General features: G+C 36.8%; 2 protein-coding genes across 2 annotated transcripts; both read right to left on the bottom strand.

The window, feature by feature from the left end:
* Window positions 1-18,381: 18,381 nt before the first annotated feature.
* On the bottom strand, window positions 18,382-107,684 carry LOC140164205 (bifunctional arginine demethylase and lysyl-hydroxylase JMJD6-like). Its single transcript, XM_072187448.1, has 4 exons — window positions 106,891-107,684; window positions 25,283-25,418; window positions 21,579-21,708; window positions 18,382-20,327 (listed from the first exon to the last, which is right to left on the bottom strand). The coding sequence occupies exons 1-4, from the start codon at window positions 107,616-107,618 to the stop codon at window positions 20,242-20,244; spliced, it is 1,080 nt and encodes a 359-aa protein (XP_072043549.1). The 5' UTR covers window positions 107,619-107,684; the 3' UTR covers window positions 18,382-20,241.
* Window positions 107,685-117,434: 9,750 nt separating this feature from the next.
* Window positions 117,435-120,134, bottom strand: LOC140164226 (uncharacterized). The gene has a single exon (XM_072187478.1). The coding sequence runs from the start codon at window positions 120,132-120,134 to the stop codon at window positions 117,435-117,437; it is 2,700 nt and encodes an 899-aa protein (XP_072043579.1).
* Between the last annotated feature and the right edge of the window lie 5,966 nt (window positions 120,135-126,100).

The raw sequence follows: 126,100 nt of genomic DNA, 5'->3' as shown, positions 1-126,100 counted from the left end.
TTTGACTTCAAACAATATCCAGAAGCGGGGTTATGGCTTGTTAAACTTTGCTACTTCAGTAAAAAGGTACATTATTTTGATGCTACAATATATCTCTTTTTCTACATTGCTGGTATTAAATATCAAATGGTCATAATTGGCGGTCACTTCAAATCATCCCCAAGTCAACGAGGTTCAGGAATGTCCTCTCATTGTTAATTGTTGGTTAACTCACCACTTGAATAGGATTTAGCCAAAGCAAACAAAGACTAAAGCTATTTACTATAAGTATAAGCTTATTATCCTCTTCAACAATAGGATTAAAGATTGGTATTTGACTGGACTGAAATGAGACACTTGTAGGACAATTATTAGGTACATTATGAATACAAGCTTTATGCACATTTTGGAAATACAATTTGCCGACTTTACGAGCGGTTTGAGATGGATGGTCACATATATGAAAAGCGTTTTCCTGGACTAGGATGATCAACGGCAGCAAAGGGACGTCCGTCCTGAAACTGAAGATTGTAACTATTGCGACAAAAGGATGTCCCCTAGTTTTCCCCTTTTATGGTGTGATCCGGGGCTGCATTTTCGAGCCATTTTCACCGGGACTGTTATGCACGGAAGGATGCACACCTTGATTTTGGATATTTTGTTCAATAAGTATTATTATTCTTGTATGTTTTATTATGGAAGCCTCGTAGTCCGAGAAAGAACTGCCCATGCCGTAAGGAATGAATGGTGTTTAAATTTATCCGAAAGTTTATCCGAAAAGTGGAAGAAAACAAAGTCACAATGAGACCTTCACATCATTCTTACAGTTTAATTTGGATTTAATATAGCTACATTATGCACACACGAGTGAGACTAGAGTAGGTTATGAATTTCTTTATTAAAAACATATTTAAACAAAAAAACAAATCATGTAAAGTAACATTTTAAACAACATTATTACCTGCAATATGTATATTTTATGAGCTGTAATACGGCATAGGCAGTTTTAAGAAGAATGACGATGACGGGTAGGCCCCAAAAGGTGAGGGCTGGTAATGCATTTTTCAAGAAAAATTGAGATATCGTCAACTGTTCTCCTGGAGCACAACCAACTGTACTCTTGGAGTATTTTTATACTATCACGATTGGTACGAGAAAGGTTTAAAAAATAATTTCAACATATATCATATTTAAACCGTTACGAAGCAATTGAACGTAGATTTTGTTGCCGTGTACAAGTTAAAACTTAACTGGTATGCTGGGTAAATGGAGAGTTATGGATCGGGTGAGTTACTGAGAGTTATGGTCAAGGCAAAAGGCGAGTTGTTGTCAAGGCCGAAAGGCGAGTTGTGGACAAGGGCTAAAGGCGAGATGTGGTCATGTGGACGAAGGCAAATGCATTCCCTTTTTTTATTAACAATTCAGCCCAGATATGCCATTCCAAAAAATACAACACATCCCCAGTGATGACAGCTCTGTCCAGAGAAAGGGTGTCATGTTTTTTTGGATGGATTCTGAACTTGCAATCATTGCGAGATGAGTTGATATTGAAGTATAAATTTCCAAAAGGGGCTATAAAGTAGACTTGTTTCAATCAAAATTTTTATACCGGTATCAAAAGGAATATATCAAAAAATACCACAAGGTTTGCACGCATTTGTCACAGTATTCATTCTAAAAGCTTGTGTTGGTACATTCGCACATTTGGGCCCCAAGCCCCCCCCCCCCACTTTCCAAAAACCCGGCAACTGAATCTGAAATAGCAATATGCTTAAAGCAAAATTGAACATTGACACTTCTGTTTAATGTGCCCACGTGTCCCAGAGGTGAACATAGAATATAGAAGACTAGCAGTTGAAATGAAGAAAGTTAAGTCTGAGACTATTGGGATGCACATGACAAGGTAAAAATACAGTCCGGAAAACGCTGGTCCAAATTTTAAATCAAGGACTCGGACTCGACCATTAAACTCAGACTCAGATATCAAAAGGAGGCAAGGACTCTAACTAAGGACTTAGACTTAGGCTTGGATGGGGAGGACTCGACTACAACACTGTTTAACCAGGGATATGAGGTTTAACAGTGCATTTGTTATCCGCAGTCTTACCCCCAAACTCCCCTTTCACCCTTGACAACAACTAACTTTTCGCCCTTATCCTCAACTCGCCTTTCGCCCTTGACCACAACTCGCCTTTCGTTCTTATTCACAACTCACTTTTCGCCCTTATCCACAACTCGCCTTTCGCCCTTGACCACAACTCGCCTTTCGCCATTATCCTCAACTCGCCTTTCGCCCTTGACCACAACTCGCTTTTCGTCCTTATCCACAACTCACCTTTCGCTCTTGACCACAACTCGCCTTTCGCCCTTATCCTCAACTCGCCTTTCGCCCTTATCCTCAACTCGCCTTTCGCCCTTGACCACAACTCGTCTTTCGTCCTTGACCACAACTTGCCTTTCACCCTTGACCACAACTCTCAGTAACTCACCCACCCCGTAACTCGCCTTTCATCCATCCCCACTGGTATGAACTTAAACTTTATTCGGTTCACTTGCATACAATAATGGTTGTTTTGATATTTTGAGGAATATCAAGCGTGACTGTCTAAATAATATTCTCGGCCGCATTTCTTGCCTTTTTTGGATACAAGATACTACGACACTGGCTCAATGGCCCTGTTGCGCCAGCCACAAGATATTCTTCTAATATTAATTATTTGGTACACCTTCGATATAATAGTCAAACATGCTGGTGCTAAGAGACAACATTTACTACATACCGATTATTACGAGTTAGTATGCTAATCAAGCATTACAAGCAAACTAAAACCCGGACTAAAAAAGAGCTGAACTATCGCTATTTATCATCTCTATCGTGAGCTATCGTGAGCCTTATATTACCTAAATTGGTAGTTAATAAGATTAACTTTGTTATTAAAATTACAGATGCAAATGTAAGTAAGTTAAAGTAAGTAAATAAAACAATGATGTGCATCATCTATGTCACTACTCGAAGACACCGATATGAACAGGAGACAAGACATGAAAGAGATCGAAAAAGAGGAGAGTAAGCCAATTGATTAACAAGTCAACATGGTCAATCAATGTCGCTATCCTGGTATACCATTGCACCTCTATAGTTGGAAATAATTTCAACCAAATTCATTATTAATGGATAGGCCTATGCGTTGTTTGACTTTAATTGAACTGTTGAACGGTGCTGACGTGCAATATTACGATAATAAAATGACAAAAGTCTCGGTTCGCTCGTACACAATTGTATGAAAGACGAAAACACCTTTTGATTGCAAATGGCACGGATTGATACCATTTTTCTGCTTGTTTTGTGTTATGAAAAGAACAATATAATGGAATGTTGTTGACGTCAGCGCAGTATTTGTCATAATATGACAATAAATCAAAATCTGACAACAGGCTGATTTGAGTCATCGCAACACTGATTTGACGAAGTAAACATCTTATTGTCACTTCCAGTGGCATGGTTCATTAACCCTCATGTAACAATCCAAGTTCAAAATTTGACCTCCAATAATGGAGTATGAGTTCATATGCCCAAATTTGCAAAAGTCATGTATGAATGTAGAGGTATGTTGGGGTTAATGAACTGTGCCCCGATAGATGAGCATAATTGAGATCTCTGTGCTGTATATACAAGTCCCGTCGTAAGGGACCGTTCAATATTTACCCAGGGGATGGAAAATTTGAGGGGGATTCTGAAAACTTTTGGTGTATTCAGCGGTATTTGTTTTATATGAACCATGAGGGGGAATGTTAAGTTTTAAATGGAAAAAATTGGCAAATACGGAGAGAATCCAAAAAGTGTGAGCGGAAAAGTGGCACGACCGTGAATTATTTATTGTTCATTTCTCCCCTCCCGAGTAAAAATGGTTCAGTTCCTAAGTATCAAGTTCACATTACAAGGGCCAAGGCAATCATAACGAACACATGCACACTCAATTTTAGTTAAGGCTATAATAATAGTTTAGGATTAGGTTTATAGGTTTTGGCTAGAGTGAGGGTTTGGGTAAACGGTTTGGGTTTAAGTTCCGGTTTGGATAAGGCTTAGGGTTTTGTTTATAGGGTTTGGGTAAACGGTTAGGGTGTAAGTCTCGTGTGTGGGTAAGGCTTAAATTTTTATCCGTAAGCATATTCAACAGTTGCCCTTTAAATTGAAGCTTCATTATGTTTGGAAAGTACAATCCACCTAGTACCTCATCATTGCTCATTGGTCAAAAATTAGTCGCCTCTAGATAGAGTAGGCATATACGGCGTCCATACGTCAATACCTCATAGACTATCGAATGTATCTTAAAAGATTCAGACGAGTTAAAAACTTGATATTGGTTGGTTATTTATGTCTTGTTGTACTTGAGAGGTATAGGTGTTTTTCAATCAATCCAACGTAGGTAATTGGTATATGAATGTTTTCAATCAGTTTGTTGCCAAAGTAATACGTGCCGATTTATTCATGCCCCTGAGATTGAACTTTGTGTCACAGAGTCTTTGACAATGGATTGACTTAATGAATAGAAATGATGACGGTGTCTTTACATACATATATACATACTTTCAGACTCGAATGCATTTTAATAATACACTATCGCAAGTTTATTCTCCTGTTAAAGTAAGTTCAAGGTAGGCAGGTAGGTGGTTCGATTAAGCAGAACCCTGGGATTGAACTTTCACACAGTCTCATACAATTGGTAGACGTTATTAATTTTAAAATGAATAGAAATGACGACGTTAACTTATTCTCTCGTTGAAGGTGTCACTAAGTTCAAGACTGGTGGTTCGATTATGCACAACCCTGGGATTGAACTTTTACATAGTCTCATACAATCGGTTGACGTTTTTAAATTAATATGAATAGAAATGACGACGGTAACTTTTTCAACTCTAATGCGTCTAAAATTCCTTAACACAAGTTAATTATTCTTCCAGTTAGAGTGTTCGAGTTATAATATCTTTTGAACCTGTGTGTAAAGCCATTACTTACATAGGCCTAATGTCATCAACAAACTAGCGTATTGATACATTTCAACAGTATTTCAATATACATCATTTATCGCGTGTACAAAGTTTGGAAAAACTAATAATCACATGTTTGGCGCACAGCCATTTTACCTGTGCCTGGCGGCCATGAAGGTATCGTGGCATAGAAAAACTTTTATTTTGACACCAAATTTGACATACAAACCTACAGACATAATAAATAAGCATTTGGGCACAATACACCAAAACAATACAATAATTTTACAACACATTTCCGCTACCTTCTCCCAACCGATATCTATACCGATTTCTCTTCATTCAATATGCAATATTAAACAGTTCTCATATAATAACACTATCAAGATGACATAAAACGCTAAGATAATTGCACTTATGCTTTGATTTGTGCAGAAATCCTTCAATTATCTACTCTGTCACAAGATTCGTAACTCTCAATAATTCGCAGTGGACGAGGAAAGACTGGGGGTGTCAACATTGAACATGAGTGTCCTTCTTCTTTGTAACTGCAAGTCAAATGAACATAATCGGTTGTTTTCCATTTACAAATGTTCCAAAGTCTAGTGAAATGCTAACTCTGATCTGAGGTTGGTGCTTCATCATCAGTATGACCGGGCCAGGGATGAAAAGCACTATTTGCATAATTATTATGTACCCATTATCAAAGACCCTAGATACAAGAGAGGATATAAAATCTACCGTTGTGCACTGCACTGTACACATGAACAATGATCTGATAATCATGATAATAGTTATTTTATTGTCCAACCGTCAATATAAATCAATATAGATTAGATCTATCTACAATGATCTGCTGACACTTGACCACCCATCGGTCATTCTGCTGAAGAAGGTTGTAGTCAAACAACCAAACATTTCAGCCGAGCAACTTTATGTGTTGTGAACAAAAATTCAATCCTTCATTTTGATTACCAACACAGATGCACTTTCCCCTCGGTCAATCCTTATAAAAGATATATGACGGGATAAAATGGTATCGAGACTTTTGGAACACCGTGTACATAGAATTACTGAAGGGAGAGTCAATTGTCTCCGCGGGTAGAGTCAATTGACTCTGTAGTGGAAGTTAGGTTTGACTCCTTTTAAGAGTCAGTGCCAAATAACTACCGCGTCGTGCACGACTCCGCAGGTAGAGTAAATTGATTCCACAGGTAGAATCAACTGACTCTCTTGTGACAGTCAGTGCTAGTGCTTTTGAGAGTCAGTGCTAGTTTACTCCACTTTGAGAGACACTTGTCTCCATTCTGGCTATCAGTGCAGATGAAAAACCGTATCCTGATTCTTGAATTATTATTAGTTGGGCATCATGAATTTTTATCTGTGGTGGCGACGATTGGATTTCAATTCTGACATTCCGTTTCCCCTTACCTTTGCCACATTGAGACACATTTAATATACTATCAATTTCTTCTTGCTCTTCTACACTCTTTGTGCTGGAAATTATGTGTTGCAGACTGCTAGCTTGTGTAGTGTGCAAAATTCCAGGAGCTTCCCACCTCTAATGTTGACATTGCCGGGACCTTTCGTGCCTTTGAATGGCAGGTACCCATAAATTGTGGCCCGTTCCTTTTTTTGGGTTGAAATACCCTTTACACAATCAGGCTTTCCTCCTTCGGGACCTTATGAATGTTTAATTGTAGGACATTAGAATTCACCACTGGCGGTTCACTGTGATCACATGTACGCGCATAGACCTGTATTGCATTAATCTTCAGTACCATCCTTCATTTTGAATTTGGCTGTAAGAATTCTAGGTGAAACAACCCCCACCACCACTCGTAGTTCGATTTACACAAACTGGCTCAGTAGGGCGAGGATTAAGTCCAACTATTAATATTTGTTCTCTATTCGTCATATTAGAGGGATAGATATTAGATTGAAAAGTTATACACATGTATTTTTATCCCCTGGGTCACTGCTGTAAGAATTCTAGGTGAAACAACCCCCACCACCACTCGTAGTTCGAGTTACAGAAATGGCTGTAAGAATTCTAGGTGAAGCAACCCCACCACCACTCGTAGTTCGAGTCACACAAGATGGATGTAAGAATTCTAGGTGAAACAACCCCCACCACCACTCGTAGTTCGAGTTACACAAAATGGCTGTAAGAATTCTAGGTGAAGCAACCCCCACCACCACTCGTAGTTCGAGTTACAGAAATGGCTGTAAGAATTCTAGGTGAAACAACCCCCACCACCACTCGTAGTTCGAGTTACAGAAATGGCTGTAAGAATTCTAGGTGAAACAACCCCCACCACCACTCGTAGTTCGAGTTACACAAATGGCTGTAAGGATTCTAGGTGAAGCAACCCCCACCACCACTCGTAGTTCGAGTTACAGAAATGGCTGTAAGAATTCTAGGTGAAGCAACCCCCACCACCACTCGTAGTTCGAGTCACACAAGATGGATGTAAGAATTCTAGGTGAAACAACCCCAACCATCACTCGTAGTTCGAGTTACACAAATGGCTGTAAGGATTCTAGGTGAAGCAACCCCAACCATCACTCGTAGTTCGAGTTACACAAATGGCTGTAAGGATTCTAGGTGAAGCAACCCCAACCATCATTCGTAGTTCGAGTTACACAAGATGGATGTAAGAAATCTAGGTGAAACAACCCCAACCATCACTCGTAGTTCGTGTTACAGAAATGGCTGTAAGAATTCTAGGTGAAGCAATCACCACCACCACTCGTAGTTCGAGTCGCACAAGATGGCTGTAAGAATTCTAGGTGAAACAACCCCCACCACCACTCGTAGTTCGAGTTACACAAAATGGCTCAGTAAGAATTCTAGGTGAAACAACCCCCACCACCACTCGTAGTTCGAGTTACACACACTGGCTCAGGATGATTGAGTCCAAATATTAATTTTTGTTCTCTATTCGTCATTATTCGAGGGATTGATATTACTGCTATGTAGGCTCATACGTTCCGGTAGTTAAAATAACCAAGAAAATTTTAAAACTTTCAACGGAAACTGAAGGCAAATAAATGAATATTTACCTGCTAATATTTTCGGTAACTAACTGTTACCATCCTCAGGCAGTAATGACTGGCTGACTGTCTTCTTCACACTTGGATGATTTTGGTGTTTCTAGAAGACAGTCGTAAATTCTCGGAAGATCCCGGCCCCCGTCTCTGTTGAGCTTGACTTGTTTTTCCTGTCTGATGGCTATGGACTCCTTTATCTTGCGATTTAGGAACTTGCTTTCCTTCTTAACAATCTTGATGTTTGGGGAGTCCAATTTGTGACCTGTGTTCTTAAGGTGTTCTGCGACAGCAGAACTCTTGACTGCACTTTTGCTTTGTGACGTGTGTTCTTTCAGACGATCACCCAAAGCCCGTGCAGTCTCACCGATGTACACACTCTCACAGTCCGAACACGGAATACGGTACACCACACCTGATTGATCTACAATCTTGGACTTGTCCTTCGGAGCAACAAGAGTACTGAGCGGTTTAAAAGCCGTCTGAACGTTGTACTTGCCAAAAATGCGCTTGAGTTTCTCTGAAACTCCTTTCACATACGGGAGAAGCGTGAGGGGCGGCTTTCTTTTGAAGCCGGAGCCAGATGCAGTGCTGTTGGTTTTTGGTTTCTTTTTCTGAGTAGCTTTAGAAAAAGTCCAGTTCTCGTATCCACATCTGGAAAGTGCACCCTTTATATGCGAAAGTTCCTGATCGCGATCCTCATGTATTTTTATTTAGCCTGTCATGTACCTTTATTTGTTACTTGGAAAAACATTAAAGCAAATTGTTGGTAAAACATTAGCTAACGATAATTCTTGCAACTAGTACCTCATGTAATATTGAATATTATATTATATTCAGAATTCCAAAGGAATGGTTGTAGTTCCCTATATAGAGGGCCTATCTGAGCGAGACTCCCGTGTGTTTCAAAATCAATGATTTTCTGTTGCCATGTTGCCACACCGTACCATCCGCAGTATGCTTGTTCACCCAAAGGACCAACGTCTCCCTCAACAAAAGGCGGAGGCCATTTACGATATCCTCTGGGGTCACTGCTTCAGTTCCTATATTGGTGAAACTGACCGTTCCTTCGTCATTCGACAGAGCACAATTGGGAGGACTCTAAAATCATTGATCGTGAAGCTGATAAGATTACCAGGTGGCTCAATAAAGCAATTCGGGCATGAAAAAGTACATGACAGTTGACACTCTAAACAATGACGAGGGGGTCTATGCACTCAACAATATCTTTGCCCAACTCATCACGCCCTCAACGGCGTTTCCTGTTGCCCATAAAAGGAAACAGTCTGTTGTGATGAGTTGCCAATCTGATAAACCACTATCATCATCGAGGTCGATGAAGACACAGTTGTCGACGTTGATGGATGTGTCTTTCTCCACCCGTCAAGGTACTTTTCCTTTGGCTTCCGCTCCACTGTTTTTCCAGCATCATGGATCTTATTTCTCCAACTGACTCGGTCACTACCTTTCGTCTCCCATGTTTCAACATCCATGTCAGCTGTCTTCAGATGACGCTTCAAAACATCTTTATACCGACGTTTCTGCCCACCACGTTTTTTCTTTCCTTCTGTGAGCTCGCCATACATCACAGCTTTTGTTAATCTGTCATCAGGCATCCTCACAATATGGCTGACCAAGCGCAGTTGGCTCTTCACTAGGATGGCTTCTACGCTCTCCATTTTGGCTCTTTGAAGCACCTCTCCATTAGAAATTCGGTCCTGCCATGATATACTCATGATATACTCATGCTTACATTTGGTCATACTCTTTTTTATAGAGATCGAAAGGCACTGGTGGCACTCTGAATGCGTCTTGTGATCTCCAAATCGATGGAATTGTCCATGGATATCACATTCCACAGGTAGGTGAAATTGGTGATAGATTTGACAGGTTCCCATGTATGTAGAGATCAGGATCTTGGTGCTGAGTGTCAGGTTGGTAAATGACCCCTGTTTGACTGATGTTGATTGTAAGGCCAAATGCTACTGATGCAGTCACAAAACTGTCCAACATGTTCTGCAGTTCTTTAATGGTTTGAGCCCCCAGAGCGGTATCATCAGCATATAGGAGCTCTTGTACACATACTTCTTTACATCGGGTTTTGGCACGGCAACGAGTCAGATTGAACAATTTGCCATCTGTACTAGAACAGAGGAAAACTCCATGCTGACCATCTGATAAGTTGTTAGATGAAGTTTCCAAAACAGCTGCCAAGTAGAGACCAAATAAGGTTGGTGCCAATACACATCCCTGCTTAACACCATGACAAACTGGAAAGGACTCGGTTGTATCACCATCAACTAGAACAGTTGCCTAGTTTCCATCATGAAATTCACGGATGATCTTGACAAAGATGTCTGGGCAACCATAATGCTCCAGTAGTTCCCAAAGAAGTTCTCTATTGATGGTGTCGAATGCTTTGGTGAAGTCGATGAAGATCATGTAAAGTGGTCTCTGCTACTCTATAGATTTCTCCTGAAGCTGGCGCAGGGTAAAGATTGGATCAATTGTGGATCGACGGGCTCTGAACCCAAATTGGCTTTCAGGCAGTATGTTACTGGTACCTTATTGTAATCTGGCTAGGAGGATCTTTGCCAGAACTTTACCAGCAGTTGGAATATTCCTCCCCAGCAAACACAAAAACGTTTTAAAAACGTTTTAAATAAGTTATATTTTTGCTTTTGGTTTAGGTAAAAACGTTTTAATACCATTAAAATGTCGGGTTATATAAAGGTCATGATAACGTTTTAAAACGTTTTGTATGAAAACACACTACAACAATATTTTTAAATGTTTTCAAAAATTGTTTTTATAAACTATTTAGGCAAACATTTTTGCCAAATATTGTGTCAATACTTAAATAACATTATGTTAAAAGATTTGAACCCGGCAAACACAGAAATGTTCTTAAAATGTATTTTTCAAAACCTTTTAATAACATTTAAATGTCGGGTTATACGAAGGTCATGAAAACGTTTTTAAAACGTTATTGAAAATATTTTGGGCAAACATTTTTCTCAAAATATTTTTTCAACCCCAAAATAACATTCTGTTTAGAATGTTTTGTATCAAGTTTTCAAGAATGTTTTTGGAATGTTATTATAACGTTTTTATACCCTTTATATAACCCGACATTTCTATAAAACATTTTTGTTTGCTGAGCAGTAGATTATCAAACAATGGTTTTTAAGGTTATGAAAACGTTTTATACTCTTAATATACCCTTTATATAACCCGACATTTAAACGTTTTCTGGCAACCTTTTATAACCTTTTGCGAATGATGTTGAAAACGTTCTGTGTTTGCTGGGTCGATAGTTTAACACTGTGTGCTGTCACCCTTCTTATCCTTAGCATCCTCAGCATCCTTAAATTCATGGGGTAGTTCAGCTGCACCCCAGCACTTTTGGAGAAAAAAACTCACAGGGCTTGGATGATGCAAGGCCCATCGAACACCTCTGAGGGAATTCCATCCATTCCATGAGCCTTAACATTCTTCATGGACTTGACAGCATGCATCTTCGATTTCTTGCAAGTTTGGCGGCTTTTCCATTCCAGCTGTGCTCGAAAGTTTTACAAGTTTGTCAAGAACATTTGGAACAGTGCTAGAGGGTCTGTTAAGGAGATCATGAACATATTCAGTTAGAAGAATTAAACCTGAGCCGTTAAGAAGAGGAGAGGCAATTGAATGCCTACTGTGAAGAAAGCTTGAGCATTACTACTCTCTGCCAGCTCTTGGACCACCATTCATCCCTCATCTGACGTATAGATGTGGGGAGACGTAATGTAGTGTGGAAAAGTCACTATTTAGGGATTCAATCATGTTTCACCGTTGTCATCACCGTTTAACAACGATGCGGCCGCGTCGTCTGCGTGGTTTACTTCGCGAGGGTAGCTTTAGCTGCCCGAGCGAAGTAAACCACGCAGACGCGCCGGACGCGAGTTGTTAAACGGTGAACAACGAAAAGAAATCCCTTTCAATAACTAAAAGAAGCTAAATATCGTATAATTCACGATTATTTTACGAGGAATGTCAGTTAATCATTGCCACTCAGCCTTACAAAAACTTCCATGATTTCTCTTTTGATATCAGCAATAAAACTACAGAATAAAACGGCAATGTTTAGCCGCTACCTGAAAAATACTGAATTCAACTTGTAAGCTGGCATATACGCACAAAGGTTCCAGGCATGACGAATTTTACGCGCTCTCGCGTAACGCGTAGTCTCGCTCGCGTTCGCGTATACGCTACAGTAAAAGTGTGGGTTCATCACGGTTTAACAACGGTTGGCTCCTGTACAAAGGTATAGGAAGAGTTGTTGAAAATGTGAGTAAAAAATATTCATTTTTCATAGGAATTGTTCAAAATAAACAAAATCCACAGTTGAAATTAACATTCCTAATGAAGTTGTTCAAAGATTATATCATTTCATTTCAAATTCACAGGCCTACCCTACCCTTGTGGGATGACACAGTTCTTTTAAGACAAACATTTAGCGTGAAGAGATGTGGAAGGCAGCTGCTGTCTTTTTAACCCTGCCCTCCTATCACGCAGTAAACAGTTTTATGTGTTGCCAATTTTTGGCCTGTTTTTTTTTTATCTTCAACACAAACACATAAAAAATATACAGTCGAATGGTTGGCTACAATCACAGATCTTTGACCAATATCCTTTATTTCCAGGATATGTGGTTCTACGAATAGTCAATGCACTGCGAATTTATGAAATTTTGCAGATTAGAATATCATAGAGGAAAAAGTCGTGTTGAGTAGCACTGTAGAGCCAGATTCGATTAACGTGGTCAGTAGTCTGCTATACAGTATTCTGATGAATTAAAAGCAGCCAGAACAACAGAGGGCGCTAGCCTGTTTTCCGATAGCTCATAAACACAATCTTGCCTGAAGGGTTTATACTTAAGGTTTTATTCTGAAATCGACATTGCTGAGAAAAACAATATTAGAATTGCATTTATGAAAGTAGATTTTGGGAGAAAGTGAATTTTACCAAATTAAAAAACGCGATCACTGGCAGACGTTAGGTTGTGAACCTGTACACCCCGTTGTCACACTTTTTTCACTTAAAGCACTATAAAAGGCGCTGGCTAAGTCGCTTGCAGGCGTTTAACAGGTGTCTCTTCTGCCTCTTGGATAGCGTCCTCTGATGAAATAGAGCGGTTCTCAAAACATAGCTTAACTATGGCGTTTGGCCTTGAAAACTAGTATTTGAAACAATCCCTCATTTCAAATATATAGTTTTAGTTTCTCTATTGTTCAGAAACCGAAAATCAAGGGATTAAAATGTGGAGATGAACTGGTATGCAATCATAACACTATTGTGCTGGGAGGACACAAGAGGGTATATATAATCAAAAGTATAATGGCCTATAACCATACGTATATAATAGCCTATTGTGCTAACATTTTCATTATCGATATCTATCAACGCGGGTGACTTTTGCCGTAGGTGGCATACTTCCATGACACCATAAAATTACATCCGAGTTCCGAGATTCGCTTGATAAGTTATGCATAGACATCGTAGAGACATAAAGTATGGATATATACGAGACCTAGGCCTACGTGTAGAAATCATGTGCATATATTGAGGGGTGGGGGGGTGTTTTGTTTATTTGTCTGAAATATAAACGATGCATGATGATGTAGATGCTTTGATTATGAATTAGATTATTCCCCGGAAAGCACAACCCATACCTCTTACCTATGTTCCCTCCGCCACCTATATATAACCTCCTCCCTCCCCCACTCGATATCGACTCTTCCCTATTATTCCACTCCACTCTTGAGCCCCCCTCTCCCCCTCCTTCCCTTCCCACTTCCAATGCTCTCTCCCCTCTGTTTCTCTTTCTCCCTTACCCTTACCCCCTCCCCCTCACACACACACACACACACACATACCCTCTTTCCCTGGTGATCTCTTCTATCTCTCTCTCTCTCTCTCTATTCTCCAATAAATAAATTGAATAAAAGTTAGTTTAAACCAGCTTTCTATGATATTGATCTTCCGTCATGCGACATGCACACAAATAGAATTGTGCATAATAGTGTTTATATCAATGAAGTCATAATCTGTCAAGTGGCTATTGTAATGTCTGTGGAAATATTTCGATGGTCTATATATTTTCACAGTGAAATCAGCTTAGGCTAATTCGTAGTCTCAAGTCAATGCTTTCAAACTAAATCAATGCTTTCAAATGTAGACTGCTTTGTTCGACTTCTCTGCTCGTGAATATTGCACTGCGAAATCTAAACATTTCTTTTGTATACTTAGAGGAGGTAACTTCAAATCAAGTAATTTTACGATCCACACCACTTATAAGAAACTGAAACCAAAACCGAAACTGACTGACACAAATGTTCGGTTTTAAACAAAAGGTAGAAACAATGAGTTCGATATCTTATGATTCAAGTGGTTAGGCAGGACAATAGGAAACCACGTGACCAAAACCAAAACCAAAACTAAAACTATATATTTGAAATGAGGCAATGAAACTTGTATTTTTATACGTAACAAAGCGGGATGAGGTATGGGGCTAGCTGGGTGGCTACGGGGCGTTACAACAAGAACCACTAACTGCAAAATTAGGATATCCAACTTGTTTACACCCCAGGGCTACAAAGAACCACTAACCACGAAATATAGCTTAAACTACAAATTAGCCCCCGATTCTCTTAGTTACCAGATAACGCTATTTGGGTATGACTTCGAGTGCCATATACTTTGTGTTGTGATTAGTTCGATCATGGTTCAATACTCAAGCGTGTGATCCAGTTGACATAGTAACATTACGTAACTTCGCTGGCGAATTGATACCTGGTCAGTATGTTCTGCACGCCGCAATAGTGTTTTAACAAACGAGGACTCAGTAATACTAGAAGGAAACAACATATTCTTTATGGCCAATGTATGGTGCATGCATTTACAGGAAAATCAGAGCATAGTTAATATAGTCAAGAAGAAATCTGAATCGAATCTAAAGTCAATTTACTTCCTTATAGACATTTGGCCAACAGAGGGCAATGTTTGATAGGTGTAGTACATGGTAGGTCTCAAACTTTCTGGGTATAACTTTGAATGAAAAAGTCAACATTCGAGCAGTGTAGCACTCTAGCGCCAGCTTCGATTAGCGTTGTCAGTAGTCTGCTGTACAGTATTCTGATGAGTTAAAAGCAATCAGAACAACAGAGGGGGCTAGACTGTTTTCCTGTAGCTCATAACCACAGGATTCTATTTTGCCTGAAGTGATTATTTTGATGCTTATACGTTTAAAGGTTTCACTTCTGAAATCGACATTGCTGAGAAAAATATATTAGAACTGCATTTATTAAAGGAGCTGGTATATCTACAACGTATGGAAATAATTTATAACAGCAAAAATCGCATAATATCATAGTTTGGGAAAAAGGCATAGGCTGGTCTTTCCCAAACTGAGCGTGCTTACTCTGCAAACGAGTAGCAAAGGGCTAAGGGAGTTGATTGTAGAGTACATGGGCTTTAGCTTTTGTCTTCTCAACATCTTCTCGATCTAGACCACTAGATATACTGGGCGATTGCAATTTTCAAGGGGATTACTATATAGATCAGGTGACATCTAGTTGACGTCTGGCTTCTCGATTGCGCAGATGGAAAGCACACACCTGTGTCTTTGATGTGTTTGCACGGAGGTCGTTCACTTCGTAGTAGGGTGTCATGTCGTTGAGAGAATTTGTCTAGTTCTTTTGTTCTCTACCCGAGGGCTAAGAGCAAAATATTTATATTGATCGTTAGGAGTGGTATTTCTTTCTTTAACTATGAGGGTATTATTATATGTTAAGCTAGCCTGGTTATAGGTATTGACCACATATTTTCCATGGACCTGTATGGCGTGTATTTTTGTCTCTTATAGACCAACCTATGAGCTCCTAAGGCAATTACTCCTCAAGCACTGCTCAACCACACGACCAGAAGAATCGGGAAGCACCGTAAAAAACTGCAAGAAACCATGGAAACTGGCGGCAAGAAAGTTCCGCCCTACTTACGTCGAAGTTCACTTTTCAAAGGGCGAACTGTTGTTACGAAAACAAAACGACTGGTAAAATAGTCTACTAAATTGCCTCGTCGTCTGTAAAAATTATAATGGCGAAATTGCGAGTGAACATACAGCTGGTGTCATCGGTTTGAATATTTTCTTAACATATTGGAATAACGCTTCAGCTATATATATGCATTTTCACAATGTAACAGTAATGGAAAGAAAAGTGCAAATGTTCGTCATTTTGCCGCACAAAAATTTTTGGCAAAAATGACGTCATGAATATAAACAACAATCTCCTAATTTGCATGTAGCCGCCATTCGACCAGCTAGCTGTTCAGATTCCTGGTTTGACGGCGGTCTAGGTATTTATATATGATGTCTATGGGAGGTTAACAGCAAACAAGTCAATTATTTATGGCATCGATTCATCCTTTACAGATTACTGTTGAATCCTGTTCATTATTATTTTGATATATTGATGGCGCTCATCATTTTGCAGCAGCAGGTATGTTTCATGCCTTATCTCTTTCGGCAACTTACTTGGATCACGACTCAGATCCATAGTGCTACGTTAAATGTCCCAACCTGGTACACACATAGACCGTGACGACATGTAACAGAACAGCTAATGTATCCCCGCTATGTGCTCTTTGTTATATATTTTTCGTTTGAATCACTTTGAATCAGTGTAGGGAGTTTTACAGAAGATAAGAGTTCTGTACATTGTTTTACGTACGTTTTTAGTTAATCACACCCTTTTCTGCAATCAATTTTAAGTTGTGACAAAGGATAATTCTGAAAAGGTTGAACATGAAACTATAAACTCTCTCTCCATTTTTCAACCCGAGGCTGGTTACATGCCTTTCTGATGTTTTTGTTTATCCTGTGCGTTTACCCGTAGTTGTTTGTTTTGCTTGCTTTTATAAGTTCAAGTTTTTGTTATTTCTTTGTTCACCTCACTGATTTCTTTTAACACCTTCCGTAACATTTATTTTTCGTTTTTCGTTTGCTTTTTCTTTTTCTGTCTTTGATTCTTTTCTCTTTCGTTCTTTTAAGTTGTATGAAACAAATGTGATTTACGTTACGACTCAAATGTACATTGTAGCAGTAAGGATAAATGGTTGTGATTATGATTAAAGGTATATTTGTGAGGTTTCAACTAAAGATATAGGGAATTTTATCAATACATGTTTAATTATTTATTCCTTTATTTACTATATATTATGTTAGCAACAAGGTTAGGCCAATTTGCAACTTTCATGAAGTAGGGCATGCTTAAGATCTTTTGATATCAATTGTTAACATACACGTACTAAACAGCAGACATCTTAATAAAAACAAACACTTAAGGTATGGGGTATGAACGTTTGGACAGTATTTATTGTGGGACATTAGAGCACATCAGACATATCGAATTGCATTTTTTGAAATTCGCAGTGTAATACACATTTTATGGCAAATGATTAAAATTGATATTTTTGATATTTAATAGTACTCGAAGTAAACTTTATAAATCTGATGATTTATACTTAAAGTGTATGTAGGTGGGATGAAAGGCCGACGATCAATTGAAAAATTTGACCTTTCGTATTGAAGATATGGATTTTTTCCCAAAACACTAAAAAATTAGGTCTTTTGGGAAAAAATCTATATCTTCAATATGAAAGGTCAAATTTTTCAATTGATCGTCGGCTTTTCCTCCCAGCTACATACGATTTAAGAATATATCATTAGATTTATAAAATTTACTTTGAGGACTGTTATATATCAAAAATGTGAAACATATCAAATTTTAATAATTTGTCATAAAATTTGCATTATATCGTGAATTTCAAAAATGAAAATTATTTGATATCAGAAAGACATTCTTCGTATTCAGAATGCAATTCGATATGTCTGATGTGCTCTCATGTCCCACAAAAATACTGTCGAAACGCTCAAAACGCTCATTCCAGATCCCTTAAGAAAGCAAACCCTCTTAAAATGTAATTGATCATAAGATAATTTGTTAAAATGTTTTAGTTGTACAAAACAATATTCTCATCACTCATCCGTAGATGGAATAGACTGGGACAAAGTGGTACTTTGCTTTATTCTTCATGAGCAGCTGAATTTCACATGCCTTTAGACCAATAGCATTGGTGACAGTGTCCTATTTACTAAATTGCCTTCTGGTTTGACATGGTTGATCTCCAAGAAGAGGTAAAAAATCTAGATGGGAGATTGGTTGATCAATTGTCCGCAGGCAGTGACAGGCAAATTGGAGGCGTATGTCCTCTGATGATCTCTTTATCTCGCGTTTTTTTCTTTCTGATGTATAGTACTCCAAGCTCTGTAGATAAGTTTACTTTCAACGCATGCCGTGAAGAACTGTTGACAGCAGTGCAATATCATCAGCAAAGTCCAGATCATGAAGGCGTATCTCTGCCTTTACTCATATCATTTACACTGTTTGACGATTGCCAAATTACTTTTGTTAAAGTAAATAGGGTTTACTTTAAAATTGTTTGTGTAAAAATGGACAGGATTTAATTATAAATCAGACTCAGTCTCTCACCGGGTGGAATTTGAGACGTCTACCCTAAATATCCTAATAGAAAAAAAAAAGAAATCATTGCCCTGTGTATCGTCCTTTGTAGCCGAAAACACCGTTTTCCTTGGGGCAAACTGCTCCCAATTCCAGAAAAATACAGCACAAATTTTCCCTCAAATTTGACTTTTATTGCCAGTTAGCACTGAAGGATTGGGATTTTAGCTACAATTCATTTGGTAAGATAATAATACTTATTTCCAAAAAAATTAGTGCTGCATTTTTCTGGAATCGGGAGTAAGTCCTGACCCAACAAATACCAAACTGTGTCTTCATTTTTGGCTCAAATAGGCTGAACTTTAAAACGTCCCAGTAAGACCGGCACAAAATCTGTTCGTCCCCCCCAATAGTTTTGATCTTCCGCCACTGGCTCCTAATGTGTAATGTATACAGCTGTTTAATTTTTTTGATTGATTACCTTGGGTTTTGAATAATCCTGAAAAAAAGTTCTCTTTGGTTTAATGCTCTATCATTCAACTTAATTTAATGCTAATTTACTAAAGGATGGTTCTATGGGTACACTAATGTAAATGAAAAAACTTTTATTAGTCACATTGAGACTCGATTGTGATGTAGATTTTGCCAATATTAATGGCTTGTAGCATAAGATGCCGTTTATTACTGGCTGGTAAAAGGAGTAATTCCTCCTCCCACAATTGTTTCATTCTGGATGGAAATTTGTGTCATAAGATGCTCCTTCGTTGCATGCAATTGCAGGAAGTCATTCATCATCTCGTACCTATTTCAGTCACATTCAGATCCAATAGAGGTGCTGATTTCTGCAAGATGAATAATTTGTGTCAAAAGATTATCTATTTATTACATACAGGTGATGGAAATCTTTAATCATTTTATACCATCCCATACCAATTTCAGTCTCATTGAGATCAAACAGACATTCTGATTTCTGCAGTGTGAATAATTTGTATCATAAGATGTTCCTTCTTTATTCGCAGGTGAAGGAAGTCCTTCATCATTTCGTAGCATCTCATGCCTATTTCATTCACATTCAGATCCAATAGAGATTCTGATTGCTGCAGGATGAATAATTTGTGTCATAAGATGTTCCTGCTTTATTTGCAAGTCAAGCAATTCTTTAATCATTTCATATCATCTCATGGTCTATTTCATTCACATTCAGATCCAATAGAGGTGCTGATTGCTGCATGATGAATAATTTGCGCCACATGATCTTCCCTCATTGCATGCAGATAAACGAAATCATTCATCTCTCAGTACCATCTCATACATATTTTAGTTATATTCAGACCCAATAGTGATTCTTAGTTCTACATAATGAGGAAATTGTGTCATAAGATCTTCCTTCATCATCTCATACCATCCCATATCTATTTCAGTCACATCGAGATCCATTAGAGATGCTGGTTTCTGCAGGTAAGTCATAAGATGCGCCTTCTTTTTTGCAGTTAAATGAAGTCCTTCATCATTTAATATCGTCTCATACCTATTTTAGTCACATTAAGATCCAATAGAGGTGCTGATATATGCAAGATGAATTATTTGTGTCATAAGATACGCCTTAAGATGCTGGAAATGGAAATCATTCATCATGTCATACCACCACCATCTCGTACATATTTCAGTCATATTCAGACCCAATAGTGATGCTGATTTCTCCTGGATGAATCGTGGTCTTGTGGTACCATTGGTTTGTGTCCACTATAACTGCAATAATTAAACATAAGAAATAAGAATAAGAACATACAATTACATTTGTCACTGAATTCAGATCACATGGCTTGTTGCACTTTTGAGCAGTTTAGGGAATTTACAAGTCTTCTAGCAGAAGATAAGACTTTTGTACATTGTTTTACAGATGTTTTAGCCATTGTTTGATTTGGCTAAATCCTGTTTAAGTGGTGGGTTAACCAACAATTAACAATGCGAGGACATTCCTGAACCTCGTCGACTTTGAAGTTGATTTGAAGTGACCGCCAATTATCACCATTTGATATTTAATACCAGCAATGTGGAAAAAGAGAAATAATGTAGCACCAAAATAATTACCCTTTTACTGAAGGTGCAAAGCAAGCCATACCTCTGCTTCTGGATATCGTTTGAAGTCAAATGATATATCATTGTAAAGCTTATGATATATATTTTCTAAACATGGAAGAAAACAAATTTGACCAGGAGCCGACTTTACGAGCGTTTCGTCGTGGACGGTCACATATTTGGATTCAACTGTCTAAAAAACATCGTCTGTTTTCAGGAAAATAAATAGTCTATAATTTCCACCAGTACTACCACCACTAGTTTGCACCAATAAAGTACCCCATGATCAACAAAGAATTTCTCAGAGCATGATACGTTATCGTAAAAAGATATTTAAATGCAGTATATCATTTGTGGTTCTTTTGCCTGTTCCTCTATAGACATTTCGATTCATCATCATAGTCACAGTACAAGCAAGTAAAAAACTGCCAGCCATATTTTGAATGTTCGCAATCGTTCTCGGAAATATTGTACCCAATTGAAAATCTCACAAAATAATCTGTATTATTTTGATGCAAGAGATAACGTGTAAGAATAACAGCATTGTATAAGTAGGTCATCTTTTTATGAAGCTTTGCTGCGAGCAATGTTGTAGGATGTGAAAGATCTTAGACAAACTGAACTGATTATCTACATCTTAAATATAAGGGACAGGGGTGCCAACAAAGCGCAAATAATTCCTTATTTAGTCTTAGACGAGTTCAGCCTAGAGCTCCCCATCAGTGTTCGCGATCCGCCGTGCAAAGTGTCCCAATGTTGTATGATTTGAAAGATCTTAGACACGCTGAACTGATATCTTAAAGGATATTGTGCCGACAAAGCGCAAATAAGTCCTTCTTTAGTCTTAGAATATTTCAGACGGGATTTTCCCATTAGTGTTCGCGGAACAGAGTGCCATTATTATGTGGTCAATACACTTACTAATATCTCCTTTGTTGACAGTGACTTCCACTGCTTGACAAACGTCTTCACATTCAGGTGGTGGTATCAGCTGCCATGTTTTCTTGCCTGAGATCTGTGCTTGCCATGATGGCTTGTCAACATTATCAATCTGTCAGAGAAAAACATTAACAAAAAATAAATGATGACTACAAACTACAAAATTATGATTTGACTTCAAGATCTTCTGGATCAAATGTGTGCCTCTCTTGCACATATATCTTTCAATATTCTCCTCAGTATGGTGAGAGACGGTATATAGTTTTGTTCTTCTCGACATTTAGTTGTTGATACATTATGCAGTGGCAATTTGCTGCATAATTTCAGTCTAGTGCTAATAAGTGCATTGCACGAGGCACTAGCCAATGAGAAAAAAACTGTAATTTCTAATGCTAATTTCTAGTGTGCATTTCTAAATAAGCTTTTCAATGGAAGCAATCAAATGACTTTTGCTTGCTTCCATGCCCTTTATGTTTGTTTGTCCTGTTTTCACCTTTTAGTTATTTTTTGTTTGTATTGTATGTAGGGCTTCCCTTTAATGTATAATGTAGTGCTTTTTGAGCACAATTGGGTACTGCCTGTACTTTTGCCAAATGTAATAAATAAAAGTTGAGATGAACATGGCAATGCTCTAAAAAGTAAGTATATGTGTTGTAACCACGTTAATAATACAACAATTGCGCTAATATCACTTAAGTCCCATGAATAATTTTTATTGCAGAAATATCACTTTTTGACATTTTTTGTGCTAATTTGCATACAAAGTAATGACAAAATTAGGCGCGACGATTCACCAATGATTCATGTATAGCGAGGACCAACATCACCTATCATCCCATCAAATTTTGCCTCGCCAATGAGAAAAATTTAAAATTTCATCTTTCATTGGTACTGTACCTTAGACCTTGGCATGTCCTAATCAACATGATCAAAGTAAACATCTAAAAAAAAATAACTAACCCCCCTTAAATAATGGTCATTATTCAAAAGGGGCCATTGTATTGCAAATCTGTAAAATGCGTTGGAAGCAGAATTTATTTCTGCGCATTTTGACACCTCATTTGATACGATAGCCCAGCAAAACAACAAAACACCGGTCAATTTAATATAGCGAGGTCCTGATTTGAAAGTTGCACTTACATACAAATTTTTTACAATACAAAAACACTCAGATATCATTACACAGATTTCCTTCCATTACACTGAATGCAAAATCAATAGAATATACTGCAACTTTCAAATCTTGGTCTACATTGATTTGAATGTACGCTGTGACGTCAATATTTAGTCAATTGCTACAAATGAGGTGTCAAAATGTGCAGCAATAAATTCTGCTTCCAACAACATTTTACAGATTTGTAATACAATCACCTGTTTTTTAATAATGGCCATTATTTAAGGGGGTCAGTTACTTTTTTTGAGATGTTTATATTTGCATTGAGCGTACAAACGCCTCACCTCAAAGTGCTAACTACTATCGGACTAATCTACTAAGTGTGATACTTGAGTGCTGTAATGCTTACTTTTCCGTTTACATCATAAGTCACTTTGTTGAGTTCTATTTGAATCAAGTATTTGATCAATAGCAAATCATGTTAGTTGAGTGTCACGTTCTAAAGTCATCTGATAAATGAATGAAAATTACTAGCCTGCTACGTGTTTGACGTGGTTTGGGCAAGATATTTGATGGTATCTTGAAGAAATGTAAATGATAATTATTTTCAACCTTTCAACCCATATTTTGTATTTCTGTTCATGGGGCAAGTGCACATTTCCCTTTGTGTTTGGGGAATCCAGAAAACAATATTTCCACACATACATTTTTTTTAATTCAAAACACTTTTCTTATAGACTTCTTTACAAGCGAGATGAACTCAATAACACATATTGAAATCAATTTCTATTTTTCCTACAACTGGTTTTCATCAAGTTTGAAAACGTAACCATGTTTTTAAGATAAGGATTTTAAATCTAAAATCATTTTTCAAAAATTCAGTTAAATTTGGTCCATTTTCAACATGAGGTCCACAATATTGGCCATCAGTTGTTTTTTTGCAACTACGGTGGCAATTCAGCAGCAGCTTCATATCCATTTATATTCAATATAATTATTTTCTCAACTAAATCAGTGCTAATAAATCCAGATTGATAAGTTGTAGTTAGGTCAAAATATATATTTTAAATCCTTCTGACCAGAAGAATAATTATGTTACATTAGGTTTTAACCAAATCGGAGCAATTTTGAATTTTGACCCCTGTGCATTCTTTGACCTTGGCTATCCATTGGACACCTTTTAGATTCTTTTTCTCTCAAACACCAATTTAGGCTCTCATCAAAACACATTGGATTTGTTGGGTACACATATCGTCGGCAGAGTGCTACACTATCGTAAGTGCAATAGAATGTAATAGCTGCCTTTTGTAAAACACATATTGTTTGCAGCACAATCCCCTCATTGTAAAGTGTTGATGTTCTGTATTACTTGCCTGATGGCCACTAAGCTAACCCAAGATATCAGCTTTACATGTAGTACATGTAGTTGGGTGTTTTTCTAGTGTTATTGGTTAAAAGTAAGTACATTTATTGAAATGTTGCAAATGGCAGCTATTGCATTCTACTGCACTTACGATAGTGTAGCACTCTGCCGACGATATCCACACTCCATAACCATGATAACATGAGAATAATTCTGGGGTATGATTATTGAAATTTGGCTGATGCACGCTCCTTACATATACTCATACTTGAGGTCAATTTTGGGGCTATGATTGTTGAAGAGAGGTAATTGGAATGTGGCATTAAAATGAGAGTATTTTAGTTCTTAGTGTATTAGAGCGGACATTTAGTTACTGTTCACCTATTTCATATGTCTCTGATTGTTTTAATGTTTCTATCAACAAAGAAAAGTTGAAGGTGTTTAATGATCAAATTTCTACCTGACATGCACCTGTTGCATGTTCCAAGTTAAACAGATATAAACAAGTATCAAATTCCATTGCAAGAGTGCGTTCACATGCTACAAATAGGCTCTTCAATCTGAGATACTTCGTTGTGGTTCACAAAGGTTTGAATCAAAGGGTGTTTCAATAAAAACGCAACCCAACTTTAACACTTCTATTTGCAGATTTATGTATATTCTGTGTCAGGTGTTGTTTTCTGCTGACAGTTTGGCCAGAAACGTTCTGGCTTATTCAAAGCGTTGAAAGTTGATCCATTTGCTCGGTGCGGGAACCTTGACCCGGATGTTTTGATTTTCCCAGAAGTGGTACTCCTGTCTCCAGCGTTGGTCTTGAGCAGAGGATCAAATATGTGACTCAGCAAGAATGTGCCCTCGTCTCTATTCATGATGATAAAGCCAAAAGGTTTCTGCCAAAACTGTCAGTAGAAAAACGCAAGTTTTTCATTTGGTCTTGACAAATGAACTCAGAATAGCTGATTAATTAACAGACCTGATTAACCTCTTCAATCACGCTGTGTAATTAGCCGTTGCATGCATATGGGTCAAAAGTCTGATCATTAATTGGCAAATTTGTCCCACTAAGAGGAGAAAGAGTATTCATAAAGGACTGATTATGTTTCCATCCCTGTATCCTCTTTGAAATTCTTGCTTTAGAAATATTCTTATATTTAGGCAAAATGAGTCCAAATCTAAGGCACTTGGTAAATATTAATATTCTTAACTTACATGAATATCAGCACCAGGCCCTGGACCACCCATAAACATCCAGTCTAAGGCACTTGACTCTGATGTTGGTGGTATGAAGTAAGGTCTCTCATAATGTTTTCTTAGTTCTGTTTGGACGCGCTGATCACAGTTACTCCTGTGTGGAGATAAAAAAGAAAACAAAGTGAATGCTATTAATTAATAATCGTAATAGCTACTTACATTAGATTAAAAAAACTTCAAAAGCAACAGAATGATGGAGGTACCCAAAAGGGCCTGACGGCCCGGGCTATCACCTTTACACTGAAAACAAAAAGGCTTGAAACATTGCGTACAAGTTACATTACACAAAATGAGTAAATACATTGTACAACATCGCTATCATGTTTGCTTTTAGTGTGGCGTACACTGTAGCAATTCTGTTTGATCTATAGTATCTAGCATTGAGACATATCTCCAACAATAGAAAACATACGAAATAGAAGCAATTGCCTTGTCTGATGTCAAGATCTTAGAGACATTCAACGGAGCTGCTTTTGAGATCCTTTCCAAATAATACAGACTCGCGTCTCCGTACAACACATCTCATTCAAACTCACGTAGGCATAATTTGCAACACCTGTCTGAAATGTAAGATACGTTATTCGAATCCCAGAATTCATTTTTACATGATGAGATGTGTGGTATTTACCTATTACCCTACAATACGCAGACACAATATTGCATTGATCGGAATTCTTTGCAGTATACCATTCAATCAGGGACAATATAATTCAACACAAGCGTCACAAATTGCAATTTCATTCCCTTGAGAAAAACCTCCTGTACAAAAACTTCAGTGCTTTGTTGTATTTCATCAAGAAAACAAGATGTATAAACTATAAAATGAGAGAGAAGATATCCAAATTAGATTCAAGATTCATCAGAGGATTAATTCACAAAAAATCGATCACACATATCCCAACTGAAATTAGATTAACCGTTACAACTGACAACACGACTAGAGTCAACAATCTACTTTACCTAAGTAGTTTTTTTAGTGTAATAAAAAGTGACAATTTCTTATGAAATAGTGTTCATCTTGATAATCGTAAACCCATTCCATACGATTAAAATTCTTATTTCTTATAATCCATGTATTTATTAATATATTTTTCAGTGTTCTTGGTATTTTTGACAGGGACATATTTTCCCGTTATTTTTAGGTTAGGCTTACTTTAAGATTAAAAGATTAAGAGAGATTAAATTTGGTGCCTTTCAGCAAGACTTTAGTCATGTTATGATATATTTGCAGGGAGTTACCAATATCCACGAATCTCTCATGCTATAACTGTCTCTTCCCTCTGTACTCGCTCTCTCTCTCTCTCTCTCTCTCTCTCTCTCTCTCTCTCTCTCTCTCTCTCTCTCTCTCTTTCTCTCTGTGCTTTCTCTCTAAACTTCTTTTTCTCTTTCTACTTTCTTCTGTCTTCCTCTTTCATCTCCTCTGCCTTCTCCTCTTCCTTTTATTCTCTCTCTCACTCACTCTTCTGTTCTGTCCTTTAATTCCACTGTCTTATCTCTCTCGTTCTCTCTCTCCCCCTCAGTCCTCTCTCATCCCACATTTCTGCCCCAAATTAGAGGAGTTAAAAACATCTTATGTTATTAATGCATTAAATTCAGGACAAGTGGTTTATCTAGTACATAGGGGCTGTAGGTCTCACCTATTTGTACTGTTATTATTTTCATTGTGGTCGCCCGAGACATTCATTTAGGTTCTCTTATGAGCTTTTATTCAGTTAATGTTTTGAGAGCCGAGTCTACATTGAACTAAAGTATTTATGTCTTCACTAAATGCTTTCAGAGTTGCCAGGGAACAGAGAAATACACAAACAAAATAAATAAATGTTCTTTCTTGTCCATTAGAGACTCTATGAATTCCTTTAAACTTATAATATCAAATTAAGTTCACGTTAAGTTTTATGATAATCAATAAAATAATAAAAATAATATATCACTTTGATTTTGAATCAAATAATGACAATCGTTATACGACGTACATATCGTTATGAACACGGCAGAGTTCCGAATCCGCAAAATTGCTGTTCTGAGTAAACGGCGTTTGAAAATCTTGGTACCTTTCCATTGGTCCTTCTAAAAATTTAGAACATTCGTGAGCACTCATTTGAAATGTATATTATAGAAGTGAATGTACACGAATTATTGGCAATACTTGCATGTTCTGAAATAATCGATATATTCCTGAAACGCGTTTTAACAGCTTTATGCTGTATCCAAATCCAAAATGTCTCTACCACTGCGCAGAGAGAGGTCGAATACGCATTCATCTACGTGTAAACCATAGCACGCATTCTTGATTTGGGGCTTTTGTGTAGAAATTACTGGTTGTCCTAAGGCTATGTAGACTAAACTTGCTATATAAGTTATAAATAGTCATCCCTGTAAAAAATAACAATATTGGCCTTTATTTTGCGTATGATTTTCCGTGATTTTCCCATTTTCACGGGCGCGCACTCACATTATTAAACCACAGAGATATCATGTGGGGAATGTTTGTTCTTATTTGGTATCACTGGGTAGAAGATATCAAATATAAGATTTACAATTAATTTTTGGTGGAAATAAAAGATAACCTGAAACATAATCATAAGCATACAAAAAATCAATTTGCTCAAAATTCTCGATTCGTCACTCTGCCGAATTCATAACGAAATAACCTAAATTTGGAAACTTTTTGTGTTCCAGTTTTCATTCTATTTTGTTTAACAAAGCAATCAAATACTGCCCTTTTGTCTCATTTTACCATACCTGACTATATTTTACACAGCCACTGTTTTACAATGTAATAAATCAGTCGCAGGTGACGGGATAACACTTAAAGAAGTTAATTAGATTTTTCAGATCAATCGTTTTCCTCATCTCACAGATCATTGCACATTGTCCATATGTAATTGCGAATGTACTTAGTATTTATGCATAATTTAATGCAACATCGTTGCTTCAGTTATTTCAAAAATATCTCCCAGCTGAAGACTGACGGTTTAAGTCGCAACGTCGGTTCTGTCAAATAGGTTTGTCTGGTTGACCAGATTAAGATTAAATCTTAATTTCAACATAATCAGATGAATGAGAGTCTATACAATTTCTTTAAATATCAGCATATCATAGATATCATAGATATGACATAGTTTTGTATCCGCAGTATGCTTGCACACTTTGAGAATATAAAAGCCCATTATTGGCTTTTGCAAATTGACTGATTCACATGTACTTCTCTTTATGGGTATACGATGTATTGTTGGTCAAAGCAGCCAAAACAAAAAGTAGTTCGCAGCATATTGCGAATGGTAGTGAGCTTTAGCAAAAATTGCATTGCTCAATTCGTAGCGAGCGTGTAGAAGAATTCAAATATCACAGACATACTTTTGTAGGTCCTGTGGTTTTTGAGTTATGTCGTAAAGAGGGCTGAAACAACAATACTTTTGTAAAACGTACATAACTCATTAACAACAATAAATTAAGCAAGTTTTCAAAGTATATGATTTGTAGAATGAACTTTTGCAAAACACCAAAGTGTTATTTTTCAATAATATATTGATTCAGATAATAAAATGAAAATGAAATATTTCGGCGTAAAAATGGTGTAATAATCGGATTAACTATCACAACAATTAGGCCAATCAAATTAAATAATCACCCACCATTAATTGTCACAGAAACCAATTAATCACCATTCATTTTAGAAAAGTGTATTAAAGAACACATTAAAATTCTCCAAAAGTCCAAGTAGTGGAACAGTGCCTAATTTACATTAATCCAAAATGGCCGCTTATGCAGGGGTGAAATTTAAAATTTGGTCAATTGTTGTTAAGAGAGATTTTCTGAGAAATACCGATGAAATGGGAAAAAGGCGGAAGATGGGGGTCAGCAAATTTCAACCATATTTTGGCAATTTAGTAAGTTTGGATAAGTGTTTACAGTAATCAGGTTTAAAAATCTGGTATACCCCTCCTAGGAAATATGGGACCCCCTAAAATATGCCCCTAACACACATTTCCCTAACTTGTAAAATACCGTTTTATACCATTTTTGAGCAATAGTTTGGCGCCTAAGACGACCATTAATGAAATTAAATTTTTGTACACGAAATCTTTCATCCTTCATCTTCTTGAAAAAATATAAAACAATAAATATTTATATTGGGATGTTCCATTTATTTACAGGGGAGGGGGCCAATATTTCACATTTTACAACTTTTGAAAAAAACTGAAATATCCCTCTACTTTGTGACGTCATTGAAAGAGTTCCCCAATCTTTTTCAAATTGTTCATTACAGGAGAGAAGCTCTGTACATAGGTTATTCATATGATGCAATAAAAATCATGGAGACTTCTTTACTTTTCAGAAAACACAAACATGTATTTCCCCAATATATGGCATTGGTATAATGATGTTGTATATTACACCAACATCAAAATGTATGATCTTTTCACTGTATCAGTCCCTTACCTTGAGTCAATAGTCAGTTATTGCTTTGAAGAGGTGATCACCACATTTAAGAATACAAACCAAGTATATGGGTGCTTCTCTTTTACAGCACATTGGTAAAATCCCCAGTAAATAATGCTCCATGAACTCCCAAACGCGCATTTCAGTGACTTGTAAAATGCGGTTTTATACCATTTTTGAACAATAGTTTTGCACCTAAGACGAGCATTTATGAAAGTAAATTTTTGTACACCAAATCTTTCATCCTTCGTCTTCTTAAAAAAGCATAAACAACAAATATTTATATCGGGATATTCCATTTATTTACAGGGGAGGGCCATATTTCACATTTTACAACTTTTGAAAAAATAAGTGAAATATCCCTCTACTTTGTTCCCCAATTTTTTTCATATTGTTCATTACAGGAGAGAAGCTCTGTACATAGATTATTTATATCATGCAATAAATATTATGGAGACTTCTTTACTTTCCAGAAAACACAAACATATATTTTCCCCATAAACCGGTATGGCATTGGTATAATGATGCTGTATATTACACAAACATCAAACGTATGATCTTTTCACTGTTGATCAGTCCTTTATCTCGAGTCAGTTATCTTGAGTCAGTTATTGCTTTGATGAGTTGAGCACCACATTAAGAATACAAACCAAGTACATGGGTGCTTCTTTTTTTACAGCATATTGGTAAAATCACCAGTAAATAATGCTCCATGAACATATAGGCCTATATTTTAGCGTTATCACGATTATTATGATGATCACAAGCTCCTATTCTGACTTTTAATCATTTTACATGTATCAGCACTTTGGGTATAGGAACTAGGGCCCATGACACTTGGGGGGGGAATCATAATACTAGTAGTGGGCTTTAATTGGTCATGTCTTGTCTTTCTTAGGGCAGGTGTGGGGGTGTGCGTGTATGTGTTTTATTTGACTTAGGCCTATCTCAACATGAAATGAAAAAATGGTCTGGGGTCCACAAAAAGGGTGGGCCTACCGGGCAAAAAATCCATTTTGACCAAATTTACCCTTTTTTTACTCTACACTTTGAACCATGCCCGTAAACCTCATATTATAGAAAAAAGCTAGACAACAGTTTTAAAATTACATAACAATATTGATATTAATGATGAAATAGAAAAATAACATACTGTTAAAAATGAAACATGTAGATAAATTGTTTGCTCTTTGTTTTACATTTTATATTTTGGTTTATTCTATATTTTTGATATACAGTGTAAGCTATTCGAATAATAATAAAGGGAAGGCAGTTTCCATGGCAACAACCATTTATACTCATTCAGTCATTTTTAAGCGAATTTCCCCCGTAACATTTGGTAAATTTTCTTTTAAAATTTTCCAAAAAATTGCCCTTTGGATATAAATGGCTGTTGCCATGGAAACTGGAAACTGCTACAGGCGCAGGCATAATCTGCTGCTCGATCCACTCGGAAGGTTCCATCCCCATTATCATCAAGATAAACCCCACTATGCCATCTTTTGTTGCCTCCCTTATTCCAGATGACAGCAACAATATTTTTCTGTGACCTATGACCTCTTGAAATTCATAAGTACTCTTTAGGCATAAAATGCATGTTTTTAGTATTTGGGGAATTTTGACCCATTTTCATATTACTTGCATTACAAACGTTTGTATTACACTTTATGTTATTGATATACATGGATTCTTTAATTTTAGGCTACATATATTAGGAGAATTCAAAGAGAAGACAGTTTCCATGGCAACAGCCATTTATACTAATTTTAATTCCCCAGTGAATTGAGCAAATGTCCCGGTAAATAAAACATGCTATTTTATTAATCACTCAAATGGATATGAAATTATTTAATACAAGAAAGGTAGACCTTCTCCGAATTACTGCGAACGGAGCCAGTTTTGATAATAGTTTTGGTATCAAAATAGTAGCGTCACTTTTCAACAGTTTCAATAAAAAATCTGATTCTGTAAAGATAGCCATGAAATTAAAGCTTAAGGGCTCGGATAGGGATGTTTTTAATTATTTTTTGGGACCTTAGAACATTTTGAATACGAGGAATGTCCTTCTGATATTAAATAATGTAAAATATATATATTAAATTCGCGATATAATACACATTTTATGGCAAATTATTAAAAGTTTATACATTTTTTAAAATTTAACAGTCCTCAAAGTAAAGTGTATAAATATGATGATATGTACTTAAGGTGGTACTACACCTCTTGATAAATTTGTGACTATTTTTGCATTTTTCTCAAAAACTAATAAGACACTGGTAACAAAAGTTATGTATATTATAGGGGCAAGGAATCCAGTTACTACACTGGAATTTCAGTGACTCAAGATAAGTAGTTATTGATTTATTGATCAAATATTGGTTTCCCTCATTTTTGACTGTAACTCCACAACTGTTGTCTGTGCTGAAATAAAATTTTCAGTGCAGTAGTTAGTACTCCTTGCCCCTATAATATACATATCTTACTTGTAACCAATGCGCTATAATTTGTGAGAAAAATGCAAAAATAGGCACAAAATTGGCCAAGGGTGCAGTACCACCTTAAGGCCGACAATCAATTGACAATGTTGACCTTAATCTGATATAGATTTTTTCCCCAAAACACCAAAGCAGGTTAGGTCTTTTTGGGAAAAATCCGAGCCCTTAAATGAAAAGGTATTCTTTATTTAATACAACTAGAGAGGATGTAAAAATTGAAAAATATTGCCACGCATGGTAGAAAATGCCACTTAAAAGTGTTGATTTTTATGCAATATGCTGGAGAGAGAGAGGAGGGGAGAGAGAGGAGGAGGAAGAGAGAGAGAGAGCACTCATAGGAACCTCAATACAAATCCCAAAATCAATTGAATGTGAACAGCATGATTGGTATTTCAAAAATTAAAAATCATAGATAGATAAGCATTTTTATGTTAATCATAATAACACCCCTACTTGATGAATGTATCATTCCAATATTACTATTGTCTTTGTTGTTCACTACATGTGATAGAAAATAAGTGTAGGCTATATCTACCTTGGAAGAAAGAGATAATATTCATTTGAGGATGCATATAAGCATGATGCAATTTTTAAATCAAAACAAAGGGAATTTTAGTACTAACACGGGGTATTGACACCCAACAAATAATGGAATAGTCCTTTTCTAAGCATTTCTACAGCAAAATTTAGGGCCCAATTTTATTAGGCAACAGTATTGTTGATGTTGTTTACTTCTAATATGCTCACTTTTTATCCAATTTCTTTTCAAACATGGAAAATCACCGAACATGGGTGTTATAGCTTAGAAATATCGCGGTTGCATTTTCTGAAAAAGGGCATAAAATAAGATGTGCTCATTTTAAAACAGAAAAAGTCTCCATGATTTTTATTTGCTCAATTGTTTGGCCTATATTTACTTTATCCAACATATCAATAACTTTTACAAAAATTTTTGGGAACTCTCACAATCATCTTGTAAACTTGGCTTCAAAATTGGGATTTTTAACATTTATAACATTGCTGAAAAGGCCATTACACCCTCTCTGAAAATGGAACAATCCAAACTTTTTCTAAAGAATTTGTAATTGCTCTGTCGAGACAAAATGTGCATAATTACTGTGAAGTATAAATAAATTGTCTGCAAATTGGTGTTATTACGTGGCTCTAGTCGAAAGTTAGCGCAAATTTCGAAGTTTTTGTGTCTGAGAAGACAATCTCACGGGTTCATTTTGAGGGGGGTCCAGTATCTCCCAATGGGGGGTCCTCAAAATTTTTTAATACCTCCACTGTTAATACTCATGGACACATGTTTGATTGACAAAATATGAACAAAATTTGCTGACCCCCATCATCCACCTACCATCTGAGTCTATCGGATAAACTCTCTTAAAAACCATTCCAATGTATTTCTTTCGTCGTAAGGATTCAGAAAAAGTATAGTTTGACCTATCTCCGATTCTTGAGTTATGGGGAAAAGGTCAAAAACGTGTCATAACACATATCTCTCATGAAATAGCTTTAAGGGGGTACTACACCCCTGCCCAATTTTAAATTGATAACTACTTACTTTGAGTTGCCGAATTTTCAGTACAAAAGTTGTAATCCTTGCCCCTATAATATACATATCCCAGCAAACACAACAACGTTTTAAAAACGTTTTAAATAAGTTATATTTTGGCTTTTGGTTTAGGTAAAATGTTTTAATAACATTAAAATGTCGGGTTATATAAAGGTCATGAAAACGTTTTAAACGTTTTGTACGAAAACACACTACAGCAATATTTTAAAAATGTTTTCAAACTGTTGTTGTAAACTATTTTTGCAAACATATTTGGCCAAATATTTTGTCAACACTTAAATAACATGATGTTAAAATATTTGCATCCAGCAAACACAGAAATGTTCTTAAGATGTTTTTTACAAAACGTTTTAATAACATTTAAATGTCGGGTTATATAAAGGTCATGAAAACGTTTTAAAAACGTTATTGCAAATATTTTGGGCAATCATTTTTCACAAAATATTTTTTCAACCCCAAAATAACATTCTGTTTAGAATGTTTTGTATCAAGTTTTCATAACTGTTTTTGGAATGTTATTAAACGTTTTCTGTAAAACATTTTCTGTTTGCTGAGCAGTAGATAATCAAAAAATGTTTTTTAATTTATGAAAACGTTTTATACCTTTAGTATACCCTTTATATAACCCGACATTTAACGTTTTCTGACAACCTTTTATAACCTTTTGCGAATGATGTCGAAAACGTTGTGTGTTTGCTGGGATCTTACTTGTCGCCAATGTGCTATATCTTTTGCGAAAAATGCAAAAATAGGCACAGAATTGGCCAGGGGTGTAGTAACTTAACTTGTAAACAAAGATAAATGATCAAATTATATTACTCAGGGCACATACTAGTATACACTGCATAATTAATTTGAAACACTTACAATTTTGACCAAAAGTGACATTTGGTTAAAATAAGTGCACGATATATAAAACTAAGTTCCATAGAAGCTGAAACATTCTTGTCAGAGCAAAATATTCAAATCATTGCAACAAATTGCTATTACTTATGACCTTAGACATCTCCATAGTCCACTTGCCCATTTTGCATACTCTGGCTATTACATAAAGCATAAAACTCTGATTTATATTGATTTGTGTGCAACTGATAGATTTTCACATCTGTATCTGATCTTTTCAGTCACCGCACTCCCTCTGTTTGTTAACTTCCCAAGTGGACTACTGACTTTGCCTTGCGGGTAAGATTTTTAACACGGGACTCTATGGAGAGTTAGGCCAATTTCTGGCCTAACTAAAATTGGCCATGATGTAATGCATCTTTAAATGAATCTGCCTTGTGATTGGTCGCCCATATCTCGCTATGGTTTAAATCTTCCGGGCCCGCGCCATTACCATTAACTACATAGACTGCGCTGCATTCCTTTTTTTTTTTTTTTTCTTTTTTTTTTTGATAAACAATTCATACGTTTCCATGCATGAAACCATTTAAAATCTATGACGAAACACATCACATCTCCAGTGACTGCCCTGCCCAGAGCAAAAGGACTGCGGTAGTTGGATATGACCTGTGTGACCCACCATATCTTAACACATAGACTCAACCTCTTTCATCTCGAATCTGAGATGAATGTTAATGAAGTAAAATCAATGTGGGTGGTAAATCTTAACCATGCAATAACAGACAGGCAAGCATACATGTTTATGCATTAGCCCAACCCACTGTGTTCACTCAGTATTCTCATCTTCTCTAGACTATGATAAAGATTGATAAACAAGTATGCTTGACAGTGTGTTTTTAGAGAGCAAAGTCCCGAGGGTAAAGTTCTGCTTAAAATTCAAAGTCCATAGTCGGAGTTTCGGGTTCGCTATCAATAAACTGGTAGATTCCAAAATCAGAATTGTTCAGTATTAAATTAATTAAATTAAAATTAAATTTTGGATTTATAAAGCGCCTTTCTCCAGATCTTAGAGGACTCAAAGCGCTGTAATTTCGCTGCAATGGTGAATCATCACAATCAGATCGCATCAACTAAGTTGCTGCCGAACGGCGCACACCTATCCGCATTTAGATTGTAACATCCACCAATTATCTGTGCAGCTCCCCAAATTCCATTGGGTGAAGGAAGTTTTGATAACCAAACAACTAATCACCGATTTTTGCGATACAGGAGGAAACCGGAGATCCCGGAGAAAACCTGCGAGAGCGAGCATGGAATCGGGATAAACCAAGTGCACATGAGTCCTTGGGCCGCGCCGGGGCTTGAACCCGGGACCTCAGTGGTGCAAAGCGAGGGAATTACCGCTGCACTAACTCGCCCTCCCATTAAAGTGAGCCATTATAATTATGCAAGATAATGTTGCATTCAATTACTTTTATTGTCACTAATCATCTGATATTTTTAACTCTTTATGACCATTTTACTATTGAATACTTTAATTTTAATAAACATCAGTATAATTTTGAGTTCAACGAAATGGGTTCATCATGACTAATAATAACATATTTTTAATAAAATTCGACCTTTGCTAAATATAACACTCATACTCAGAAAAGAACTTATTTGTTCTTCGCTAAAAGCATGTTGAATTAAATCCATCAGAAATCCATCAGAAACAGATTAAATTAGCAGCAAAAATCCTGCATGATTGATGACTCTTTTATGTTAGACTCCTTCCGTGCATATGTTGACTAAAATTGATTGGATGTGTTTTTGACACAAATACTCCGGAAACTAGTCGTGTAATGGCATAAATAAGCAGCACACAATAAAAGCCTATGCGTGCCTATACAGGCTGTAAGACTTGTATGAGTGATTATGATTGTAAATTGATAACCAGGGGTTCCCAAAGCAACGTGTTTTCATCTCAATTTTGGCAGTAAGGTCCAGTCTAATTATAGGGATGACCACTGTCAATAGAGTTTCCACTAGAACGATTTTTCATTTACTGTGTGCGTGCACTCACACACGTATTGTCTATGGAGAAACTGATCGATACAAGAAATCCCAGGCCTGTTAAATGGCGTACATACTTGTTTTGATCCAAATATAGGCCTATATCAGGGCGTTTCAAGAAATTCCTGATTCCACCAGAAAACATTAACCAAACTTTTTCTTGTTTGGTCAGTAAATAGAGAGGACCTTCCTTCATGACGAGATCAACTTTTTTAATGAAAAATTTAATGAGATGAGAACTACAACAGGTTGAAGTGACACAGTACGACGATACTCTCGAAGAGAGGAATGTACTCACCGGTAGAAGAAGACACCATTCCGTGCATCATGTGTTCAAACGCAATTATCTCCGAATTTGGAGTGAATCAGACAAGCAAACTGACATACTCATAAAATTTAACTATTTTTGAAGACAAAATGTGCAGGATGTTAAGAAATTTAAGAATGTTTAAGCCTACCGCGGCCCATCTCAAATCATGCACTTCCCCGTGCACTTCTCACTACCATGTCCATTTCATATGCTATCCATCATGGCTTCCATGCACACACAGTGTATTGCTCAATGTAGTAAAGATAACCTTTGAGTTGGAGCAAATTTCTCAACATTGGTAGTGATTAATGTTACCAAACTTATGCCATGATGAAATATAATAATTTTTGAAGATAAAATGTGCTGACCTTAAAAGATTGAACAATGTTTAAGACTACCGCTATTCATTTGAAATAATGCACTTATTGTTCATCTCCTCTATGGAGATATTTTCCATGGCGGCCATCTATGATCATGCTTGAGGTTTCACCAAACAAACCATGGGTTTTGAGGTCTTATATTTTTTGTTGTATGTCAACAAAATCGATTAAATTTTCAGGATGATCTTATTTTCATGTTGTTATAAGCAAATATAATGTTCCAGATAACGCTAATTAATAAATACATTAAGAAAAAGTACCTTAAAGTTGCACTTTCTGTTAGTATTCCTATTTGGACTTTAACTTTTTAACATGTTCTAGCAGCCCTATATAAAACCGTGACACTCGAAAGGCCATATCTCTGGAATGAAACGTCCGATTAAGATTATTTAAACGCCAAAATGTTTCTTTCATCAATTCCCAGCCAATAAGTTAGGTCTGAATCAATTTAAAAGTACTTCAATTTTTAGTGGACATGCCTACTAATTATAGTCCAACGTTTTTGCATGTGTTTTTTGTTGCAGCAAATACCATTATTTTCTGCTCTCTGTTGCAACTTGGTTTTCGGCTACAAATGAATGTTTAACGTTATTTGGGGCTCTGTTCGGCTTCCTAAAATCTCGAAGTGCAACAAATATTTGCTGCAGTGGTAAATTACCTCTCCAACTGTTGTAACAGCAAAAATCACGCAAAATGACATCAACAAATATACTGGCCCTAAAACGCTAACAATTCTTGTTGTTGTTTTTTCCGTTGTTACTCATAATAAAGTCTTGTGACCAATCTTTTATCTCACAATTGCCATGTCGACATGTCATTTGGGGCTAAAACCCATTAGGATGGACTGAACGTTAATCTTAATATCAAATCAGTTTTTTTGGATTGTGTTTCACCTCCAAACAAGACGCAATTATCTGAGGGCTGTGACTGTGATATTGTGTAGGTTCGGTCACTAGTGCATTTTATGACACAAACGCACTGAGTCTTTTTACACAAGTTTTTGGTGTCTCCACAAAATGAACCAAAATGGCAAGATATGTAAGTTGCTTTGGCGCACAATTTAGTTTAGATTAAATTTGATAAAACAACAAAGATTTTACACTCATTATTTTAATTTTGACTCTCATTGTAATTTGAATTTCTGTTAATTCCTGCATTTGCCGGTATCCATTTCATTCATTTACTGAGGAAGGGGACATAAGTGGGTTGGAGTTTATGTTCATCACTACACATTTTTACTCTACTTTTCAAGTACTTTCATGGTACTGTATAACAGAATATTTTAGCTGTACACATTGTTCACAGAATCATCAATTGGGGTTTTTAAATTTGCGGTACTGAAATTAACCGTGTAAAGTGAAAATAAACAACTCACAAACATATCCTATTACACAGAACTTGCTTCTAATGGATTACATGTTACCATTGCACTTACGAGTGTCCTTATTTAGGACAAAGCACTTTACCAATTTATGACAAAGATGAAGCGAGTCGTTCCTTACCCTATTGACTCAAAAAGTACAAAAGCTGAAGCATTATACCGTAAAATAACAGAATATCACATACAGGCTTACTATATAATATAATCCAAAATAAAAATTGAGTACCTCAAACTATAACTGGTTGTGTGATTTGGGCAACCATACTTAACTTAAATGCTTCTCTGAGCCCAGACGTATTTTTGGCGAATCACAAAAAAAAAATTATGAGAATTGCAGAATCAATGTCTTGGGTCTCAGATTATTCAGAGTGAGTCAAACTTTAAACTCAAAACCTAAATGTGAAATTCCAGTTCCGGTTCTTAGTCCTAAAAATGATCATGGAGATTTAGGAAACGATAAATAAGAATTGCATCTTGACCACTGCATAAAATAGGGAACATAATTAACATAATGTTACATGCCCCCAAATTATGATAATATTCATTAAAAGTTTTGTATTTTGTCATCAAACATTAATTTTCACTTGTTGTGAGATTTATCTCAATTTGTTTATACATGGCATATTCTAGAAGGTTAAATGATTAAAAGTGATCAAAAAATGCATATCTAGTAATATGGAGAAAGTTCTGGAACATAATGGAATCAAATAGAACATGATTACCACAGCAGTAAGTGCTGCTGGCACGATGCCAAGAAATCACAGTGCAGCACTGTACACAGGTAAAGGATTGTGATTGGTTTGTGTTGAGGTAATGTGCTATTTTTAGAACTGTGTACAGAGTAATGAGTCTGATTGGCTTGTGGTGATTTCATGCACTATTTTGGGAAGTGATGTAATTAGATTAATCTAGAATCATAAGAAATAGTATAAAAAGGCCTGGGGATTGAATGATTGGCAGGAAGGAGAGGGAGGAGACTGAGTTGTAAGAGATAACTCTGTGAAATTTATGTTAGCCAGTATTGGTACAAAGTTACCATAATTGAAGTCTTCAAACTTCGGTTCGCGGTTCTTGTGTTGGAGAGAATTAAATACACCAAAGGCGGTAGTAGAGCCAATAGTGCTCAATTGTGCTGTCGACTTAGAGAAGCGGCAGACTGAAATATCTCCATCATCGAACTGTGGTATATTGCTGGTCTGACAGAGTCTGTCAAGTGGAGCAGAAAGCTTGCTCAAGAGATCTCTCCGAGAGAGGAGTTTACGGTCAACATAGAAGACCATTTGGAGAACACTAGCATAGCAGCTAGGATAGTGAAAATATTGTCACCAGGACTTTGGACTTGGATAGATAGGATCGCGGACATTGCCGGATCTTGGATCAAGAACTGAGACCATCAACAGAATATCATCAGAAAGTCAGCCAATCAAGATCTCCAGGCTTGGTTAAGTAATTATAGCTAAAGATATTCTTTGTATTAATTTTGATAATTGTTGTAATATTGTATAAGGATTTAATTGATAGCCATACTGCACTAATTAATAAATAATCATAAGTTGTTCTATGTAAGAAACAGTGAGTTTGTGTGTTTGGTGTTGCGTGAACCCGTAGCAGGTGATTTTGGCCTGGGTCATTTTAGTGACCATAACACATAAGTATAACAGGGCCAAAGAATTAACATAAATGTGTATTATTGACACCAAACTACACAACATAACTAACTGTCGAATTACGGAGGAGGCATATGTGACCCACAAAACCCAAAGCATGTAAAAATTTCACTTTTTGAAATTTTGATAAAAACTCTTTAAAATGATATCATGTTTCATTTTATTAATAGGCAATTGTAAAATAATCACCTTGTGTCTTAATAACATCAGTGTCACAACCAATGGCCCAAAAAAGTCAACTTCAAATATTTTTGAAGTATTTATTTCCAAACGATGATTGTTGTTATGTTCCAGATTTGTAACAGTTTCTGGGTTTGCAGAAACAGGTTACATCATACATGTGTATAAAATGCAGGCTACGCTAACCCAATAGTAATACATTATTAGCCCTGTTTTAAATCTGGGTATAGAACTGGCCCCCTTTACATTAATGTCACCCTTTGTTTACAACGATGACAGCAGGTGTTTTTGTAACTTGACACTGTTTGGCAGTTTTCTTGTAGTATACGTTCTTGGTAACAAGACCCAGGGATTTTTCTCATTTAATGAATTCACTGTATAATGCTATTAGGGGTGCCGGGTCACATACTAAACACACTTTGTGAAAAGCGTTATTGTAAGCGGACACTTTTGACCCATTTTCCTTGAGTATGTTGAGTGCGATGCGCGCTATGAGAAGAAAGGAAGAACTTCAACATTCGACCTCTGTGAATTAGTTAAGGCAATTTGTTGAAAAAGAAAATATAAGCTTCTTTAAATGAAAGTTAAAGGCCTATACTAAAACAAATTGTACTCCTTTTTCAAAGGAAGTTCCCGAATGAGCTATGCTAAGGTTTAACTTTTTGATTTGGCTTTTGTACAAATTGTAGATTTGCTAAATATATTTATTCTTGATGCATTCAACCCTACACGATTTATGGAAATTAAAACCACACTCTTAAAATTAAAATTACGTGTTCATTGAATTAGCGGTTTTGTGCTTCAGTACATTGCTCTTCTGTGCATCACTGCACTAAGACAAAGACTTTCATAAACACAACTTGATTGTAATGAGATACACGTTAATTTTTCTATTCAATGTAAAAGTAGATATTTTTGCACCCATTCATTTTGTGAACATATCTTCCACTTGATAATAAGATAATGTGATTTACAGACAATCAAAAACAATTGGGAATGTGATGTGTGTTTTAATTCACTTCATTTTAATATAATCAGTGATATAATCATCACACTACGTTTATCCATGTGTTTATCTATTTATACCAAAATACACCAGCACTACAAAAATGTTCCAATCAAAAACTACACATCCTCAATAGATATTATGTATTACTGCAACTCATCAATCCTTCAGGTTGACCTATATCTTGGCAGATAACAACCCTTATCTATCCAGTTTCCATTTGAAAAAAAAACTTTTAAAAAACAATGTTGTGGGCCATAAATAAACAACACCTTCCACACACCTCTCCTACGCGGTCTGAATCATCAAACATTGATGGCTACTCGCAATTCCAAAATTAAACATCACTAGATTTTTTTTGCTTTTAAATGAAGCAAGTACAAAAAGTATATAATTATTTGAAATGGTATTGTGTACACCTTTTACATGCTTCACTGTGTATTTACTTTTCGTGTGCATCACGCCGTATTAGTCTAAAAGTCCAGTAAACAAAAAGTAAAAGTGCATTTTGAGGAAATTCAATCTGTATGACTTCCTCCCTGTAATAGAAATGTTACTATTATGGGATGACAATGATGGATCATGGGTAAACAGGGTTAATTGTTGTGCGCCAGTAATGGGTTTAACTATATCGAGCTTCAGCTAATATTTCAACTAGTGTGCAATTTCCAAGCTTAGTTATTATTAGTTAAACCCTGTTTGTTTATGCAATACGTAAAGATAAGGTCGTATCACAGATATTGCTGTGGTCGTATCAAATGAGAATGAAACGAGGCTATGTAAACCACAAATGTATGAAAAATGTCTCATTCCAGAGTTTTTCCCCAACATTATATGAAAAAATAAACAATTTACATCAAAAAAGTATTGATAAATATTGTCTGATATATCAGTTTATCTATGACACTACTAACTCCCGATTGGATATTTAAAAAAAAACAATTATATGTTACACCTAAATCTAGAGACATGTAGAAGTTCAATGGAAATAAATATCATTCAAACTACAAAACTGCTGCATGTGGTATATTTCAAAGAAAAAGAAATTGTACACCTAAATCTTGGAACACGTAGAAGTTCATTGTTTAAAACAAATAGCATCAAAATCACCGAAATGCAGACAGATACATTTGAAGCAAAATGCTATGCCTAATCCTATTTTATTTTCAGTTACATATAGTTCCGACGAGAGGATTGAGCTATGATTCATTTGCCATAACAATATTTTTCATCACCCAAAATTCTACAATTGGTACTTCGCTTATGGCTACAGAATTAAGTGCTAATGGGAAAAAGAAAGAGGAGGAATCGCATCCAAAAGCAGAGCAACTAAGAGCTGTCTCTTATGACACTGTAGACTCACAGACTAAATTAAAGTATTCTCTATGGGTTAGAGGTCAGACATTAAGATGCATCTTTTATTAGGAGAGAGATATTGAATATAGCGTTGATTTCACAAACTTTGGTCAGACCAGGAAATGCAATGATTTTACTAAGACTTGTTTGATTTGTTTGTTTTTTATAGGTCATGCAGGATATGTTGCAAATATTATATTGGCAGGGAATGGCATTTCCTTAACAATTGTAGTCACAATTCGTCGGCTGTATTCCATAGTGGCGTATAGTGATTTTTGGTCATATTTTTGAAAATCGGCACATATGTTTTTAATGATGTTCTCTTTCATTTTTTCTAAGTCTCATCAGTCACAATTAGCTAATTAATTAGTAATTAATTAATTAAATGTGGCGTATAGTTACAAAGTGACATTTTTGTATTCCATAGTGGCGTATCGACCATACGCCACTTTTTATACACATTTTATAATTATGAAATATCGGCAAAATGAAAAACATTGTATGTCATAGTGGCGTACACGCATCGGACCTATACGCCACTATGGAATACGAACGACGAAAAGTAACGCCATAGGGATTACACGGCGACCGAGGTGGCGTACGGTTAACGTTAGGTTAGGGTATTGGGTTTTGTTCGTTTTCCATAGTGACGTATAGTTTTACTTTCAGTTTGCCAGCAATAGTATGTATTTATTTCTTTTGAAAAATATATACAATAAAATCTATTTAGTTTACTACAGAAATTTCACATCATTTACAAAATATAATGAATGTCTGATTTACACAACTCGATTTTAAATTGGCATTTCTTCAAACCCGATTTTCTCGAAAAGTTGTTTATTCGCGGCGCCCCACTATACGCCACTATGGAATACGGACGACGAATTAAGTGAGAATTAAGTGCTAATGGGAAAAAGAAAGAAGAGGAATCGCATCCAAAAGCAGATCAACTAAGAGCTGTCTCTTATGACACTGTAGACTCACAGACTAAATTAAAGTATTCTCTAGGGGTTAGAGGTCAGACATTAAGATGCATCTTTTATTAGGAGAGAGATATTGAATATAGCGTTGATTTCACAAATTTTGGTCAGACCAGGAAATGCAATGATTTTACTAAGACTTGTTTGATTTGTTTGTTTTTTATAGGTCATGCAGGATATGTTGCAAATATTATATTGGCAGGGAATGTGATTTCCATAAAAACAAACTGCCGTTTGTGCAGATATTTTTCCTAACTTGGATGGGATTGCAGTAACCAATGCTATTTTTGCATTTTTGTACGTAAAGGTTTTATTCAACTCTAACCTGCTGGGGTGGTAAGTAGGAGGTGCTCTGTGTGTTACCTGACCTACCCCTTTCAAGGTAGACACTCAGGGTTGAGATAATAAAGCTATCAGCTGTAACCCTGCTGGGGTGGTAAGTAGGAGGTGCTCTATGTGTTATCTGGCCTACCCCTTTCAAGGAAGAAACTCAGGGTAGAGATAATACAGTCATCAGCTGTAACCCTACTGGGGTGGTAAGTAGGAGATGCTCTGTGTGTTACCTGACCTACCCCTTTCAAGGAAGACACTCAGGGTTGAGATAATAAAGTTATCAGCTGTAACCCTGCTGGGGTGGTAAGTAGGAGGTGCTCTATGTGTTACCTGGCCTACCCCTTTCAAGGAAGACACTCAGGGTTGAGATAATAAAGTTATCAGCTGTAACCCTGCTGGGGTGGTAAGTAGGAGGTGCTCTGTGTGTTATCCGGCCTACCCCTGTCAAGGAAGACACTCAGGGTAGAGATAATAAAGTCATCAGCTGTAACCCTGCTGGGGTGGTAAGTAGGAGGTGCTCTATGTGTTACCTGGCCTACCCCTTTCAAGGAAGACACTCAGGGTTGAGACAATAAAGTTATCAGCTGTAACCCTGCTGGGGTGGTAAGTAGGAGGTGCTCTATGTGTTATCTGGCCTACCCCTTTCAAGGAAGAAACTCAGGGTAGAGATAATACAGTCATCAGCTGTAACCCTACTGGGGTGGTAAGTAGGAGGTGCTCTATGTGTTACCTGGTCTACCCCTTTCAAGGAAGACACTCAGGTTTGAGATAATAAAGTCATCAACTGTAACCCTGCTGGAGTGGTAAGTAGGAGGTGCTCTGTGTGTTATCCGGCCTACCCCTTTCAAGGAAGACACTCAGGGTTGAGATAATAAAGCTATCAGCTGTAACCCTGCTGGAGTGGTAAGTAGGAGATGCTCTATGTGTTACCTTGTCTACCCCTTTCAAGGAAGACACTCAGGTTTGAGATAATTAAGTCATCAACTGTAACCCTGCTGGAGTGGTAAGTAGGAGGTGCTCTGTGTGTTATCTGGCCTACCCCTTTCAAGGAAGACACTCAGGGTTGAGACAATAAAGTTATCAGCTGTAACCCTACTGGGGTGGTAAGTAGGAGGTGCTCTATGTGTTACCTGGTCTACCCCTTTCAAGGAAGACACTCAGGTTTGAGATAATAAAGTCATCAACTGTAACCCTGCTGGAGTGGTAAGTAGGAGGTGCTCTGTGTGTTATCCGGCCTACCCCTTTCAAGGAAGACACTCAGGGTTGAGATAATAAAGCTATCAGCTGTAACCCTGCTGGAGTGGTAAGTAGGAGATGCTCTATGTGTTACCTTGTCTACCCCTTTCAAGGAAGACACTCAGGTTTGAGATAATAAAGTCATCAACTGTAACCCTGCTGGAGTGGTAAGTAGGAGGTGCTCTGTGTATTATCCGGCCTACCCCTTTCAAGGAAGACACTCAGGGTTGAGATAATAAAGCTATCAGCTGTAACCCTGCTGGAGTGGTAAGTAGGAGATGCTCTATGTGTTATACCTTGTCTACCCCTTTCAAGGAAGACACTCAGGTTTGAGATAATAAAGTCATCAACTGTAACCCTGCTGGAGTGGTAAGTAGGAGGTGCTCTGTGTGTTATCCGGCCTACCCCTTTCAAGGAAGACACTCAGGGTTGAGATAATAAAGCTATCAGCCGTAACCCTGCTAGGTGATAAGTAGGAGGTGCTCTATGTGTTATCTGGCCTACCCCTTTCAAGGAAGACACTCGGGTTGAGATAATAACGTCACCAGCTGAAGAGCCTGTCCCAAGACATTCGATATATTGACAAAGGGGATGATGCTCGGCCCGTTGGTATGTTCAGGGGTCTTTTGAATCTTTTGCATGCGAGACAAACTGTTTTAGCATTATTTATTTACATACTTGAATATTGCATTTTGTAACTTTCAACCTCTATATGACACAAACCTACATGTTTTAAAGGGTTTTTTAAAATGTTTATACACCATGCTCCATGGCTGTTTTTCATCTAGCTATGCATCACTTGCTTTGTTTGATATTACCCGTCACAAAAATAGAAGATAGTATAAATAATTAATTACAATAGAAAATGTTGACACAGTTTCTTGTTACTAAAACCTATTGATGCAGAACTCCCTGAAAAGTAAGAAAATAAAATATTGTTTGTAAAAATGCTATGAATTTTTTTTCTAAAGACTACACAAAAAGTAACGCAGCTGTTATAAATATGCCTATAGCTTCAAAACTAATAATTGTTTTCACAATATATATTTTAACATAATATAGAAAGAACTAGAGTCAACAGACGCTGAATACAAGCCGCAATTTGACCCCTATAACTCGACCCCTGGGTTACGGATGGGGTCAACTGCTCTTGCACTGTGCTTAGGATGTCATAAGAAATATTCCTGGTGAATTTCAGCTTAATCGGAACTTATACATGGATTTTGATTTTTTGAAAATTTTTGATTGACCTTTTGACCCCTTTAATGACCTTTGACCTCAATGTAAAAAAACCTTATGTACACCGACAAAATGCATTGTTCCAATTTTAATTAAAAATTCTAACATGTTCAGTCCTTGAGATAAAAATTCTTGAAGTTATTCAGCTAAAACAGGAAGTGACCCCTTAATGACCTTTGACCCCCAAAATAAAAATACCATGCATACATCAGGGAACACTAATTCATGTATGTTGGTTATATTATTCTGGTCTGTTTACATTTTGAGATAAAATTTTTGAACATTTTTGGTTTTTGACCGGAAGTAACCCCTTAATGACCTTTGACCCCAAACCTGTAGGCATCCTAAAGACCCTGGCTAGTAGCAATACATGTGTGCTAATGGCGACTCTCTGCTATATATTTTGTAAAGACAGTGATTTTTTGAATATTTTTAGCTTTCAGACCGGAAATGACCCCCTTAATGACCTTTGACCTCAATTCTTTTTAGGAAGTTTTAAGCACTGCCACATGTTGATTCATATGCATGAGTCACATGATCATTGCATGAAATTTGTGGAAGGAGTAGCATTTTTTTGAAATCACATTTTTGACCGTTATAGCTAGGTCAAAGGTCACAGCAAGGTCAAAGTCAAATGGAAGGTTTGGCCTAGTCCAGTGGTCATTTGGCTCAAGTATGGTTGAAATCTGTCGAAGCATAAGAGAGTTAGGGCGAAACGTGGCAAGTCACGCAAAATGTCACGAGGTTGCCAGAAGAAAGAAAGAAGAAAGAATTGAGAAGAGACAGAACAAGCCGACATCCGTCGTCGGCTTGTAAGGATAATTTATTTACTAGCATTTTGATACCCCATTCGTTCAATTCTTTTTATATTCTGGTATTTTGCTTTAAAAGCACTACTGTGTTGTTAATATTGAACGAAATTTGACAAATGGGATATCAAAATGCGCTTAAATAAATCATCCTTCTTTTTATGTTAAAATATTGTGAAAACAATTATTAGTTCTGAAGCTATAGGCGTATTTATAACTAAACAGCTGCGTTACATTTTGTGAAGTCCAGTGAAATTACAGTTCTGTGCTCTTCTATGTTCTGAGCAACACTAAAATGGCCATATCTCAGGAACCATTAGTCTAATTATAATGGGGTTTCAGTAAAATAAAGCTCTGAAAATGGCTCATTAACGAAATTGAAAACTGCATTTTAATTTTGATCGACATCACTCTCATTTGCTTTAGTTTTATATCATACATTGTCCTTGTACTATTGTTCCCCCATCGGGATGGTATACCTGCCTCATATCCTTTTGTACTCCTCTATGGCTTGCATACTGCATTACACCGGCTAGGTCTTGTGATGCTATCGGATCTTTCTTCTTTCTTCTTCTGCTTCTTTCTTCTGGCAACAAATTTCAAAATGCTTCTTCTCTTACATGTTACATCCTACAATGACGTCACTTGCACATATGCATCGGCTATATCCAGTGTCTATAGGATATTCACAAATTTGGGGTCAAAGGTCATTAAGGGTCATTTCCGGTATAAAACCAAATATCTTCAAAATGCTTCTTCTCCTACATGTTACATCATATAATGACGTCACTTTCACATATGCATCGGCTATATCCAGTGCCTATAAATTATTCACAGAATTTGGGTCAAAGGTCATTAAGGGGTCATTTCCGGTCTGAAAGTTAAAAATATTCGAAAGATCACTGTCTTTACAAATTACATAGCAGAGTGTTGTCATTAGCACACATGCATTGCTACCAACCAGGGTCTTTGGGGTGTCTACAGTTTTGGGGTCAAAGGTCATTAAGGGGTCGCTTCCGGTCAAAAACCAAAAATCATCAAATATGTTCATTTTTTTATATCTCAAAACGTAACCAGACCAGAGTGACATAAATTTCATATATGTATTAGTGATACCTGATGTATGTACGGTATTTTTATTTTTTTGGTCAAAGGTCATTTAGACGTCATTTCCGGTTTTAAGCTAAATAATTTCAAGAATTTTTATCTCCTAACTAAGCATAGTAGATTTTTTTATTTAAACTGTAACAATGCATTTTCTCGGTGTATATGAGGTTTTTTTTATATTGGGGTCAAAGGTCATTAAGGAGGTCAAAACGTCAAATTTGCAAAAAATGTTTAAAATTGCGGAAAAGTAGCTGTATCTCAGCCTATGGAAAACGGATAAAGCCCCTACATGCTACAGTGATGAACCATTAATGGTGTGAGATGTCCATAATAGCCGGTCAAAGGTCAAACTTTAAGTTAAGACTGGCATTTCCGGCCCGGCTAGGTCCAGATCTGTAACCAGATCTAGTCTTTCTTTCTTCTTTACACAGCCGTGACGTTAGTCACGGCTGTGTCTTTTTTCTTACAGGTTCTTTACACAGCCGTGACGTTAGTCACGGCTGTGTCTTTTTTCTTACAGGTTCTTTCTTCTTCTTCTTCTTCTTCTTCTTCTGCCGACCACTACATTTGCTCTAGCACTTACATGCTTACACCGATTTTGACCTAACTTGGTCACAACCATCATTGACCATGCCCCTATATGTCACATGAAACTCGTGGGGTCAAAGGTCACGCAGGGGTCAAAGGGGTCAAAAACGTGATTTCAACTCAAAATGCTTCTTCTCTCACAGATTACGTATGACGGTGACCCCACTTGCACATATGCATTGTTATAATCCAGTGTATATGGGGTCCTCACAGATTTGGGGTCAAAGGTCATTAAGGGGTCACTTCCGGTATAAAACGAAAAACCTTCAACTTTTTTTATTTGCTATGAAAAACATAGGACAGTAACGGTATGTTCACACATGAATTGTAATTACACTGTGTATATGTGGTATTTTTTTATTTAGGGTCAAAGGTCATTAAGGGCCACTTCCGGTATAAAACGAAATACCTTTAAAATGCTTCTTCTCCCACAAATTACGTAGGACAGTGACACCACTTGCATACATGCATTGTTATTACCCAGTGTCTATGGGGTCCTCACAGATTTGGGGTCAAAGGTCATTAAGGGGTCACTTCCGGTATAAAACGAAAAACCTTCAAAATTTGTATTTGCTAAGAAAAACATAGGACAGTAACGGTATGTTCACACATGAATTGTGGTTACCCAATTCATATGTGGTATTTTTTTATTTGGGGTCAAAGGTCATTAAGGGGTAACTTCCGGTCTGAGACGAAAACCCTTCAAAATGCCCCTTCTGCCACAAGTAACATAGCAAAGTGGTGCCACATGCACCCATGCATTGACTTTAGCCAATGTCTATGGCCGTTTTCATATATTTTGGGGTCAAAGGTCATTAGGGGTAACAACACGGCTGTGTTCGTGGGTTATACCACAGCTTAGTCTAGTTCTTCTTTCTTTCTTCTTTCTTCTTCTTTCTGCCGACCACTTCATTTGCTCTAGCACTTACATGCTTACACCGATTTTGACCTAACTTGGTCATAACCATCATTGACCATGCCCCTACATGTCATATGAAACTCGTGGGGTCAAAGGTCACGCAGGGGTCATAGGGGTCAAAAACGTGATTTCAACTCAAAATGCTTCTTCTCTCACAGATTACATAGGACGGTGACACCACTTGCACACATGAATTGTTATTATCCCGTGTCTATGGGGTCCTCACAGATTTGGGGTCAAAGGTCATTAAAGGGTCACTTCCGGTATAAAACGAAAAATCTTCAAAATTTTTATTTGCTAAGAAAAACATAGGACAGTAACGGTATGTTCACACATAAATTGTAGTTACCCTGTGTATATGTGGTATTTTTTATTTAGGGTCAAAGGTCATTAAGGGGCCACTTCCGGTATAAAACGAAATACCTTTAAAATGCTTCTTCTCCGACAAATTACGTAGGACAGTGACAGCACTTGCACACATGCATTGTTATTACCCAGTGTCTATGGGGTCCTCACAGATTTGGGGTCAAAGGTCATTAAGGGGTCACTTCCGGTATAAAACGAAAAACCTTCAAAATGTTTTATTTGCTAAGAAAAACATAGGACAGTAACGGTATGTTCACACATACATTGTAGTTACCCTGTGTATATGTTGTATTTTTTTATTAAGTGTCAAAGGTCATTAAGGGGCCACTTCCGGTACAAAACGAAATACCTTTTAAATGCTTCTTCTCCCACAAATTACGTAGGACAGTAACACCACTTGCATACATGCATTGTTATTACCCAGTGTCTATGGGGTCCTCACAGATTTGGGGTCAAAGGTCATTAAGGGGTCACTTCCGGTATAAAACGAAAAACCTTCAATTTTTTTTATTTGCTAAGAAAAACATAGGACAGTAACGGTATGTTCACACATGAATTATGGGTACCCAATTCATATGTGGTATTTTTTTATTTGGGGTCAAATGTCATTAAGGGGTCACTTCCGGTCTGAGACGAAAAACCTTCAAAATGCCCCTTCTGCCACAAGTAACATAGCAAAGTGGTGCCACATGCACCCATGCATTGACATTAGCCAATGTCTTTGGCCGTTTTCATATATTTTGTGGTCAAAGGTCATTAGGGGTAACAACACGGCTGTGTTCGTGGGTTAGACCACAGCTTAGTCTAGTTACACAGCCGTGACGTTAGTCACGGCTGTGTCTTTTTTCTTACAGGTTCTTTCTTCTTTCTTTCTTCTTCTTCTGCCGACCACTACATTTGCTCTAGCACTTACATGCTTACTCCGATTTTGACCTAACTTGGTCACAACCATCATTGACCATGCCCCTACATGTCATATGAAACTCGTGGGGTCAAAGGTCACGCAGGGGTCATAGGGGTCAAAAACGTGATTTCAACTCAAAATGCTTCTTCTCTCACAGATTACGTAGGACAGTGACACCACTTGCACACATGCATTGTTATTATCTAGTGTCTATGGGGTCCTCACAGATTTGGGGTCAAAGGTCATTAAGGGGTCACTTCCGGTATAAAACGAAAAACCGTCAAAAATTTTTATTTGCTAAGAAAAACATAGGACAGTAACGGTATGTTCACACATGAATTGTAGTTACCCTGTGTATATGTGGTATTTTTTATTTAGGGTCAAAGGTCATTAAGGGGCCACTTCCGGTATAAAACGAAATACTTTTAAAATGCTTCTTCTCCCACAAATTACGTAGGACAGTGACACCACTTGCACATATGCATTGTTATTACCCAGTGTCTATGGGGTCCTCACATATTTGGGGTCAAAGGTCATTAAGGGGTCACTTCCGGTATAAAACGAAAAACCTTCAAAATTTTTTATTTGCTAAGAAAAACATAGGACAGTAACGGTATGTTCACACATGAATTGTGGTTACCCAATTCATATGTGGTATTTTTTATTTCGGGTCAAAGGTCATTAAGGGGTCACTTCCGGCCTGAAACGAAAAACCTTCAAAATGCCCTTCTGCCACAAATAACATAGTAAAGTGATGCCACGTGCACCCATGCATTGACATTAGCCAATGTCTATGGGGTTTTCATATATTTTGGGGTCAAAGGTCATTGGGGGTTACAACACGGCTGTGTTCGTGGTCTTAGACCACAGCTAAGTCTAGTTCTTCTTCTTTCTGCCGACCACTTCATTTGCTCTAGCACTTACATGCTTACACCGATTTTGACCTAACTTGGTCATAACCATCATTGACCATGCCCCTACATGTCGTATGAAACTCGTGGGGTCAAAGGTCACGCAGGGGTCATAGGGGTCAAAACGTGATTTCAACTCAAAATGCTTCTTCTCTCACAGATTACATAGGACGGTGACACCACTTGCACACATGAATTGTTATTATCCCGTGTCTATGGGGTCCTCACAGATTTGGGGTCAAAGGTCATTAAAGGGTCACTTCCGGTATAAAACGAAAAATCTTCAAAAATTTTTATTTGCTAAGAAAAACATAGGACAGTAACGGTATGTTCACACATAAATTGTAGTTACCTTGTGTATATGTGGTATTTTTTTATTTAGGGTCAAAGGTCATTAAGGGGCCACTTCCGGTATAAAACGAAATACCTTTAAAATGCTTCTTCTCCGACAAATTACGTAGGACAGTGACAGCACTTGCACACATGCATTGTTATTACCCAGTGTCTATGGGGTCCTCACAGATTTGGGGTCAAAGGTCATTAAGGGGTCACTTCCGGTATAAAACGAAAAACCTTCAAAATTTTTTTATTTGCTAAGAAAAACACAGGACAGTAACGGTATGTTCACACATACATTGTAGTTACCCTGTGTATATGTGGTATTTTTTTATTAAGTGTCAAAGGTCATTAAGGTGCCACTTCCGGTACAAAACGAAATACCTTTTAAATGCTTCTTCTCCCACAAATTACGTAGGACAGTAACACCACTTGCATACATGCATTGTTATTACCCAGTGTCTATGGGGTCCTCACAGATTTGGGGTCAAAGGTCATTAAGGGGTCACTTCCGGTATAAAACGAAAAACCTTCAATTTTTTTTTATTTGCTAAGAAAAACATAGGACAGTAACGGTATGTTCACACATGAATTATGGGTACCCAATTCATATGTGGTATTTTTTTATTTGGGGTCAAATGTCATTAAGGGGTCACTTCCGGTCTGAGACGAAAAACCTTCAAAATGCCCTTCTGCCACAAGTAACATAGCAAAGTGGTGCCACATGCACCCATGCATTGACATTAGCCAATGTCTTTGGCCGTTTTCATATATTTTGTGGTCAAAGGTCATTAGGGGTAACAACACGGCTGTGTTCGTGGGTTAGACCACAGCTTATTAGTTTTATATCTTACATTGTTCCCATCAAGTTGATATATCTGCCTCAAATCCTTTTATACTCCTCTAAGGCTTGCATACTGCTTTAGTTACAAGCCGACGTCAAACGTCGGCTTGTGCTGTCTCTTCTCAATTCTTTCTTCTTCTTACAAGCCGACGACGGAACGTCGGCTTGTTCTGTCTTCTTCCAATTCTTTCTTTCTTTCTTTCTTCTTCTTTCTTTCTTCTGGCAACCAATCAACTGCATCTACCTCCGCAATGGATTAACAGATTTCAACCAAACTTGACCCAAAAGACCACTGGGCTAGGCCAAACCTTCCATTTGACTTTGACCTTGCTGTGACCTTTGACCTAGCTATAATGGTCAAAAATGTGATTTCACAAAAAATGCTACTCCTTCCACAAGTTACATGCAATGATCATGTGACTCATGCATATGAATCAACATGTGGCAGTGCTTAAAACTTGTTAAAAAGAATTGAGGTCAAAGGTCATTAAGGGGGTCATTTACGGTCTGAAAGCTAAAAATATTCAAAAAATCACTGTCTTTACAAATTATATAGCAGAGAGTCGCCATTAGCACACATGCATCGCTACTAGCCAGGGTCTTTAGGATGCCTACAGTTTTGGGGTCAAAGGTCATTAAGGGGTTACTTCCGGTCAAAAACCAAAATTATCAAAAATTTTCAAAAAATTTTATCTCAAAATGTAAACAGACCAGAGTAATATAACCATCATACATGAATTAGTATTACCTGATGTATGCATGGTATTTTTATTTTGGGGGTCAAAGGTCATTAAGGGGTCACTTCCTGTCTTTAGCTAAATAACTGCAAGAATTTTTATCTCAACAACTGAACATTGTTTTATGTTTTAATTAAAATTTGAACAATGCATTTTGTTGGTGTACATAAGGGTTTTTTTTCATTGAGGTCAAAGGTCACTAAGGGGGGGTCAAAAGGTCAATCAAAATTTTAAAAAAATAAAAATCCGTGTATAAGTTCCGATTAAGCTAAAATTCACCAGGAATATTTCTTATGACATCCTAAGCACAATGCACGAGCAGTTGACCCCATTCGTGACCCAGGGGTCAAGTTATAGGGGTCAAAGTTCAAGAGTCGGCTTGTACCCGTTCTATGGAACGGCGGTTTCTAGTTACCTAGCCGGGACACCGGCTAGGTCTTGTGATGCTATCGGATCTTTACCTAGCCGGGACACCGGCTAGGTCTTGTGATGCTATCGGATCTTTCTTCTTCTTCTTCTTCTTCTTACCTAGCCGGGACACCGGCTAGGTCTTGTGATGCTATCGGATCTTTCTTCTTCTTCTTCTTCTTTCTTCTGGCAACACATTTCAAAATGCTTCTTCTCCTACATGTTACATCCTACAATGACGTCACTTGCACATATGCATCGGCTATATCCAGTGTCTATAGGATATTCACAAATTTGGGGTCAAAGGTCATTAAGGGGTCATTTCCGGTATAAAACCAAATATCTTCAAAATGCTTCTTCTCCTACATGTTACATCCTACAATGACGTCACTTACACATATGCATCGGCTATATCCAGTGCCAATAAACTATTCACAGAATTTGGGTCAAAGGTCATTAAGGGGGTCATTTCCGGTCTGAAAGCTAAAAATATTCAAAAAATCACTGTTTTTACAAATTACATAGCAGAGTGCTGTCATTAGCACACATGCATTGTTACCAACCAGGGTCTTTGGGGTGTCTACAGTTTTGGGGTCAAAGGTCATTAAGGGGTCGCTTCCGGTCAAAAACCAAAAATCATCAAATATGTTCTTTTTTTTTTTATCTCAAAACGTAACCAGACCAGAGTTGCATAAACTTCATATATGCATTAGTGTTACCCGATGTGTGCATGGTATTTTTATTTTTTGGTCAAAGGTCATTTAGACGTCATTTCCGGTTTTAAGCTAAATAACTTCAAGAATTTTTATCTCCATAATTAAGCATAGCAGATTTTTTAAATTTAAACTGTAACAATGCATTTTCGTGGTGTATGTGAGGTTTTTTTTGTATTGGGGTCAAAGGTCTTTAAGGAGGTCAAAACGTCAAATTTGCAAAAAAATTTATAAAATTACGAAAAAGTAGCTATATCTCAGCCTATGGAAGACGGATAAAGCCCCTACATGCTACAGTGATGCACCATTATTGGTATGAGATGTCCATCAACTTTACGACTGGCATTTCCGGCTCCGGCTAGGTCCAGATCTGTAACCAGATCTAGTTTCTGCTTCTTTCTTCTGGCAACACATTTCAAAATGCTTCTTCTCCTACATGTTACATCCTACAATGACGTCACTTGCACATATGCATCGGCTATATCCAGTGTCTATAAAATGTTCACAAATTTGGGGTCAAAGGTCATTAAGGGGTCATTTCCGGTATAAAACCAAATATCTTCAAAATGCTTCTTCTGCCACAAATTACATAGTACGATGATGTCTCTTACACATATGCATCGGCTATATTTAGTGCCTATAAATTATTCACAGAATTTGGGTCAAAGGTCATTAAGGGGGTCATTACCGGTCTGAAAGCTAAAAATATTCAAAAAATCACTGTTTTTACAAATTGCATAGCAGAGTGTTGTCATTAGCACACATGCATTGCTACCAACCAGGGTCTTTGGGGCGTCTACAGTTTTGGGGTCAAAGGTCATTAAGGGGTCGTTACCAGTAAAAAACCAAAAAAAAACAAATATGTTAATTTTTTTTATCTCAAAACGTAGACTAGAGTAACATAAACTTCATATATGCATTAGTGTTACCCGATGTATGCACGGTATTTTTATTTTTTTGGTCAAAGGTCATTTAGACGTCATTTCCGGTTTTAAGCTAAATAACTTCAAGAATTTTTATCTCCATAACTAAGCATAGTAGATTTTTTAAATTTAAACTGTAACAAGGCATTTTCTCGGTGTATATAAGGTTTTTTTTTATATTGGGGTCAAAGGTCATTAAGGAGGTCAAAACGTCAAATTTGTAAAAAAATGTTTAAAATTGCGGAAAAGTAGCTGTATCTCAGCCTATGGAAGGCGGATAAAGCCCCTTACATGCTACAGTGATGCACCATTAATGGTTTGAGATGTCCATAATAGCCGGTCAAAGGTCAAACTTTAAGTTTAGACTGGCATTTCCGGCCCCGGCTAGGTCCAGATCTGTAACCAGATCTAGTTCTTTCTGCTTCTTTCTTCTGGCAACAAATATCAAAATGCTTCTTCTCCTACATGTTACATCCTACAATGACGTCACTTGCACATATGCATCGGCTATATCCAGTGTCTATAGGATATTCACAAATTTGGGGTCAAAGGTCATTAAGGGGTCATTTCCGGTATAAAACCAAATATCTTCAAAATGCTTCTTCTCCTACATGTTACATCCTACAATAATGTCACTTGCACATATGCATCGGCTATATCCAGTGCCTATAAATTATTCACAGAATTTGGGTCAAAGGTCATTAAGGGGTCATTTCCGGTCTGAAAGCTAAAATATTTAAAAATCACTGTTTTTACAAATTACATAGCAGAGTGTTGTCATTAGCACACATGCATTGCTATTAACCAGGGTCCTTGGGGTGTCTACAGTTTTGGGGTCAAAGGTCATTAAGGGGTCGCTTCCGGTCAAAAACCAACAATCATCAAATATTTTCTTCTTTTTTTATCTCAAAACGTAACCAGACCAGAGTGACATAAACTTCATATATGCATTAGTGTTACCCGATGTTTGTACAGTATTTTTTATTTTTTTGGTCAAAGGTCATTTAGACGTCATTTCCGGTTTTAAGCTAAATAAGTTCAAGAATTTTTATCTCCATAACTAAGCATAGTAGATTTTTTTTATTTAAACTGTAACAATGCATTTTTGTGGTGTATATGAGGTTTTTTTTGTAATGGGGTCAAAGGTCATTAAGAAGGTCAAAATGTCAAATTTGCAAAAAAATGTTTAAAATTACGGAAAAGTAGCTGTATCTCAGCATATGGACGACGGATAAAGCCCCTACATGCTACAGTGATGCACCATTAATGGTATGAGATGTCCATAAACTTTAAGACTGGCATTTCCGGCTCCGGCTAGGTCCAGATCTGTAACCAGATCTAGTTCTTCTTTCTTTCTTCTGGCAACCGCAATCAACTGCATGTAGCTCCGCAAGGGATTGACAGATTTCAACCAAAGTTGACCCAAATGACCATTGGGCTAGGCCAAACCTTCCATTTGACTTTGACCTCGCTGTGACCTTTGACCTAGCTATAATGGTCAAAAATGTGATTTCACAAAAAATGCTACTCCTTCCACAAATTTCATGCAATGATCATGTGACTCATGCATATGAATCAACATGTGGCAGTGCTTAAAACTTCCTAAAAAGAATTGAGGTCAAAGGTCATTAAGGGGTCATTTCCGGTCAAAATCTGAAAAATTTGTAAAAAATATTCAAAAAATCACTGTCTATACAAATTACATAGCAGAGAGTCGCCATTAACACACATGCATTGCTATTAGCCAGGGTCTTTAGGATGTCTACAGTTTTGGGGTCAAATGTCATTAAGGGGTTACTTACGGTTATAAACCTAAATTATCAAAAAAAAAAAAAAAATTTTTATCTCAAAAGATAAACAGACCAGAATAATATAACCATCACACATGAATCAGTGTTCCCTGATGTATGCATGGTATTTTTATTTTGGGGGTCAAAGGTCATTAAGGGGTCACTTCCTGTTTTTAGCTGAATAACTTTAAGAATTTTTATCTCAAGAACTAAACATGTTAGAATTTTTTAATTAAAATTGGAACAATGCATTTTGTCGGTGTACATAAGGCTTTTTTTTTTTTGATGTTAAAGGTCATTAAGGGGGTCATTAGGTCAATCAAACATTTTAAAAAATCAAAATCCATGTATAAGTTCCGATTAAGCTGAAATTCACCAGGAATATTTCTTATGACATCCTAAGCACAATGCAAGAGCAGTTGACCCCATCCGTAACCCAGGGGTCAAGTTATAGGGGTCAAATTGCGGCTTGTATTCAGCGTCTGTATTCAGCGTCTGTATTCAGCGTATTCAGCGTCTTCCTAAAAAGAATTGAGGTCAAAGGTCATTAAGGGGGTCATTTCCGGTCTGAAAGCTAAAAATATTCAAAAAATCACTGTCTTTACAAAATATATAGCAGAGAGTCGCCATTAGCACACATGCATCTCTACTAGCCAGGGTCTTTAGGATGCCTACAGTTTTGGGGTCAAAGGTCATCAAGGGGTTACTTCCGGTCAAAAACCAAAATGTTCAAAAGATTTTTATCTCAAAATGTAAACAGACCAGAGTAATATAACCATCATACATGAATTAGTGTTACTTGATGTATGCATGGTATTTTTATTTTGGGGGTCAAAGGTCATTAAGGGGTCACTTCCTGTTTTTAGCTAGATAACTTCAAGAATTTTTATCTCGACAACTGAACATAGTAGAATTTTTTAATTAAAACTGGAACAATGCATTTTGTCGGTGTACATAAGGTTTTTTTCCATTGAGGTCAAAGGTCATTAAGGGGTCAAAAGGTCAATCAAAATTTTCAAAAATCAAAATCCATGTATAAGTTCCGATTAAGCTGAAATTCACCAGGAATATTTCTTACTAGGCGGTTACCCGTATTTGGCGGTTCTCGGCTGTTGCGATTACCTGGCTGATGGTGACTGTACCCACCAAGTTTTATGCCCATAGGACAGTTTTTACTAATTTGACCTCAGATGACCCCTTGTGACCTCGAAATTACCTTTCAAAATTTGGCTCTAAATGTTGACTGTACCCACCACGTTTCATGCCCATACAACAGTCTTAGTAATTTGACCTTGGATGACCACCAAAATGACCGTCCAAAAATTTGACTCTAAAAGTTGACTGTACCCACCAAGTTAGATGCCCATACGACACTATTTTGACCTCAGATGACCCCTGGGTGACCCCGGATGACCCCAAAATGACCGTCCAAAAATTTGACTCTAAAAGTTGACTGTACCCACCAAGTTTCATGCCCATACGACAGTTTTACTAATTTGACCTTATATGACCACTGGATGACCTCGGGTGATCTTGGCCCACTTACCGAAACAAACTTGTTCTGTCTGAGGTCCAGATGCACCCACCCACCAAGTTTGAGGAACGTGCGACCCCTAGTCTCCGAGAAAATAGGCGGAAAACAGTTTTTACTAATTTGACCTCAGATGACCCCTGGGTGACCTTGACCCACTAACCAATACAAACTTGCAAGTTGACTGTACCCACCAAGTTTCATGCCCATACGACAGTTTTGACTAATTTGACCCTAGATGACCCCTGGATGACCTCGGGTGATCTTGGCCCACTAACCGAAACAAACTTGTTCTGTCTGAGGTCCAGATGCACCCACCCACCAAGTTTGAGGAACGTGCGACCCCTAGTCTCTGAGAAAATAGGCGGAAAACAGTTTTTACTAATTTGACCTCATATGACCCCTGGGTGACCTTGACCCACTAACCAATACAAACTTGTTCCGTCTTAGGTCAAGATGCACCTACCCACCAAGTTGCATGCCCATATGACAGTTTTTACTAATTTGACCCCTAGATGACCTCTGGTGACCTTGACCCACTAACCAATACAAACTTGTTCTGTCCCGGGTCAAGACGCACCCACCCGTCAAGTTTGAGGAACGTGCGACCCCCAGTCTCTGAGAAAAACAGTTTTTACTAATTTGACCCCTGGATGACCTTGGGTGACCTTGACCCACTAACCAATACAAACTTGTTACAAGCCGACGACGGATGTCGGCTTGTTCTGTCTCTTCTCAATTCTTCTTCTTCTTCTTCTTCTTCTTTCTTCTGGCAACCTCGTGACATTTTGCGTGAATTGCCACGTTTCGCCCTAGCTCTCTTATGCTTCGACAGATTTCAACCATACTTGAGCCAAATGACCACTGGACTAGGCCAAACCTTCCATTTGACTTTGACCTTGCTGTGACCTTTGACCTAGCTATAATGGTCAAAAGTGTGATTTCACAAAAAATGCTACCCTTCCACAAATTTCATGCAATGATCATGTGACTCATGCATATGAATCAACATGTGGCAGTGCTTAAAACTTCCTAAAAAGAATTGAGGTCAAAGGTCATTAAGAGGGTCATTTCGGGTCTGAAAGCTAAAAATATTCAAAAAATCACTGTCTTTACAAAATATATAGCAGAGAGTCGCCATTAGCACACATGCATTGCTACTAGCCAGGGTCTTTAGGATGCCTACAGGTTTGGGGTCAAAGGTCATTAAGGGGTTACTTCCGGTCAAAAACCAAAAATGTTCAAAAAATTTTATCTCAAAATGTAAACAGACCAGAATAATATAACCAACATACATGAATTAGTGTTCCCTGATGTATGCATGGTATTTTTATTTTGGGGGTCAAAGGTCATTAAGGGGTCACTTCCTGTTTTTAGCTGAATAACTTCAAGAATTTTTATCTCAAGAACTGAACATGTTAGAATTTTTTAATTAAAATTGGAACAATGCATTTTGTCGGTGTACATAAGGTTTTTTTACATTGAGGTCAAAGGTCATTAAAGGGGTCAAAAGGTCAATCAAAAATTTTCAAAAATCAAAATCCATGTATAAGTTCCGATTAAGCTGAAATTCACCAGGAATATTTCTTATGACATCCTAAGCACAGTGCAAGAGCAGTTGACCCCATCCGTAACCCAGGGGTCAAGTTATAGGGGTCAAATTGCGGCTTGTATTCAGCGTCTGTTGACTCTAGTTCTTACAAGCCGACGACGAATGTCGGCTTGTTCTGTCTCTTCTCAATTCTTTACCTAGCCGGGACACCGGCTAGGTCTTGTGATGCTATCGGATCTTTCTTCTGCTTCTTTCTTCTGGCAACAAATTTCAAAATGCTTCTTCTCCTACATGTTACATCCTACAATGACGTCACTTGCACATAGGCATCGGTTATATCCAGTGTCTATAGGGTGTTCACAAATTTGGGGTCAAAGGCCATTAAGGGGTTCGGTATAAAACCAAATATCTTCAAAATGCTTCTTCTTCCACAAATTACATGTGATGGTGACATGCTTAGGTCATGTGACTTGACTTTGGTCGGTGTCTATAGGGTGTTCACAGATAAGGGGTCAAAGGTCATTAAGGGGGTCATTCCCGGTCTGAAAGCTAAAATATTCAAAAATCACTGTTTTTACAAATAACATAGCAGAGTGTTGTCATTAGCACACATGCATTGCTACTAACCAGGGTCTTTGGGGTGTCTAATGTTCCGGGGTCAAAGGTCATTAAGGGGTCGCTTCCGGTCAAAACCAAAAATCGTAAAATATGTTCATTTTTTTTATCTCAAAACGTAACCAGACCAGAGTGACATAAACTACATATATGCATTAGTGTTACTCGATGTATGCACGGTATTTTTATTATTTTGGTCAAAGGTCATTTAGACGTCATTTCCGGTTTTAAGCTAAATAACTTCAAGAATTTTTATCTCCATAACTAAGCATGGTAGATTTTTTTTATTTAAACTGTAACAATGCATTTTCGCAGTGTATATGAGGTTTTTTTTGTATTGGGGTCAAAGGTCATTAAGGAGGTCAAAACGTCAAATTTGCAAAAAAATGTTTAAAATTACGGAAAAGTAGCTGTATCTCAGCCTATGGAAGACGGATAAAGCCCCTACATGCTACAGTGATGCACCATTATTGGTATGAGATGTCCATAAACTTTAAGACTGGCATTTCCGGCTCCGGCTAGGTCCAGATCTGTAACCAGATCTAGTTCTTACCTAGCCGGGACACCGGCTAGGTCTTGTGATGCTATCGGATCTTTCTTCTGCTTCTTTCTTCTTCTGGCAACAGATTTCAAAATGCTTCTTCTCCTACATGTTACATCCTACAATGACGTCACTTGCACATATGCATCGGCTATATCCAGTGTCTATAGGATATTCACAAATTTGGGGTCAAAGGTCATTAAGGGGTCATTTCCGGTATAAAACCAAATATCTTCAAAATGCTTCTTCTCCTACATGCTACATCCTACAATGACGTCACTTGCACATATGCATCGGCTATATCCAGTGCCTATAAATTATTCACAGAATTTGGGTCAAAGGTCATTAAGGGGGTCACTTCCGGTCTGAAAGCTAAAAATATTCAAAAAATCACTGTTTTTACAAATTACATAGCAGAGTGTTGTCATTAGCACACCTGCATTGCTACCAACCAGGGTCTTTGGGGTGCCTACAGTTTTGGGGTCAAAGGTCATTAAGGGGTCTCTTTCGATCAAAAACAAAAAATCATCAAATATGTTCTTTTTTTTATCTCAAAACGTAACCAGACCAGAGTTGCATAAACTTCATATATGCATAAGTGTTACACGATGTGTGCACGGTATTTTTATTTTTTTGGTCAAAGGTCATTTAGACGTCATTTCCGGTTTTAAGCTAAATAACTTCAAGAATTTTTATCTCCATAACTAAGCATAGTAGATTGTTTTTATTTAAACTGTAACAATGCATTTTCGTGGTGTATATGAGGTTTTTTTTTGTATTGGGGTCAAAGGTAATTAAGGAGGTCAATAATTAAGGAGGTCAAAACGTCAAATTTGCAAAAAAATGTCTAAAATTACGGAAAAGTAGCTGTATCTCAGCCTATGGAAGACAGATAAAGCCCCTACATGCTACAGTGATGCACCATTAATGGTATGAGATGTCCATAAACTTTAAGACTGGCATTTCCGGCTCCGGCTAGGTCCAGATCTGTAACCAGATCTAGTTTCTTCTTTCTTCTGGCAACCAATCAAAATGCTCTAGCTCCGCCAGGCATTGACAGATTTCAACCATATTTGACCCAAATGACCACTGGGTTAGGCAAAACCTTCCATTTGACTTTGACCTGGCTGTGACCTTTGACCTTGACCTTATGGTCAAAATGTTGATTTCACAAAAATGCTACTCCTTCCACAAATTACATGCAATGATCACGTGACTCATGCATATGAATCAACGTTAACCAGTGCTCAAAACTTGTAAACAGATTTGAGGTCAAAGGTCATTAAGGGGTCATTTCCGGTAAAAGTCTGAAAAATTTGTAAAAAATATTCAAAAAATCACTGTCTTTGCTAATTATATAGCAGAGAGTCGCAATTAACACACATGCATCGCTACTAGCCAGGGTCTTTAGGATGCCTACAGTTTTGGGGTCAAAGGTCATTAAGGGGTTACTTCCGGTCAAAAACTAAAATTATCAAAAATGTTCAACAATTTTTTATCTCTTAATGTAAACAGACCAGAGTAATATAACCATCATACATGAATCAGTGCTACCTGATGTATGCATGGTATTTTTATTTGGGGGGTCAAAGGTCATTAAGTGGTCACTTCCTGTTTTTAGCTAAATAACTTCAAGAATTTTTATCTCGACAACTAAACATAGTAGAATTTTTAAATTGAAATTGGAACAATGCATTTTGTCGGTGTACATAAGGTTTTTTTTCCATTGAAGTCAAAGGTCATTAAGGGGGTCAAAAGGTCAATCAAAAATGTAAAAAAAATCAAAATCCATGTATAAGTTCCGATTAAGCTGAAATTCACCAGGAATCTTTCTTATGACATCCTAAGCACAATGCAAGAGCAGTTGACCCCATCCGTGACCCAAGGGTCAAGTTATAGGGGTCAAAGGTCAAATTTCGAAATTGGTCCAATCGAGCTCAAATTCAACAGAAATTATTCTTACGACATTGTAAACATGATAAAAATATTTATGACCCCAAAGGTCAAAGTTTAGGGGTCAAAGGTCAAATTTCTAAATTGCTCAAACTTGATCCATTAACAGGTCGGCTTGTGTGTCATGTCTCGCATGACTTTCTATATAGCTCTTGTTACAAGCCGACGACGGATGTCGGCTTGTTCTGTCTCTTCTCAATTCTTCTTTCTTCTTTCTTACAAGCCGACGACGGATGTCGGCTTGTTCTGTCTCTTCTCAATTCTTTACCTAGCCGGGACACCGGCTAGGTCTTGTGATGCTATCGGATCTTTCTTCTTACCTAGCCGGGACACCGGCTAGGTCTTGTGATGCTATCGGATCTTTCTTCTTCTTCTTCTTCTTTCTTCTGGCAACACATTTCAAAATGCTTCTTCTCCTACATGTTACATCCTACAATGACGTCACTTGCACATATGCATCGGCTATATCCAGTGTCTATAGGATATTCACAAATTTGGGGTCAAAGGTCATTAAGGGGTCATTTCCGGTATAAAACCAAATATCTTCAAAATGCTTCTTCTCCTACATGTTACATCCTACAATGACGTCACTTGCACATATGCATCGGCTATATCCAGTGCCTATAAATTATTCACAGAATTTGGGTCAAAGGTCATTAAGGGGTCATTTCCGGTCTGAAAGCTAAAATATTCAAAAAATCACTGTCTTTACAAATTACATAGCAGAGTGTTGTCATTAGCACACATGCATTGCTACCAACCAAGGTCTTTGGGGTGTCTACAGTTTCGGGGTCAAAGGTCATTAAGGGTCGCTTCCGGAAAAAAAAATCATCAAATATGTTCATTTTTTATATCTCAAAACGTAATCAGACCAGAGTGACATAAATTTCATATATGCATTAGTGTTACCCGATGTATGCACGGTATTTTTTATTTTTTTGGTCAAAGGTCATTTAGACGTCATTTCCCGTTTTATGCTAAGTAACTTCAAGAATTTTTATCTCCATAACTAAGCATAGTAGATTTTTAAATTTAAACTGTAACAATGCATTTTCTCGGTGTATATGAGGTTTTTTTTATATTAGGGTCAAAGGTCATTAAGGAGGTCAAAACGTCAAATTTGCAAAAAAAATGTTTAAAATTACGGAAAAGTAGTTGTATCTCAGCCTATTAAAGACGGATTAAGCCCCTACATGCTACAGCGATGCACCATTAATGGTGTGAGATGTCCATAATAGCCGGTCAAAGGTCAAACTTTAAGTTAAGACTGACATTTCCGGCCCGGCTAGGTCCAGATCTGTAACCAGATCTAGTTACCTAGCCGGGACACCGGCTAGGTCTTGTGATGCTATCGGATCTTTCTTACCTAGCCGGGACACCGGCTAGGTCTTGTGATGCTATCGGATCTTTCTTCTTCTTCTTCTTCTTTCTTCTGGCAACAAATTTCAAAATGCTTCTTCTCCTACATGTTACATCCTACAATGACGTCACTTGCACATATGCATCGGCTATATCCAGTGTCTATAGGATATTCACAAATTTGGGGTCAAAGGTCATTAAGGGTCATTTCCGGTATAAAACCAAATATCTTCAAAATGCTTCTTCTCCTACATGTTACATCCTACAATGACGTCACTTGCACATATGCATCGGCTATGTCCAGTGCCTATAAATTATTCACAGAATTTGGGTCAAAGGTCATTAAGGGGTCATTTCCGGTCAGAAAGCTAAAAATATTCAAAAAATCACTGTCTTTACAAATTACATAGCAGAGTGTTGTCATTAGCACACATGCATTGCTACCAACCAGGGTCTTTGGGGTGTCTACAGTTTCGGGGTCAAAGGTCATTAAGGGGTCGCTTCCGGTCAAAAACCAAAAATTATCAAATATGTTCATGTTTTTATATCTCAAAACGTAACCAGACCAGAGTGACATAAATTTCATATATGCATTAGTGTTACCCGATGTATGCACGGTATTTTTATTTTTTGGTCAAAGGTCATTTAGACGTCATTTCGGGTTTAAGCTAAATAAATTCAAGATTTTTTATCTCCATAACTAAGCATAGTAGATTTTTTTAATTTAAACTGTAACAATGCATTTTCTCGGTGTATATGAGGTTTTTTTTATATTGGGGTCAAAGGTCACTAAAGAGGTCAAAACGTCAAATTTGCAAAAAATGTTTAAAATTACGGAAAAGTAGCTGTATCTCAGCCTATGAAAGACGGATAAAGCCCCTAGATGCTACAGTGATGCACCAATAATGGTGTGAGATGTCCATAATAGCCAGTCAAAGGTCAAACTTTAAGTTAAGACTGGCATTTCCGGCCCCGGCTAGGTCCAGATCTGTAACCAGATCTAGTTACCTAGCCGGGACACCGGCTAGGTCTTGTGATGCTATCGGATCTTTCTTCGTCTTCTTTCTTCTGGCAACAAATTTCAAAATGCTTCTTCTCCTACATGTTACATCCTACAATGACGTCACTTGCACATATGCATCGGCTATATCCAGTGTCTATAGGATATTTACAAATTTGGGGTCAAAGGTCATAAAGGGTTCATTTCCGGTATAAAACCAAATATCTTCAAAATGCTTCTTCTGCCACAAATTACATAGTACGATGATGTCACTTACACATATGCATCGGCTATTACAGGTACACAAAAGTTATTCTCCGATTTTGGGTCAAAAGTCATTAAGGCGGTCATTTCCGGTCTGAAAGCTAAAAATATTCAAAAAATCACTGTTGTTACAAATTACATAGCAGAGTGTTGTCATTAGCACACATGCATTGTTACTAACCAGGGTCTTTGGGGTGTCTACAGTTTTGGGGTCAAAGGTCATTAAGGGTCGCTTCCGGTCAAAAACCAAAAATCATCAAATATTTTCATTTTTTTTTATCTCAAAACGTAACCAGACCAGAGTAACATAAACTTCATATATGCATTAGTGTTACCCGATGTATGTACGGTATTTTTATTTTTTTTGGTCAAAGGTCATTTAGACGTCATTTCCGGTTTTAAGCTAAATAACTTTAAGAATTTTTATCTCCATAACTAAGCATAGTACATTTTTTTAATTTAATTTGTAACAATGCATTTTCTTGGTGTATATGAGGTTTTTTTTTATATTGGGTCAAAGGTCATTAAGGAGGTCAAAACGTCAAATTTGCAATTTTTTTTTAATTACGGAAAAGTAGCTGTATCTCAGCCTATTTGGAACACAGATAAAGCCCCTACATGCTACAGTGATGCACCATTGGGGTGAGATGTCCATAATAGCCGGTCAAAGGTCAAACTTTAAGTTAAGACTGGCATTTCCGGCCCCGGAGCTAGGTCCAGATCTGTAACCAGATCTAGTTCTTTCTTCTTTCTTCTTTCTTCTGGCAACAAATTTCAAAATGCTTCTTCTCCTACATGTTACATCCTACAATGACGTCACTTGCACATATGCATCGGCTATATCCAGTGTCTATAGGATATTCACAAATTTGGGGTCAAAGGTCATTAAGGTGTCATTTCCGGTATAAAACCAAATATCTTCAAAATGCTTCTTCTGCCACAAATTACATAGTACGATGATGTCACTTACACATATGCATCGGCTATATCCAGTGCCTATAAATTATTCACAGAAATTGGGTCAAAAGGTCATTAAGGGGTCATTTCCGGTCTGAAAGCTAAAAATATTCAAAAATCACTGTTTTTACAAATTACATAGCAGAGTGTTGTCATTAGCACACATGCATTGCTACTATCCAGGGTCTTTGGGGTGTCTACAGTTTTGGGGTCAAAGGTCATTAAGGGTCGCTTCCGGTCAAAAACCAAAAATCATCAAATATGTTCATTTTTTAAATCTCAAAACGTAACCAGACCAGAGGGGCATAAACTTCATATATGCATAAGTGTTACCCGATGTATGCACGGTATTTTTATTTTTTGGTCAAAGGTCATTTAGACGTCATTTCCGGTTTTAAGCTAAATAACTTCAAGAATTTTATCTCCATAACTAAGCATAGTAGATTTTTTTAGTTTAAACTGTAACAATGCATTTTTGCGGTGTGTATGAGGTTTTTTTTATATTGGGGTCAAAGGTCATTAAGGCGGTCAAAACGTCAAATTTGAAAAAAAAAGTTTAACAATACGGAAAAGTAGCTGTATCTCAGCCTATGGAAGACGGATAAAGCCCCTACATGCAACAGTGATGCACCATTAATGCTGTGAGATGTCCATAATAGCCGGTCAAAGGTCAAACTTTAAGTTAAGACTGGCATTTCCGGCCCCAGCTAGGTCCAGATCTGTAACCAGATCTAGTTTCTTCTTTCTTCTGGCAACAAATTTCAAAATGCTTCTTCTCCTACATGTTACATCCTACAATGACGTCACTTGCACATATGCATCGGCTATATCCAGTGTCTATAGGATATTCACAAATTTGGGGTCAAAGGTCATTAAGGGGTCATTTCCGGTATAAAACCAAATATCTTCAAAATGCTTCTTCTGCCACAAATTACATAGTACGTTGATGTCACTTACACATATGCATCGGCTATATCCAGTGCCTATAAATTATTCACAGAATTTGGGTCAAAGGTCATTAAGGGGTCATTTCCGGTCTAAAAGCTAAAAATATTCAAAAAATCACTGTTTTTACAAATTACATAGCAGAGTGTTGTCATTAGCACACATGCATTGCTACCAACCAGGGTCTTTGGCGTGTGTACAGTTTTGGGGTCAAAGGTCATTAAGGGTCGCTTCCGGTCAAAAACCAAAAATCATCAAATATGTTCATTTTTTTTATCTCAAAACATAACCAGACCAGAGTAATATAAACTTCATATATGCATTAGTGTTACCCGATGTATGCACGGTATTTTTATTTTTTGGTCAAAGGTCATTTAGACGTCATTTCCGGTTTTAAGCTAAATAACTTCAAGAATTTTTATCTCCATAACTAAGCATAGTAGATTTTTTTAATTTAAACTGTAACAATGCATTTTCGTCGTGTATATGAGGTTTTTTTATATTGGGGTCAAAGGTCATTAAGGAGGTCAAAACGTCAAATTTGCAAAAAATGTTTAAAATTACGGAAAAGTAGCTGTATCTCAGCCTATGGAAGACGGATAAAGCCCCTACATGCTACAGCGATGCACCATTAATGGTGTGAGATGTCCAAAAACTTTAAGACTGGCATTTCCGGCCCCGGCTAGGTCCAGATCTGTAACCAGATCTAGTTCTTACAAGCCGACGACGGATGTCGGCTTGTTCTGTCTCTTCTCAATTCTTCTTTCTTTCTTCTTTCCTCTGGCAACCGCAATCAACTGCATGTAGCTCCGCAAGGGATTGACAGATTTCAACCAAAGTTGACCCAAATGACCATTGGGCTAGGCCAAACCTTCCATTTGACTTTGACCTCGCTGTGACCTTTGACCTAGCTATAATGGTCAAAAATGTGATTTCACAAAAACTGCTACTCCTTCCACAAATTTCATGCGATGAGGACATGGTTATATCATGTGACTCGACTTTAGTCGGTGTCTATAGGGTGTGCTCAGATAAGGGGTCAAAGGTCAGTAAGGGGTCATTTCCGGTCAAAGTCTAAACAATATTCAAAAAATCACTGTCTTTACAAATTACATAGCAGAGAGTCGCCATTAGCACACATGCATTGCTACTAGCCAGGGTCTTTAGGATGCCTACAGTTTTGGGGTCAAATGTCATTAAGGGGTTACTTCCGGTCAAAAACCAAAATTATCAAAAATGTTCAAAAAATTTTTGTCTCAAAATGTAGACAGACCAGAGTAATATAACTATCATACATGAATCAGTGTTACCTGATGTATGTATGGTATTTTTATTTTGGGGGTCAAAGGTCATTAAGGGGTCACTTCCTGTTTTTAGCTAAATAACTTTAAGAATTTTTATCTCAAGAAATAAACATGTGAGAATTTTTTAATTAACATTGGAACAATGCATTTTGTCGGTGTATATAAGGTTTTTTTTTCATTGAGGTCAAAGGTCATTAAAGGGGGTCAAAAGGTCAATCAAAAATTTTCAAAAATCAAAATCCATGTATAAGTTCCGATTAAGCTGAAATTCACCAGGAATATTTCTTATGACATCCTAAGCACAATGCAAGAGCAGTTGACCCCATCCGTAACCCAGGGGTCAAGTTATAGGGTCAAATTGCGGCTTGTATTCAGCGTCTGTTGACTCTAGTTCTTTCTTTCTTCTGGCAACCTCGTGACATTTTGCGTGACTTGCCACGTTTCGCCCTAACTCTCTTATGCTTCGACAGATTTCAACCATACTTGAGCCAAATGACCACTGGACTAGGCCAAACCTTCCATTTGACTTTGACCTTGCTGTGACCTTTGACCTAGCTATAACGGTCAAAAATGTGATTTCACAAAAAATGCTACTCCTTCCACAAATTTCATGCAATGATCATGTGACTCATGCATATGAATCAACATGTGGCAGTGCTTAAAACTTCCTAAAAGAATTGAGGTCAAAGGTCATTAAGGGGTCATTTCCGGTCTGAAAGCTAAAAATATTCAAAAATCACTGTCTTTACAAAATATATAGCAGAGAGTCGCCATTAGCACACATGCATTGCTACTAGCCAGGGTCTTTAGGATGCCTACAGGTTTGGGGTCAAAGGTCATTAAGGGGTTACTTCCGGTCAAAAACCAAAAATGTTCAAAAAATTTTTATCTCAAAATGTAAACAGACCAGAATAATATAACCAACATACATGAATTAGTGTTCCCTGATGTATGCATGGTATTTTTATTTTGGGGGTCAAAGGTCATTAAGGGGTCACTTCCTGTTTTTAGCTGAATAACTTCAAGAATTTTTATCTCAAGGACTGAACATGTTAGAATTTTTTAATTAAAATTGGAACAATGCATTTTGTCGGTGTACATAAGGTTTTTTTTACATTGAGGTCAAAGGTCATTAAAGGGGTCAAAAGGTCAATCAAAAATTTTCAAAAAATGAAAATCCATGTATAAGTTCCGATTAAGCTGAAATTCACCAGGAATATTTCTTATGACATCCTAAGCACAGTGCAAGAGCAGTTGACCCCATCCGTAACCCAGGGGTCGAGTTATAGGGGTCAAATTGCGGCTTGTATTCAGCGTCTGTTGACTCTAGTTACAAGCCGACGACGAACGTCGGGTTGTTCTGTCTTCTTCCAATTCTTTCTTCTTCTTCTTCTTCTTTCTTCTGGCAACCAATCAACTGCATCTAGCTCCGCAAATGATTGACAGATTTCAACCAAACTTGACCCAAAAGACCACTGGGCTAGGCCAAACCTTCCATTTGACTTTGACCTTGCTGTGACCTTTGACCTAGCTATATTGGTCAAAAATGTGATTTCACAAAAAATGCTACTCCTTCCACAAGTTACATGCAATGATCATGTGACTCATGCATATGAATCAACATGTGGCAGTGCTTAAAACTTGTCAAAAAGAATTGAGGTCAAAGGTCATTAAGGGAGTCATTTCCGGTCTGAAAGCTAAAAATATTCAAAAAATCACTGTCTTTACAAATTATATAGCAGAGAGTCGCCATTAGCACACATGCATCGCTACTAGCCAGGTCTTTAGGATGCCTACAGTTTTGGGGTCAAAGGTCATTAAGGGGTTACTTCCGGTCAAAAACCGAAATATTCAAAAAAATTTTATCTCAAAATGTAAACAGACCAGAGTAATATAACCATCACACATGAATCAGTGTTACCTGATGTATGCATGGTATTTTTATTTTGGGGGTCAAAGGTCATTAAGGGGTCACTTTCTGTTTTTAGCTAAATAACTTCAAGAAATTTTATCTCAACAACTAAACATAGTAGAATTTTTAAATTAAAATTGGAACAATGCATTTTGTTGGTGTATATAAGGTTTTTTTTTCATTGAGGTCATTAAGGGGGTCAAAAGGTCAATCAAAAATTTAAAAAAATCAAAATCCATGTATAAGTTCCGATTAAGCTGAAATTCACCAGGAATCTTTCTTATGACATCCTAAGCACAATGTAAGAGCAGTTGATTCCCATCCGTGACCCAAGGGTCAAGTTATAGGGGTCAAAGGTCAAATTTCGAAATTGGTCCAATCGAGCTCAAATTCAACAGGAATTATTCTTACGACATTCTAAACATGTTAAAAATATAATAATATTTATGACCCCAAAGGTCAAAGTTTAGGGGTCAAAGGTCAACTGCGGCGGCTTGTACTCAGAGTCTGTTGACTCTAGTTCTTTCTTTCTTCTTCTGGCAACCGCAATCAACTGCATGTAGCTCCGCAAGGGATTGACAGATTTCAACCAAAGTTGACCCAAATGACCATTGGGCTAGGCCAAACCTTCCATTTGACTTTGACCTCGCTGTGACCTTTGACCTAGCTATAATGGTCAAAAATGTGATTTCAAAAAAAATGCTACTCCTTCCACAAATTTCATGCAATGATCATGTGACTCATGCATATGAATCAACATGTGGCAGTGCTTAAAACTTCCTAAAAAGAATTGAGGTCAAAGGTTATTAAGGGGGTCATTTCCGGTCTGAAAGCTAAAAATATTCAAAAAATCACTGTCTTTACAAAATATATAGCAGAGAGTCGCCATTAGCACACATGCATTGCTACTAGCCAGGGTCTTTAGGATGCCTACAGGTTTGGGGTCAAAGGTCATTAAGGGGTTACTTCCGGTCAAAAACCAAAATGTTCAAAAAATTTTATCTCAAAATGTAAACAGACCAGAATAATATAACCAACATACATGAATTAGTGTTCCCTGATGTATGCATGGTATTTTTATTTTGGGGGTCAAAGGTCATTAAGGGTTCACTTCCTGTTTTTAGCTGAATAACTTCAAGATTTTTTATCTCAAGAACTGAACATGTTAGAATTTTTTAATTAAAATTGGAACAATGCATTTTGTCGGTGTACATAAGGTTTTTTTACATTGAGGTCAAAGGTCATTAAAGGGGTCAAAAGGTCAATCAAAATTTTCAAAAAATCAAAATCCATGTATAAGTTCCGATTAAGCTGAAATTCACCAGGAATATTTCTTATGACATCCTAAGCACAGTGCAAGAGCAGTTGACCCCATCCGTAACCCAGGGGTCAAGTTATAGGGTCAAATTGCGGCTTGTATTCAGCGTCTGTTGACTCTAGTTTCTTTCTTTCTTCTGGCAACTCGTGACATTTTGCGTGACTTGCCACGTTTCGCCCTAGCTCTCTTATGCTTCGACAGATTTCAACCATACTTGAGTCAAATGACCACTGGACTAGGCCAAACCTTACATTTGACTTTGACCTGACTGTGACCTTTGACCTTGACCTTATGGCCAAAAATGTTGATTTCACAAAAATGCTACTCCTTCCACAAATTACATGCAATGATCATGTGACTCATGCATATGAATCAACATGTGGCAGTGCTTAAAACTTCCTAAAAAGAATTGAGGTCAAAGGTCATTAGGAGTATCTATGAGGGCGCTGATCTCGAACTGCAGCATAAAAGAACTTCTCCAAAATTTTTGTGATTTTAACTCGTTTGCACCACTTTATAGCTTTCATTGTTATCGTCAATTGATTTGTAAGTACTATATGACATTAGTTGTGAACTTTGACTTTGAAGATATTTCGTCATTATATCACATTTTGTTGAACTTCGCTTCGCCGTACTGTATCATATTTGACTCTGTTGACATTAGCAACGGTGCATCCATGCAGAATTCTGATCCTGTATTCAGTCTTGTACTATTTATATACCATTAATTGTACTTGTATTTTTTATTGTGCTGCCATGAGACCTTTCCTCTTTAAATCAGCTCCCTTTCAAGCTAAATGGAAAGGTGTGATAAACAAGTACTTCACGAATGCAACATCAGTAAAACTTTCTGATTATGATCCTCCAAGAGGATGTCGAGCGGGACGACATAAGAGGAAACTGATGTCAACAGTGAACTCAATCAGAATCCCAAAATGCAATGCGTCAATTGTCAAACCTGCCATCAATAAGAGTAATCTTATCTACGTTCCTCGGAGCAACATAAATTCAACCCATAATGCCCCGGGCATTCGCTTCGCCACTTGGAACGCCAGATCCGTTAATAAAAAGGGGAAGTCAACTGCCCTTTGCGACTATGTGATCAATAATCAGTTGGATATTCTTGCTGTTACTGAAACGTGGCTAACAGGAGATGATAGAGACAACCACGCGATGGCAAATATCAAAAATACATTACCTAACTATCAGATTCATCATATTCATCGTCAACAACGTACAGGAGGTGGTGTCGCCGTTCTCGTTCGCGATGGCCTCCGTATACGCATGAAGGACAGCTTCGAGTTCAAGTCCATGGAACATATGATCATTTCTGTTTCTTCAGGGCCTACATCATTTGAACTTGTAACCATATATCGCCCTCAAAAAGACAGCAAAAAGAAACTCACCTCGCCTATGTTCTTTGAAGAGTTCGCTTCTCTTTTGGAAACTTTGACACTTGGCGCCAATCATCTATTACTAGCTGGTGATTTCAATGTTCATGTAGATGATGATGACGACCACGACAGTTCAATGTTGCGCAATATTCTGGATCGTCATAATTTACAACAACATGTTCATGAACCTACCCATATTAGCGGTCATACACTTGATTTGCTGATATCAAGAAAAGATGATGATCTTGTTAGCCGTACCTCGGTACAGACTGGTTTACCATCTGATCATTTCGCAGTTAAATGTTTGATCAATATCTGCCGTCCTGGACCGTCAATAAAGCGCATTAAAACTCGCATGATTCGGTCCATTGATCTCGAGGGTTTTTCCGATGACATTCAGTCTGCGTTGGAGCCGTTGGCAACAACTGGTGACTTAGATTCCTTAACCAATGGTTATAACGAGGCTCTGAAAAAGACACTTGATAAACATGCGCCTGTACTAGAGAAGAATATTGTGCTCCGCCCACATGCTCCTTGGTATAATGATTCCCTCCGAAGAGCTAAACAAGAACGTCGCCAGAGCGAGCGAAGGTGGTTGCGTTCTGGACTCACAGTGGATAAGGAATCTTATAAACACCAATGTGAGCAATACAAGTCGCTTCTAGATAAGAGCAAGACCGAATATCACAGCCACCAAATAGCAGGATCAAATGATCGTGATCTCTTTCGCATTGTAGACAAGTTGTCATCTCAAACGTCTGCAAAAGTTCTTCCTCATAATGATAGTCCCAAAGATTTAGCTGATTCTTTTGCAACGTTTTTCGACGAGAAAATAACGATGCTTCGTGATGGTCTGAAAACCAACATCACACCACCTGCATCTGTATCGACTTCTGAAACATGTATCAATACTTTCAGCGAATTTTGTGAAGTTTCTGAGGAGGAAGTTCTTAAATCCATCAAGTCGGCGTCTGTGACATCATGTGCACTTGATCCGCTGCCTGTCAACCTGTTCAAGACCTGTTTGGATGACTTACTTCCTGTGATAACAAAAATTGTTAACCTCTCATTGTCATCTGGTATGTTTCCATCACATCTTAAACATGCTCGCATCATTCCACTCCTAAAGAAACCATCATTGGATGCTGATGTCTTGTCTAATTATCGTCCTATATCTAATTTGGCCTTTCTTGGCAAGATCATCGAACGAATCGCCGTGAATCAACTGCAGACCTATCTTAGCCAGAATCATCTCCATGCACCTATGCAGTCCGCATACAGACCGTGCCATAGTACTGAGTCTGCACTTTTAAAGGTTCAAAATGATATTTTGACATCGCTCGACCAACGGAAAGAAGCTTTACTGATTTTACTCGACTTCAGCGCGGCTTTTGATTTGATTGATCATAGTCAACTGCTCGATCGCCTCTCTGTTCGCTATGGAATCCAAGGAAAAGCACTCCAGTGGTTTTCGTCGTATCTTAGAAGTAGAACACAGTCAGTCGCGATTAATGATGTGCTTTCTGACCCTGTTGATCTTAAATGTGGAGTCCCCAGGGCTCGGTTGCAGGACCCATCGCATTTATATTATTCAGTGCACCCCTGCAAGATATCATCACTGCACATGGTATTTCCACAGTTATTTACGCTGATGACACCCAGCTGTATGTTACATTCTCGCCCAAAGATCGCGAAAGTGCTGTGCGGAAGATCGAAAATTGTATTGCCGATATTAGATCATGGGTGTAGAGGCAATGCGCTGGTGCTGAATGACAGCAAAACAGAGTTGTTATACTTCTCTTCGAGGTTTGTCAACACTACTTGGGTACCTTCTGTACGGATTGGAGATTCTGTCGTCTATCCCTCCAACAAAGCTCGCAATCTTGGTGTCACTTTTGATTCATCGCTGATTATGAGCCAGCACGTCGACAACTTGTGTAAATCCGCTCTTCATGGCATAAGAAAGATCGGTAAAATCCGCCATTATCTTGATCAGGATTCAACAGTCAAGCTAATCCACGCGTTTGTTACATCTAGGCTAGATTGCTGCAACTCACTGCTCTTTGGATTACCAGAACGGGAAATCGCGAAAATTCAGCGAGTGCAGAATACGGCCGCGCGTCTTGTTGTTCGATTACCTCGTCGTGAGCATATCACACCTGTGCTTGAAAAGTTGCACTGGCTACCAATTCAACAGCGGATAGCGTTCAAGATATTGCTTCTCTGCTACAAAGCCCTTCACGGATTGGCCCCTGAGTTTATCACTGACCTTGTCCACCAATACGTACCCACCAGAACGCTAAGATCTGCTTCTGAATGTCGTTTGGTAACAACGAATCCATCTACAAAATCGTATGGTGCTAGGTCCTTCTCATTCGCTGCTGCTAATTTATGGAACCAGATTCCAAAAGCACTCCGTCAATCTTCATCTGTCGACGTTTTCAAGTCCAAGCTCAAGACGCATCTTTTTACCATGTATTTTCATCAGGATCAGTAATGCTGTATTTTTGTGTATCTATTCGCTTTGTGCAATTATTTAAACCCAGCCCACTTACCATCTTTGGGAGCAAAATGCTGTTGCCTTGATCTTGCTGAAGAGTGCACGTGCTAGTAACCTCTCCTCTCCTGGGTTATTTCTCGCCTTATGTGCCGGTCACATTCGCTTAAACCCCATGCTTTATATTATTGTTTATTTGTTACTTAATAATGTGCAATTAACACCCAGCCCAACTTACCATTCAATGGGAGCAAGATGCTGTTGCCTTTATCTTGCTGAGAGTGCACGTGCTAGTAACCTCTCCTCTCCTGGGTTATTTCTCGCCTCATGTGCCGGTCACATTTCGCTTACTTCCATACTTTGTATTATTGTTCATGTATAATGTTATATTGTGCATTTAATAACACCCAGCCCAACTTACCATTCAATGGGAGCAAGATGCTGTTGATCTTCGCTGAGAGTGCAAGTGCTGGTAACCTCTCCTCTCCTGGGTTATCATGCTTTTTCATGTGCCGGTCACATCACCAAATGTGTTTTGTATGATATCATATTTTGTATTTTAATTTGTACATTTTATATTACTTGCTACTTGTATTGATTTTAAAAACAATTTGCCTATTCTCATGTTATAGTAATATTATTGTATTTTGTATATATTATCATGTTGTATCATGTGTAAGTTTAAGTTATTTTTGGTAGTTTTTAAGGTTTTGCATTGTTTTATCTGTAAAGCGCCCTGAGGCTTTTCTGCATAGGGCGCTATATTAAATCTTTGTTTATTATTATTATTATTATTATTTATTTATTATTATTATTATTAAGGGGTCATTTCCGGTCAAAATCTGAAAAATTTGTAAAAATATTCAAAAATCACTGTCTTTACAAATTACATAGCAGAGAGTCGCCATTAGCACACATGCATTGCTACTAGCCAGGGTCTTTAGGATGCCTACAGTTTTGGGGTCAAAGGTCATTAAGGGGTTACTTCCGGTCAAAAACCAAAATTATCAAAATGTTCAAAATTTTTTATCTCAAAATGTAAACAGACAAGAATAATATAACCAACATACATAAATTAGTGTTCCCTGATGTATGCATGGTATTTTTATTTTGAGGGTCAAAGGTCATTAAGGGGTCACTTCCTGTTTTTAGCTGAATAACTTCAAGAATTTTTATCTCAAGAACTGAACATGTTGGAATTTTTTATTTAAAATTGGAACAATGCATTTTGTCGGTGTACATAAGGGTTTTTTTTTCATTGAGGTCAAAGGTCATTAAGGGGGTCAAAAGGTCAATCAAAATTTTCAAAAATCAAAATCCATGTATAAGTTCCGATTAAGCTGAAATTCACCAGGAATATTTCTTATGACATCCTAAGCACAATGTAAGAGCAGTTGACCCCATCCGTAACCCAGGGGTCAAGTTATAGGGGTCAAATTGCGGCTTGTATTCAGCGTCTGTTGACTCTAGTTTTATATATATCTTACATTATCCTTGTATTACTTGTTCCCATCAAGTTGGTCATAGTGCAATTTTGTCCACGGCAAATTCACCGTGACCTTTTCAGCCATATACCCGCTTAGTGAAGATTAAACCGAAATATGCAGTACTAAACCATTATAGTAATCGATTGTCCAATGCACATTTCTTACCACGTGATAATATTAATCCAATGAGCGATCGAATTGTCCGCTACGGTCGACTAATCTAATCGATAATGACGCTATTGACATGCACGGGCGGAGCTCCACTGACTGAATTTTGGGGATTTTTAACTGGTTTGCTATCATTTACTCATCAAGGCGCTCCACCGTTATTATAAGAACTATGCTAATAATTTAAAAATTGACATGTAGAAAATTAACCATACTTAATTGATAGAAAGTACTAGATTTGTATCTATTACGGTTTTGTGGTACCCCTCTCCCAAACGCGACCAAGTCAGGGCGGCCCGGTGAAGCAAAATGTGCATTGGATTAACACGGGAGTTTGGATAAGATGGTAGATTTCCTTTCTCATACAAAATGCATGCTCCCCCGTTATTAAAGCTTGTACCGGATTACAAATTACGATATTTTGAAAAGAATAAGTAATTAAAACATAGAGCAAGTACTAAAATCAGAGCTTTTATACTTTTTGATATATGACGCTAACTAGTTCATCTCATAATGTCTACAACACAGCGCTATCAGTATGGTTCAATTGCCTATTCATACACTCCTATATCAAAGCAGCCAATCAGAAAAGCTGTTAGAAAAGTACGAAACATGCATTGATTGTGTATATTGTGCACTCCGCGTAATACGCGCAGTGTTTCGCGCGCGTTCGCGTCGCGTAGGATTGATTCATTTTTCGGGAGGGTTGATGCATTTATATTTGTTTCTGTTTTCCAACATTTTTAGTGATTATTTGTTATATAAAAAGTAAAAATCTCGTGTATGAAATAGATTAATAAACTTGTATTACTTATTGCTCAAGAAATTAGACAAAATAATGCACTTGCGCTGATGTTGATGCGTCTAATGCACTCCCCTTCGGGGCTCGTGCATTAGACGCATCAACATCAGCGCGCGTGCATTATTTTGTCTAATTTCTCGAGCAATAAGTAATAAAGTAATACGCGTTTATTAACAAGTACTTGGGTTTCAAGATGGGCTCTAGTGCTGGAGACCTATAGAGAAGAAAAGCACTAGCCTTGAAACTGGAACACCTCTGGAGAAGCCCATCCCTGCCAATCGAAACAAAAATCAAGCTGTTTGAGACAACTTAGTTACTGTCTTTCTGTACGGGTGTGAGTCATGGGTAATCACCAAGGACATGGAAAACAAGATCAACGCCTTTGCAACATCTTGCTACAGAGTCATGTTAAACATCAAGCGTGTGGATCGGATTCCAAATGAAACCATATACAATCTGACCAACACCACTCCACTGGTTGCCAGAGTCACGATTCATCAACTCAAATTTCTCGGCCATATACTGCGTCTTGAAGATGACCTTTATATTCCACCACACGGGAAGAGGAAACTGGGACGGCCGCGCACACTGTACTTACAGTATGTCCAGCACCTCCTGGGAGATACTGAAGGGATGCTGCAGCCAAACAAAATTGTTTCGCTTGCTCAAGATCGCAATAATTGGAGAAAGCCTGTAATCGCCTGCTCCGCAGCCGACTGATGATGACCCTTCTAAGGTTTCCATACTGCATTAGTTTTATATCTTACATTGTCCTTGTATTTCTTTTGTACTCCTCTATAGCTTGCATACTACTTAAGTTTTATATCTTACATTGTCCTTGTATTTCGTGTTCCCATCAAGTTGGTATACCTGCCTCATATCCTTTTGTACTCCTCTATAGCTTGCATACTACTTAAGTTTTATATCTTACATCGTCCTTGTATTTCTTGTTCCCATCAAGTTGGTATACCTGCCTCATATCCTTTTGTACTCTTCTATAGATTGCATACTACTTAAGTTTTATATCTTACATTGTCCTTGTATTTCTTGTTCACATCAAGTTGGTATACCTGCCTCTTATCCTTTTGTACTCCTCTATAGCTTGCATACTACTTAAGTTTTATATCTTACATTGTCCTTGTATTTCGTGTTCCCATCAAGTTGGTATACCTGCCTCATATCCTTTTGTACTCCTCTATAGCTTGCATACTACTTAAGTTTTATATCTTACATCGTCCTTGTATTTCTTGTTCCCATCAAGTTGGTATACCTGCCTCATATCCTTTTGCACTCTTCTATAGATTGCATACTACTTAAGTTTTATATCTTACATTGTCCTTGTATTTCGTGTTCCCATCAAGTTGGTATACCTGCCTCATATCCTTTTGTACTCCTCTATTATAGCTTGCATACTACTTAAGTTTTATATCTTACATTGTCCTTGTATTTCTTGTTCCCATCAAGTTGGTATACCTGCCTCATATCCTTTTTGTACTCTTCTATAGCTTGCATACAGCTTTAGTTTTATATCTTACATCGTCCTTGTATTTCTTGTTCCCATCAAGTTGGTATACCTGCCTCATATCCTTTTGTACTCTTCTATAGATTGCATACTACTTAAGTTTTATATCTTACATCGTCCTTGTATTTCTTGTTCCCATCAAGTTGGTATACCTGCCTCATATCCTTTTGTACTCTTCTATAGCTTGCATACTACTTAAGTTTCATATCTTACATTGTCCTTGTATTTCTTGTTCACATCAAGTTGGTATACCTGCCTCATATCCTTTTGTACTCTTCTATAGCTTGCATACTACTTAAGTTTTATATCTTACATCGTCCTTGTATTTCTTGTTCCCATCAAGTTGGTATACCTGCCTCATATCCTTTTGTACTCTTCTATAGATTGCATACTACTTAAGTTTTATATCTTACATTGTCCTTGTATTGCTTGTTCCAATCAAGTTGGTATACCTGCCTCTTATCCTTTTGTACTCCTCTATAGCTTGCATACTACTTAAGTTTTATATCTTACATTGTCCTTGTATTTCTTGTTCCCATCAAGTTGGTATACCTGCCTCTTATCCTTTTGTACTCCTCTATAGCTTGCATACTACTTAAGTTTTATAATATCTTACATTGTCCTTGTATTTCTTGTTCACATCAAGTTGGTATACCTGCCTCATATCCTTTTGTACTCTTCTATAGATTGCATACTACTTAAGTTTTATATCTTACATTGTCCTTGTATTTCTTGTTCACATCAAGTTGGTATACCTGCCTCTTATCCTTTTGTACTCCTCTATAGCTTGCATACTACTTAAGTTTTATATCTTACATTGTCCTTGTATTTCGTGTTCCCATCAAGTTGGTATACCTGCCTCATATCCTTTTGTACTCCTCTATAGCTTGCATACTACTTAAGTTTTATATCTTACATCGTCCTTGTATTTCTTGTTCCCATCAAGTTGGTATACCTGCCTCATATCCTTTTGCACTCTTCTATAGATTGCATACTACTTAAGTTTTATATCTTACATTGTCCTTGTATCTCGTGTTCCCATCAAGTTGGTATACCTGCCTCATATCCTTTTGTACTCCTCTATTATAGCTTGCATACTACTTAAGTTTTATATCTTACATTGTCCTTGTATTTCTTGTTCCCATCAAGTTGGTATACCTGCCTCATATCCTTTTGTACTCTTCTATAGCTTGCATACAGCTTTAGTTTTATATCTTACATCGTCCTTGTATTTCTTGTTCCCATCAAGTTGGTATACCTGCCTCATATCCTTTTGTACTCTTCTATAGATTGCATACTACTTAAGTTTTATATCTTACATTGTCCTTGTATTTCTTGTTCCCATCAAGTTGGTATACCTGTCTCATATCCTTTTGTACTCTTCTATAGATTGCATACTACTTAAGTTTTATATCTTACATCGTCCTTGTATTTCTTGTTCCCATCAAGTTGGTATACCTGCCTCATATCCTTTTGTACTCTTCTATAGCTTGCATACTACTTAAGTTTCATATCTTACATTGTCCTTGTATTTCTTGTTCACATCAAGTTGGTATACCTGCCTCATATCCTTTTGTACTCTTCTATAGCTTGCATACTACTTAAGTTTTATATCTTACATCGTCCTTGTATTTCTTGTTCCCATCAAGTTGGTATACCTGCCTCATATCCTTTTGTACTCTTCTATAGATTGCATACTACTTAAGTTTTATATCTTACATTGTCCTTGTATTGCTTGTTCCCATCAAGTTGGTATACCTGCCTCTTATCCTTTTGTACTCCTTTATAGCTTGCATACTACTTAAGTTTTATATCTTACATTGTCCTTGTATTTCTTGTTCCCATCAAGTTGGTATACCTGCCTCTTATCCTTTTGTACTCCTCTATAGCTTGCATACTACTTAAGTTTTATAATATCTTACATTGTCCTTGTATTTCTTGTTCACATCAAGTTGGTATACCTGCCTCATATCCTTTTTGTACTCTTCTATAGCTTGCATACAGCTTTAGTTTTATATCTTACATTGTCCTTGTATTTCTTGTTCCCATCAAGTTGGTATACCTGCCTCATATCCTTTTGTACTCCTCTATAGCTTGCATACTACTTAAGGTTTATATCTTACATTGTCCTTGTATTTCTTGTTCCCATCAAGTTGGTATACCTGCCTCATATCCTTTTGTACTCCTCTATAGCTTGCATACTACTTAAGGTTTATATCTTACATTGTCCTTGTATTACTTGTTCCCATCAAGTTGGCATACCTGCCTCATATCCTTTTGTACTCCTCTATAGCTTGCATACTACTTAAGTTTTATATCTTACATTGTCCTTGTATTACTTGTTCCCATCAAGTTGGTATACCTGCCTCATATCCTTTTGTACTCCTCTATAGCTTGGATACTACTTATGTTTTATATGTTACATTGTCCTTGTATTGCTTGTTCACATCAAGTTGGTATACCTGCCTCATATCCTTTTGTACTCCTCTATAGCTTGCATACTACTTAAGGTTTATATCTTACATGGTCCTTGTATTTCTTGTTCCCATCAAGTTGGTATACCTGCCTCATATCGATTTGTACTCCTCTATAGCTTGCATACTGCATTGGTTTTATATCTTACATTGTCCTTGTATTTCTTGTTCCCATCAAGTTGGTATACCTGCCTCATATCCTTTTGTACTCCTCTATAGCTTGCATACTACTTAAGTTTTATATCTTACATTGTCTTGGTATTGCTTGTTCACATCAAGTTGGTATACTTGCCTCATATCCTTTTGTACTCCTCTATAGCTTGCATACTACTTAAGTTTTATATCTTACATTGTCCTTGTATTTCTGTTTCCCATCAAGTTGGTATACCTGCCTCATATCCTTTTTGTACTCCTCTATAGCTTGCATACTACTTAAGGTTTATATCTTACATGGTCCTTGTATTTCTTGTTCCCATCAAGTTGGTATACCTGCCTCATATCCTTTTTGTACTCCTCTGTGGTTTGCATACTTCTTAAATTTTATATCTTACATTGTCCTTGTATTTCTTGTTCCCATCAAGTTGGCATACCTGCCTCATATCCTTTTGTACTCCTCTATAGCTTGCATACTACTTAAGTTTTATATCTTACATTGTCCTTGTATTACTTGTTCCCATCAAGTTGGTATACCTGCCTCATATCCTTTTGTACTCCTCTATAGCTTGCATACTACTTAAGTTTTATATCTTACATTGTCCTTGTATTACTTGTTCCCATCAAGTTGGTATACTTGCCTCATATCCTTTTTGTACTCCTCTATAGCTTGCATACTGCTTTAGTTTTATATCTTACATTGTCCTTGTATTACTTGTTCCCATCAAGTTGGTATACCTGCCTCATATCCTTTTGTACTCCTCTATAGCTTGCATACTACTTAAGTTTTATATCTTACATTGTCCTTGTATTTCGTGTTCCCATCAAGTTGGTATACCTGCCTCATATCCTTTTGTACTCCTCTATAGCTTGCATACTACTTAAGTTTTATATCTTACATCGTCCTTGTATTTCTTGTTCCCATCAAGTTGGTATACCTGCCTCATATCCTTTTGCACTCTTCTATAGATTGCATACTACTTAAGTTTTATATCTTACATTGTCCTTGTATTTCGTGTTCCCATCAAGTTGGTATACCTGCCTCATATCCTTTTGTACTCCTCTATTATAGCTTGCATACTACTTAAGTTTTATATCTTACATTGTCCTTGTATTTCTTGTTCCCATCAAGTTGGTATACCTGCCTCATATCCTTTTTGTACTCTTCTATAGCTTGCATACAGCTTTAGTTTTATATCTAACATCGTCCTTGTATTTCTTGTTCCCATCAAGTTGGTATACCTGCCTCATATCCTTTTGTACTCTTCTATAGATTGCATACTACTTAAGTTTTATATCTTACATTGTCCTTGTATTTCTTGTTCCCATCAAGTTGGTATACCTGTCTCATATCCTTTTGTACTCTTCTATAGATTGCATACTACTTAAGTTTTATATCTTACATCGTCCTTGTATTTCTTGTTCCCATCAAGTTGGTATACCTGCCTCATATCCTTTTGTACTCTTCTATAGCTTGCATACTACTTAAGTTTCATATCTTACATTGTCCTTGTATTTCTTGTTCACATCAAGTTGGTATACCTGCCTCATATCCTTTTGTACTCCTCTATAGCTTGCATACTACTTAAGTTTTATATCTTACATTGTCCTTGTATTACTTGTTCCCATCAAGTTGGTATACCTGCCTCATATCCTTTTGTACTCCTCTATAGCTTGCATACTACTTAAGTTTTATATCTTACATTGTCCTTGTATTACTTGTTCCCATCAAGTTGGTATACTTGCCTCATATCCTTTTTTACTCCTCTACGGTTTGCATACTGCTTTAGTTTTATGTCTTGCATTGTCCTTGTATTACTTGTTCCTATCAAGTTGGTATACTTGCCTCGATTTTTTTCTACTAAAACTATGCGAATGAAAATTTAAAATAATGTTAAAATGCTCCTAATAAGAAAACGCTAATATATACAAAGAATACAAAATAACAGGCGACAATTTCACTTTGTAAGAGCTCGATGTAATTAGTAGATTAGAATATAAGCATAAAACAAGCTGGTGCAGTTCTATATTTCGAAGGTTTTTTGTTCCATATACGATTTATTCTGAAGGATCTTTTTGGCCAAACATGCTTTGTATGAAAGTTCTTAAATAAAGGTCCATAGAATAGCGTGTTAAAATAAACGACCCTTCAGGATGAAAACTCAGAACAAAAATGTTTCGCCTGATCTCCAGGAATAATGATCACACAAAGAAGAAACATGCATTAATGCACAGTCCAACATAACTGCGGAATTGTAGATTTTGCTCAATTATACATTTGCGTCTAGAGACCACCCTGAAGTGTTAAAATAAAGCACTATAAAGCACATTGATGTCAACACTTCAAACCAAAATCAATGTCTGCTTCAGTCACCAGTACACTTCTTATTCATTGGTTCTGCTGAAGTGTTAAAATAAAGCACTATATAGCACATTGATGATAACCATTAACCAAAACCAATATTTACATCAGTGACCAGTATGCTTTTTATTCTCTATTTATTTTTTCTGAAGTGTTAAACAAAGCACTATCAAGGACGTGTGAGATTTTACCCTGCAACTGTGCTCCTGGATCATAAGATCGTCCGATTTGTGTGTATTTGCAATATTAAAAAGATGCCCCAATATCAGAATATTGTGAACCAGAAATTGTTTGAAGTTCCTTTTAATATACCAGTACCAAATTAAGATTGTCTGCCACAAATATTCTTACATACATAAAGGTATTTATATAGCGCCTTTGAATAAATACTAATTTCTCCCCTTTCTTGAGGACACATAATGTACTTACTTCTCCTACCAAGAACACATGAATGTTGAAGAAAATAGCAGAGGCTGTTTATGATATGTGTGTACATATTTCATACAGAATTTGTGTTTTATGAATGCAGACATTCTAGTTGCAGACATACTATAGCTACCAAGCAATCTGTGTAAGCATTTGTATCGCATCGTGTTTGAACAGACTCATGATAAATGACATGTTATATATCATTGTATCCTGTCATGACCTAGAATAAATAGCTCGAAATGCTGCTCCATAATACGTTTTTACCAATAGGATACAATTCAAAGGGGAGAAATTTGCACTTATTCTTGCCCAAATTTCTTACATGTGTTAATGTAATAATTAGGAATTTGTTGGTCCATGGAACGTTAATATTAATTCTTTACTGATCATGATGAAATAATGTCAGTAAAAACTGTTTTCTGTCGCCGAAATGAAGTAAACTAAACTAAACCCTACTGGTAATTTCAGCCATTTTATGTGGAGTTCTGTGGTGGATTTAATGTCACAATTACGACATTAATTCAAAATTAATCTATAATCAAAGAATACAATGAATTTGGTTGATTCAATTTAGCGTAAATTGGGAAACATGTAACCTAATCAAATATGCCAAAACATAAAGTTTAAAGAAATAACCAATTTCATTTCAAAATACTGTACACTATTGCATTACATTGTGCATATGAAGCTACATCCTATATGCGAAACAAAATGCGCCTTGTTACAAGGGCTCGTGTACTTTTTCCAATTTTAGAGAATGGTCTCACCGCTTTTTGTTTTCATGTGAGCACACGGCAGCTATACTAGTAAGCCTCTCCTCTCAAAAACCCAGTGTTTGCTATTACAAATGAGCATATTGATTACAGGAAACCAACCACTAAACGAATGGTTACTATGGAATGAAACTGAAACACAATCTGCTGACCAGTGTCAGGATTTCTTGATAAGATTGACAATTAAACCATCGGACTTGTAATGGTGTTCTAAGATATCTTCGGTTAATATTCTCACAGCTAGTGACGTGTACCTCTGTTTAACAATCAAAGAAGCTGTTGTTGAAATGCCATGCAACTAAGAGTCGTTACTAGGTGAAATGTTAGTAACACAACTGAGTGCAGGGTTATTAACCGTGTGAATGCTGAAATAAGGGATACGTCTTTTGTTCTTAGAAAGTAATTTACATTCATAAATAGATTATATGTTGTGTGGGGCAACAGGACAGAGGGCAAAGAAAAATAAACACAGTTTTTATGGCATCTTTATATTTTAACTATATATAATAAATGTAAATAGTGAAGAAGAAGGCGGAATAGGTTTACAATAAATGTAACTAAAATACAGTTTTATCAGGGGTAGATAGCAACATACTATAACAACGGTATAGAGCTATCAGTCGTACTAGTAGCTAGCAACTCACTACATGACATAAATATACAAGCTGTTTCAAAATGCTTGGCACCCATCCTATTTGATGTTTATTAACAAACATTGAATCCGTTTGAAATGCCCAGGATTTATAGTTTTATGACCTTTCATAGCATTTATCTGTAAATAAGGTAGCTCCTATGTTGTATTTTGTTGTAGTAGTCTTGTCCATAATTACTGGAAGCTGATGGGTGCCATCATTTTGATATACCCTGTAGTGCTATCAGGGGTAGATAGCAACACATTATAACATACTATAACATATATATATAACGCCATCAGTAGTAGATAGCAACTCGCTATAACACAGATATAGTGCTATCAGGGGTAGATAGCAACACATTATAACATAGATATAGTGCTATCAGGGGTAGATAGCAACTCACTATAACATAGATATAGTACTATCAGGGGTAGATAGCAACATATTATAACATAGAAATAGTGCTATCAGGGGTAAATAGCAACATACTAAAATATAGATGTAGTGCTATCGGGGGTTGATAGCAACTTACTGTAACATAATTGCTGCCAGAGCCTTTGTTTACCTTTAATTAAACAAAACACAGACAAAAGGTATGCTCCTTATTTATTAAATACACTTGTTTGACCTTGTTGCTATTTTAATTATGTACACATGACAAACAATAAATCAGCTGCGATACCATTCGGGGTGCTTCCAAACAAAATTATACGTGCATCACTAAAACTAAATCGCAAATTGGCAGAACACACTTTCACTGTTAAACTATTTTTAAAGGCAATTTCATACCCGTATTTAATACAAGCATTGAGGACAATTATGTGATGATCCAGTTATTTGAAAAAGAAAACATCACATGTCTGTCCTACCATGTCTAAAGATGGTATTTGATTACTTTATGAACAAACAAAATCACATCGTAATGACTCCTAAATGTAAACTGTGTTGTTTACTTGTACATATTACATTTTTACGTTAATACCTGATTAAAAACCACTTGTCTTGTCTCCCAAATAAATAGCAGTATCATGTCTTGTTCTTTATTTGCATCATACTTCATTTTTACTTGGAAGGCAGAAGTATAAAATGGGTGCCATTTTCTAAATGTCATTCCATGAATTAAGATAATCATAGCTATATATGACGTTCACACACATGTATATTGTGACAAAATCAATGGCTTACATTCCAAAACTTCCGGTCAATTTTTTTAATACCTTTTGTACAAAGAGCTATTTTCATAGATAAAGTTATTACTCTTCACTAAGCCAATACAATAACATAAATCGAAAACATGTTATTCTGGTTTCTTCTTATCCATTCTACTTTGTAAAGGTTAATATTAATATCTATAGTTCTGGTACCAAATCAATTCTTGATATTTCCTATGAAACTTATAATTATGTTGTGCTTCTCATATTCTTTTAATATCACTTCTATTTAAAGTATGTAATAAAGTAAATAATATATGTTGATAATCTACAGATGACACCTTTGATCTAAAGTACCTTAATCAAAATTGGCTATTCGTGGCTATTTTAAATTACAGTAATAATTAGATTGATATTAACACAGAGCTCCATGGATAAAAATAAAATACCAGATCGATGATCAAGCTAGTATTTTAAAGGCGGCTGTCAAGTCTCAGAAATGCATTGAGTAAAAGTGCTGTATATTAGCTTTATAAGATTCCTTGACTCTTTGTCTTTCAAATATGTATGCTTTTGTTTGCTGTGTATGCATATTTAAATTACGGAACTCAGGTAAACAACTTTCTTGGCAGTATTTTGACCCAACCCCTTAGACTTGTTTTCTTTTGTAGCATACTGTAGGGTGTGCAGTGTCACTTGGGTCACAAAAGCCAGTTGTCAGTCCTATCAAGAAACGAGAATTCCCACAAAAGGGAAGTAACGAAGACAAAGTTTGTGAAGAATTTGATTCCTTTTGTGTTAGAAGGATTGGTATCACTTGGTGATAAGAGTAGCCCACAACCCATAAAGATCGTGCGAGATACGTGCTGTGCACGGTCTGTGATCTTGGAAGGAACTTTGCCCTTTAATGAGGATAGTTCAGCAAGCAATGCATTAATCCAGGGTATTGAAATGGAAATGTTTGGTGTTGTGTGAACCCGAAGCAGGTGATTTTGGCCTGGGTCATTTTAGTGACCATAACAAATGTCTCAGAAATGCATTGAGTAAAAATGCTGTATATTAGCTTTATAAGATTCCTTGACTCTTTGTCTTTCAAAATATGTATGCTTTTGTTTACTGTGTATGCATATTTAATTTCGGGAACTTTTACTTAATGCATTTCTGATTTAATGCATTTCTCACATCCTCCTTAACAAACGTATTAAATATGATTTTTGTAGTGTATATTTAAACAGAAAATTGCAGTCCTACTCAGGTAAACAACTTTCTTAGCAGTATTTTGACCAAACCCTTATTCTGTTCTAGCAACAGAAAATGTTTTCATTAGAGATGTCTGTATTACTGTAGCAGTCATGTGCTCATTAGACAGATACTTATTCACCAATGTGACGCAATTCAATCCAACGAGGACAAAAGAGACAATTTGTAAATTACATTATCATAATCAACTTACACAATCACAAATTATACTATTGCTGGAATCCCAATATCCCTAGCATACTACTACTTGGTTGCAAAATTGTGGCCTTTTACAATGCCAAATTTGTATGTGTATTGTTGGCTCCCTATTTTGCCTGTCAATTCCACAATCACTCCATTTGGGCTGGTTATAGATCGCGGGTTTTATATTTCAGGCGAAAAGAATGCATTGGTTTCAATATATGTATCGTTTTTTTATCTATATTTATCTGCAAGAAAATTATAAAGAGCAAAAAGTGTGTTATCTAAAATCCTTGCACACATTTTTTCAGGTAGGTGTTCCAAGAAAATATTTAAAAAATAAATAAATAAATAAACAATTATAGTTTTACCTTTGTCTTACATTAATTCATTTTTTTCGTTCAATCATTCATTTATTCATTCATTCATTCGATCATTTATTGATTGATTAACTCATTTATTTCATTATGTTATTTTTACTTTTTTTTTTATTTTTATTATTCACTATTTTACATGTTTTTTTATTAATTTATTTATTTAGAGTTTATTCATTACATATTTCTGATGCAAGGATAATAATGAATACATGCAAAATCTAATTCTTTACAAACGAAGACATGCACCTGATGTTCTTTTGTTTAATTCCAAAACAAATTATTTTTCATCATCGCTGTCATCATCACTTTATTTCGCTCTGGGTCCTAATCCACGAATGACCCTTAACATTTGAGTATCAAATAATGTTATCTCCAGTGATGCTATCAAATGACAATAACACACATAATTAAATTTTTAGCCCAAGTTACCGGTCAAATCCCGAAACAGTCACCCAATTTGTCTCGTAATCATTGGTTTCTATGTGACAAAAAATATCACAAATAGCCCAATTTGGTTATAAATGTGCTGTTTCGGCAACTTGGAATTAAACATCCTGTTATTGGAAGCAATCCTAGCCAGCTGAGATTTGAATTGTGTTTAATTTACACACAATATAAATCCCAGATGATTATAAAGCTTTACAAATGGCTATTGGATTATTTTATGCAATATCATCCAGTAGTTCTGTGCTATCAGGGGTACATGTAGATAGCACATATTAGAGCCAAAAGAATTGAATAACTAACAGTGATTAATTCACAATCACCGTCCATACTCAATAGTGTTGGTTTTATGTTACTACTCTGAACTCAGCTTTGTAACCAGCCTTGGTATTCCATAGGGGAAGCCCATTCACTGAGAATTTGGTCCTGTTTACAGGAGTAAGAGCTTCCAAAAAAGGGCGGGCTGATTCAATAAAAATTCGGTTTTCCATCGGAAAACATTTCTTTTGCAGTGCACCTGCGTCTCTGCGAAATCAGAAAGTAAAGGTTTTGTTTGTTGTTTTATTTTTTTTTTCCGTTTTACTTATTTTCAATTGTGAAATCTATTCCAGATCCTTATTAATTAATCCTTAATAATAATTTAATTAATAATTTTCTCGAACAAAGTACTATTTTGCACACTATTTTAACTTTAACAGTCATGTTGAGTATAAATTTACAACCCTCTTCTTGTAAAGTTCATTCATCAGCTGCTGAACAACAAAAACAACAATGTACCATAAAATATCAACAAAAGCCTCATCATATTCACCTTTGGCAGCAGTGTAAGCATACATGTACAAGTTTGTAATGTCAAACATCTTAGCCAAACATCAACAAAAGCCTCATCATATTCACATTTGGCAGCAGTGTAAGTATACACGTACAAGTTTGTAATGTCAAACATCTTAGCCAAATATCAACAAAAGCCTCATCATATTCACATTTGTCAGCAGTGTAAGCATACACGTACAAGTTTGTAATGTCAAACATCTTAACCAAACATCAACAAAAGCCTCATCATATCCACATTTAGCAGCAGTGTAAGCATACATGTACAAGTTTGTAATGTCAAACGTCTTAACCAAATATCAACAAAAGCCTCATCATATTCACATTTGGCAGCAGTGTAAGCATACATGTACACGTTTGTAATGTCAAACATCTTAACCAAACATCAACAAAAGCCTCATCATATTCACATTTGGCAGTAGTGTAAGCATACATGTACAAGTTTGTAATGTCAAACATCTTAGCCAAATATCAACAAAAGCCTCATCATATTCACATTTGGCAGCAGTGTAAGCATACATGTACACGTTTGTAATGTCAAACATCTTAACCAAATATCAACAAAAGCCTCATCATATTCACATTTGGCAGTAGTGTAAGCATACATGTACAAGTTTGTAATGTCAAACATCTTAACCAAATATCAACAAAAGCCTCATCATATTCACATTTGGCAGTAGTGTAAGCATACATGTACAAGTTTGTAATGTCAAACATCTTAGCCAAACATCAACAAAAGCCTCATCATATTCACATTTGGCAGCAGTGTAAGCATACATGTACAAGTTTGTAATGTCAAACATCTTAACCAAACATCAACAAAAGCCTCATCATATCCACATTTGGCAGCAGTGTAAGCATACGTGTACAAGTTTGTAATGTCAAACATCTTAACCAAACATCAACAAAAGCCTCATCATATTCACCTTTGTCAGCAGTGTAAGCATACACGTACAAGTTTGTAATGTCAAACATCTTAGCCAAATATCAACAAAAGCCTCATCATATTCACATTTGTCAGCTGTGTAAGCATACATGTACAAGTTTGTAATGTCAAACATCTTAACCAAATATCAACAAAAGCCTCATCATATTCACATTTGGCAGCAGTGTAAGCATACGTGTACAAGTTTGTAAAGTCAAACATCTTAACCAAACATCAACAAAAGCCTCATCATATTCACATTTAGCAGCAGTGTAAGCATACATGTATAAGTTTGTAATGTCAAACATCTTAGCCAAATATCAACAAAAGCCTCATCATATTCACATTTGGCAGCAGTGTAAGCATACATGTACAAGTTTGTAAAGTCAAACATCTTAGCCAAATATCAACAAAAGCCTCATCATATTCACCTTTGGCAGCAGTGTAAGTATACACGTACAAGTTTGTAATGTCAAACATCTTAACCAAACATCAACAAAAGCCTCATCATATTCACATTTGGCAGTAGTGTAAGCATACATGTACAAGTTTGTAATGTCAAACATCTTAGCCAAACATCAACAAAAGCCTCATCATATTCACATTTGGCAGCAGTGTAAGCATACATGTACAAGTTTGTAATGTCAAACATCTTAGCCAAACATCAACAAAAGCCTCATCATATTCACCTTTGGCAGCAGTGTAACTATACACGTACAAGTTTGTAATGTCAAACATCTTAACCAAACATCAACAAAAGCCTCATCATATTCACATTTGGCAGTAGTGTAAGCATACATGTACAAGTTTGTAATGTCAAACATCTTAACCAAATATCAACAAAAGCCTCATCATATTCACATTTGTCAGCAGTGTAAGCATACATGTACAAGTTTGTAATGTCAAACATCTTAACCAAATATCAACAAAAGCCTCATCATATTCACATTTGGCAGCAGTGTAAGTATACATGTACAAGTTTGTAAAGTCAAACATCTTAGCCAAATATCAACAAAAGCCTCATCATATTCACATTTGTCAGCAGTGTAAGCATACATGTACAAGTTTGTAATGTCAAACATCTTAACCAAATATCAACAAAAGCCTCATCATATTCACATTTGGCAGTAGTGTAAGCATACATGTACAAGTTTGTAATGTCAAACATCTTAACCAAATATCAACAAAAGCCTCATCATATTCACATTTGGCAGCAGTGTAAGCATACATGTACAAGTTTGTAATGTCAAACATCTTAACCAAATATCAACAAAAGCCTCATCATATTCACATTTAGCAGCAGTGTAAGTATACACGTACAAGTTTGTAATGTCAAACATCTTAACCAAATATCAACAAAAGCCTCATCATATTCACATTTGGCAGTAGTGTAAGCATACATGTACAAGTTTGTAATGTCAAACATCTTAGCCAAATATCAACAAAAGCCTCATCATATTCACATTTGGCAGCAGTGTAAGCATACATGTACAAGTTTGTAATGTCAAACATCTTAACCAAATATCAACAAAAGCCTCATCATATTCACATTTGGCAGCAGTGTAAGCATACATGTACAAGTTTGTAATGTCAAACATCTTAACCAAATATCAACAAAAGCCTCATCATATTCACATTTGGCAGCAGTGTAAGCATACATGTACAAGTTTGTAATGTCAAACATCTTAGCCAAACATCAGCAAAAGCCTCATCATATTCACCTTTGTCAGCAGTGTAAGTATACACGTACAAGTTTGTAATGTCAAACATCTTAACCAAATATCAACAAAAGCCTCATCATATTCACATTTGGCAGTAGTGTAAGCATACATGTACACGTTTGTAATGTCAAACATCTTAACCAAATATCAACAAAAGCCTCATCATATTCACATTTGGCAGCAGTGTAAGCATACATGTACAAGTTTGTAATGTCAAACATCTTAGCCAAACATCAACAAAAGCCTCATCATATTCACATTTGGCAGCAGTGTAAGCATACATGTACACGTTTGTAATGTCAAACATCTTAACCAAATATCAACAAAAGCCTCATCATATTCACATTTGGCAGTAGTGTAAGCATACATATGTACAAGTTTGTAATGTCAAACATCTTAACCAAATATCAACAAAAGCCTCATCATATTCACATTTGGCAGCAGTGTAAGCATACATATGTACAAGTTTGTAATGTCAAACATCTTAGCCAAATATCAACAAAAGCCTCATCATATTCACCTTTGTCAGCAGTGTAAGTATACACGTACAAGTTTGTAATGTCAAACATCTTAGCCAAACATCAACAAAAGCCTCATCATATTCACATTTGTCAGCAGTGTAAGCATACACGTACAAGTTTGTAATGTCAAACATCTTAACCAAATATCAACAAAAGCCTCATCATATTCACATTTGTCAGCAGTGTAAGCATACATGTACACGTTTGTAATGTCAAACATCTTAACCAAACATCAACAAAAGCCTCATCATATTCACATTTGGCAGCAGTGTAAGTATACACGTACAAGTTTGTAATGTCAAACATCTTAGCCAAATATCAACAAAAGCCTCATCATATTCACATTTGGCAGCAGTGTAAGCATACACGTACAAGTTTGTAATGTCAAACATCTTAGCCAAATATCAACAAAAGCCTCATCATATTCACATTTGGCAGCAGTGTAAGCATACATGTACACGTTTGTAATGTCAAACATCTTAACCAAATATCAACAAAAGCCTCATCATATTCACATTTGGCAGCAGTGTAAGCATACATGTACAAGTTTGTAATGTCAAACATCTTAACCAAATATCAACAAAAGCCTCATCATATTCACCTTTGGCAGCAGTGTAAGTATACATATGTACAAGTTTGTAATGTCAAACATCTTAACCAAATATCAACAAAAGCCTCATCATATTCACATTTGGCAGTAGTGTAAGCATACATATGTACAAGTTTGTAATGTCAAACATCTTAACCAAATATCAACAAAAGCCTCATCATATTCACATTTGGCAGCAGTGTAAGCATACATGTACAAGTTTGTAATGTCAAACATCTTAGCCAAACATCAACAAAAGCCTCATCATATTCACATTTGGCAGCAGTGTAAGCATACATGTACAAGTTTGTAAAGTCAAACATCTTAGCCAAACATCAACAAAAGCCTCATCATATTCACATTTGGCAGCAGTGTAAGCATACATGTACAAGTTTGTAATGTCAAACATCTTAACCAAACATCAACAAAAGCCTCATCATATTCACATTTGTCAGCAGTGTAAGCATACATGTACACGTTTGTAATGTCAAACATCTTAGCCAAACATCAACAAAAGCCTCATCATATTCACATTTGGCAGCAGTGTAAGCATACATGTACAAGTTTGTAAAGTCAAACATCTTAGCCAAACATCAACAAAAGCCTCATCATATTCACATTTGGCAGCAGTGTAAGCATACATGTACAAGTTTGTAATGTCAAACATCTTAACCAAACATCAACAAAAGCCTCATCATATTCACATTTGTCAGCAGTGTAAGCATACATGTACACGTTTGTAATGTCAAACATCTTAGCCAAACATCAACAAAAGCCTCATCATATTCACATTTGGCAGCAGTGTAAGTATACACGTACAAGTTTGTAATGTCAAACATCTTAGCCAAACATCAACAAAAGCCTCATCATATTCACATTTGTCAGCAGTGTAAGCATACATGTACACGTTTGTAATGTCAAACATCTTAGCCAAACATCAACAAAAGCCTCATCATATTCACATTTGGCAGCAGTGTAAGTATACACGTACAAGTTTGTAATGTCAAACATCTTAGCCAAACATCAACAAAAGCCTCATCATATTCACCTTTGTCAGCAGTGTAAGCATACATGTACAAGTTTGTAATGTCAAACATCTTAACCAAATATCAACAAAAGCCTCATCATATTCACATTTGGCAGCAGTGTAAGCATACACGTACAAGTTTGTAATGTCAAACATCTTAGCCAAATATCAACAAAAGCCTCATCATATTCACATTTAGCAGCAGTGTAAGCATACACGTACAAGTTTGTAATGTCAAACATCTTAGCCAAATATCAATAAAAGCCTCATCATATTCACATTTGGCAGCAGTGTAAGCATACACGTACAAGTTTGTAATGTCAAACATCTTAGCCAAATATCAATAAAAGCCTCATCATATTCACCTTTGGCAGCAGTGTAAGCATACATGTACAAGTTTGTAATGTCAAACATCTTAACCAAATATCAACAAAAGCCTCATCATATTCACATTTGGCAGCAGTGTAAGCATACGTGTACAAGTTTGTAATGTCAAACATCTTAGCCAAATATCAACAAAAGCCTCATCATATTCACATTTGGCAGCAGTGTAAGCATACATGTACAAGTTTGTAATGTCAAACATCTTAGCCAAACATCAACAAAAGCCTCATCATATTCACATTTGGCAGCAGTGTAAGCATACATGTACAAGTTTGTAATGTCAAACATCTTAGCCAAATATCAACAAAAGCCTCATCATATCCACATTTAGCAGCAGTGTAAGCATACACGTACAAGTTTGTAATGTCAAACATCTTAGCCAAATATCAACAAAAGCCTCATCATATTCACATTTAGCAGCAGTGTAAGTATACATGTGTACAAGTTTGTAAAGTCAAACATCTTAGCCAAATATCAACAAAAGCCTCATCATATTCACATTTGGCAGCAGTGTAAGCATACATGTACAAGTTTGTAATGTCAAACATCTTAACCAAATATCAACAAAAGCCTCATCATATTCACATTTAGCAGCAGTGTAAGCATACACGTACAAGTTTGTAATGTCAAACATCTTAGCCAAATATCAACAAAAGCCTCATCATATTCACCTTTGTCAGCAGTGTAAGCATACATGTACAAGTTTGTAATGTCAAACATCTTAGCCAAATATCAACAAAAGCCTCATCATATTCACATTTAGCAGCAGTGTAAGTATACACGTACAAGTTTGTAATGTCAAACATCTTAGCCAAATATCAACAAAAGCCTCATCATATTCACATTTGGCAGTAGTGTAAGCATACACGTACAAGTTTGTAATGTCAAACATCTTAACCAAACATCAACAAAAGCCTCATCATATTCACCTTTGTCAGCAGTGTAAGTATACACGTACAAGTTTGTAATGTCAAACATCTTAGCCAAATATCAACAAAAGCCTCATCATATTCACATTTGGCAGCAGTGTAAGCATACATGTACAAGTTTGTAATGTCAAACATCTTAGCCAAATATCAACAAAAGCCTCATCATATCCACATTTAGCAGCAGTGTAAGCATACACGTACAAGTTTGTAATGTCAAACATCTTAGCCAAATATCAACAAAAGCCTCATCATATTCACATTTGGCAGCAGTGTAAGCATACATGTACACGTTTGTAATGTCAAACATCTTAACCAAACATCAACAAAAGCCTCATCATATCCACATTTAGCAGCAGTGTAAGCATACACGTACAAGTTTGTAATGTCAAACATCTTAGCCAAATATCAATAAAAGCCTCATCATATCCACATTTAGCAGCAGTGTAAGCATACACGTACAAGTTTGTAATGTCAAACATCTTAGCCAAATATCAACAAAAGCCTCATCATATCCACATTTAGCAGCAGTGTAAGCATACACGTACAAGTTTGTAATGTCAAACATCTTAGCCAAATATCAACAAAAGCCTCATCATATTCACCTTTGTCAGCAGTGTAAGCATACATGTACAAGTTTGTAATGTCAAACATCTAAGCCAAACATCAACAAAAGCCTCATCATATTCACATTTGGCAGCAGTGTAAGCATACACGTACAAGTTTGTAATGTCAAACATCTTAACCAAATATCAACAAAAGCCTCATCATATTCACCTTTGTCAGCAGTGTAAGCATACACGTACAAGTTTGTAATGTCAAACATCTTAGCCAAATATCAACAAAAGCCTCATCATATTCACATTTGGCAGCAGTGTAAGTATACACGTACACGTTTGTAATGTCAAACATCTTAGCCAAACATCAACAAAAGCCTCATCATATTCACATTTGGCAGTAGTGTAAGCATACATGTACACGTTTGTAATGTCAAACATCTTAACCAAACATCAACAAAAGCCTCATCATATTCACCTTTGTCAGCAGTGTAAGCATACACGTACAAGTTTGTAATGTCAAACATCTTAACCAAATATCAACAAAAGCCTCATCATATTCACATTTAGCAGCAGTGTAAGTATACACGTACAAGTTTGTAATGTCAAACATCTTAACCAAACATCAACAAAAGCCTCATCATATTCACCTTTGTCAGCAGTGTAAGCATACACGTACAAGTTTGTAATGTCAAACATCTTAACCAAATATCAACAAAAGCCTCATCATATTCACATTTAGCAGCAGTGTAAGCATACATGTACAAGTTTGTAATGTCAAACATCTTAGCCAAATATCAACAAAAGCCTCATCATATTCACATTTGGCAGCAGTGTAAGCATACACGTACAAGTTTGTAATGTCAAACATCTTAGCCAAATATCAACAAAAGCCTCATCATATTCACATTTGGCAGCAGTGTAAGCATACACGTACAAGTTTGTAATGTCAAACATCTTAACCAAATATCAACAAAAGCCTCATCATATTCACATTTAGCAGCAGTGTAAGTATACACGTACAAGTTTGTAATGTCAAACATCTTAACCAAACATCAACAAAAGCCTCATCATATTCACAGTTGGCAGCAGTGTAAGTATACACGTACAAGTTTGTAATGTCAAACATCTTAACCAAATATCAACAAAAGCCTCATCATATTCACATTTGGCAGCAGTGTAAGTATACACGTACAAGTTTGTAATGTCAAACATCTTAGCCAAACATCAACAAAAGCCTCATCATATTCACATTTGGCAGCAGTGTAAGCATACACGTACAAGTTTGTAATGTCAAACATCTTAACCAAACATCAACAAAAGCCTCATCATATCCACATTTAGCAGCAGTGTAAGCATACACGTACAAGTTTGTAAAGTCAAACATCTTAGCCAAATATCAACAAAAGCCTCATCATATTCACATTTAGCAGCAGTGTAAGTATACACGTACAAGTTTGTAATGTCAAACATCTTAGCCAAATATCAACAAAAGCCTCATCATATTCACATTTGGCAGCAGTGTAAGCATACATGTACAAGTTTGTAAAGTCAAACATCTTAGCCAAACATCAACAAAAGCCTCATCATATTCACATTTGGCAGCAGTGTAAGCATACATGTACAAGTTTGTAAAGTCAAACATCTTAGCCAAACATCTTCTATCAATATGATAACATCGTTTTCCTGTCCTCTGTATATACCCTGTAGGCTATATATTTGAGTCAATATAATCAACTGATGAGACAGGGTCCATTGATTTTCGTGGCGTGGCGTGGCATTTCTTTACTATCATTACACGTTCTTATGAAAAGAATGCACGGTTTTCACTTGTATAAACATGTAATGATAACAATGGTGAATGTTCCTTGCATATCAGGAAGTATTTATTTATGATATTAAAGGTCATGACGAGAAACAGGTTCAAGACAAAATTAACAGTTTTGATTTTGTGTGATTTTAAACATTTATTAAAGTTCGCAATTCCAATAATGTACACTCCATGGTGCTGACATATTTGTACAGGTTTTTTCAGTTTGCGGTTTTTAAATACGGTAAACTGGGCAAAGCTTAAAAATATACCTATTGCATTTGAACAGCAAATCTACTATTCTTCTGAACACAATTTGCACAGAAATTCCAATATAACATCAATTATTAAAATAAGTATTGTGATGTACCCTGGGTAATTTGATTTGATAATTTATCTTTGTTTACAAAATTACATGAGTGATGAGATTTTGGGGGAATTCCCCTCTCAAATTGAGCAAAACAAATCGAATCATATCTAATTTGGAATATTTGGAAACCCCCTGAGATTGTAAAGTGAAGATGTCACGGGATTCCCTTCAGGAAGTGATGTCATGTGAAATATTAATGTTATAATTGAGACTTGGGATTTTCCCAGACTACAGAATAGTGTGAAGGTAGTAATTGGCTATTAATAGAATGGGTTTTTTTTTCAGTGCTTGATAAGATAATGTAAACATGATTCTTCACAGTTTATAGTGTTGATCTGGGCTAGCTAGCTAATATGCTTACAGTCCAATTCCCTCAAAGAAAGGAAATTGCAAACCAGAACTATATGTTGTAGTTAATGTACTACTGCCTGTCAGTGTTGTCGGTCTACAATACGTCAAAGAGCGTACTTCTTCCAAGAAAGGAATACATATTCTTCTGTCGACTTGCTGAAGTCTGTTTTATGCATAGATTATCTAAATATGATGATCTATGGTTTTTTTATTCAACGCAACTGTCAATATAAGTGGGGTCAACTGCATCGCAGTCATTCTTCCTGGAGATATTGTGTGAAAGGTGGAAATAGCACCAGTTTTGGAGAAAACAGCGCAAGGAGTTAAATTTGGAGAAAGCAGCGCAAGGAGATTTGTGTGAGGATTTTATTCGCAAGGATATTTATCAATGCAAGTGTACAATGGACTTCGCTGATTTTCGCAGGACCAATGAATAAGGATATACATCAGCCGTCCAGAACATTGCAAGAACTTTATGATCACCAACAAGAAGACTGCTGGGATAAGTACTGATTAATTTGAAACTGTAATGGTGTGATTTTATTGTTTTTGCAATTGTTGTTATATGTACCAATCATACTTTGTTTTCAATTAAAGACTTAGATTTTGTTAGCTTAATCAATGCATTCGTGTGAATTTGGGTAAGAGGTGATTTTGGCCTTGAGTCAGTATGACTCGTAACAGTATAAAGGATCTTTCTTTCCTGTTTTACTTCTTTCTTGCTTGCTTGTTTGATATTATTCATTCTTTCCTTCTTTCACTCTCCCATCCTCTTTCTTTCTATTTTCTTTCCTTCATTCTTTCTGCCATTTTTCTTATCATGTGCACCTTTTGTTTAATGTTTTCTCTTTAAGTGATATTACACATCAACAGCCGTAGAGGGTATACAGATGTGACAAGTCAAATACCATTGTGATACAACAAACTGTTGTTTTATGTAAGCTATTGGGTGAGTTCTAGGCAAAAAAAGTATGAAATCACAGATATTGAAACACAATATCTGTTCCGATATCTGTGCTTTAATATCATTAAATGCTCATAATATATGTTTAACAGCATATTTATGTTGTAATATTATTATCATGTAACAGATATCATATAGCTCTAATACAGATGTTAAACTCATAATAAAATCTGATGTTGTACATCAAATGGCAAGAACATGGATGAGATTAAAAAATGAGAGGGACACTGCAGTTACCCAGATTTGTACATGTATCATTTCATTTGGGGAAACCATAATCATAATAAGGTTTCACGGAACATAAAGGCAGGCCGTCTGTAACCAAAAAATACCATCAATTGTTAGGACTTTTGCAAAACTATGCCCAAAAAGATTCAAATTGTTAAGAGAAAATAACAGCTTTTTTGACTGAAAATTGAGTGAACATCCACACAACACGCAAGCAACATTTTAAAAGTCTACATTTTGAAGTCTGACCACCCCTCCTTCAAAACATCTCATGCATTTCTGAATTCATGTTTTCGTGCCTTTTATTTCTTCTTTCTTCAAAATAATGAGATATATATTGTCCTTCTATAATGACAGAGAATAATCAATATCTCACTTAGCAGTGTCTTCATCAGTTGATCTAAAGGCAACTCAACCATTATAAGTTGCTCTAAGATTTCACCAAATCTTCTGTACATTATTACTACTAGGAGTTACCATGGTTACCCAGTGATTTGTCTGTGGCTGCAAATATATACCATCTATAAGGTGTAACAAAAGTTATTGCTAATAAAAGGATTAGAATTTATCTAGGTTTAATCTGCAAAAACAGGATAATGCTGCATTTTTTTAATAAAAGGAATCATGGCGTGTGTTCTTGATTCCGAATACAGGAAAATCTTTTCCAGTAAGCTGCTATTCTCAAAACATTAATCCAAGAACATGTATCTACAAGATTCTAGGCAACTCTGCCATTTCGTATTAATGTATTAATAGCTCTTCCTAGTTCGTCTTACACAATTTAAGGCAGCTGTGTAAAGTGGTAGCGATAAAGCAACACTTGATGGTTAAATTACACTTGAGTATAAGGCAAAGCAATGAACATGTTAAATAGAAATAGTTCCCATTGGATTGATTAAAGTTTAAAACTTTTGATCCAATCACAAGAAAGTCATTCCTATTAATTTGCAGATACTTACCCCATTATTTCCTTTGATGATAAAAAAAGCTTTTTCATGAAATATGTCACACAATACCTTCCGGATGGATCCATTATCCATCATAGCGCTATTTGATAGCATACGTATGTTGAACATAGATTGAGAATTTGACTATACCTTGCTCGCAAAGTCTCTCTTGACATACACACACAAAAGTTTCTGAATATTCATTGCTTGTTTTAAGGGGGTACTGGATGTTTAATATGTTGGTAAACATTGTAAACATGTAAACAATGGCTAGGTAGTGGAAGTGTGGGGCTTTCATTGGATTTGTGAATAACATGTAATACACATTTGGCAATTTCTTTGTCAAACGACCAAACCTGTAATCGTTCTCCTCTCATTTTCTCCACTCCTCTAATAATTTACACACCTCTATATCTTTCATGTTCTTGGCTCCCCTCTCCATTTCTATTTTCTCTCCCTGTCTATTTGTCATTGGTCAGACATTCTCTCTCCAACTCTTTTCTACTTTCTCCTCTCATTTTCTCCTCTCCTCTAATAATTTACACACCTCTATATCTGTCATGTTCTTCGCTCCCCTCTCCATTTCTATTTTCTCTCCCTGTCTATTTGTCATTTGGTCAGTCATTCTCTCCCCAGCAAACACAAAACGTTTTCGACATCATTCGCAAAAGGTTAGAAAAGGCTGCCATAAAACGTTTAAATGTCGGGTTATATAAAGTGTATATAAAGGGTGTAAAATATTTTCATAACATAAAAAATAATTTTGATTACCTGCTGCAAATATTCTAATATAATGTTTTTTAAGTGTTGACAAAATATTTGGCGTTTGCAAAGAATATTTTATAATAACATTTTAAGAACATTTAAAAAATATTGTTGTAGTGCGTTTTCATACAAAACGTTTTAACACGTTTTCATGACCTTTATATAACCTGACATTTAATGTTATTAAAACGTTTTTACCTAAGCCAAACCCCTAAATATAACCTGTTTATAACGTTTTAAAAACGTTTTTGTGTTTGCTGGGTCTATATCTCTTTCTCCATCAATCAATTGTACTTTTTATAAATAGCACCTTTATAATTGTAGTAGTATCTAAAGCAATCCTTTAGCTGATGCTGACATGTCGGAGTTATCAGAGTGTTTATCCACTGATTTCTCAAAACTGTCTGAAATGATATAGCATTGGTCGGTAATATTTTATTAATCTAAAATTGAATCTTCTGTGTTAGTCCCTATTCTAAGCATATAGCAATTGTTTTGATTTATACAGCATTCTCAAAAATTATTTCTCCTCGGAAAACAAAACATATGATTATAAATGTTTATCCCAGGGGGAATGATTCCCCTATATAAGAGGGGGGGGACACAATTGAAAGCCTGAATACAAGAATCTTGCATTCAGGTATTCAATTGTTTCTGGTAAAAAGAGACATGGACATATATTTTCAAGAAATGTGATCAATTTGGGGAGACACAACATTTTTTGCAATCATGAATGGAATGAAAGATTTTATGTATTCTGACCTATAACCTTCTTTCTTGCATTTCTTTGCGCCAATTTCCATTTTGTTACTTGTTTCTATTGAATTATTGAACTTAACATGATACCGTGTGCTTTTGGGTCACTTCTAAAATAACATATTTTAGCTGATTTCTGTTCCAATACTGTCTTTGTTTAATTTATTCAATGCCACACTTGTGCGTACATGGATTTTTATTTTAAATGTACATTTTTAGAGGATACAAAAATAGTGAAATGTTTCTTCAGCAACTGAAAATATAAGTGACACCAATTTTACAGAAATGATTGATTTTTGATACAAATACCAGGGCAAACACCCGATATGAAGCGGGAGAATTTGCCGACATTGTGATGAACAATGGGACATGCAGAGAAATATTTGTTAGGATTTATTGCAGGGGGGAGTCTAGAACAAAATTATTTATGTAAAAAGTAGACAAAACTATGTACAAAAATAGACTATGTGTACCTATTTTGTAGTTTAATGTAAAAGAGTGGCCTTCCTTCTGCGGTGTTAATTTTATGTCTATCTATCTATATCTATGTCTATCTATAAACTTTATTTATATATTTTTACCCAGCAAAGTTGACCTAATAGCCTAAGTGTTGCCTCAAAATATTTTTCCAAGAATTCAGCTTTCATTATGTAACCCCCCCCCCCCTTGCAGGGCAGATAAGTACAAAAATACATCTTCCCTTTACATTTTCAAAACGTTATAATCATGGTTATGTGTCTGATCAAAAAGATACCAAAGTTCAACTTAGTACATTATTATAACATACCAATCCGTGAGAGCCTCATCAGGACGTGTTTGGTCACAATTCCCATTCAATAATTCAAGGCACCTATTCACATGATACCCTGTGTACGTCACCTTACTGATCCAATTGATATTATATAAAATATGAGATTAAAGATTGGTTGATAACAGGTCTCTTTTTGTGATGCAGTTTAATCTTGATATTAAAGAGATTTATTCCAAATGGTGGTCATTTTACATATTATTGCTAGTTGTAGGTCACTGCCCAGTATAAATATTACGTGGTCAATGGAAATATTAAAATTTCTACATGTAGTGTTACACAGGCTGATTAGAATATGTAATGATTTTGAGCCCAAATACAGAAGTGGAAAAAATAATTATAAGGAGATGGAGAAGATGGAACCAAAAGCGAACAGGCTAATGACGTTATCTTTGTGAAATATAACTTAGATAAAGATATTAAATTATCTAGATGAACACAACATGCTCAAACAAAAAGACTAAATGACTTGTATTACATCAACAAGCAAAATTATATAAACCCATATTTTTTGAATCAGCATTTAAGGACACTTGGTGTTTGGACCAGTGTTTAGTTTATTTCGTTTTTGGACCATCATTTAGTTCCAACTTACTGGTTTTGGTAAGGGGTCACATAGCCTAGTATAGATCACTTCAAGTTTAAGATATGGTTCCAACAATTAAACGCGAAATTCAATATAAACAGTCCTGATGAACCTGATGTAAATTTGGCTGTGCGGAGGGATGTCATCAGTTACTTGGCATGTCATGATCATAATGATGTCGAGGGGTGACCTATTTTAACCCAAGATGGGTGGCATTTTTTCAGACCATTTCAGAAATTCATATTATAGAGACAACAATAATATAGTTATGATATAAAATAATAATAATAATTGACAGCTTACCATCCTATATACCAGCCTGCTTCTCCTTCCCTCATAGCCGCCTGATCATCCGACATATTAAATGCTTCTTCTAATGACGTAAAATCAGTGTTATAGGGGAAAAATTGACACTCATCTTCAATCTTATCAAACGAACCTGGGTACTTCCTATATAGGTCTCGAAAAAAATGAAAACTGAATTTATCCATAGCAGTCCAATTTGCTGTAGCACCGGATATGATAGCTGGTCGACCTGAATAAGCGTGTTTATTGAGGAATTCCTCTTTGTCAATGAGATAATAAATTGGTACTTTAGTTAGGTTTTTACACATAGCACATGGAGCTAGTGGTCGTGCCATTTCCATGATGAAAAAGTTATTCTCTATGATGCATGGAGTCTCTCGTACATCGTTCATAAAGTCCTCCCAATCATACTCAGCTCGATGACATACGTATAGAACACCTAAAAGAACTGGAATAAGTGCAAAAGTGAAAGTTACTAGTCTTCTTCTCCAAATTGGACGTACGTTCCGTGTATCTGATGAATTAGCACTGCCATTCCGCGACGGTAAATCTGTGCCTTGATCATCACTCGATTGCCTACCACTACCACCACTTTGGAAGCCGGCACATGAGTTGAGAAACACTTGGCGAACATCGCCAGATTTCAACCCACTTCGACAAGATTGTCTCTTCAACCGTATGAGCTCTCGCACCAACTGCTCCTTTACTTTGGCTGCCTTTGTCATTGTTTTGAAGTATTTCAACTTTGGTAGATTTTAAAACGAGGAAGTTTCTGTACTGTATGCACTACGTTATAGCCGGACTGTTTTGTTTTGATCGAAACACCACTTTACTTCCTGGTTTGGACGTAGTTTTGTGCGATGCAGCCGACGATATGTGTTTCTAGATCAAATAGCCTACTCATATTTCCCTTAAACTGCTCAATTTCTTTTTGTAGTATGTAAAATTAAATATCAAAGGCAAACCACTAATTGTTTTCCAATATGTTATGAAATAGGTTATCACATAGTAATGCTAGCAAGCTGTATTTTGTAAGGAGTGGATATTATAAAAACGTTACAATAAACCAATGACAGGGCCCTCTAGCGTCATCAGTAACCAACGTAAACAAACCCATAGATGAACAACATTGGTTACGCAATATCGCCAGCATGCCCAAGATTAAAAATATTAACAGAATCAGCATGCACTCAGCAATGTTCGGGAACAGCATGTATTTAGAGCTGAAATTTCGGGAACGTTTTCTATTAATTTCAATTCGGAATAATGTGGTATACTTTTCATAAAACAATTATTTATAGTAGCCCCTAATAATATAACTGCCAGGAATGTTTTCTACCAATTAATAAAATTGAGTCCAAGAGGTACTACTAAATGAAAGCAGACACTTTGACCTTTAAACCGTAGAGCTCTGTGTGCATTTATAGTCGTAATAACGATAGTAATACAAACGGGTGTTTTTTGTTGTTCTTTCACGGTGAATGGTCAGAATAAATGAAATGACGTCATACTCTTATATTAAGTGTGGTGCAATCGTGCTGGCAAACTTAAATGGCATAAAACAGTCTATTAATTGTGCGCTGGCTCTGTGCTATGGTTACTTCGTTCATAAAAAAATATAAAAAATTTACACAAAAAAATTGCCCAGGCATGGGTTCGAAACTCAGGCCTGCCCATAACCATACACGCAATCCGGCGTATTGTTTTTGTTTTGTTCATTGACAGTGCCAGAATTACATTCGTGCAATTATTCATCATGATACGTCTAATCTGATTTTTTCCGAACTTTTTTTCCTTCCTACTCTTCTTTTGTCTATTTTCTTCATTCAATCTTACTTCCCTTTTTCATTGGCGTTTTCTTTCCATCTTTTTCGTCTTTTCTTTCTCTTTCGTACTTCGTTTCTGTCTTCCTGTATTTTTTTCATATTTGTTCTTTGTTCTTTTCAATTTTCCTTTCTCTCTCTCTCTCTATTTCTTCGTATTCTTTCTTTCTTTTTCTTGTTCTTTATTTTCCCCTCTTCCTTTTTTTTGTTTACTTATTCTTTTCATATTTCACAATTCACAAAATTATCTCCCTAGCTTCTTGCATAGTAAATCACTGTATTAACAATGATGGTGTGAGCCGTCGTATCCGACAGATCTCCTTTCTCTCAAAGCTGGTTGAGGGTTCGATGTTTTCTGCGGTGGCTGACTAATCCTGCGCGGGAACGGCAGTGTCGTTGACAGTCAGGGCAGACATAATCAGTATTGCTTGGTGGAATTTGGCTTTGTGTAGCATGGCGGGCTGAGCGGGCTTCCTGGAGCGTCTTGATACGTCGCTGCTCGAATTTGCTAACACCAGCACGACAAGCGGATCGCCACTCTGCACGGGTGAGAGCCTGACTCTCCCAAGATGCAGTAGGTATGTCACAAGCTTTCAGACTGGATTTAAGGACATCCTTGAATCTCTTGTGTTGACCTCCTCGTGAACGCTGACCATTGACTAGCTCGCCATAAAACAGGGCCTTTGGTATTCTGCTATCATCCATGCGAACAAGATGTCCAGCCCACTGGAGTTGGCCTTTGATGAGGATTGCCTCGATACCTTCCGATTCACAGCGTTCAAGTACTGAGATGTTTGGTACTTTGTCCTTCCATGAGATACCACAGATTTTACGAAGGCACCTTAGATGGAATTGGTCAAGTTTTCTCACATGCCGGCGATACCAGGTCCAAGAGACACTTCCATAAAGGAGGGTGGATAGCACAACTGTTCTATATACACCGAGCTTAGTACTGAGTCGGATGCCATGATCAGACCAGAGTCTGTGCTGCAACCGTCCGAAACTGGCACTTGCTTTGCTAATTCGTGAAGTGATCTCGTCATCAATGCATGCATTCTGTGAGAGGAAGCCACCTAGATAGCAGAACTTCTGCACAACCTTCAGTTGATCGTCGCCGATCTTGATGACTGGGTCTATAGGTGGGCTGCCTGGCTTTGGCTGGAACATGACTTCTGTTTTCTTAATGCTTATGGTAAGACCATAGCGTCTGGCTGCTCCAGCAAAGTCGTTGAGAATGCTCTGTAGATTCTCTTCGGTATAGGCAATCAGGGCGCAATCATCAGCAAATAGTAGCTCACGCAGAAGTGATAGAGACACCTTTGTCTTGGCTTTCAGGCGTTGAAGGTTGAAGATTCCACCATCGCTTCTAAACCTGATCATGGCTCCTTCGTTACAGTCCTTGAAGGCATCTTGAAGCATTGCAGAGAAGATGATGCTAAACAATAAAGGGGCCATAACACATCCCTGCTTGGTACCATTTGACACTGAAAATGCTTCCGATGTTGTCCCTAGGTCAGATATGCGGGCCATCATGCCATCATGAAATGAGCAGATTATCTTAACTACTCTTGGTGGGCATCCTATCTTCAGTAGTAACCTCCACAGGCCTTCACGACTGACAGAGTCGAAGGCTTTGGTGAGATCAACAAACACCATATACAGGTCTAGATTGTGTTCCCTGCATTTCTCCTGGACTTGTCTAGCTGCAAATAGCATGTCTGTTGTGCCTCTGCCAGCTCTAAAGCCACATTGACTCTCTGGAAAGGTGCTATCAAGATGGGTAGTAAGACGATTGATGATCACTCTGGCGAAGATCTTACCAGCAATGCTTAACAGCGATATACCACGATTGTTGTCACAAATGCGTCTATCCCCTTTGTTCTTGTAGAGGTGTATTATCAGAGCATCCTTGAAATCCTGTGGAACCTCACCTTCTGCCCAGAGTTCTTTGAAGAGCCGCGTTAGCTCAGACACAAGCTTATCTCCACCAAATTTGTAAACTTCTGGGGAATGCCATCCTCGCCTGGAGCTTTGCCACTAGAAAGCTGTTTGATCGCCTTTACTGTTTCTTCAACAGTAGGTGGTTGGTCGAGCTCTTCAATTACTGGGCTTTGTGGTATTTCTGCAATTGCCTCCTCAGAGATTGTTGACTGGCGGTTGAGCAGCTGGTTGAAGTGCTGAGCCCATCTCTCTGTGATGAGTGACGGTTCCTTGATCACAGTATGTCCATCAAGGTCAAGTAGTGGGCTGGTTCCTCTGGAAGAAGGTCCATAGACCGCCTTGAGCTCGCTAAAGAATTTCTTGATATTCTTTGTGTCAGCAGCTTCCTGTAATTCCTGTGTCCTGTCACGCCACCAGTTAAATCCAGTAAATCACTGTATTAACAATAAAATAATTATAGAATAACCACACCAAAGTATAAATAGACTAATTGAAACTTACGTTCAAGTGCACTGGCTCAGTGTATAGTGGTTACATCGCTTTGTTGCTTTTTACTAGTATTGGGTCTATAGTGTAAACTGACAAGGGTTCGAATCCCTACAGGACTACACACGCTATCCGGTGCATTGTTTTGGTTCACTAGGCTTTTCATATTTCACTATGCAAAATTAAAAGAGTCATCTCCCAGGCCCGGTACCCAGCTTCAATAACTTTCTTTTTAACGTTTTTGGGATTTTCATTCACATTGCAATTGTGTCACTTTTTGCATACGTAATTTTCCAGGTTGTGGTTTTTCATACCCAGTTTGTCTCGTATCTTTGATTTGACAATACATTCACAAAAAACAGCAAATAATATACCAATCCTAAGAATTAAATATACATGCATGATATAACCCAGATACAATATTGAATAGAAAAAACCGGGAATAAAGTATAAAATGACCTGAAAATCTTAACAGACAAACGATGGTAGTAATGTGTCATGAGAAATGTGAGATTAAGTACATACAACCCGAAGAAAATGCTTACCAAGGCCGATGGCGGCGGATTAAAAACCTGGGGAAAAAAGCCAAAAATGTTGTGGCGCGAATCTGAACAAAAACGGCGGGAACAAATGAGCGGTGATGGCGTGCTCACTAAAATGGATGTGTACATACACTATTGTTTATTGATAAGATGAACAATACTTCATCAGCTATCTACTCTTAATAGCGTACTACTTCATCATCTATCTACTGCTGATGGCACGCTACTTCATCAACTATCTACTGCTGATAGCACGCTACTTCATCAACTATCTACTGCTGATAGCACGCTACTTCATCAACTATCTACTGCTGATAGCACGCTACTTCATCAACTATCTACTGCTGCTGCTGATAGCATGCTACTTCATCAACTTTCTACTGCTGATAGCACGCTACTTCATCAACTATCTACTGCTGATAGCACACTACTTCATCAACTTTCTACTGCTGATAGCATGCTACTTCATCAACTTTCTACTGCTGATAGCACGCTACTTCATCAACTATCTACTGCTGATAGCACGCTACTTCATCAACTTTCTACTGCTGATAGCACGCTGCTTCATCAACCATCTGCTGCTGATAGCACGCTACTTCGTCAACCATCTACTGCTGACAGCACGCTACTTCATCAACTATATACTGCTGATAGCACGCTACTTCATCAACTATCTACTGATGATTACACGCTACTTCATCAACTACTGCTGATATCGAGCAAGTTACTGCTGATAGCATAATGCTCCTTCAAATCAGTGGCGGATCTGGAGTTGTCACGAGCCCAATTTGAGAGAAAATAATAAAATTTACCAAATGGCCCCGAAGCCATCGCATCACGCTTGCGCGACGCAGGTGGGTGTTTGAAGGGTGTCCCCTCAGAAGTGAGAAACTGTGTGCAACATGAAGACCAACTTGAAGCCATTTGGTGGACCATTTTGGCACTATTATTTTGTAAAATTTTAGTTTGAAAAAGCCGACAATTTACGAAATGAGGGCCCAATTGAAGCTATTCCTGGCCAAGTTATCACTATTATAGTATAAATTATTGCTTTAAACATAAAGTGCCGGCTGTGCAAAGCAGAAGAAAAAAGGGCACTTCTTTAATGCATACGCAGGGGGTTGTCTGAGGGGGATGTTCTCTTCTGAGAATTTATAAAATTTTGCAAATTGAAGGCCCAATTAAAGCCATTTGGTGGGCAATTTTGACACTAGTATTTTATAAATTTTTAGTTAACGCCACTCGTACGCACTATAGTATGCCTAAGTTATTGCTTAAAAACCTAAAGTGTAGGGGTGTCCTATGACATAGAGTAATGGCTCTAGGTTTCAAATCTTATGAAAGTATTTCTATCTTTTTCTGAGACACCAATGATGTATACGGCTCTTTTTTTATATAACATCAAGCTTAGACGGAGAGGTGGGTGGATCACCCATCCATGGCACATTCCATCTAGGACCGGATCATAGTCTTGTATATCATTGTTCACTGAGATGGAACAATGTAGGGCTGCATTACGAAGGAGATCGAGAAGTTGGCTGGCTGTTCTTGCCATCTTGTTCAGAACATGAGTCCACGACAGGTCTTTGTTTAATTACAGTAAGACCAAGCAGGTCAACACTGTCACACCCGAAGGATGAACATGTTGGATTATAATTAAAAACAGCGGTACTGTTCACACAAATAAGAATTAGGAACACAAGACAACAGTAATTTAAATCTTTAAATGATTATTTCATTTAATATGATCTTAGAATAGTATATCTTCTGTTGTTCTTTTATATTAACAAAGGTGCATTTACATTATAACATTTTAAACTACATACATACAACTTCTTTCAATAATCTGACTTAATTGATTAGATCCAATCATAAAATCAAACAATTTAAACAAAGTATTATAGTTCAAATGATCAAAAGTTAAAGTGGGTAAGAGGTGATTATTCCTTATACTTAATCTCAACTCACATGCAACAATATAATAGGTAAGGTGTAAGGAATCAATCAGCTCTTTTTACCCTAATTGTATTTTACAACGACTGATAAATGCTTAATTGAAAACAAATTGATGTTTTCAGATAATTCAATAATTGCAACTTATCTGAATGGGTAACATTGACTGATTCACAAAGCAATTTATTTCAATAAAAAAAATGATAGCCGAAAATATCAAATAATACACTGACCTATTTTTGAAGTAATTCACTCAAAAATAAATTTCAGTTGAAGTATTGTGATCAATACATCAAATCTTCAATCAATGTTGTGTAATTCAAAATCACATATTAATATCCACACATATAACAATTTAAGATAAATTAAAGGTACTGGACCAAAATACAAATGCTTCGTTTTGATGAGTAACTTATTCGTGTCTTTCAATATTAAATAGATAACATACACGAATAACAATTTCACATAATAATTAAATATCTTTGATAATGATGTACAAAATTCAACTGCTTCGTTCAATGAGTACCTGAGTTGAGTTGAATATTAGAGTTCTCATTTCATTTCAGTTCAAGTCCATTATTTAATTTGAAAAAAAAATCAATACCGACATTTTTAAACATATTTAGTTGGAACCATGGTTCGTATGCAGCCGTCCTGAAATTGGTTGATGGTGTGCTGACCCAGAATCTCTACAGATTGGTTTTCTTAGTTAGGGTGGCCAAACCGTCACTGATTACAGCTGATTAATTCACAGGGATTTGGTAACGGCAAACATTGTCTGGTTCATGGTTGGATGTATCGGTCGAGAACTGAAACATTTAATAAAATTACCCAAGTGGTGATAATACAAGTACCAAAGCAAATCTTGGGATAATTTTTATCAGACTCATTCTTTTTAACAACATTAAAATAATACATAATTACACATGATACTCATTCTATTCTATTCATATTACATGTATAAGTGCATGAGTATATCTCCAATTAACAATCATGTAAACATGCAAGTTCTTTGTTCTCCAATTTTGGCGGGAAATCTTAAACTTCTTTGTTCTTCAAATACAATCAATTTCCACCAGTTTGTTTTTAAACTTTAAAACAATACATTAAGAATAACAACATACAGTATCAAGCATGCATATAATTTAACACAATAGCAATAACAATTTAGAGTTTTATAAACTTACTTCATCCGTCAGTTTTGGTGACTTCCAATTCAGTTGCAGATCGCCTTTCAAACTCACACACAGCTGTGTGACTCCAACAGCTCTATCTTCACAACTCCATAGTGTGATGATAATAATTATGCCAACTTATACCACCCTCTGCCTGGGTACAATAATAATTGCAAAGCCTATCTTTGGCTTGGATAGGTCTTATACTGGTATAAAACAAGAACAATTTTGTTCTCACAAAATATACTGATGATGCGATCAATTTTGCAACACACACACACAAAATATTGTGTTCACTTGACCAAGTCTTGTCTGGAAGTGAGGACTCCCTCTTCACAATATATGCTTGCCTATAATTAGTTTAACCTTATGCATATTTGATAGTGTTCTATTGTATTATTACACTTGACATAAAATAACAAAAGATGAACAGAATAAGACTGATCCATTTTAATAAACAGGTAAATCACAGGCCTATCAACTGGCAACTCTCAGCTGGTTGACCAAATCATGCACTAAGCTAAAGTTTTCCAAATCACAAAAAAATAAATGAAAGTTTAATTTTGGTATCTGAACTGACAAATAACTCCCCCCTTAAAAGAAAATGTGCCTACACATTTTGCTTCAACAGATAAAACAAAAATAAAATTTTCATCTAAAATGGAAAATAGCTTCGCTACACTTTTGGCTCTGGATTTCTGCATGGTTCTTATCCTGCGACTATACACCTACTCATGTAGTCTGCGCCTACGTTGTCCTGACCTTTGATGGACACAATTCTATATCTATAGGGCTGTAGAGCCAATGCCCATCTCATGATACGACCATTTGCCACAATCGATTTTTGGATGCACCGAAGGGGCTGATGGTCTGTTTCTAGAATGAATTCTCGACCGTACAAATATGGTTCAAATTTCCTAACTGCCCATATCACAGCTAAACACTCTCGTTCCATGACGGAGTATGCCTTCTGACATTTTGTAAGCTTCTTGCTTGCAAAAGCAATTGGAAATTTCTCACTGTCAAAGTCTTGCAAAAGTACTGCCCCAACTCCTGTATCTGACGCGTCTGTCCGCAAAGTAAATTGCTGGTTCAGGACGGGCAAATGCAAAATTGGTGATTGTATCAGTTTGCTCTTGAGTGTCCGAAATGCTATGTCCTGACTTTCTCCCCATTCAATTTTGTTTGGCAAACCTTTCTTGGTTTTGTCTGTGAGAGGAGATGCAACAGCAGCGAAATTTGGGATGTATTTCCTATAGAATCCTATCAATCCCAAAAATGACCTCAACTGTTTTTTTGTCACTGCACATTTTGCATCCTGAATGGCTTCAATTTTGTCACGTTTTGGCTTCACACATCCATGACCTACCACATGACCTAGGAATTCAATTTCCTCATACCCTACAAAGCACTTTGTGGGCCTAGCTGTGAGTTTAGCTCTTCTTAGCCTACTAAATACCTCCTTTACCTTACTCATGTGTTCTTCCCAAGTCTCGGTATGGATCAGAATGTCGTCTATATAATTGTCTACTTTAGTTACACCCTCCAATAGAATTCTCATGATTCTGCTAAAAGTGGCTGGGGCGTTTACTAAACCAAATGGCATCATCTTGAAGCTATACAGTCCATTGGGCGTCACAAAGGCTGTGTATTTCTTTGAACTCTCAGCCATAGGGATTTGCCAATATCCCTTACTTAGATCAATTTTCGTGAAATAATGATCTGTTGCCAACTTGGCAAAAATTTCCTCCTGATCAGCAATAGGTTCAGCATCAAAAAACGTTTTCTGATTTATAAGACGCATGTCAATACAATAACGATCTGAACCATCTGATTTCTTGCAAATAACTAATGGACTAGCATATGGACTGTTGCTTCGTTCTATGATTCCCATTTTCAACATAGTTTGCACTTCTTCCTTTACCTTGTCCCTCAAACCATGGGGTATAGGATAGGGTTTTCTCTTCACTGGTTCCTCATCTATTAGCTTAATTTCATGCTCACCTAAGTTTGTCTTTCCTGGTAGATCAGTTAAGACTTCGTGATAACTTCCTAGTAGTCTTTTTACTGCATTTGTTTGTGTCTCATCTAAGTTTTCACCTATATGTACATCACTCACCGATTCCTTGGGTTCCAAAGGAGGCAAATGCAATAGCTCCTCATTTGACATGGGTTTAAGTACCAAGGTATCCTTGAGTACCTCATCCTTCTCCAATGGTTCCGCTTCTATCACCGATGCACATACTACCTGAAAATACCTTGCTCCTCCTGTATGCATGAGGAGGCTATCTCACCTTTTCGTCTTTGATAATATTTGAGTAGGTTGGCATGGAAAGTCTGCTGACGAGTGCCTAGATCTATCTTGTAATCTAACTGACTTACCTTTTCCACAACTGGAAATGGACCTTTCCAGTGCATGATCAGCTTATTGTGATCTGTAGGAAGGAGTAACAGAACTTCATCGCCCACTGCAAATTTTCTTGACCTGGCTTTCCTATTATAGATCTTCCTATACCTTGCCTTTGATTTCAGCAATTCTGCCCTGGCCAATTTACATGTCTCTTCAAGTCTCTCCTTCAGATCAATTACATATTGATAAACTGATTTGGTCTCAGGGGTTTCTACTTCCCTGTCCACAATTGTCGTAATATGCTCATGGGTCCTCTGACAGTCCTTCCATAAAGTAACTCAAATGGAGCAAATCCGGTACTGTCCTGAGGAGTTTCTCTATATGCAAAGAGAAGTGGGGCTACATACCTGTCCCAGTCCTTGGGTCTCTCTTCACATATCTTCTTTAACAGAGCTTTAAGTGTTCCATTGAACCGCTCAACAAGACCATTGCAAGCTGGATGGTATGGAGTTGTGGTCAATTGCTTAATTGATAAGAGCCTACTTACTTCTTTCATCACATTTGATGTGAATTGAGCTCCCATGTCAGTTAGTACTTCCCTTGGAAATCCTAATCTAGTAAACATGACCACCAACTCTTCTGCAACTTTCTCTGCTTCTATTGACTTCATGGGACTTGCCTCTGGATACCTTGTAGCATAATCTACAAGGACTATTATGTAACGATGCCCTCTATCTGAACAAGGATGAATTGGACCTACCAAGTCAACTGCAACTCGCTCAAATGGTGTATCAATCACTGGCATCTCTCCTAATGGTACCTTGGTTACACGTCCCTTTGGGATAGTACGCTGACAAATATCACATGAGTGACAATACCTTCTAATATCAGCTTGTGCTCCAGGCCAATAAAAGTTTGACAATACTTTATCTGAAGTCTTCGATGGCCCTTGGTGTCCACCTAATATGGATTCATGTGCAAGTTTCATTACTTGAGTTCGAAATGTCTGCGGAACTACAACTTGCTTGAATGTATCTCCAAACTCAACATTGGGTGCCTGGAATTGTCTATACAGAACTCCCTTCTCGATAATGAACATTTGCTTACTATCATTTCTTCCTACCTTCTCGATTCTCTCTTCAGCTAATGCTCTACATCTGTTTAATGTGAGGTCTTCTTGTTGTGCTCTTTTTAACTTTTCTACAGTTACCTCTTCACCGTCTGGTTCCACTACCTTAAGTCCTTTAAAAGGTTTCCCTTTCTTTAGAGTCTGACTTCTAGTTTCTACTGCACAACTTACTTCAGTTTTCTGCACTTCCTTCTTCTCAACTGAGAATTGTCTCTGTGTTGTATCTTCCTCTTCACTACTATTTAATTTGAAATCTGGATCTGGATCATTTTCTCCTCTTGCACCTTTTATACTTCCAACTACCAACTCACATACAGGAGTTGCTGTCACCATAGCGTTTACAATACCTGTATACCATGGAGTATGAATACTTATCCTGGCTAAAGGAAACTCTCTGACTGTCATATCTATTAGATAACACTTTTCTGTTTCACCAGTGTATTGTTCTTCTGACACTAAGCTGGACTTAATAACTATACCACCACATCCAGAATCTCTTAATACTTGTACCTTGGTTGATCCTCCTACTAGTCCTTCTCCGATTGCTAAATCACTCAAATTCAAGTTGCATGCTGCTGATAACACTGGCAACTTATGTCCACAATCTAGAGTTACATAAGGTTGTCCATCCACCATTTTCACATGTGGATCTCTGTCTGTCATGGGTACCATACAACAAGCTACTTGTGTTTTACCTGTGCCCTTACATGTGTCACACTTTTTACACTCTCCATTACCTGTCACCTTATCCTTGGTTCCTGGAGTAGCAGGTGCTTTCTTATAAACTGTACCTCTGCCTACAGGTTGACATCCAGCTACAATGTTTTTCCTTCTTTTGGTACATTCCTTTGCCACATGACCTGGCTTGTCACAAATAAAGCATTTACGTACATTTACTATAGGAATCCGTTTTTGTATATGTTCAGTTTTGGACATTTGACTCTGGTGTTTGTTACTCTTTGGCTTATTACTTACAAGTTGCCATCCACCATGTGCTTCGATATACTGCTCTGCCATTCTTGCCATCTCTTGTGGGTCTTTTGGCTTTCTTTCTTTTAAGAAGGTGGACAACTCTATATTAACACTTTTTATAAACTGCTCCTTTAGTAACAAATCTACCAAACCTTCATAGTTCTTGTTGGTTCCTGACAATTCTATCCATCTGTTTAGGTAGTTTCTTACCCTTGTGATAAACTGTGCTGGCGTTTCACTTGTGTCTGGTTTTGCTGACCTGAACTTCACTCTAAAACCTTCCTCAGTTAATTCATACCTTTTTAATATGGCCTCTTTCAACATATCATAATTATTTGCATCAGTATCGCTTAGAGTTGCATACAATTCCAACCCCTTTCCTGTTAAAAGAGTACTCAAATTAATTGCCCACTCATCTTTTTTTCCAACTTTTTGCTGTTGCGTATCTCTCAAAACGATGCAAATATGCATCCATGTCATCTTTCCTTCCTGAAAAGAAGGCAATTTTGGAGCCTTGGCTTTTTCATGATGTGTAGGAGTTGACCCATTACTATTACATTCATTCTCTTTCTTTACATGTTCTAACTGCAACAACAATTGAACCTTTTTCATTTCCATTTCTTGTTTTTGCATTTCCATTGCAAGCTCTTTTTCTTTCATAGCATGCTCTTTTTGTTTTGCGATTTCCTCTTTCTCTAAAACTGTCTTTTCAAACTCTCTTTGTTTCAATCTAGCCTCTCTTTCCATATCATTTTGCTGCTTAATTCGCTCGCGCTCTGTAGCCACAAAATGCTGTAGGTCTTTTCCTTCATACCCATATTGAACACCTATTTTTGTAAGTTTTTCAATTTCTAAAGTTGTTCCTGCCATGGCAATGGTTTTGGATGGATCACAACAATAATTTAACAAAACACTATCAAAATGGCATAAAATTTACAAGTAAAGAAACAAGTGGTAATTACTTTTACCCTCGCTCAATACATAATTGTAATTCCAAGCACTGGTATTTACTTTTAGTTCCAACAACAAGGAAACAAGGTGGTTTTCCTTTGTTCCCACAGGTGAAGAAACTGGGAATAATTTTACTTCACCCAAACCTACCACATCACACTTTGTTGTTGTGAAGCTAGCCTGTCTTGGTCCACAGATGAGTATTGAAGTTTGGAACGCTCTCTGCAACTGTTGAAAAATTCAATTGAATCACAAAATTAGTAACTTTGCACACAATATAAAATAACTTGTGTTCTCCACTCTTATTGTGTCTTACATACCATATGCTGTTTTAAAATTCCGGACGAGCCCCCAGAAAATGTCACACCCGAAGGATGAACATGTTGGATTATAATTAAAAACAGCGGTACTGTTCACACAAATAAGAATTAGGAACACAAGACAACAGTAATTTAAATCTTTAAATGATTATTTCATTTAATATGATCTTAGAATAGTATATCTTCTGTTGTTCTTTTATATTAACAAAAGTGAATTTACATTATAACATTTTAAACTACATACATACAACTTCTTTCAATAATCTGACTTAATTGATTAGATCCAATCATAAAATCAAACAATTTAAACAAAGTATTATAGTTCAAATGATCAAAAGTTAAAGTGGGTAAGAGGTGATTATTCCTTATACTTAATCTCAACTCACATGCAACAATATAATAGGTAAGGTGTAAGGAATCAATCAGCTCTTTTTACCCTAATTGTATTTTACAACGACTGATAAATGCTTAATTGTAAACAAATTGATGTTTTCAGATAATTCAATAATTGCAACTTATCTGAATGGGTAACATTGACTGATTCACAAAGCAATTTATTTCAATAAAAAAAAATGATAGCCGAAAATATCAAATAATACACTGACCTATTTTTGAAGTAATTCACTCAAAAATAAATTTCAGTTGAAGTATTGTGATCAATACATCAAATCTTCAATCAATGTTGTGTAATTCAAAATCACATATTAATATCCACACATATAACAATTTAAGATAAATTAAAGGTACTGGACCAAAATACAAATGCTTCGTTTTGATGAGTAACTTATTCGTGTCTTTCAATATTAAATAGATAACATACACGAATAACAATTTCACATAATAATTAAATATCTTTGATAATGATGTACAAAATTCAACTGCTTCGTTCAATGAGTACCTGAGTTGAGTTGAATATTAGAGTTCTCATTTCATTTCAGTTCAAGTCCATTATTTAATTTGAAAAAAAAATCAATACCGACATTTTTAAACATATTTAGTTGGAACCATGGTTCGTATGCAGCCGTCCTGAAATTGGTTGATGGTGTGCTGACCCAGAATCTCTACAGATTGGTTTTCTTAGTTAGGGTGGCCAAACCGTCACTGATTACAGCTGATTAATTCACAGGATTTGGTAACGGCAAACATTGTCTGGTTCATGGTTGGATGTATCGGTCGAGAACTGAAACATTTAATCAAATTACCCAAGTGGTGATAATACAAGTACCAAAGCAAATCTTGGGATAATTTTTATCTAACTCATTTTTTTAACAACATTAAAATAATACATAATTACACATGATACTCATTCCATTCTATTCATATTACATGTATAAGTGCATGAGTATATCTCCAATTAACAATCATGTAAACATGCAAGTTCTTTGTTCTCCAATTTTGGCGGGAAATCTTAAACTTCTTTGTTCTTCAAATACAATCAATTTCCACCAGTTTGTTTTTAAACTTTAAAATAATACATTAAGAATAACAACATACAGTATCAAGCATGCATATAATTTAACACAATAGCAATAACAATTAAGAGTTTTATAAACTTACTTCATCCGTCAGTTTTGGTGACTTCCAATTCAGTTGCAGATCGCCTTTCAAACTCACACACAGCTGTGTGACTCCAACAGCTCTATCTTCACAACTCCATAGTGTGATGATAATAATTATGCCAACTTATACCACCCTCTGCCTGGGTACAATAATAATTGCAAAGCCTATCTTTGGCTTGGATAGGTCTTATACTGGTATAAAACAAGAACAATTTTGTTCTCACAAAATATACTGATGATGCGATCAATTTTGCAACACACACACACAAAATATTGTGTTCACTTGACCAAGTCTTGTCTGGAAGTGAGGACTCCCTCTTCACAATGTATGCTTGCCTACAATTAGTTTAACCTTATGCATATTTGATAGTGTTCTATTGTATTATTACACTTGACATAAAATAACAAAAGATGAACAGAATAAGACTGATCCATTTTAATAAACAGGTAAATCACAGGCCTATCAACTGGCAACTCTCAGCTGGTTGACCAAATCATGCACTAAGCTAAAGTTTTCCAAATCACAAAAAAATAAATGAAAGTTTAATTTTGGTATCTGAACTGACAAACACTATCTGCCTCTTCAAAAGTTGTTAATGGAGACAATGATGACCAGTATGATCTCTTCGGTTGGAAAAAGTGGTAGTCTTGCACTTCGCGGTACCAAAGAGAACATTCTGTTTGTTTGCCCATGTCGCTATCGCCTTGAGGTTTACATCATGTGATGTTGCAACACCTATTATATCTTCTTAGCACATAGTGGGTGACATCAGGGTTATTTTTGCATATAGGATGAATAGATTTGTCCTGAAGTAATGTCGTGATGAAGATAATAAGCAAAAGAGGTCCAAGGATGAAGCCTTGTTGGTCACCAGCATTTATAGGTTTTTCAGTTGATGAAATGCCATTCATTGAGACTCTCGAGTGGTTTGTAAGGTAGTTATCCAGCCATTTCAGCAGCTTGCCAGTGAAACCTAGAACAGATAGCTTTGCCAAGAGGTCGGAATGCCATACCCTGTCAAAAGCCTTACTGATGTTCAGGCAGGCAACTGTATGTACTTCTACACTTTCTTCTCTGTTATTGATGGAGTTTGATAGCTGATGGGAGACATATGTTAGTGTATCAGAGTTAGCCAGCCCTGAAGATTTCACATCACCAAATAATGTCTCCAAAGGCCTTCCGTCCCGATGCAGTATTTTTTCATTTCGGTAAATGTTGACCAACATTACATCAATATCAAAAATCAAAATATTTATGCAGATTTTGTGAAAAAATTGTGCCATGTATTAATGTAGGCTTGAATCCAAGCATCTGGCAAAATTTAAAAAGAATTTTTTTAATGTATTTCTCAAGACGCCGGTTTCTAGGTAAAATCACAAGTGACGCTATTCTGAAAATGAGATGAGCAAATCTTCGCGGTCCAGTAGTTCGAAAATTCAATGGTCACCAATATATTTCTTTTTGTTTGTTTACTTGCTTGTTTGTTTGTCTTTCAGGAAAATAAAATATTACTTCGAAGTGGAGCTGCAACTAAGTGAGACACAATTTGGCTTCAGAAAAAACAGGGGATGTACAGATGCCATTTTTGCGCTACGACAATTTGTGTGAAAAGTGTATCGAGTTCAACCAGGAACTGCACATGGTGGATAGAGAACAGTGTTGGGCTGTAATGGAGAGCTATGGTATAAGAGGTCAACTGCTAGATAATGTCAGAGCTCTATAAAGACAGCAAATGCATGGTGAGAACCAGAAGTGGCCAGTCAAAGTGGTTCCCAGTAACATCAATGGTACGCCAAGTATGTGTGCTTTCGCCACTGCTCTTCTTGATTTATATGGACAAGATCGCCAAGGAAGCAAATCCAATTAGTGGAGAAATAAATGAGCTTTTCTTTGCAGATGACCAGAGCCTCATCCACAAGGACTCTGCAGGACTTCACGATCATACCAACAAACTAAATGCAGCATGTGATAAATATGGCATGAAAGTCAGCATAGCCAAAACAGAGACTATGGTGGTTAGCCGATTACCAAAGGATATTGACATCACCATTAACAACAGCAAGCTAAAACAGACAAAGGAGTTTGAGTACTTGGGAAGTATCATTAGAGAAATAGAGACACGATGTCAAAGGCCAATAATATCATCTACCAACTAGGCCCGCTTCTTACACATCCTGCAGTACCCATGGATACCAAAGCAAAACCCATAAGTTCATCACCTGTGAAATGAGATGCCTAAGAAGAGCAGCTAATAGGTTAAGGAGGGATAAGATCAGGAATGAAGATATCAGAAAGATGGTGGGCAAATATGGTTCGGTCACCTTATGCGATTGGCCCCTAGCCAACCTTCAGCAAGAACGTATAACAGCAAAACAACATGAACTAGGGCTAAACAGCTGCCAAGCTGGTGTGTGACTCCTACAACGATCTGGGTAAGATCATGTGTACAGCACAAGTCATGCGCCACCATGTCCTCTTCATTAGTAGATCTGCTAAGAAGCCATTCGTGGTGGTTACAGTTGAAATCCACAGCCAAAATAGAAATATTGGCTTTGGTTTTCGTGATTTATTAGGCGGTCCAACAAATATTTTATAACAATAACATTTTGACAACATTTATGAAAGGTTGTATTGTTCTTTCTAAATAAACTGTTTTAAAAACATATTCATGACTTTTACATGTATATAACCAGACATGTAAATATTCTTAAAACGTTTTAACCAAAACCAAAACATATTAACATTTAAAAAAAATTGTGTTGTGATGTGCCCTGAGTAATTTAATTTGATGATTTATCTTTGTTTACAAAGTTACATGAGTGATGACTTTTTGGGGGAATTTCCCTCTCAAATTGAGCAAAACCAGTTGAATCATATCTAATTTGGAATATTTGGAAACCCCCCTGAGGTTGTAAAGTGAAGATGACATAACGAGATTCCCCTCAGGAAATGATGTCATGTGAAAGGTTGATGTTATAATTAAGGCTTGGGAATTTCCAAGATCACATTTGGCTATTAATATTTGGGGATTTCCCACTGCTTGGTACATAAGGAAAGGTAAACATAATTCAACATTTTGAAAAGGTAGCTACAAATTTGAAATGGCCTAAAGAGCATTGGACCCTACTTTTACAAAGTAGTTTTGTGGGGAAGGCCAGGGAGACTTACTCAGCTCTACCAATAGAGAAGTGTAATGATTATGAAGAAGTCAAACAAGCAGTCCTTAAGGCCTATGAACTGGTGCCTGAAGCATACAGACAAACGTTCAGAGATTCAAGAAAGCAAGCAGATCAAACTCATGTAGAATTTGCTAGAGTAAAAGAACAAATGTTTGACAGGTAGCTTAGTTCAAAAGAAGTCAAAGATGATTTCGGCCAACTTAAGCAATTGGTTCTTATAGAAGAGTACAAAAAATGTGTCCACGCTGACATTAAAACCCACTTGGATGAAAGCGCTAGCAAAATTAAAACGCTATGTGACGCGGCGACAATGGCGGACGACTATGGCTTAACTCACAAACTGAATGCGAGTAGTTTTAGTCATAACAGAAGTTATTCAAACAGGTTCAGCCATAATCAACCTAGAGCAAATCAAGGTGGTACACGAGAAGGGAGATCTCAGTCTAATTCACAGCATAGTGCTGGTGGTAGAGGGACCCCATGGAGTTCAGGTAGCAAACCAACAGGTTGGACTGGATCCCAGTTAATTTGCAGTTTCTGTAAGAAAACAGGACATACAAAGACAACGTGTCGGACCTTAAAAGCCAAACAAGACGCACAAAAACAGCAGCAAACTGCTAGTAATACTGTAGGATGTGCAGTGCCACTTGACTCAAAGAAACAAATCTCCACAAAATTAACTTGACATCTGACTTGGTTTCTGGTCCGGTAACCATAGGAGTTAGACACGAATTGCCAGCCAAGGGAGTGTCCATGTTGCTAGGAAATGATTTGGCAGGGGGGAAGGTTTTTCCAGACCCAATAGTCACAGATAAGCCCTGTTTAC

The sequence above is a fragment of the Amphiura filiformis genome, chromosome 11 (genome assembly GCF_039555335.1).
Source record: "Amphiura filiformis chromosome 11, Afil_fr2py, whole genome shotgun sequence".
In the NCBI taxonomy this organism is placed as follows: domain Eukaryota; kingdom Metazoa; phylum Echinodermata; class Ophiuroidea; order Amphilepidida; family Amphiuridae; genus Amphiura; species Amphiura filiformis.
Note: the sequence above shows the minus strand (reverse complement) of the source record. Positions and strands in the feature narration are given on the sequence as shown.

Bases quoted from the DNA above. Each gene is read 5' to 3' on its own strand.
- LOC140164205 (XM_072187448.1), bottom strand. From the start codon at position 107,618: ATGACAAAGGCAGCCAAAGTAAAGGAGCAGTTGGTGCGAGAGCTCATA. The intron at 21,709-25,282 runs GTAAGTTAAGAA...TTTCTCTGACAG, and splicing joins GGCCTGGTGCTGATATTCAT to ATTGATAATGTTGACAAGCC. The intron at 20,328-21,578 runs GTAAGTGTATTG...TAATTATTGCAG, and splicing joins TGTCAACAAAGGAGATATTA to TTATAGTGGACACAAACCAA.
- LOC140164226 (XM_072187478.1), bottom strand. From the start codon at position 120,134: ATGGCAGGAACAACTTTAGAAATTGAAAAACTTACAAAAATAGGTGTT.